Source organism: Chiloscyllium punctatum, chromosome 34, assembly GCF_047496795.1.
Source record: "Chiloscyllium punctatum isolate Juve2018m chromosome 34, sChiPun1.3, whole genome shotgun sequence".
Classification (NCBI taxonomy): domain Eukaryota; kingdom Metazoa; phylum Chordata; class Chondrichthyes; order Orectolobiformes; family Hemiscylliidae; genus Chiloscyllium; species Chiloscyllium punctatum.
This window is the reverse complement of record NC_092772.1, coordinates 52848337-52992515: the sequence shown is the minus strand read 5'-3', so window position 1 is coordinate 52992515 and position 144179 is coordinate 52848337. Positions and strand designations below refer to the sequence as shown.

At 44.4% G+C, this 144179-nt stretch overlaps 3 protein-coding genes and 1 pseudogene across 4 annotated transcripts; 2 read left to right on the top strand and 2 right to left on the bottom strand.

Annotated features, from left to right (window-relative positions):
* Positions 1-40681: 40681 nt before the first annotated feature.
* On the bottom strand, positions 40682-60251 carry LOC140458850 (uncharacterized). Of its 2 annotated transcripts, none has more exons than XM_072553535.1 (4): positions 58963-60251; positions 55984-56133; positions 43281-43524; positions 40682-41070 (listed from the first exon to the last, which is right to left on the bottom strand). In XM_072553535.1, exons 1-3 carry the CDS (start codon positions 59957-59959, stop codon positions 43292-43294), a joined length of 1380 nt encoding a protein of 459 aa, XP_072409636.1. In that variant the 5' UTR covers positions 59960-60251; the 3' UTR covers positions 40682-41070; positions 43281-43291. The 2 variants fall into 2 exon arrangements, with proteins under 2 accessions (XP_072409636.1, XP_072409635.1); XM_072553534.1 differs by having other exon boundaries at positions 43296-43524.
* Positions 60252-72522: 12271 nt separating this feature from the next.
* LOC140458848 (uncharacterized) lies at positions 72523-117498 on the bottom strand. Its single transcript, XM_072553531.1, has 11 exons — positions 117464-117498; positions 116588-116674; positions 90119-90232; positions 88441-88542; positions 85895-85942; positions 83737-83812; positions 83418-83619; positions 78457-78585; positions 76179-76341; positions 75991-76088; positions 72523-74658 (listed from the first exon to the last, which is right to left on the bottom strand). Exons 4-11 carry the CDS (start codon positions 88523-88525, stop codon positions 74464-74466), a joined length of 996 nt encoding a protein of 331 aa, XP_072409632.1. The 5' UTR covers positions 88526-88542; positions 90119-90232; positions 116588-116674; positions 117464-117498; the 3' UTR covers positions 72523-74463.
* LOC140458693 (dehydrogenase/reductase SDR family member 4 pseudogene) lies at positions 107814-108532 on the top strand (annotated as a pseudogene).
* Positions 117499-117646: 148 nt separating the features above from the next.
* Positions 117647-119462, top strand: LOC140458849 (dehydrogenase/reductase SDR family member 4-like). Its single transcript, XM_072553532.1, has one exon. It carries the CDS (start codon positions 117762-117764, stop codon positions 118524-118526), a length of 765 nt encoding a protein of 254 aa, XP_072409633.1. The 5' UTR covers positions 117647-117761; the 3' UTR covers positions 118527-119462.
* Positions 119463-144179: the final 24717 nt, after the last annotated feature.

Below are 144179 nucleotides of genomic sequence, written 5' to 3'. Positions count from 1 at the left end.
AATGCTGTAGATGTAACACATCTGGACTTCCTGAAGGTGTTTGATAAGGTGCCGCACAAAAAGTTAATTAACGCGGTTGGATTATACGAGATTAGGAGTAATTTATTAGCCTGCATCGATGACTGGCTGATGGACAGAAGACTGACAGTCGGGATAAATGGGTTTTCTTCTGGAGGGCAAGATGTAACTAGTGGGGTGCCAGAGGGTTTGGTCCTTGGACCCCAGCTATTTACAATCTACATTGATGACTTGGATACAGGGATAGAAGGCTCTACAGCCAAATTTACGAATGTCACAAAAATAGATGGGATGGCAAATTGCAATGAGGAAATAAGAATCTTACATCCGGATATAGATAGGTTGGGAGAGTGGGCCAAAATATGGCAGATGGAGAATAATGTGGATAAGTGCGAGATCATGCATTTGGGTTGAGAAAATGGGAAGATGATCTTTTATCTTAATGGGGAGAGACTTCGGGGTGCTCCGGAACAGAGGGATCTATATGCACTCATTCATGAGTCGCAGAAAACTAGCATGCAGGCACTGCAGATAATAAATTTATAGCTAAAGGAATGGAATATAAAGGTAAAGAAGTATTGTTGCAACTATACAAGGTATTGGTGAGACTGCACCTGAAGTATTGTGCACAGTTTTGATCGCTACAGCAGTCAAGTGGGCACAAAGGAAGGAGTTCCAACAGTTCTATCAGATCAACGACCACATACAGATGTGACCTCTGTGACCAGGACTGTCACTCCAGCATTGGTCTCTTCGGTCACAAGCGAAAAGCCAGAACAACGAGGATGAAACCCGTGGTCAGCCATGACTGAAAGAGGCCTCACTCACTTTGATCCCCTTATTTGAGGAAAGCTGTAGTGGCATGGAAGGCAATTCAGAGGAAGTTCGCAAGATTGATCCCAGACATGAGAGGTTTGTTGTATGAAGAGAGATTGAACAATTTAAGCCTATACACTTTGGAACTTAGAAGAATGAGGAGATATCACATTGAGGTTTTCAAGATGATAAAAGGTGTGGATAAAATAGACATGGAGCAGATGCTTCCTCTTGTGGGGTATTTCAGGACGAGAGGTCATAGTCTTAGGATAAGGAGTAGCAAATTTAAAACAGACTTGAGGAGAAACTATTTCTCCCAAAGGGTTGTGAATCTGTGGAATTTGCTACCCCAAAGTGTAAATGGGACAGTGAGTAAATTTAAGGAGGAGTTAGACAGATTTTTAATTAATAATGGGTTAAAGAGATATGGAGAGAAGGCAGAAAAATGGGGATGAGGAGCATATCAGACATGATCGAATGGTGGAGCAAATGCAATGGTCTCAATGGTCTAATTCTGCTCCTATATCTTATGATCTTATGAACTAGCTTATGGTCTGGCTTTGACAGTAGAGGAGGCCAAGGATGGACATCTCTCCAAGGGAGTGGGAGGGGAAATTGAAATGGATGGCTAACTGAAGTTCAGGTTTGTTGATGCGTGCAGGGCACAGATGCTGCTCAAATTGATCCCCGAGTCTGCTATCCACCCACTTTAAGTTGACATCAGCAATGATTAAGAATGTTGAGTCCATGATAAGGCTGGCATAACTGATGTATAACTGAATCCAGGGTTTACCCTGTCAGTCCCAACTATGTTGGTACTCTGGGCACTGCCCCACCAATGTTGCCAAGTTTGTATCCAATCCTGGGCACCAGACATAACTTCTCACTAACATCTTGATTTTGGACACCCCTGAATGACCCTGATGGTGACCTTTAATCAGACAAATCACTCTTGCTCCTCATAATAAAATGTCTGTCCTCTGCAGTGATCTGGTCTAACAGAATCTAGAAAGATTTCAGTTCTGATTGCGATGTCCCTTTTGATTCCCCCATCACCACCAGCTGTTTTAGTTTGCCAGGACCGGATTGTTTGGTGTCCGCAGGCTAATATTATCAGCGGTGACCGGAAGGGTGTCCAGAAAATTTAAAACCAGAATAGACTCTTGGTGTTTCTGCCAGTGGGAGGAGGCTCAAGGCATCCACATTTGTGACTTTGCCTCGAAGGTGGTGTTCCAACTTGTAATTGTTTGCACTTAGAATGACAGCCCACTGCTGAATTTGACCTGAAGCGATGGACAGCACGCCTTGTCCACTTTGATTAGCCCTAGCAGGGGTTTGTGGTCTGTTACTATTATCAATAGAGGTATTGGTGGAACTTTCTCACACCAAAGATGGTCACCAAATCTTTCTTCTCTATCGAGATCATCTTCAGTCAGCATCAGCCAAACTCAAGGACGCATACGCTATTGGGCATTCCTCTCCATTGGGTCATCTGTGAACCACCATGACCCTGATTCTGTATGGGGAGGCATTGCCTTTCAGCACCATGTCTTGCTGGGGATCGTACTGTGCCAGCATCTTAGATTAGATTACTTACAGTGTGGAAACAGGCCCTTCGGCCCAACAAGTCCACACCGACCCACCGAAGCGCAACCCATCCAGACCCATTCCCCTACATTTACTCCTTCACCTAACACTACGGGCAATTTAGCATGGCCAATTCACCTAACTTGCACATTTTTGGACTGTGGGAGGAAACCGGAGCACCCGGAGGAAACCAACACAGACGCGGGGAGAATGTGCAAACTCCACACAGTCAGTCGCCTGAGGTGGGTATTGAACCCAGATCTCTGGCGCTGTATGGCAGCAGTGACGACAGTTGCTTCTTCATTTCCCTAAAGGTTACGTCCTGGCGACAAGACCATTCCCAACATTGTCACTTTTCCAATAGTAGATGTAAGGATGCCAGAATGGAGGCCAGGGTAATTATCAATTTTCCATCATAATTCACCATTCCGAGGGAAGACCTAAGCTCCGGTACAGACGTGGGAGCCAGGGCTCCTTTGATCAACCTCGCTTTCTCTTCTGATGGATGTAATCTGGTCTTGTCGATTCTGTAACCAAAGTAGGTCACTTGGGGCACCTGGAACACACATTTTTCCTTTTTAAGGTGTATGCCTGCCTTGAAAAATTTCTGAGGACTATGTTCAATAAATGCCCTACCCTGTTATTAGCATGTAATCCTGATGAATGACAACCTGGGTTAGATCTTGTAAAATGTTCCCCATCGTTCACTCAAAAATGGCACAGGCTGATGATTCCCGAAATGGCAGTCTCAGATATTGGAACAAACCTTTCTGGATATTAATTGTAGCTTACTTCTGGGAATCCTCATGTAACCGCAATTTCAGGTACACGTGGCTCATGAAGCTTTGTGAAGAACAGCCCACCCTGATGGCGCTGTGTACAAGTTGTCAGTATGAGGGACTGGATATTTATCCACCTGTGAGAAGCAGTTTACAGTCTTTTCCAAATCCTCACAAAGGTGAACTGACCTGTCAGGCTTCATAATTGGTACGACTGGTGTTTCCTATTCCACAAACTGGACTGGTTTGAGGATTCCTTCACTTTCCAGCCTCCTGATTTCTGCTTGTACATTTGTCCATAAGGCAAATAGCACTGAGCAGGCCTTGCAGAATCGCGGAAATGCTTCCTGGGCAATAAGTAAGACACCTTTGATAGTCCCTAGACCTTCCTGAAAAAATTCTGTGTTTAAGTGGGACTTCTCTCAGGCAGCCATTTTCTAATTAAAAAATGTTGAGCCAATAAAGATGAATCATTCTCAAATAATTTCACCCCATCAGTCTTGGGCCTGAGCCTTTTACTACAATCAGTGTAACTGAACTAGCTGCTACAAATACGAGAATCGAACCAAAGTTGTACCCTTAATCTGTAAAGATTCTCCAGTATAAGTTCTCAGTCTAGCCAAGGTCTGACCCAAACTTAATGTTTGGAGTCCGGAGTGAATTTTGTTAAAGACTGGTCCTGTGATAAATGACATAGCCAAATCAGTATTGATTCCATTAGAACCAGATGACCATTTAACCAAATGTTTGTTTTGATTTTGTTCTGATTTGGATGTTGCTAAGCAATTTAACTGTTCCAAGTTGGCTTTTCAGGTTGTGCACTTTCCTGGGTATTGGCCTATGAGTTCTCTTACTCAATTCAAGCCTAGTGGGACTCTTTTGCTGTCTCAAGTCTGCATACCAACAGCAAATACAATGGTTTGCTGGCCCAGACCCTGAAGAAAATGTTAACCATTTGGCTCAGGCTTGGCTTTGTTTTGGGGTTTTGCTGTGGGCTGACCGAGTGTCCCTCTGTTCAGGTGATGTCCTGATTGAGGCTATGCAGTTGCTTTCACTAAAATGGTGACCCCCTCCAAACTGGCTGGCCTGGTGAAGGTGTCCACTTCCAGTGACATTCTCTGTAACTCATGCTCCAGTTGCCGTCTTTTCTAATGACAGGGTCAGCTTCAGTGCCTGTTTGAAGTCCAATTGGGCTTCAGCTCGAAGGGACTTTTGCATGGTTACATCATTAACTCCACATGCCAACAGTCTCTCAGCATCTCATTCAGGGGTTAACCCAAATCACATGCTTATTTCAGTTGTCTAAACCTTATTAAAGATCCCAGTAAGGATTCCCCTGGTTCTCAAATTGCCAAGTAAAACCAATAGTGTCTCAGAATTAGAAGAGACTTGGGGTTGTAATATTCCTTAATTATGTCTATCATCTCTTGAAATGTTGTAATATCTGGTGCTTCAGGAAACATTTGGCATGTCAGGAGAATTACTCTTTTTTTTTCCCCAACCAAAACAGAAAATGCTGGGAAATCTCAGCTGGTCTGGCAGCATCTGTAAGGAGCGAAAAGAGCTGACATTTCAAGTCTAACTGACCCTTTCTCAAAGCTCCTTTGACAAATTTGCTTTTACTCTTTTTTTTATCTGCCTTAGTGCCATTTGCCCAGAAAAATAATACACTCTTTCCACATATTGGGCCCAGTCTTTGATGGCAGGGTTGAACAAGTCAAGCTTCCCAAACAACAGCATAATGCCAGAAATGCTACCCCCAACTCAAAGACAATTATTGTGAGCCAATTTCTTCAGGAGTGTTTTTTTTTCTCGTTACCACAGAAATAACAGAGGCTGATATCCCATCACTAAGTCACCCTTTATTTACATGCAGAGAGCCCTTGAACTGATCCTGCTCCCTCCAACCAGCTCTCAGTGAACAGAACCTCTGACATTCCTGTTTATATCTGTCAGCCAGGGCTTCCTGAGTGGATCCGTTAACAACCCCAATCAGAGTTCTCATATTCTATGAGGTTGACCTGGCTGACCCCGTTACAACCATTACATCTTCCATTCGCAAATGTCCTCAGTCCTTGCCCTCTTCCTGCTCCCCTCAGCCATTCTCCTGTCCTTCTTGACCTCCTCCAACCTCCTCCCCATCCTTCCATCCTCTCTCCCATTTTCTCCTTCCACTTTCCCAAGGCCTCCAAGTGTCTTCCCCCAATCTCATCCCTGGTTTCCTCCTGCATGAACCCTCCGCCATTGACCTCTTCCCAGTTTACCCCTTCCTTATATGGCTCCACCCACTCAAACCCTCCCATATCCACCTCCTCTCGCTTGTCCCCATTAGCCTTGCCCAGCTCTTCCACCACGTGATTTTCACTTGTCTCACCATTTCCATTCCTTTCCTTACCCCCTCTCTCAGGCCAATCCACTCTGCAGTCTTCTCCCCCTTACATCATCCACAACTCAGCTGTCATTCCCTCTCAAATACATGTAACCCTCGAGAAGACAATATCCAGGACAAATCAGCTTGACTGGCAGCACATCCACTCCCTCCACCATTGACACCTAATTGCAGCAATGCAGAAACCTACCAAGAATTCTTAAACAGCACTTTCCAAACCTATAACCTTTACCATCTAGAAGGACAAGGGCAGCAAATGGAATACCACCCCCTGCAAGATCAAATCCCAGGTCATTCACCATCCTGACTTCACTAGGTCGAAATCCTGGAATTCTCTCCCTATTAGTCTTGGAAATGTACCTACATCCCAAAGAATACAATGGTTCAAGAAGGCAGCTCATTACCCAAGGGCAGTGAGGGAAGGACGATAAATGTGGCCCGAGTTGGCAATGCCTATGTCCTGTAAATGTTTAAAAAATATAGTTCATACCTGATGTGTAGAGACTAGGCCTCTTAATTATTACACATTTTTCACTCCAATGTTGTTTTTTATTTTAATGAGACTCTTTAAAGTGTCAAAGTGCATACTAATGGAGGATACTCACATCGGTTCCTGGTAGTATAATTCCCTCAAGGATCATATTGAAAACTTGCATTGGATCGTTTTTACTTTCGAGTGCATTCCAATCAGCCAGATCCCAAAACCTGAGATAGTTTGACCCACAGTAATTGAGCTGTTACATGAGAACAAGTATGAATGTAATTACATTAAAATACAGTGGTTTACAGGTTACATCATCAAGTTGCAAACAGTCTCCTGCCTGTCACATGTAGGTTTAAGAACAGAAATGAAAGTTTGGTAGATCAGCTCATCTAGGGTTCCAGAAGTACAGAAAGTATGAATTGGAAAGTATGAGTTTGCAACGTCACAAGCTGTAGACACCGACAGTGCACATGAAGCCACAAGCAGACAGATGAAGACACTGGCTACGCAGAAAAACTAACCATCAGATAAGCTGCTGAGGCAATGAGAAGAAACATAAGAAGATACACCAAACAGTGCCAAAGATCTGCAGGAGATGTGGACTATCACATGAATTTATGGTTGGAAGCAAATGTTCTTGACAGGCGCCAATCTGCAGTTTGTAGAAAGGCCAATTATTGAGAAAAGGTGTGCAGAGTGAAGCAGGAAAGAAAATCTATAAATCTCCTGAGCCAGAGCAACAGGAGAACTGGGGAGAGCAATAAATCAAAGCATTTATAGACTGGAAAATCACAGTGAATTTGACAACACAATAGGCACAAGAATCATATAACTGTGTGAAATGACCAGGTGTGATAGTTCCAGGGAAAATAAGTTCATGCACCATTCCAATCTGGAAGACAAAGTTTTTCAACTACTACAATTGTAAAGAAAACATTTTTTATTTTAATTATAGGATAGCAGATCAGCTTGGCAAAGTGGGAAAATGGTTATGGAAGGAATCTATACTTAAGAGCAAATAATTGAAATTAATTGTCAGTTGTGTTTACACCACTGTTTTGTTCAAGCTGAGGGAGGAGTTTGTTTGCAGATGAGCAGAAAGTGATATTTGGCTGGCAACAGGTAGCTGATTGATTTGTGAGGCTGTGACCAGTTGTGGATCACAAAGGCTTTCAGTCAGATTACAAATGTCTGATTGACTCGTGGATGTTGAGCTGCTGCTGGATGCAAACAATACTTACACATATGTTTGGAGTGCTGCAAGATGCAGATGTTGTGTCTTTCTCTTCAGTAAAATCCTAGCACAAACAAATGTTATGTCTTTGTCTGTAGTAAAATAGTTACAGCTTGTATAATTTCCCTCACTAATTGCTGCAGGCTGGGATCTTTAACCACTATTGATGAAACTTGCAATTAATGTATAAATTGCCTGTAACTCCAGTGAAGAACTGAAAAGTAGATAGGGCAGTTAAGGAGGAGTATGGCGTGTTGGCTTTCATGAGCAGGGGTTTGAGTTTCAGAGCTGCGAGGTTATACTGTAGTTCTATAAAGTCCTGGCTAGACCACACTTGGAATATTGTGTTCAGTTGTGGTCGCCTCATTACAGGAAAGATGTGGAAGCTTTAGAGAGAGTGCAGAGATGATTTACCAGGATGCTGCCTGGACTGGAGGCCATGTCTTATGAAGAAGGGTTCAGGGAGCTAAGGCTTTTCTCGTTGGAGCAAAGAAGGGTGAGAGGCAACTTGATAGAGGTGTACAAGATGTTGGGAGGCATTGATACAGTGAATATTCAGAGACTTTTTCCCAGGGCAGAAATGGCTATCACAAGGGGACATAATTTTAAGGTGATTGGAGGAAGGTTTAGGGGAGATGTCTGTCATTGGCTCTTTACACAGAGAGTTGTGAGTGTGTGGAACACACTGCCAGTGGTGGTGTTAGAGTAGATACATTAGAGATACTTAAACGACTCTTGGATAGGTACATAGAAGACAGCAAAATGAAGGGTATGTAGGTTAGTTGATCTTAGAGTAGGATAAAAGGTTGGCACAACATAAAGGGCCAAAGGGCCTGTACTGTGCCATATTGTTCTATTTTCTATGTTCTAAAAGAATCTAGAGAGAAGAGATTGAAGAACAGAAAATCATTGTCAGCAAAAGGATCATCTCAGTGAACCCTGTGAACTGGGACCATGAACTGCTGCCCTAGTACTTTTTTCCTCTACCCATCAGACCATTGTTTCTTGATGGTTGGTATGTGTGTCATGGCTTGGTAAGTCTTTCAACTAGCTATGTTTCATGTCACCAGCTCATAGCTGTTTCCCTGTGTTCAGCATCTACTTATTTGTAAAACTAAAAATAATTCTCATTAAGTTCAAAAACCTGGCCCATGTTTTATGTTCACCTGAGTCTAGCTGACAAATAAATTGGAACTTGGTAATGGCTCTGGGACTCCGGTGAAGCATGACAAGGTATAAGGTCTCATGGCCTGATTAGTTGATTTAGATCTGGTACCAGATTTAGAAATTGGCACTGCAAATGACAAAGGATTTACTGCAGGTTGCAGAATTGTCCCTGATAGAGTTAAATGCATTTTCAAAGCCCCAGCCAATTGATTTGGCAGGTAAACTAGAGGTAGCATTGCTTGACAGAGCCAGGATGGCAGAAGTCATTGAGGTACAAACACCGTACTTCGGTTTAGAAGAGGGAGAGTATGTACTCTGAGTCATGAAACATTGGAATTAAGTGATATTTAATTATGGTTGAAGCAGTTTGAACATGCGGAAAAAATAAAGAAACTAGAGGTGGCAGAAAATTAAAGATTAAAATAAGATAAGGAAACTGAGATGGAATTGAAAACAATGCAAATGGAAATGAAATGATTGCAAATAGAGATTTGGGAGACAGAGCAAGATAGACTGATAGAGTCAAACAGCACAGATGCTTCGGCCTAACCCATCCATGCCGACCAGGTTTCCTAAACTGAACAAGTCCATTTGCCTGTGTTTGGCCCATATCCCTCTGAACCCTTCCTATCCATGTATCTATTCAAATGTCTTTTAAATATTGTAATTATACCCACCTCTACCACTTCCTCTGACAACTCATACCATACACACACCACTCTCTCTGTGAAAAGGTTGCCCCTCAAGTCCCTTTTAAATCTTTCCCTTCTCACCTTAAACCTATGCCCACTAGAAGAGTGTTGAGTCCTCTGAATCAGAAATGACCGAAGTGGCCAAAGATATCTAAGAGGAGAGTGAAATTCTATTACGATGTGAAATTCTAAGAGGCAAGCTCCCGTGCATTATATGCCGCCTATGTCAGACACCGAGTTGGAAGAACCTAACCCGGTGCTGAAATACTGCAGAAGTCTCTCCAAGAAAAAGCATCAGCCTCTGTCCTTGGACTCAGAGCCAGAAAGATGTAGTGATTGTAACAATGGCAGCCAACTGGACCTCATAGGTAATGAGTTCCTTGTTTGGAACTATTAACATTGGAGAAAGTGAGGACTGGAGATCAGAGTCGAAAAGTATGGCGCTGGAAAAGCACAGCAGGTCAGGCAGCATCCAAGGAGCACGAGAGTCAACGATTCGGACATAAGCTGTTCATCAGGAATGTGGGATATTCCTGATGAAGGGCTTATGCCCAAAACGTCAACTCTCTTGCTCCGTGGATGCTGCCTGACCTGCTGTGCTTTTCCAGCGCCACACGTTCTGACACTGTTAATCTGGCCCAGTCAGGGAGCTCTGGCTGACAGATAAAAAAAGAGTGTCAGAGATACTGACATCCTGATGCCTGACTCTATATGAGGCAGTACTATAGTTATGGACTGATCACATATAAATAAAGGGAGAGTTGGTGATGGGCTACCAACCTCTGTGGACTTATTTCAGGGAGAAAACAGGGGTCATGAAAAAGCACTGGTGGGTATAATTGGGTTGTATCCCAAGAAGTTCTCTAAACTACCAAGTGGATGAGGATAGCCAAGGAAAGAGTAGGGCCCATTAGGGACAAAGGTAAGGTAATTTGTCTGTGGAGCTAGAGGACATCAGTAGGAGGTAGTTCTTCTATAACGCAATGGTTGTGTTCTTGTGCACACCCGCGTTACAGAAGAATCGCTTTTTAGAAATAGTGCTTAAAGTCTTGGCAATGTAATTGTTTTACAATCAACATACATTTTAAAAGTTCACGTTTTAGAAACAGTGTCCCCAGTTCATCAATCACATTACAGTGAATTTGCGTTAACGAAATGCGCATTAGAGAGAACAACCTGAAATTCATATCTGATGTCGCTCTGGAAAAGGAGGATGTAGGAACAGAATTTGGGAAGAGGGACATAGGGAGTGAGGAGGTATTAAAAGTTTGTAGATTGGCAAACCCGAGCTCCAGATGAGTTGTATCCCAGGCTGCTGTAGAAAAGACATAGGAGATTACTGGGGCGTGGACCCAAGTTTTTAATGCCTTTCTGGCCACAGGGTAGGAAGGACTGGAGGACAGCTACTGTGGTTCCACTTTTCAAGAAGGATGGTAGAGATAAAGTAGGGAATTACAGACCACCCTGTCTCAAAACAATGAGAATAGTTGGGAAACTGTTGGAGAAACTTGCAAAGGAGAGAATTAATCTCTACTTGAACAGGCAATGTTTGATCAGGGATAGTCAGCATGGATTTGTCAGAGGGAGGCCATGCCTCATAACTTTTATTGAATTTTTTGAGGAAATGACCAGGTATGGAGATTAGGATAGTGCAGTTGATGAAGTTTATGTGGATTTCAGCACAGCATTTGACAAAGGTTACTGGGGAGTTTCCCATAGCATCGACGAAGAGAGCAATTCTATAACTCCTGGGACTTAGTTTTTTATTGGAAGTTCAGACAGAATTTTAGCAACTTGTTTGCTCCACTGACTGACTTTTTGAAGAACTGCAAAAAATTTCAGTGGACGAAGGAATGTCTGAAGGCATTTGACAATTGAAAGCTGTATTAACTACTACCCAAGTGTTAACCATACATAATTACGCAAAGCCATTCAAGGTGGCTATCGATGTGAGTGATGTGGGTGTCAGTGCTGGACTATTGCAAGAAGATAACCAAAAAAATTGAATAACCATCAACAGAAATATTCCATAATTAAGAAGGAGACATTGAGTTTGGTGTTGCTAATATGATATTTAAATATTTATGTTGCCAGAATGTGTTTAGATGGAGTTTATTGTTGCAGCCATTTGATTTGAAAGTGGCAGGACAAGAGAATGTAATTGCCAATGTGTTATCATGACTGATGAAGGGACAAAGGAGAATTAGGGTGTTGGGAAAAAAATAGCTTTAAATAGATTGTAGCAGTAAATGTTTGAATGCTTCAAGTCAATGCAATATAAATGTATTGCAGTGTACTAATAGCACAATACTGAAGGTTTTAAAAATGAAGCCATCTTTCCATCTTTATATATTGATGGTTCATTTTAAAGGTGGGGGAGAAGTGATGATACTATAGTTTTAAGAGGTGTACTTATCCTTTTTTATTATGAAGAGAGGTTGAAACAGAGGTAACGAGTTCTACTCAAAGCCAATAAAGTAAACAATGTGTGAGGCCTTGGGGTTTTTTTCCCCCCAGGTTGGAACAACAAAAGCAGCCTGAATGAGGGGGTGTCAAGCTTCCACAGAACCAGCAGTTGTTGGTGTTTTGAAGCTGGGTGTGGAAGCTGTTATTCCTCTCTCTGACTGCGAAAAGGTGGGATTCCCTTCCTGCTGCCAGAATTGCACGTGAGATAATTTATTTTATTGAATTTGCCTTTGCCAAGAGTATGTGTTTATAGGATGTTACTATATGGGAACAGTGGTGCTTAGTTGTTAAATAATCTATTAATTAATCGATATAAGTCTTGCAGTGGAGTTGTTATTCCAATGCTTTTATCCTTTGTTGTACTTAAATTATTAGATTAGGTTACTAACAGTGTGGAAACAGGCCCTTCGGCCCAACAAGTCCACACCAACCCACCGAAGCGTATATCACCCAGACCCATACTCCTACATTTACCCCTTCACCTAACACTACAGACAATTTAGCATGGTCAATTCACCTAACCTGCACATTTTTGGATTGTGGGAGGAAACCAGAGCACCCAGAGGAAACCCACGCAGACACGGGGAGAGTGTGCAAACTCCACAAAGAGAGTCGCCTGAGGCGGGAATTGAACCTGGGTCTTTGACGCTGTGAGGCAGCAGTGCTAACCACTGTGCCACTGTGCCATCCACTATGGTGTATAAATAAATATTATGGTGTATAAATAAAGTGCATTTTACTTCAAGTCTGGTAGTTCGACAGATTGAATTCCATCCAGAACACACCTGGCACTTGGCTCTAAAACAAGGAAAAAGGGTCGAGGCTAACTCCTTGATATGTGTTGAGGGGTTTGGTCTGGTCTGTTAAATGACAAGGAAGGTAAAATGACATAGGACCCAGGATAATTTGACAAGCTGGATCCAAATTGTAAAAGTAGTGACAGAGGAGATTCATCAGAATGTTGCCAGGAATTGAGCTCTTTAGCTGTGATGAGAGAAAGGATAAGCGAAGGAGGAGTGGAGAATGTATATACGATTCAGAAGGGCATGAACAGAGTGGATATGTCATTGACCCTCCTTTGTAGAAGCGTCAATAACATATGCCATAATTTTAAAGAGAAAGGTTGGAACTTTACATGGGATTTGAGGAAATCTTCTTTTCACCCTAAGGGTGGAGGGAGTCTGAAATACACTGTCTGGTATGGTAGTTGAGGTGAGAAAACAGTATAATCTTCAAAAAGTACGTGAATGAGCACTTCAAATTTCAAGATCAAGGGCCATGCTGGAAAGTGGGATTAGTGGAGATTTATAGTTTTGTCGGTGTACGCTGGATGGGCCTCTTCTGTATTGTAGAGTTCTAAGATACTAGGAACTGAACCAATATCAGAAGTATTCAACCAGAGAAAAGCAGAGTCTGGGATTATTGTTGGTTCGTCAGCACTCTGAAGTCAATCTGTGAGACAGTAACAAAGAAACATTATTCGACACTGACCATGATTCAGTGACCATAAACACTGAAGATAGAGTTATAGAGGTGTACAGCACAGAAACAGACCCTTTGGTTCAACCCGCCCATACCGACCAGATATCCCAACCCAATCTACTCCTACCTGCCAGTACCTGGCCATTATCTCTCCAAACCCTTCCTATTCATATTCCCATCCAACCGCCTTTTAAATGTTGCAATTGTACCAGCCTCCACCACTTCCTCTGGCAGCTCATTCCATACACGTACCACCCTCTGAGTGAAAAAGTTGCCACTTAGGTCTCTTTTATGTCTTTCCCCTCTCACCCTAAACCTATGCCCTCTAGTTCTGGACTCCCCCACCCCAGGGAAAAGACTTTGTCTATTTATCCTATCCATGCCCCTCAAGATTTTATAAATTTCTAGAAGGTTACCCCTCAGCCTCTGATGCTCCAGGGAAAACAGCCCCAGCCTGTTCAGCCTCTCCCTATAGCTCAAATCCTCCAACCCTAGCAGCATCCTTGTAAATCTTTTCTGAACCCTTTCAAGTTTCACAATTTCCGATAGGAAGGAGACCAGAATTGCACGCAATATTCCAACAGTGGTCTAACCAATGTCCTGTACAGCCGCAACATGACCTCCCAACTCCTGTACTTAATACTCTGACCAATAAAGGAAAGCATACCAAGCGCCTTCTTCACTATCCTATCTACCTTCGACTCCACATGAATTCTGTATTTTTTGATAAAACATTTAACTTTTGCGATGACTTTGGGAATCACAGGGCTCGATTTCCAGTGTGCTATTGCAATGAATTGTAACAACCCAAACTGTTAAAAGAACAAAATGCATAGAATTCAATCATATAACTCTGAGCTCAGAAAACGTTATTCCTGAAGACATGACTCCAAGGACATACATAATTGAGAGAAAACCAGTAAACAAATAAGAAATAAAGTCTATATTTGACCCACACCTGAGCTGAAACAACAGAAATGACCATGAGCAAGCCTGCAAACATTACTATTCAGAGAGACAACATGAGCAACAGCAAGCCTAGCCCCTGCATCACCTGAGGCAACAGGTACAACATCGATTGTGTAGCAGCCCAGCTCACCACTAAGAGCAACAAATGCCAAATCTACAAGATGGATGCATGATATCCAGGAAGTTAAAATGACCAGAAGCTGACCTGGACCAGGCATTCATATACAGTGACTACAAAAACAGATCACATTGTGGGAATTCTGTGGTGAATCACTCACCTCCAGTCAGGGTATAAGTTGGGATCGTAATGAAACACTCGCCACTTGCCTGATGAATCCACTTACAACAATGATTATGAAGCTTGACATTGAGTGCCTCAACCTGTCTACCCCCTCACCCACTCCAACCTCTTGCCCTCACAACATGCAGCCCTCCACTCCCTCTGCTCCAACCCCAACCTCACCATCAAACCCGCAGACAAGGAGGGTGCAGTAGTATGCGGTGCACTGACTTCTACACCACTGAAGCCAGGTACCAACTCGCAGACACCTCATCCTACTGCCCCCTCGATCACAGCCTCACCTCCAATCACGAAACCGTTATCTCCCAGACCATCCGCAACCTCATCACCTCTGTGGATCGCCCTTCCACAGCCTCCAACCTCATTGTCCGTGAACCCTGCACTGCCTGATTCTACCTCCTACCGAAGATTCAGAAACCTGACTGCCCCGGTTGACCTATTGTCTCAGCCTGCGCCTGTCACACTGAACTCATCTCTTCCTACTTCGACACTGTCCTGTCCCCCTTAGACCAGGAACTTCCCACTTACGTTCACGACGCCCTTCACCTCCTCCAAGAGTTTTGTTTCCCTGATCCCCAACACCTCATCTTCACCATAGACAATCAGTCCCTATACACATCAATCCGCCATGACGAATATCTCCAAGCCCTCCATTTCTTCCTCTCATGCCATCCCAACCAGCACCCTTCTACCCACACCCTCATCCGCCTGGCTGGACTGGTCTTCACCCTCAACAACTTCTCCTTCCAATCCTCACACTTCTTCCACCTGCATGTGACCCAGCTATGCCTAGCTGTTTGTCAGATATATGGAACAGTCTATCTTCCGAAATAACACAGGCACCACCACGCACATGTTCCTCCAATGACTGTATCGGCATCACCTCATGCTTCCACGAGGTGGTTGAACAGTTCAACTTTACCAACAACTTACACCCCGACAATCTTGGATACCTCCCTCCCCTTTCTGGACCTCTCCATCACCGTCTCCAGCAACCGACTAACCACAGACATCTACTACAGGCACACCGACTCCCACAACTATCTAGACTACACCTCTCCCCACCCTACCTCCTGTAACATCGCCATCCCTTATTCCCAATTCCTCCGCCTCCTCCACATCATCCCAGAATGACCAATTCCACCTCAGAAAGTCCCAGATGGCCTCCTTCTTCCATGATCGCAACTTGCCTTCCCATGTGGTTGACAATGCCCTCCAGTGCATCTCCTCCACTTCACACACCACCGCCCTTGAACACCACCCCTCCCAATGCAACAAGGAAAGAACACCCCTGGTCCTCACCTTCCACTCCACCAATCTCCGCATACATCGCATCATCCTCCGCCACCTCCAAACGGACCCCAAAGATATATTTCCCTCCCTACTCATAGCAGCATTCCAGAGAGACTATCGCCTCTGCAACCCCCTCATCAGGTCCACGCTCCCCCACCAGCGCACACCCCACTCCTGCACCTTTCCCCTGCCACTGCAGGAAATGCAAAATCTGCGCCCATACCACTCCTCTCACCTCCATCCAAGGCCCAAGGGATTCTTCCATGTCAGTCAGAAATTTACCTGTACCTCTATCAATGTCATCTACTGCATCCGTTGCACCCAGTGTGGTCTCCTGTACATCGGGGACACAGGATGCCTTCTTGCGGATTGTTCCAGAGAAGATCTCAGACATCCGCACCCACCAACCCCATCATGCCGTGGCTGAACACTTCAACTCCCCCTCTCACTCCGTCAAGGACATGCAGGTCCTATGTCTCCTCCACTCCCAAACTGTTACCACCCGATGCCTGGAGGAAGAACACCTCATATTTCGCCTTGGGACCCTGCAACCACACAGGATAAATATGGATTTCAACAGCTTCCTCATTTCCTCTCCCCCCACATTATCCCAAGTGTCCAACACGGCATCATCTCCAGATCCCGGTAAAAACAATGACTGCAGATGCTGGAAACCAGATTGTGGATTAGTGGTGCTGGAAGAGCACAGCAGTTCAGGCAGCATTCAACCCCAAATTGATGCCTCGGGGTTGAATGCTGCCTGAACTGGTGTGCCCTTCCAGCACCACTAATCCAGAATCATCTCCAGATCTGTCCATCACTCCCCACTCTGATCTACCACCTTCTCCTCACCTTCATCCACCTATCGCTTTCTCAGCGACCTTCTCTCAAACCCCACCCCTTTCCATTTATCCCTCAGCCCCGGTCCATAAGCCTCATTCCTGATAAAGGGCTTACGCCCGAAAAGCCGATTCTCTTGCTCCTCGAATGCTGCCTGACCTGCTATGCTTTCCCAGTAACACACCCTCAACTCGAATCTCCAGCATCTGCAGTTCTCACTTTCTCCTACTATCCAAGATAGCCAGAGTGATTGGCACGATATCACCATCAACATTCAAAGAAAATTATAGCAGAGAAACACGCTCTTCTGCCCTCGAAGCTGAACCAATCCAGGCCCTCTATCCAAACCAGTCACCTACTTTCTAAGGATCTGTATCCCTCTGCTCCCTGTCCATTTATGTATCTGTCTGGATACATCTTAAATGGTGCCATCATGCCTGCCTCTACCACCTCCGTTGGCAATGCATTCCAGGCGCCCATCACCCACTGTGTAAGGAACTTTCCACCATACGTCCCTTCAACTTTTCGGCCCTCACCTCAAACATGTAACCTCCAGTAATTGAGTTCCCCATTCTGACAAAAAAAGCTTCTTGCTATTCTGTCAACCTCAGTCAACCTCAGTCTTTCTAATGAAAATAATCCTAATCTACTCAACCCCTTTTCATAGCTAGGGCCCTCCATACCAGGCAACATCCTTGTGCAGAGAAGGTTCACTCTCTCTAAAACATCCACATCCTTTTGGTAAAATGGCAACCCGAACTGCATGCAGTGTTCCAAATGTGGCCAAGCCAAAGTCTGATACAACTGTAACATGACCTGCCAATGAAGGCAAGCATGCCATCTGCCTTCTTGACCACTCTATAAACTTGAGTTGCCACCTTCAGGGCACAATGGACCTGAAAACCTAGATCTCTCTGTATATCAATTTTCCCCAGGGCTTTTCCATTTGCCATATAATTCGTTCTTGAATTGGATCTTCCAAAATGCATCACCTCACATTTGCCCAGATTGAACTGCAATTTTTCCACCCAGCTCTCCAATCTATCTATCTGTATTCTGCTGCATTCTCTGACAGTCCTCTTCACTATCTGCTACTCCACCAATCTTAGTGTCATCTGCAATTTTGCTAATCAAACCACCTCTCCCTTCCTCCAGATCATTTATGTATATCATGATCAACAGCACAGATCCCTGTGGAACACCACTGGTCACAGTTCTCCATTTTGAGAAACTCCCTTCCACGACTATTCTCTGTCTCCTGTTGCCCAGCCAGTTCTCTATCCATTTAGCTACAACATCCTGGACCCCATCAGCCTTATAAAACACTTTACTGAAATGACTCTTCCCAGTTCCTCTGACACTGATGTATAGATTCAGCTGAATATACGATCTGCAAAACACACTGCAGTAACTCACAAAGACACTTTCAACATAACGATCCAAATCCACAGTCTTTGCCATTTAATGGAGATCCATGGGAATGCCATCGCCTACAAGCTCCCCTCCAACCCACACTACACCCTGCTTTGGAAATAAATCACCATGCTTACAGTGACTTTGGGTCAAAATCCTGGAATTTCCACCCGAACAGCATTGTGTGTGCACTCACCCTGTGGACAGCAGCAGTTCAAGTTGGCAGATCATCACCACCTTCTCTAGGGCATTACAGTCATTGAGATGTACAGCATCCAACCCGTCCATGCCAACCAGATATCCCAACCCAATCTAGTCCCACCTGCCAGCACCCGGCCCATATCCCTCCAATCCCTTCGTATTCATATACCCATCCAAATGCCTCTTAAATGTTGCAATTGTACCAGACTCCATCACTTCCTCTGGCAGCTCATTCCATTCCACCCTCTGTGTGAAAAAGTTGCCCTTTATGTCTCTTTTATATCTTTCTCCTCTCACCCTAAACCTATGCCCTCTAGTTTTGGACTCCCCAACCCCAAGGAAAAGACTTTGTCTATTTATCCTATTCATGCTCCTCATAATTTTGTAAACCTCTATAGGGTCACCCCTCAGCCTCCAACACTCCAGGGAAAACAGCCCCTCCCTATAGCTCAAATCCTCCAACCTTGGCAACATTCTTGTAAATCTTTTCTGAACCTTTTCAAGTTTCACAACATCTTTCCAATAGGAAGGAGACCAGAATTGCACACAAAATTCCAACACTGGCCTAACCAGTGTCCTGTACAGCCGCAACATGACCTCCCAACTTCTGTACTCAACACTCTGACAAACAAAGGAAATCATACAAAGCGCCTTCTTCACTATCCTATCTACCTGCGACTCCACTTTCAAGGAACTATGAACCTGCACTCCAAAGTCTCTTTGTTCAGCAACACTCCCTTGGACCTTACCATTAAGTGTGTAAATCCTGCTAAGATTTGCTTTCCCAAAATGCAACACGTCGCATTTATCTAACTTAAACTCCATCTGCCACTTCTCAGCCCATTTGCCCATCTGATCAAGATCCTCTTGTAATCTGAGGTAACCTTCTTTGCTGTCCACTACACCTCTAATTTTGGTGTCATCTGCAAATTTACTAACTATACCTGTTATGCTCGCATCAAATCATTTATATAAATGATGAAAAGTAGAGGGCACAGCACGGATCCTTGTGGCACTCCACTGGTCACAGGCTTCCAGCCTGAAAAACAACCCTCCACCACCACCCTCTGTCTTCTACCTTTGAACCAGTTCTGTATCCAAATGACTAGTTTTCCCTGCATTCCATGAGATCTAACCTTGCTGACCAGTCTACCATGGGGAAACCTTGTTGAATGCCTTACTGAAGTCCATATAGATTACATCTACTGCTCTGCCATCATCAATCGTCTTTGTTACTTCTTCAAAAAACTCAATAAAGTTTGTGAGATATGATTTCCCACGCAAAAAGCCATGCTGACTATCCCTAATCAGTCCTTGCCTTTCCAAGTACATGTACATCCTGTCTCTCAGGATTTCCCAACAACTGTCCCACCACCGACGTCAGAATCACCGGTCTATAGTTCCCTGGCTTGTCCTTACCACCTTTCTTAAACAGTAGCACCACGTTAACCAACCTCCAGTCTTCCGGCACCTCACCTGTGACTATCGATAATACAAATATCTCAGCAAGAGGCCCAGTAATCACTTCTCTAGCTTCCCACAGTGTTCTAGGGTACACCTGATCAGGTCCTGGGGATTTATCCACGTTTATGCATTTCAAGACATCCAGCACTTCCTCCTCTGTAATATGGACATTTTTCAAGATGTCACAACCTATTTCCCTACATTCTATATCTTCTATGTCCTTTTCCACAGTAAATACTGATGCAAAATACTCGTTATTATCTCCCCCATTGCCTGCGGATCCACACAAAGGCCACCTTGCTGATCTTTGAGGGGCCCTATTCTCTCCCTAGTTACCCGTTTATCTTTAACGAATTTGTAAAAACCCTTTGGATTCTCCTTAATTCTATTTGCCAAAGCTCTCTCATGTCCCCTTTTTGCCCTCCTGATTTCCCTCTTAAGTATACTCTACTGCCTTTATACTCTTCTAAGGATTCACTCGATCTTTCCTGTCTATCAGGAATGGGCAAGAAATGCTGGCACAGCCAGTAACACTCTCGTCTCATAACTGAATGTAAAATTAGTGATATGACCTAAGTGATACCATCAATGGTAGTTTTTAAAAACAACACATGTTATGAGTCCACAATAAATAGTTCAGGTCACAATGCCCAAGAAAACTAATTAATAGTAATTATTAATATGTCTAATATATCACTACCTCTCAAATTGGTGTTTAAAGAAAAGGGGCAGTAGGATTTTGATTAGTCTTCAAATAAAAAAGGTCAAAAAGTCGTTTGGATAGTGGCCTAAATGCATCATTTGGGAGGCATGGTGGCACAGTGGTTAGAACTGCTGCCTCACAGCACCAGAGACCCGGGTTCAATTCCCACCTCAGGTGGCTCTCTGTGTGGAGTTTGCACATTCTCCCCACGACTGCATGGGTTTGCTTTGGTTTCCTCCCAAAATCCAAAAATGTGCAGGTTAGGTGGATTGGCCATGCTAAATTGCCCATTGTGTTAGGTGAAGGGGTAAATGTAGGGGAATGCGTGGGTTGGGCTTTGGCGGGTCGGTGTGGACTTGTTGGGCTGAAGGGCCTGTTTCCACACTGTAAGTAATCTAATCATTTCTCTGAAGTCATGTGACTTCAGTCAACTGCCTCCTAGGATGCCTGTGGTGTTAATAGATTAAATATTTATCCTGCCTGACCTGTTGTGCTTTCCAAGCAACACACTCTCAACTCTGATCTCCAACATCTGCAGTCCTCACTTTCTCCTACCATCCAAGATAGCCTTGATCTATTTACTCTGCTTGCCTGAGTTTAAGGCAGGCAGAGTAAATAGATCAAGGCACTAGTTTTGGTTTGGACTTCACAGCAGAAGAGTCAAGTCATGTCATGTCGACCAGTCACCCCAATGGAAGTGGTTTCCAGTCTGTGGAGCTTTCAAGCTGTGATAGCCCTTGTGGACGTACTTGTTTGAATGAAGACTGTTTAGGCTATCAAAGTTGGGTAAGGTTCATGGCTGCAGTCTCAAAAAGGAATCGTAGAATCAATAATTAGTCTCAGCATCCAAGAGAAAGAAACGGGGAAGAGTCAGTTCAGTAAAGATTTAAAAAGTAAAGATTTAAAAAATATTTCTCTGTAATTGACTATCAGTCAAAAGATAATCTTTGTAAATAGTCTGAAACATTGTGTTGCTGCTTGCGTTGAGACCTTTCTATCTGTCTTCAAAATGTTTATTTCTTATGTTCTAGAGTTAAAGAGTATTTCCAACCCCATAAATGTATTTCACTGACTCAGCACTACAACAGTCAACTGCAAAAAAGTTAAATAATTAAACATATGCTACATCAAACCCAAGTTTGAATCTGGAATCAGAACAGAATTTTCTTTAGTTCGTAACATTGAAAGATTGGAACAGTATGGGTTGTAGATTTTAAAGAAGGAAGGATATTAAATATTGTTATATTATCCAATTGGCTCAGTGTTTCCTGTACTGCAATAATGACTACATTTCCATAGCACTTTGTTGGCAAGAAAGTGTTTTGACATTTAGTAGCCATGCTTTCATCAAGGTGTGACTCCAGCCCTACACTGATGTGCTGATACTTAACTGCCTTCTGAAATGGCCCAGCACACTACCTGCTGTAATGGACTTAGTTGCTGTTGTGCAAAATGATTAGAAAATCCAGGAAGTCCAGTAGAAGAGACATACTGGTCCATTTGTATTGTATACTTTTAAACAGAGCTTCATTAGAACCAGTACATTCATTTCCAGGTATTACTCCTGTTTTGACCGGTTTGTTTTTATCCCTTTGGATCCTCTAATCAGAGATGGACAATAAACAGGATTGCCAGTTGCAGCAACAGACAAAGAATTATTAAAATAAAAGCAGGAGACAGTGCCGTGGGTGTGAGAGATTTCCGATTCCGCTCAATTGGTGCAAGGTTCGTTATTCTTTCTTTTGGATCCAGAGCTGAGAGAAATGTGTTAATGTGTTATCCAACAGCAGGTAGTGTGCTGGGCCATTTCAGAAGACAGTTAAGTATCAGCACATCAGTGCAGGGCTGGAGTCACACCTTGATGAAAGCATGGCTACTAAATGTCAAACACTTTCTTGCCAACAAAGTGCTTTGGAAATGTAGTCATTATTGCAGTACAGGAAACACTGAGCCAATTGGATAACACATTTGATATACCAGCTCCCTCCATTCCAAACAGCAAGCTGTTTATATACTTCCCACATTCTCTGGGAGGCTGGTAGTCCAACAGATAGTCCCTCAGAGATTCCAGCTTTCTGCCAAAAAATACAAGAAGGGTGTAAAAAGTTAAAATTGAAGTGCTTTTTGTTTACATAATTTATGAATTAGGTTAGATTACTTACAGTGTGGAAACAGGCCCTTCGGCCCAACAAGTCCACACCGCCCCGCCGAAGCGCAACCCACCCATACCCCTAACCTAACACTACGGGCAATTTAGCATAGCCAATTCACCTGACCTGCACATCTTTGGACTGTGGGAGGAAACCAGAGCAAACCCACACAGACACAGGGAAAATGTGCAAACTCCACACAGTCAGTTGCCTGAGGTGGAAATTGAACCTGGGTGTCTGGGGCTGTGAGGCAGCAGTGCTAACCACTGTGCCTCCGTGCCGCCAAATTGATTCGGCTGATCCAGAAACTCACTGTCAGTTGAAAACTGGACTGTGAACGGCATTGTCATTCGAATAAGCTGAAATAAAAAGTGAATGTATTAAATTATTTAGTTTAAAATACGAGTATAGAATCAGAGAAACACAAAATTATTGACTTACAGCTTCCCATGTCTGGACTCAGCCCAGGTACAACTCTAATCTGTGAAATAGAAACGACCTAAGGCAGATTTGGAAATTCCGGACTCTGCCTCTTGCTTCTGCTCAGCGATGGATTTGGTGACAGAAAGAAAACTTGCTGAGCAGGAAGATGGTTTAATTCTTATGTATTTATTCTTTCATTGCTTTTCCTCAGCACCTTTAAGCTGTAAGTCTCCAACTTTAATGAATGAAAATGCTATTCTCTCTTGCATGATATTTGCATTGCCCTCGTGTCGGAAACAAAGGGCTGGAATTTTCCATTCGAGTTGTGAACCAAATTATCTGCGGTAAGACATGATTAACCCTCCCAAGACTTTAACATTATTCCTAAATACCCAGAATTGTCAGCACTGTCCAGCTGAACCCTAACCAGCGGGTTGAAGCTCTATGCTAACGTGCAAATGTCCCTTTGTAGAAAATGGATAGACTGTGTCAAATACAAAGAAATTTCTTCAAGGTGGGTATACATCTGCTCCTCTCTCGGACAGGATTTCTGATTTAATCTTTCTTTTTGTTCACCATCATTACTTTCATTTTCTCTGCTGGGTTTTGACACAGTCTAACCATTTTCTCATATTCTTAGCCCTCATTATTACTTATTCAGCTTCTTTTCAGTCCTGGCTTACTCTCAATAATCCCCTTGTCTGCCTGTTCTGGAATCTGTCTCCATCTATCCCCTCACCTCTCCCCCACATCCACCCACAACAATCTCATCTTCGCTGTAAATATTATATTTTCCTAACTGCTGTCTGTTCTGATGAAGAAACACCAGACTCAAAACAATTGTTCTTTCTCTCCACTGATGCTGCCAGATCTGCTGAGTTTCTCCAGCAATTTTTCTTTTTGTTTTAGAATCTCCAGCATTTGGGAATGGAGGATTTGAGTTACAAGGAGAGGCTGGATAGGCTGGAACATTTTTCACTGGAACATAGGAGCTGAAAGGTATAGATAAGATGATTGGCACAAGTCTTTTCCCTAAGGTGGAGCTTTCAAAACGAGGGAGCATATTTTTCAGGTGAGAGGAGAAAGATTTTAAAAAGACACGAGGGGAGTTTTTTTTCTCTCAGAGAGTGGTTCATATGTGGAATGAACTTCCAGAGTAGATGCAGTTACAGTTACAACGTTTCAACAAGTACATGATTAAGAAATATTTAGGGGGAAATGGGCCAAGGACAGGCAGGTGGGACTAGTTTAGTTTGGGATGATGGTTGGCACAGACTGCTTGAACTAAAAAGGTTGTTTCAATGACTGTATGACTCAATGACTTTACCCTTCCCCCACCTCCAACACTCTCCATCCACCTGGACCCTCCCTCTGACCTTTTACCTGCAATTGACCTGTTTATTGAGAATTGTCAATGTCATATTGGTCATCTGAATTTCTCTGCCCCACCCCTCACCCGTTGAAACCTAACTCCCTCTGAACTGAAGGGGCTCCATGCTCTCAGCTCCAAACATGGCTTTATCATCAAGCCTGCCCACAAGACTGATGCTGATGTTGTCTGGCGGACTAATCTCTACATTGTTGAGGCTGAGCGCCAGCTCTCAGATACCATCTCCTATCTCCTCCTGGATATGACCCCACCATTCAGCATCAGGCTATTGTGTCCATCACCATCAGCAATCTCATCTTATCTCCCTTTGACAGCCTTGTAGCTCATAGTCCCCTCACCCTGTACAGTCTGCTTCTACTTTCTCCCCAACATCCATAAACAGGACTGTCCAGGCAGACCCATTGTTTCTGCCTGAGGTGGGCACTACAGGGAGTGGAGTGTATTATTTCTCCCTCCAACTATATTTTGATTTAATCCCTGACCTCCCCTTCACTGTTTGATCACGTCGCATTACACTCTAAGAAGGGCACTGCTTGTCGCTGGCCACTTGGGTGTTTCCTTTCTTCCTGGTGATGGAAATTGAATAAAGATTTGTACACCTTGTGTCTTTCACTGTGTCCCATACCTGCACACACATGACAAGGATGCTGGGGAAAATACAAGCACTACCACAGTTCGGCAGTAGTGTGGGACAAAAAAACGAAAGAAAAAGAAAAAAAGAACAGGAGTATCAGACATTCTGAAATAAAAATGAAAAAGATAGTCAATGATTGTGTTTCATTCTGAGAGCTGGCTCTGAGAGTGTTGGATCAGTGTGGAGAGAAGGACTCTGCTCTTTTTCCTGTGTTAAAAGGAGACTGATTCTGTTTGCGTCTTCCAATTGAAGAGGAAGAGTTTATTTCAAAGTTGTTTGTTTCTTCTTTATTGTTATTGTGATTGTTTGTCTTCTGGCTTTTCTTTTTTGGTCATTTGAAGCTGTGCTCAACTGCACAGGCAGCTACTACCATCACTGCTGCTGCTGCTGCAACAAGCTTGGGCCTGCTCCAAATACTGGAGCCTGGACCTTGCCTGCACCACTGCTGCTGCCTGAGCCTACCTACTTAAAAATAAATAAATAAATAAACAGGAGTGGTTCCTGTACAGAGAATGGGGGTGGGGAGGTGTAGGTCAGAGGACCTCCTCGTGGGTGTGCTCCTGGGCCTGGCCATAAACAGGTCCAGGCAGCGGGCCATGGAGGGGCTCGTTGGGGCTGGTTGCCTGCCCCTTTTCCACAGCAACATCCGAGCCCGGACGTCACTGGAGGAGGAGCACGTGGTGTCTACCAACACCCTCGAGCTGTTCAGGGAGAGGTGGGCACTGCAGGGAGTAGAGTGTCTTATTTTCCCGTCTGACTCTATTTTGATTTAATCCCTGCCTTCCCCTTCACCTTTTTAATCACTCAGCATTGCCCTTTGATGAGAAGGGCATTGCCTGTCACTGGCCACCCTGGTGTTTTCTTTCTTCCTGGTGGTGGGAATTGAATAAAGATTTGCCCATCTGTTGTCTCTCACTGTGTCTCACACCTGCACACACAACATGGGTGCTTGGGAAAATACAAGCACAAAAAAAATAACCAGGAGATTTAGAATCTCCGCAGTAAAGGGGACTGACCCTGTAAAAGAAAAAAAAAATTAACAGGTGATTTAGGATCTCCTCGGTTTAGCAGACTGACTCTGTAAAGAAAAAAATACCAGGAGTGTCCCTGGTGCGGAGGGGGGAGGATAGGTCAGAGGACCTCCTCGTGAGTCTGCTTCTGGGCCTGGCCAAACTGGCCATAAACAGGTTCAGGCTCGTTGGAGGGGGTTGTTAGGGCCAATTGTCTGCCCCTCTTCCGCGTTTATGTCAGAGCCCAGGTGTCCCTGGAGAAGGAGCACGCATTCTCGAGGTGCTCAGGGAGAGGTGGGCACCACAGGGTGTGGAGTGTCTTATTTCTCCCTCCAACTATATTTTGATTTAATCCCTGCCCTCCTCTTCACTGTTTGATCACGCAGCATTGCCCTCTGAGAAGGGCACTGCTTGTCACTAGCCACTCAGGTGTTTCCTTTCTTCCTGGTGTAAAATATAAATAAAGATTTCCAAACTTCTTGTTCTTCACTGTGTCTGACACCTGCATGCACACGACATGGGTGCTGGGGGAAAGTAAGTACTGCTGCTGTCAGGTGGTAGTGTGGGGGGAGTGGGGAAATAAACAGGAGTGTCAGAGGTTCTGTTCATAAGGACTCTCCACTTTTCTGTGTTAATGAGGAGAGGAGACTGGCTGACTGACTTCTGAACAGCCTGGACAAAAGAGAAAAAAATAAACAGGAGTGTCCCCAGTGCAGAGGGGGAAGGGTAGGTCAGAGGACCACCTTGTGGGTCTTCTCCTGGGCCTGGCCAAACTGGCCATAAACTGGTCCAGGCAACGGGCCGTGGAGGAGGTCGTTAGGCCCAATAGCCTGCCCCTCGTCCATGGCTACATCTGAGCCCGGGTGTTCCTGGAGAAGGTAGCACGCGGTGTCCACCAACACCTTAAAGATTTTCAGGGAGAGATGGGCATCACGGGGAGTGAAGTGTCTTATTTCCCCCCTCCAACTCTATTTTGATTAATCTCTGCCCTCCCCTTCATTTTTTTGATCACGCAGTATTGCCCTTTGATGAGAAAGGCACTGCTTCTCACTGGCGACTTGGGTGTTTCCTTTCTTCCTGGTGGTGGAATATAAATAAAGATTTATGTTCATTTCACTGTGTCCTACACCTGTACACATATGACATTGATGTTGGGGAAAAAATAAGCAGAAAATAACGTGGGGAGGGAAAGAAAAAAAAACGACTGTCAGAGAAAAAGAAATAAACTGAAGTGTCAGAGGTTCTGATCACTCTGAGAGCTGGCTGTGAGGGAGCTGGATCAGTGTCAGGGATTCTTAATTTGTGTCAGGGAGGGATTGACTCTGAGCTGGCTGGACCACATCCTGTGTGTACTGCTCCTGTTGGTTTCTGTTTGTTTTTGGAGGAAACCTGATTCCTGAACTGGCTGAATTATATAGTCAGTTTGTTAACTGGTATTCCTGAGGACTGATTTTTAAACTGCCTGATCTACACAGTCAATGTGTTTCAGATATAATTCAGTTCTCATTAGGGAACTATTGTTTCACTGGCTGGTTATAGGCTGTATGTTACTCTTTTACTTTGAGAAAAGGACTATGCTGATTTTGTGGCAGGGTTTAGCCCTTGCATTGTGGTTTTCTTTTTTTTAAATGTGTTTTCACTTTTTTGGTGTTTGGACTGAATGCTGTGAGAAAATATATCTTTCCAGATGAGCCGGCCCTCTATGGGTAGGCTTGGCCCTCCGTGAGTTACCAGGCCTCTGTAAAGACTGAACACTTGTGTGTGTGCTGAGAGGTGAGCAATTGCATCCTGGAGTGGACCAACAACTGTGAGTTAACTGCACCTTTACAATGTACTGTGTTCCTGTGAGTAAGCCTGGTCCTTTGTGGATGAACCAGGCCTCTGTGGAGACTGAACACCTGCGTGTGTGGTGTGGCCCAAACCCCTGAGAGTTAACTGCACCTTCACAATGTACTGTGTTCCTGTGAGTAGGCCTGGATCTCTAAAGATAAACCAGGCCCTATGGAGACTGAATACCTGTGTGTGTGCTGCAGGGTATGCATTTTTGCCTTCGGGCGTGGACTCTGCCTTGGTACTGGAAAGTATACTTTGAGGATTTTGTGAATTCTGTTAATGTATGTGGGTTTTGTAATTGTGTTTGAGTGCGGGCAAGAGTGGGTTATTCAGTATGTGGGACAGCTGGGAGCTGGAGAGTCAATGACCAGCCTGGGGGAAAATGAATTGGGTGTGGGTCTGTTAGTATGCAGGGTGGCTGGGGGCTAGACAGCCAATACGCAGGCTGGGGGCCAGAGGTTTGATGACCGGCCTGGAGGAAAGTGGGTAGGAGGAGCCTGTTAGTACAGGGGGTAGATGGGGGCAGGCAAGTGATAGTGTCCTGGCAGGAAAGCCAGTATAGGGCAGGCTGGTCAGTACGTGGGGAGACTGAGCCAGGCGGCTGTTGGCAGCCTGTAGGAAGGTCGACCGGTCAGTACCCAGGGAGGCTGGGAGCCAGACAGCCAATGGCCAGTCCGTAGGAACGCTGACCAGGAGAAAGGGTCAGTAAGTATGTGGGCGGTCGGGTGCTGGAAGGCCGTGACTGTCCTGCAGGAAGGCTAGCCAAGGATGGTCTGATCAGTATGTGGTATGGATGGGTGTCAGGTACATTTTTTACAGTTATATTGAGTCTGTGTTCTTTGCACTTTTTTATTTGATTGCATGGTCTTGTCTGTGTTTGTTACTGTTCTCTTTGTGATGAATGGAAGTGGGATTTGAGCTTTGTCCTCATCTCCCTGAAAACTGGTTGAACAGTTGTCGCGGTGGTGGTGGTGGGGTGGGGCGGTGTTTGGCTTTGCTGCCCTTCCCCCTGTATATAGTGGTTTTTCTGTGAACTATTGGTTTTTTTTTGTTTATTGTCAACTGTATTTTGTACTGTTTAATAAAATCAACAGCAGTTTCAGAAGGTCTCCCCAGTCTAGAGACCTGCTCTGACCTGGCTGGTCACAGCGCATGTACAGTGCACATGTAAACAAAAGGCTCTTTGGTGATGGGATACCATCCTCTGTATAGTTATTTCAGTCTACTTAAGTTTAATTAGCAATAGTAATACCATTGAATGTTCAGAGATGGCTAGACTTTCTCTGGTTGGAGATGGCACAAATGTTGTTTGCAAGTTAAGGAATTATTCCTCGTAGACATAGGGCTTCCTTTTCAAAATTGTGGAGGGTGAAGGTGGTTAGGATAAAACTGGCAAAAGGTTCCAAATGGAAATTGTGTGAAGAAGAACAAAGGACGTTCAGGAGTCTCCTAGTTCTATGCACTGGCTCAGAGACTGTGTCCTGTGTAGATGTGAATAAAGGGTGACTTGGTGACTGAATACTGGCCTCTGTGCAGCTATTTAAATTGCTTTAGCTAAACCTAGCATGAACATTTACGTCACTTGACTGTCTGTTTGAGTGGGCGAAAGTGAGTATTGCAGATGCTGGAGATCAGAGTCAAGAGTGTGGTGCTGGAAAAGCACAGCAGGTCAGGCAGCATCCGAGGAGCAGGAAAATCAATGTTTCGGGCAATAGCCCGGAACTGTTCAAGAAACTGCTTGAAAGCCGACTTAACTATAAATATGGCTAGAAGTGAATTTGCCAAAGCAAAGATGACTTTTTTTAATCCTTTGTGGGATGTGGGTATTGCTAGCTGATCAGCATTTATTGTCCATCCCTAGTTGCCCCTTGAGAAGGTGGTGGTGAACTGCCTTCTTGAACTGCAACAGTCCACCTGCTGTGGGTTGACCCACAATAACCTGAGGGAGGAAATTCCAGGGTTTTGACCCAGTGAAGGAATTGTGATATTGTTGGAGAAATTTGCCGAGAAGTTAGAGATCACAAAGTACAGCTCAAAGTGAAATTGACAAACAGTTTATTGCAAGTGATATCACTGGAAGAGAAAATGACTAGACTGACACAGAACTGACAGTCTGTACAGGTAGATCAGAATTTCTTTTCCCAGTTTTTATAATAATGCTGCACAATCAGGCTGATTAAGAAATGTGGAAAATTCAATGAATCTGGAAATGGAGTAATCTACTTACAAGGATGCTAATTGGAAACTAGTTATCAGATGAATGTCCTGTTCCTTCACACAATGCAACATGCCGACAGGATTGAGGTTCCATTCCTCTTCACAGGTAGATGTTAATGTCTCCTCTGAAGTGGTGTAGTACTTCCATTGTCCTGTTCCTGGAGCATGTCCTTGCTGCTGCCTCTCTGTCTAATCTGCGCTTTGTGTGGCTTTGGTATTGCTGGGTTGTGAAATTGCCCTTGGGGCTTTGAGATACCTGTGGTGCTCTGTCATTGTTAGTGGGAGCTTGAAGTGTATTCTCTCTTGTCTGCATGGGATATCTGATTTGGCTTGTGAACTTGCTTGGGAATTCTGGGTGTTGTTTTGGCCAATTTTGCTTTTGTGGGCCTATCATGGGTTGGCAGGGGGGTAGATTTTTTCCCACAGATATATTTCCACCTGACACCCATTCATCGTCAAACTTGGCACTTTGTAACACCCATTCAAGCAGGCATTAGGCACTCACAGACCCATAACCTCACATTTACCTTTGAGACACACACTTGAGAGCCGGTCTCAAAGTGGTGTCCGTGATTCTATACCTCTACGTTTCAGAATACGGCAGCTGACTGCTGTGAAAAGGGATGCAGTTAGCCTTTAGGTATGCACCATGAGACAGCTATCAGAATGGAAGTGTGGCACTACATTTCTGAAGGAATCTGATTGGAACCTCCTCTCAGATAACCAGAGTTATTTTGTACATCAAGGACAGAATGGCAGTTGTGTGGAACATATGGTTTTTAAAGAAGTGTTTTCTTAAATAGTTTTTTTAACAGTCAACAGTTTTAAATCCAGAGATTTGCAAGGATTGCTGAATGTTTTAAAAATCCAGTAACCTGACTTTCATTGTTAATATTGTCTGTCTGTCCAGCTGCTAGTTATTGAAGTTTAGCTTGCAGACAAACTGAAGCCAAATAGTTGAGATGGATTTTGGGTTGGCAACAAGAAGTGGATTGGTTTGTGGAATAGTGAGTAATTATCAGTGACAGTGGTCTCCAGCCTGCTCACCACAATGTGATTGGTTGTCAGGTAGTTGAGCAGCTTGGACAAGACACAGAGAGAATGCAAACACTCATTGTTCTCTGCAATGTCACTCTAAGCCAGAAGAAATCAGTTTATCTTTCCTTCAGCAGTTACTGTAAGCTATAATTTTTAATTGACAAGTCAGAGACTTTTTATAGGTGAACCAATCACCCTGTGTCTCTTACAAACCAATGACAACATTCAGAAACGGAAGCTCAAGAAGCAACTCAAAAGATCTTGTGAGCAAAGACTCTGAACTTTTCCAGTGTTCCCTTTGTTCATGTGTGTTATTCCTCTGTGTATATTTGTGTAAGGGCCATTGAGTAATGGGTTTCAAGTTTAAATTTATTAGTTTACCTGTAGCTAGAATCTAATGACCTGTGATAAATATTAATTCTTGTTAAGTACAGAAACATGGTCCATGTTTTCTCCCAATTTGGGTCTGAAAAATCAGGTAGTTTAGAGGTTTCACTTGTTTCTTTTAAAACCTTTTAACTTTTGTGATGACTCTGGGAATAGTCATCAGATTGATTTCCACTGTCGCTATCCCAGCGAGTTGTGACAATGATCAATCGTTTGCTTTGGAATTGCTTGTTTTTATGAAATTCATGTTTATGTTTGTGGCTAAGCTGGCCTTTCTGATATTTGCTCATTGCCTCCCTTCCCAAGTGAGAGAAAAATGTCAAAATGTGAACCTCCATGTGAGACGTTTGGTGAGCCTGTGCTCAGATAACCTGCAAGTTGTGAAAATTTCTTTACAAGTGGTGTCTTTCATTCTGCTGATATCAGCTACAGTCCTTTATTGGTTTACTGCATTTGAGTTTAGTGTAATCTGAACTTTGAAATTATGTCCTTTGATCTAATGCTCAAATAAGTTAAATACAAAAAAGGAGCAGTCATCCTGATCCTGGCCAGTTACTTTCTCTTCCTCTACAAATTCATCCAGTATTTTGTTCTAACTACTTATTGATTTATATTACATTTTATGACTCCCACTCAGATCCCTGTTTAAACAGAGTTCTAAGATCAAATTTTCATTTTCATCTTGCTTGTAAAGTAAAACCACACCTGAAGAGCGTTATTGGCCTTGAACTCAATCTGCCCAGCCAACTGAGTTAACCAACCCACTTCCAATGCCAATACACCTTTCCTTAGAAAAGAGGATAAACATAGTATTCTAGGTGTGGTCTAACTTGTGCCTTGTACAGTTTCAGCAAGACTGCCCTATTTTTTATCCTCCCTTTCTTTATTCCATTTGCCTTCCCTATTAGCTGCTGAATTTGCATGCTTACTTTTTGTGATTTATGTGCAAGGACTCCGAAATCTCTTGTGCTTCAGCTTTCTGCACTCTCACTCAACTTAAGTAATATTCAGCACGTCTTGCTGCCAACATGCATAAGTTTTTACCTATTCATTTAACTTGTGGGGCAACACAGTAGCTCAGTGGTTAGCATTACTGCCTCACAATGCCAGGAACCTGGGTTCAATTCCAGTCTTTACAACGGGATCTTGATCAGATGGGCGAATAGGTTGAGAAGTGGCAGATGGAATTTAGATAAATGCGAGGTGCTGCATTTTGGGAAAGCAAATCTTAACAGGACTTCAACCTTAATAAAAGGTCTGAGGGTGTGTTGCTAAACAAAGAGACCTTGGAGTGCAGGTTCATAGCTCCTTGAAAGTGAGTCGCAGGTAGACAGGAGAGTGAAGAAGGCGCTTGGTGTACTTTCCCGTATTGGTCAGAGTATTGAGTGCAGGAGTTGGGAGGTCATGTTGTGGCTGTACAGGATATTGGTTAGGCCAGTGTTAGAATATTGCATACAATTCTGTTTTCTATCCTATCGGAAAGATGTTGAAAGGGTTCAGAAAAGATTTACAAGGATGTTGCCAGGGTTGGAGGATTTGAACTGCAGGGAGAGGTTAAATAGGCTAGGGGGCTGTTTTCCTTGCAGAGTCTGAGGCTGAGAGGTGACCTTATAGAGGTTTATAAAATCATGAGGAGCATGAATAGGATAAATAGACAAGGTCTTTTCCCTGGGGTCGGGGAGTCCAGAACTAGAGGGGCATAGGTTTAGGGTGAGAGGGGAAAGATATAAAAGAGACATAAGGGGCAACTTTATCACACAGAGGGGTGGTACATGTATGGAATGAGCTGCCAGAGGAAGTGGTGGAGGCTGGGACAATTGCAACATTTAAAAGGCATCTGGATGGGTATATGAAGAGGAAGGGTTTGGAGGGATGTGGACTGGGTGCTTGCAGGTGGGACTGGATTAGGTTGGCATATCTGGTCGGCATGGACATGTTGGACCGAAGGGTCTGTTTCTGTTCTGTACATCTCTATGACTGTGTGTGGAGATTGTATGTTCTCCCCGTATCTGTGTGGGTTTCCTCCCACAGTCCAAGAATGTGCATGTTAGGTGGATTGGCCATGCTAAATTGCCCGAAGTGTCCAGAGAGGTGTAGGTTAGTTGGATTAGCCATGAGAAATGCAGGGATAGGGTGGGGGGTGTCAGGGTGGGATGCTCTTGGGAGAGTCGGTGAGAACTTGCTGGGCTGAATGGCCTGTTTCCACACTGTAAGGATTCTGTCTCTGCCCTTCTGTGTACTAATGTGGCATCCTCACCAATTGAACTCCCAAATGGTTTTTGCGTCATCTACAGACTTGCTAGTTCATTCACTTCCCTTATCCAAATCTTGAGATTGGAAAGGGTGCAGATGTTGCCTGGTTTAGAAGGTTTTAGTTATGTGGAGAGATTGGACAGACCAGGATCATTTACCTTGGAGCAGCCGAGACTGAGGACATGATTAAGATGTATAAAATAATGGTTAGCATAATATTCCTGTAGGAAGGAATATTTCCCCTTGGTGAAGGGTTTGATGATTAGGGGACATAGATTAAAGGTAAAGGGTAGGAGGTTTAGAATATGAGGATACTTTTTCTTTCATCCAGAGGGTGGTGGGAATCTAGAACTCACTGTCTGTAAGGATCATAGAAGCATAGACCCTCAATGTTTAAGAAGTATTTTGATGTTCTCTCAGTTCCTTACTTCTGAGGAAGGGTCATTGGACCTGAAACGTTAACTCTGATTTCTCTTCAGATGCTGCCAGACCTGCTGTGCTTTTCCCCTAATATCTGTGTAATGCTCCCAGCTGATGATATTACCTGGAAAGTCAGATCCCGACCTGAAACCTGGTTTGATAAATCATATTTTGTCTTGTTTTACATTAAACCATCACATTATGGTACTCAAAAGTCAGAGAGAATTCACTCTATTACAACTATAGGCCTGATATAACTGTTTCTTTCAAGACCCGATCTTGGAAGTTTGATTGCCTTTGTCTTGATTTATGATGCAACTAAGCTGAGACTTTCACAGCTTTGATTACCTTTCTGGGTTCTACTCAAACACGAAATTACTGATACCATGTGGCAGAGGACCTACACACAACAAATGAGGTAGGTGATAGGCACATCTCGATGAACAGTTGATAGGTTTATTAAATATTATTTAATTGGTGTTTATATTACATTTGAGACACATGATTGTTTCACTTCAGAGTTTCAGGCTATACATAAGAGTGAATTCACATGTTGCTACTCTGCAAACAGTTAACTATTTATCGCATGATTAGCTATTTTGCAATTACTCATCATTTCCACCCAGGAACAGTAATTTATTGCCTCTTGTACAGAGCTTATTTTGAGATGTCAGTTAACACTTTCAGGTACATTCTGACAACACCATAGGTGGGTCATTTCCTGGTTGGAAGACACAAGTGGTGTGCCACAGGGATCAGAGCTGGGTCTTCAACTCTTTACAACTTAGATGAATTCACTGAATGAAGGGAATGAAGGTTTGGTTGCAAAGTTTGGTGACACATAGATAGATAGGAAGTTATTTTTTAGGAGGCAGCAACGAAGCTACAAGATAATATTGATAGGTTATGAGAATGACCAAAGATCTGGTCTTGTGGGAAAATAGAAATGTGTCCATTTCGGCAGAAGAGTAAAAATCATCTTGCCTCAATGATGAGAAATTGAAATGACCTGAGATGCAGAGGAATCTAGAAGTCCAAGTAGTTATATCACAAAAGGTTAGTGAATAAACACAGCTAGTTGTTGGGAAACCAGAAAATTTTGTTTTTATTGCATTTTATGAGGGGAATTGAATACAGAAGTAGAAAATTGATGCTTCAGTTATACAGAACATTGAGGCATACCTGGTGTACTGTGCACTGTATTGCTTTTCCTATTTATGGATAGATGTAAATGCATTGGTGGAGTTCAGAGAAGAGTTATAAGATGAATACGGCTGGGTGGGTTGCCTTCCGAGGAAAGGCTGAACAGGTTAGACTTGTATTTGTTGGAGTGTAAAAGACTACAGGGTGGCGTGATTGAGACATACAGGAACCTGAGGGGTCTTGACAAAGCAGATGTGGAGAGGATGTTTCATCTTATGGGAGACTGTAGAATTAGGGCTCACTATTTAAAAATCAGGGGTCACTCATTTATAACAGAGATAGAGTCAGAATTGTGAGTCTTTGGAACTCTAAAAGGTGCTGGAAGCAAGATCATAGCAAATGATATAAAGGTGGACTGTAAAAATGTCTCTACGTATGTATAAGGGAAAATATTAACAAGATGAAATATGAGTCGATTGCAGGCAGAAATAGGAAAGTTTTTCATGAAGAATTCCGAGATGGAGCAACTAAACAGTTATATTGTCTATTTTCATGGACAAAGGTACAGAAAATCTCCCAGAAATAATAAGAAACCAAGAGACTTCTAAAAATTAGATAACAAAATTACTATCAATGTTGAAGAACATGGAAATAAAGATAATGGATGCACTGGTGGCAATTTTTCAAAATTCTATTGATCCTGGAAAAGTTCCTGCAGACTTGAAAACAGGAAAGATAACCCAATTACGTTAGAAAGGAGAGGAAGACTAGAGATTAAGATTTATTAGTTTGATATCAACAGGGAAGAATTTATTTTAAGAATGGGATAATTAGGCATTTACAAAACAATGATATGATTCGACAATGGATTTATGAAATGGAATTCATGTTTGATCTAAAGATGTTCAAGGTTAGGTGAATTGGCTGTGCTAAATTGTCCATAGTGTTTAGGGATGGGTTGGTTAGGTGCATGAGGCGGGTAAATGTAGAATAATAGGAGTAGGGGAATGGATCTGGGTGGGTTAATCTTCAGAGTGCCATTATTGGTTTATTGGGCTGAATGGCCTGTTTCCACAGTGTAGGGATTCTATGGTAAATATGCTTGAGTTTTTGAATATGTTGCTTACAGCAATGGATGTGATGTATTTAGATTTTCAAAGTTTTATGGATAAAATTCCAGACAGGAAGTTAGTAAATAAAATTACAGTGTATAGGACTTCTAACCGCTGAGTCTAAGTTAAAAATAGATATCATCATGCACTATCTACTCAGCATGTCTGGTTGAAAATGGTTACAAATGTTTCAGCTATGTCTTTTGCACTAATGTGGAATTATTTTTGGAGTTTCCTCCTTATGTTAGTTGTTTAATTTACCCAATACCATTCACAGCTGGTGTAGCAGAACCACAGAGCTTTGGTTTGATTTATTGGTGGATCACATAGTCCTACCTATTTTATGCTGCTTCTGCTATTTGTGCAATGTGGTAGCTTCACCAATCTGGTACCTCACTTGTAAGTATGCTTGGTGGTGCTCTTGTATACTCTCCTGCATGTTTAATGCACCAGGGTTGAGGAGTTCTGGCTTGATGTTATTATTAGAGTGGTTGATAAGCTGGACAATAAGGTTACAGACTCCGATTGAGTTTTGATCTGTTTGAAATCTATCCCATTTAGTCTGTTTGAGAGTGTCACGCAACACAATGAAGGGTAGCCTCAAACTACAGATTAAAATCCAAAAAGACAATGTGATGGTCATGCTTGCCCACTTCCTGTCATGGTTAGATGCAGCTGTGACAAGCAGACTGGTGAGGACAATGCCAAGTAGGTTTATTTCTTTCTGGTTCCCTCAGTACCTGCTACAGGTTCAGTCTAGCAGCTTTGTTCTTCTGAAGTATTGCTTTTGAGTTACTCTTAATTGTCAATATCGAAGTCCTCAACCCAGATTAATTTTCTGTTTTTGTGCTTCTTCCTGTTAATGTTGAAAATTAAGCTCTGCTGATTCATCAGCTGAGAGATGGTGAGGGGTAATCACCAGGCAGTTTCCTTGAAACTGTTCCACCTGATGGTATGGCAATTATCATGGAGGATTTTAATCTACATGTTGATTGGTCAAACCAGCTCAGTCAGGATAGCCTTAAGGAGGAGTTTGTTGAGAGTATTCGTGATAGTTTTCTTGAACAGTATGTAATGGAATTGATGAGGGATCAAGTTATCCTAGATCTGGTCCTGTGTAATGAGACAGGAATAACTAATGACCTCATAGTTTGGGATCCTCTTGGAAGGAGTGATCACAGTATGGTTTAATTTAGAATACAGATGGAGAATGTAAAGATAAAATCCAACACCAGGGTCCTGTGCTTAAACAAGGGAGGCCACAATAGGATGAGGGAGGACTTGGCTAAAGTTGACTGGAAACAAAGAATTTATGGTAGGACAGTTGACGAACAATGGAGGGCTTTCAAAGCAATTTTTCAAAGTGCTCAACAAAAATATATTTCAGTGAAAAGAAAGCACTGTAGAAAAAAGGGGTAATCTACCTTGGGTGTCTTAGGAAATAAGGGAGGTTATCAAATTGAAAAAGAAGGCTTTCAAAGTGGCCAAGATTAGCGGGAAACTAGAAGATTGGGAAAGCTTTAACGGTCAACAGAAAGCCACAAAAAGAGTGATAAAGAAAACACAGAACAGAGAAAGAACCAACACAATATAAAGACAGACAGCATAGATTTTTATACTTATTTAGAACAAAAAAGAGTGACTAAACATTGGGCCTTTTGAGGATGAGAGAGGAGCATTTAACTATGGGATATGATGAAATGGCTGAGGTATTGAATAGGTATTTTGTGTCAATCTTCACAGTGGAGTACATGAATAAAATGACATAATTGACAAAGAGACAAAGGTTGGTGAGGACCTGGAAACGATCATTATGACAGAAGAGGTAGTGTTGGGCAAGCTAATGGAGTTAAGTATAGACAGGTTTCCTGGCCCTGATGGATTGCATTCCAGGGTGCTAAAAGATATGGTGGGAGAAATAGTAAGTGCATTTGTGGTAATTTTCTAAAGTTCACTGGTCTCTGAGGCAGATCCAGCAAATGTGATGCCACTGTTTAAAAAGGGAGGTAGACAAAAGACGGAGAATTATAGACTGGTTAGCTTAACTTCTATAGTGGGGAAGATGCTTGAGTCTATTATCAAGGAAGAGATAGCAAGGCATCTAGCTAGACATAGTTGGGCAGATGCAGCATGGGTTCATGAAGGGCAGGTCATGATTAACTAATCTTTTGAAATTCTATGAAGACATTACGAGCATGGTGGACAACGGGGACCCAATAGATTTGGTGTCCCTAGATTTTCAAAAAGCCTTCGACAAGGTGCCATACAAGAGGCTGCTGTGTAAGACAAAGATGCATGGCGTTACAGGTAAAGTATTAGCATGGATCGAAGATTAGTTAACTAACAGGAAGCAAAGTGTGGGGATAAATGAGTGCTATTCTGGTTGGAAATCAGTAGCTAGTGGTGTGCCTCAGGGATCAGTATTGGAACAATTATTCACAATTTACATAGATGATTTGGAGTTGAGGACCATGTGTAGTGTGTCAAAGTTTGCAGATGACACTAAGATGAGTGGCAAAGTGTGCAAGGGATTGTGAAACTTTGCAGAGGAACATAGATACTTTTGAGTGGGTAAAGGTCTGACAGATGGAATACAATGTTAATGTATATGAAGTTATCCACTTTGGTAGGAGTAACAGTAAAAACAGTATTATTTGAATGGTAAATAAGTTGCAGTATGCTGCAATGCAGAAGGATCTAGGTGATCTTGCACATGAATCACGAAATGTTGGTCTGCAGGTACAACAGGTAATTAGGAAGGCAAATTGAATTTTGTCCTTCATTACTAAAGGGATTGAGTTTAAAAGCAGGGAGGTTATATTGCAGCTGTACAGGGTACTGGTGAGGCTACAACTGGAGTATTGTGTGCAGTTTTGGTCTCCTTACTTGAGAGAGGATGTACCTGGCACTGGAGGGGGTGCAAAGGAGATTCACTAGGTTGATTCTGGAGCTCAGGGGGTTGGTTTATGAGGAGAGACTGTGGACTGGGATTATATTCATTGGAATTTAGAAGAGTGAGGGGCCATCTTACAGAAACATATAAAATTATAAAAGGAATGAGAAGCTAGACATAGAGAGGATGTTCCCACAGATGGGTGACAGTAGGACAAGAGGGCAGAGCCTCAATATTAGGGGGAACAGATTTAGGACTGAATTGAGAAGGAACTTCTTCATCCAGAGGGTTGTGAACCTGTGGAATTCCCTGCCCAGCTAAATGGTTTTTAAAGCTAAGAAAGATTTTTTTGAACAATTAAGGTGAGAGGGCGGGTGAGTGGAACTGAGGCCACAAAAAGACCAGCCATGATCTTATTGAAGTGCAGAGCAGGCTCAAATGGCCAGATGGCCTACTCCTGCTCTTATGATGTTCTAATGTTCTTATGATTCCATATGATGGGTTTGATGTTGAGAACTCTTAGGATTCAATATCAAGGGGCTATAGATTAAAGGTTTAATGTAAAGGCCTTTACGGACAATTTAGTTTGTTATGACCAAGCACAGTTTTTCTTTTCTCTTGCCATTTGGTTGTAGTTGGCTGAATTCCTTTTCTTTCAGGCAATGAGGTAGATTTCAATCGGGAAAGGTAAAGATGACTTCTGTTGGGTTTTCAGCTCTCACACTTTGCTGAGATGAGGCACAAAAAACAGCAAGGAACAATGGTCTCCTGCTTCTCAGGTAGTCTCAAATACTCTTAACACTGCATTCAAAAATACAATTGTCTTTTTCCATTCACAAACTACCCATGTGATTTCTTTCTGAAGGTTCTTCAGACTGTAGGACTCCCTCCCAGATCTGGTTTTTCGCGGGTGAAAATTGTTGCTGTTATGCCCAGTGTCTTTTCTTTAGCCCAGCGTCCATGTTTAAAAAACACAACCCAGGCCCACTCAGCTTCTACCTTCATTATAGGACAAAAAAAACTAGAAGGACAGGGATAACAGTTAGTTGGGAACACCAACGTGCACAAACTCTCCTCCAAAGTTCTCATCATCCTGACTTACAAACAACATTCCTTTAAAGCTGTGTGGGCATTGAGAAGTCCCATGCATGTTGAATAGCATGCTGTCCACTTCTGGAAGTCACTACTATGCTTGCAACTTGGAGGTCCGTGCAAGACCAAGTAAAATTAGGGTGAACTATGCTTGGAACTATGTCATCATTCTTTTACTGTCATTGGGTCAAAATCTTAGAACTCCCTCACTAGTAGCATTGTATGTGCACCTGTGCCACATGTACTATAACACAACTAACTTCAGAAGGCAATTAACAATACATGAAAAATGCTGGCTTAGCCAGTGACACCCAACTGTTATGAATGAACTAAAGCATTTATAAGTCCATGGGATCTTTTTCAAAAATTAGTACTTAGATCACAGCTCTTCATACTGAAATTTAATGCAGGATATATGCCTGGTAATTTGTACACAGCAAGCTCCCATAAATAGCAGTGAACTATACCAAACAATAATCTTTATTTAGTCAGATTATTGGGAATAGGTATAATAGAGGGCATTGTGAAAAGTCTCAAATAGAGACAAAATACTGTAAATGCTGGAAATCTGCAACAAACACAGCAAAGCAGGTCTGTCTGAGAAACATTTTGATTCTGGTATGACTGTTCTTCAGAACTCTTTTGAAGAAGAGTCAAACTGGCCTTGAGTATTTAATGTTTCTCCCTCTGTGGATGCTGCCAGACCTGTTGAGTTTCTCCCATAACGAAATGCAGTCAGTTCTTCCAAATAGTTACCAAGAGATCTTTTAATTGCAACTGAAAAGAATGGAGACTTGGTCATCAGCGCATCTGAAAGATAGATTCTTTTTCTTAAGATCTTAAGAATTAAAACATAAGTTGTATGTTGCAGGACTGAGCAATATTGGTTGGAAAAGGACAGAAATAATGCAATTCACTATTGTACAATTAAGAATGTGGCATTAGTACCTTTTCCTTTTATTCTTTTTTGCTGAGAATATTTCTTTGTAAAAACAGATCAATATTAAAACAAACTGTAGAATGATACAGTACGGGAGGGCATTTGGCCCAAAGTGTCTCTCCTGGATCTTTGAAGTCCATGATATTTGATAACCAAAAACATATGTATTATATAAACAGAATGTAACATATCTTTAGTGAGATAATTCTGATGGTGAACAGCCTGGATTTGTAATGCTCCGGTTTCTCGGTGTGTATCTCACTTGTAAGTATCTTGACAACTATACACACATTTAATGGGAATTAAAAGTTAGCTTGCCTTTATAGAGTCAGTCTTTCTTCAGACTGTTTAGGTTCTCCTAATTAATAACAACTATTATATGATAGAACAGAATTTATAAACGAAACACTATTTTAAGCCATTGAAGTGCAGCAGATTCGCAGTGGTTATGTAGTCCATGTTATAATTGGCCTGTTCCTGCCAAGCAGCCCCGAAAATGTAAAACACAGAAGAGCTCATTAAGTTGTGCAACATTCATCACTTGGAAGAATAGCCAACTGCAAGAACATTGCAGCTTTGAGCAAAAGCAGATAAATTTCCCACTAATTAACATTTTGCCACCCATCTTGCTTTCTGCCACTGGTTCTCCCATTTCTCAACTAGCTGGTTTGGCTCCACCAACACCATCAATTTAAAATTTTCATCAGTGTTAAAACTCATGGTCTTACCCTTCTCCCTCCAAGAACCACCTCGAGCTGTATAATCCTTCACAACCTCCGAGCCCCTCAAATTCTCTAGCCTGTTTTACATTCTCCATTTTCGCCACTGGTGGATGTCCTCTCAGATACGGAGGTGCCGAGATTTGGGATCCCTTCTGTAAAGCTCTCTGCCACTTCATAAAATTTTCCTTTGAGATGCTCCTTGAAAGCTACCTCACTAAGCCTTTGATCACCTGTCCTGTGTTGTTTCGCACCAAATTTTGTTTGATAATCAATCTCATTAAGCACCATCATATGTCTTATTATACCATGTTGCGATATAAATACAAGCTAGTATTGTTGCCTGCCTGTAATTAATTCCGCTTCCACCTCCTTCTCATATACCCTCTAGATTTTCAACATTATTGCACCTGTCCTAATTGTAATTCTGTAGTACTGATCATAGACAGCTTTTCTATTGGAAGGGAGAGTAATGTGAAGAGCGACATGGCTGGGACTGGGGTCAACTACTTGCCACACCCACTTCCTACCTGTAAGTATGATGGACATTTATCTAATGCATTATATAATGCTTCTCCTTTAAGCAACTGTTCTTAAAGTCTGGCAGTGACTCCTGTGATGGGTTTGAAATGCAAAATAATTGTGTGTCTGTGTGTGTGTGTGTGTGTGTGTGTGTGTGTGTTGGAGTGTGGCGTGCTTGCTGTGTACTTTAGTTCAACGTAAGCGTCTAAACTTACTCTCTCCCAAGCGGTTAAGGTCAGATCAACATGAGGAAAATTTAAATGCAATCTTTATGGTGTTGACACAATATTTTAAAAAAAGGCAATTATCAAGGCTATAAAAAGGCAAACAACGTTTAAGGATTCAGTTGCGGGGGATGGAATGGAGAAGCAGGAAAATTACAGGTTAGAGAGGCATTGGAAAAGATTCAGTAAAGTTTTGTTGGAATTACATAACTGACAGATTTAACCTATCAGTAAAGATTGAACAGCTTGGGATATTTTTCTTGAGAAAAAAAACAAAGTGTGATCTCATCAGAGTCTTTAAGATTACGAAAGGTTTGATTCAGCTAAGCAGAGAGCTGATATTTCCTTTTATGAACGAAACAAGGTCTAGGAATCATAAATATGACAAATTTTAATAAAAGGAATAGAGATTAAAGAAAGAAAATAAATCTTGTTCCCTCTGACTTTTAAATACTGTTCTATAAGTTCGTAAAGTGGAATGATTTTCTGGTCCTGAAGAAATGTTAAACGTTGCATTGAAGCACATTATCAACTATTCATCTGTGTGCCTATAGCCATTAAGTCGTATTTCATAATAGTTACCTTAACTTGTATTACCATTCCCTGATGCTCTGAATTACTTTTTCCATTGCTTTCCAGTATCCAGGCCCCTTCTGAACTTTCCTGGGAAAAAGGAACCACTTTTCTTTCCAGCAAATTCGCACAACCACAGTTTTGCCATCAAAGATGCCTTGGTGATCAATATCGATCATCTTATTCTGTGCATTCATCACCTTGTCCAATAGAATCACAGCACATATGTCTTTCCTTTTCAACATTTGCTTCTCTGTCATGGAAATAACAATGAATTAGTTCTTTATATGTTTGTATTGCAATTATTTCAATGTCACAGATTATGATTAAAGAATCACCTGACAATACAATGCAAGAGGCTATTCAGTCCATCTTGCGTGTACCAGCTCTTCTGAAGAGTTCTTAAATTAATCCCACTTTTCCATCTATTCACACTCCAAAGCAATTTAAATTAAGCCCTTTAAGTGTTTATTTAATTCTCTTTAGAACTTTACAATTGAATCTGTTTCCACTGCCTTGAAAGACAGTGAATTCTAGATAATTCATGATATATAAATCCTACTTAGCAGATGGAATGGCTTCTCATGTTGTATGTCTGCATTGGTTCTTTGAATCAGCAATCCTCTTTTTATTTTTTCATTTGTGTGACATGAGTGTTATTGGCTGGGCCAGCATTTATTGCCCGGCCTTAGTTGTCCTTGAGAAGGTGATAGCGAGCTGTTTTCTTGAACCGCTGCAGTCTACTTGCTGTGGGTTCACCTACAATGCTCTTAAGGAGGAAATTCCAGGCTTTTGGCCCAGCAACACTCAAGGAATGGCAACTTATTTCCAAGTCAGGATGGTAAATAGCTTGGAGGGAACTTGCAGGGGTCATTATCCCATATATCTGCTACCTTTTTCCTTCCAGATGAAAATGTTTGTGACTGTCTCAGAATCTTTAGTAAATATCTGCAGGGTGTCATGTCTACAGTATACACTGCTGCTACTGAGCATCATTGGTGGAGGGTGTAGATGCTTGTGGATTTCATGCTGATCAAGCAGGCTATTTTGTCAGTGGTGGACAGACTTTGGGAAATCAGAGGTCAGTCACTTGCCACAATTTTTATGTGTCTATGCAGTGTTTATATAGCCAGTTCAGTTCTGCTCATTAGTAACCCTCCGGATGTTATAGTGGGAGATTCAGTGATGGTAACACCATTGAATATCAAGGGTGATGGTTAGATTGTCTCTTATTGGAGATGGCCATTGTCTGGCATTTATGTGGTGCAAAGATTACTTGCCCCTTGCCTGCCTAAGCCTGGATATTGACCAGATCTTGTTACATTTGAACATGGACTGCTTCTGTAATTGAGGAATCACAAATGGTACTGAACATTGTACAATCATCAACGAACACCCTCACTTCTGATCTAATAATTGAGGAAAATTCATTGATGAAGCAGCTGAAGATGTTGGGTCGAGAAAACAGTCTTAAGAATTGAATTGAATTGAATTGAGTTTATTGTCACGTGTACCAAAGTACAGTGAAAAGCTTTGTCTTGTGAGCAATACAGGCAGATCACATCGTTAAATAGCAGATAGTAAATTATAGGTAAACAGCGTCAAAACAAAAACACAGCGACAGGCGAATGCTAAGAGTTTGTCAATCCATTCTGTATTCTAACAACAATAGTGTAGAAACTGTTTTGAAACTGGCTGGTGCGTGTTTTCAGGCTTCTGTACCTTCTCCCCAATGGTAGAGATTGTAGAAAAGCATTGCCAGGGTGTGATGGACCTTTGAGAATACTGGTGGCCTTTCCTTGACAGTGGCCCTGGTAGATGGATTCAATAGATGGGAGGTTGGCCTTTGTGATTGTCCGGGCCGAATTCACCACTTTCTGTAGCTGTCTCCGATCTTGAATGGTACAGTTGCCATACCAGGTACTGACATCCAGACAGAATGCTCTCGATGGCGCTCCTATAAAAGTTGGCAAGGTTGTTTGCCGTCATGCCAAATTTCCTCAGCTGCCTGAGGCAGAAGAGACGTTGTTGGGCCTTTGTAACCAGTGCGTCCACATGAAGAGTCCAAGAAGGCATGTTGTTGATGACCACTCCCAGGAGTTTCACATTCGTTCCACCTCTGTGCTGTTAATATGTAGGGGGGCATGAGTAACATCCCGCCGGAAGTCAATAATGATTTCCTTGGTTTTGCTGGCATTGAGAGCTGGTTGTTCTCAGTGCACCATTTTTCCAGGTTTTCCACCTCCCATTTGTAGTCTGTTTCGTCACCATCTCAGATTTGACTGACTATGGTGGTGTCATCAGAGAAACTCTTGCAGAGATGTCCTGAAGCAGAGATGACTGACCTGTAACAGCCACAACCATCTCCCCAGGTATGACTCTAAACAGCAGAGAGTTTGCACAATGTTCAGCACCATTCACGACTCCCCAGGTACTGGAGCAGTCCGTGTTACAATGCAGCAAGAGCTGAATAATATTCATATTTGATCTGACAAGTGGTAAGTTCTATTCATGCCATATAAGTGTGAGGCGATTACCATCTCCAACAAAAGAGAATGTAACCATCTCCCCTTGACATTCAATAGCATAACTATCAGCTAATCCCCCACTATCAACATTCTTGGGCGTCAACCCTGACCAATCAAACTGAGCTAAGCTAGTGACACAAATACAGGTGGCCATGGAATAACTGAGCAGCAAGGAATCCTGCAGCAAATAACTCACTTCCTGACTTTCCAAAACCTAGTCACTATCGACAAGGCAAAGGTCAATAGTGTTATTCTTCTCACTTGCCTGGATCATTGCAGTCCACCAACACTCAAGAAATGTGACACCATCTAGGACAAAGAAGCCCGCTGATGGGCACTTCACCTACAAACATTCACTCTCTTCGCCGATGCTCAGTAGCAGCAGTGCATACTTTCTTCAATAAGAACAAAAGACGTAGGAGCAGAAGTCGACCATTCAGCCCATTGCATTTTTTGCCACCTTTCGTTGCATTAATGGCTCAGCTGATGATCCTCAACTCCTTTCCTACCTTTTCCTTCTTCCCTTCGATTTCCTTACTGATTTAAAATCTGTCTTTCTCTTCAAAGAATCTGCTGAAATACCTAGCCTGAAAATCTCTCTGTGGTAAAGAATTGCACAGATTCACAACTATGAGAAAATAAATTCTTCCTTATCTCTATCTTCAATGTGTGATGCTTTATTCTGTTCTCTGACCCTAGACTGTCCCATAGAGGGAAGCAAGCTTTCTATACTTATCCTGTAAAACCTCTAAGAATCTTGTATTTTTCAATAGTGTTACTTTCATTCTTCTTTATTCCAATGACCACAGGAAGTTCCTCAATCTTTCCTCATAAGACAGTCCCTTCAAGTGTGATAACAACCAGGAGAACCACCTCTGGACTGCCTTCAATTCCAGTCTATCTTTCCTAACATATGGGGCTCAAAACTTTTCACAGTATTCTAGCTATGGTCTGACTACTGCCTTGCATAATTTTAGCAAAGCCTGCCTAATTTTAGACTCCATTCCTTTGAAATTAAAGCCGATATTCCATTTGCCCTCATTGTTACCAATTGAACCTGATGCTAGCTTTTTGTAATTCATGGAACATGACTCCCAAATCCCTTTTTTTTGTAGATTTTGCAGTTTTTCTTCATTTAAATAATATTAGGCACTTATTTTCTTGCCACTAAAGTGCTCAACTTCATATTTCTCCACATTATGTTCCATCTGCCAAATTTTGGCTCACACACTTCACCTTTCTGTCTCTCTCTGCAGACGCTATCATCCTCACTACGGGCCTTCCCACCTATTTTTGCATCATCTACAAACCTATCCATAGTACAGTATGTTCATTTTCTTCATCTAAGTCATTATTGCATGTTTTAAATAACTGTGGCCCCTGCAATAATCCCTATACACATCACTTAGACAGGTTGTCATCCTAAGAATGTCCCCCTTATCCAACACTTTTTCCTATTCATTAGCCAATCCTCTACCCGGACCAATATACTATCTGCAACATCATGGGCTCTTTTTGAACAGCCTCATGTGTTGTACTTTGTCAAATGCCTTCTGAAAATCCAAATATATTACAGCCATTGCTTCCTGCATATTACCTCCTCAAAGAATTTTGAGTAAATTTGTCAGTCACGATTTCCCCTTCATGAAGCCATTCTGACTCTGCTTGATCATACTGGTATTTGTAAATGCTCTGATATCATGTCCTTTCTAGTAGATTCTAACACGTTCCCAATCATAGACATTAAGCTAACTGTCTATAGTCATCTGTTTTATGTCTTCCTTTTTAAATAGAAGTGTTACATAGGCAGTTTTCCAATTCTCTGGGACTCTTCCAGAATCTAAGGATTCCTGGAAGATTACTATGAGTTCATACACAATCTCTGTAGCTATTTCCTTTAATGTCCTAGGATTCATTACATCAAGACACACTGCTGAAGCCAAACACCAACTCGAGGACACCTCTTCCTACCGCCCCATCGAGTATGACCCCACCCTCCATCACCAAACCATCATCTCCCAGACCATACAGAACCTCATCACCTCAGGAGATCTCCCACCCACAGCTTCCAACCTCATAGTCCGGGAACCCCGCACTGCCCGGTTCTACCTCCTTCCCAAGATCCACAAGCCTGACCACCTGGCCGACCCATTGTCTCAGCATGCTCCTGCCCCACTGAACTTATTTCTACCTACCTTGACACTGTCCTGTACCCCCTAGTCCAGGAACTCCCCACATATGTTCGAGACACCACCAACACCCTCCACCTCCTCCAAGACTTCCGTTTCCTCGACCCCAACGCCTCATCTTCACCATGGATCTCCAATCCCTCTACACCTCCATCCGCCATGACCAGGGCCTCCAAGCCCTCCATTTCTTCCTCTCCCGACGTCCCCAACAGTACCCTTCCACCGACACTCTCATTCGTTTGGCTGAACTGGTCCTCACCCTTAACAATTTCTCCTTCGAATCCTCCCACTTCCTCCAGACCAAAGGCATAGCCATGGGCACACGTATGGGCCCCAGCTATGCCTGTCTATTTGTTGGCTACATAGAACAGTCGATCTTCCGTAATTACACCGGCACCACACCCCACCTCTTCCTCCGCTACATTGATCACTGCATTGGCGCCACCTCGTGCTCTTGCAAGGAGGTTGAGCAATTCATCAACTTCACCAACACATTCCACCCTGACCTTAAATTTACCTGGACCAACTCTGACACCTCACTCCCCTTCCTGGACCTCTCCATCTCCATTAATGACGACCGACTTGATACCAACATTTTTTAAAAACCCACCAACTCCCACAGCTACCTGGATTACACCTCTTCCCACCCTACCTCTTGCAAAAATGCCATCCCGTATTCACAATTCCTTCGCCTCCGCCGTATCTGCTCCCAGGAGGACCAGTTCCACCACAAAATACACCAGATGGCCACCTTCTTTAGAGATCGCAATTTCCCTTCCCACGTGGTGAAAGATGCCCTCCAACGCATCTCGTCCACATCCCACACCTCCGCCCTCAGACCCCATCCCTCCAACTGTAACAAGGACAGAACGCCCCTGGTGCTCACCTTCCACCCTACCAACCTTTGCATAAACCAAATCATCTGCCGATATTTCCGCCACCTCCAAACGGACCCCACCACCAGGGATATATTTCCCTCCCCACCCCTTTCCGCCTTCTGTAAAGACCATTCCCTCCGTGACTACCATTTTAGGTCCACGCCACCCCTTCAACCCATCCTCCCATCCTGGCACCTTCCCCTGCCACCGCAGGAATTGCAAAACCTGCGCCCACACTTCCTCCCTCACCTCCATCCAAGGCCCTAAAGGAGCCTTCCACATTCCATCAAAGTTTCACCTGCACATCCACCAATATCATTTATTGTATCAGTTGCTCCTGATGCGGTCTCCTCTACATTGGGGAGATTGGACGCCTTCTAGCAGAGTGCTTTAGGGAACATCTCCGGGACACCCGCACCAATCATCCACACCGTCCTGTGGCCCAACATTTCAACTCCCCCTCCCACTCTGCCAAGGACATGGCGGTCCTGGGCCTCCTTCACCGCCACTCCCTCACCATCAGATGCCTGGAGAAAGAACGCCTCATCTTCCGCCTCGGAACACTTCAACCCCAGGGCATCAATGTGGACTTCAACAGTTTCCTCATTTCCCTTCCCCCACCTCACCCCAGTTCCAAACTTCCAGCTCAGCACTGTCCCCATGACTTGTCCGGACTTGTCCTACCTGCCTATCTTCTTTTCCACCTATCCACTCCACCCTCCCCTCCCTGACCTATCACCTTCATCCCCTCCCCCACTCACCTATTGTACTCTATGCTACTTTCTCCCCACCCCCACCCTCCTCTAGCTTATCTCTCCACACTTCAGGCTCTCTGCCTGTATTCCTGATGAAGGGCTTTTGCCCGAAACTTCAATTTTACTGCTCCTCGGATTCTGCCTGAACTGCTGTGCTCTTCCAGCACCACTAATCCAGAATCTGGTTTCCAGCATCTGCAGTCATTGTTTTTACCTATCAGATACAGAGGAGCTATTGACTCTACCTGGCACTTTTTCTTTTGTGATATTTCATGTATTTATTTCCTTTCCACCTCATATGTTGAAAATTTAGTAATTTCGGAATGTATTAGTGTCTTCTATTGTGAAGGCTGATGCAAAATATTTTTGCAACTCTCTGCCATTTCCTGGTTCCCCCCGTTGTTATTTCCTGAGCTCGTTCTTGAGGGAGCCAATGTTCATAGAGTTATAGAGATGTATAGCATGGAAACAGACCCTTCGGTCCAACCCGTCCATGCCGACCAGATATCCCAACCCAATGTAGTCCCACCTGCCAGCGCCCGGCACATATCCCTCCAAACCATTCCTATTCATATACCTATCAAATGCCTCTTAAATGTTACAATTGTACCAGCCTCCACCACATCCTCTGGCAGCTCATACCATACATGTACCACCCTCTGCATGAAAACATTGCCCCTTAAGTCTCTTTTATATCTTTCCCCTCTCACCCTAAACCTATGCCCTCGAGTTCTGGACTCCCCGACCCCAGGGAAAAGACTTTGTCTATTTATCCTATCCATGCCCCTCATAATTTTGTAAACCTCTATAAGGTCAACCCTGAGCTCCAGGGAAAACAACCCCAGCCTATTCAGCCTCTCCCTGTAGCTCAGATCCTCCAACTCTGGCAACATTCTTGTAAATCTTTTCCGAACCCTTTCAAGTTTTACAACATCTTTCCAATAGGAAGGAGACCAGAATTGCATGCAATATTCCAACAGTGGCTTAACCAATGTCCTGTACAGCCGCAACATGACCTCCCAACTCCTGTACTCAATTCTCTGACCAATAAAGGAAAGCATACCAAACACCTTCTTCACTATCCTATCTACCTGCGACTCTACTTGCAAGGAGCTATGAACCTGCACTCCAAGGTCTCTTTGTTCAGAAACACTCCCCAGGACCTTACCATTAAGTGTATAAATCCTGCTAAGATTTGCTTTCCCAAAATGCAGCATCTCGCATTTATCTGAATTAAAACTCCATCTGCCACTTCTCAGCCCATTGGCCCATCTGGTCCAGATCCTGTTGTAATCTGAGGTAACTCTTTTCACTGTCCACTACACCTCCAATTTTGGTGTCATCTGCAAACTGACTAACTGTACCTCTTATGCTCACATCCAAATCATTTATGTAAATGACAAAAGGTAGAGGGCCCAGCACCGATCCTTGCGGCACTCCACTGGTCACAGGCCTCCAGTCTGAAAAACAACCCTCCAACACCACCCTCTGTCTTCAACCTTTGAGCCAGTTCTGTATCCAAATGGCTAGTTCTCCTGTATTCCATGAGATCTAACCTTGCTAATCAGTCTCCCATGGGGGACCTTGTCGAACGCCTTACTGAAGTCCATATAGATCACATCTACTGCTCTGCCCTCATCAATCCTCTTTGTTACTTCTTCAAAAAACTCAATCAAGTTTGTGAGACATGATTTCCCATGCTCAAAGCCATGTTAACTATTCCAAATCAGTCCTTGCCTTTCCAAATACATGTACATCCTGTCCCTCAGGATTCCCACCAACAACTTGTCCACCACCGAGGTCAGGCTCACCGGTCTATAGTTCCCTGGCTTGTCTTTACCGCCCTTCTTAAACAGTGGCACAACGTTTGCCAACCTCCAGTCTTCTGGCACCTCACCTGTGACTATCGATGATACAAATATCTCAGCAAGAGGCCCAGCAATCACTTCTCGAGCTTCCCACAGAGTTCTCGGGTACACCTGATCAGGTCCTGGGGATTTATCCACCTTTAACCATTTTGAGACATCCAGCACTTCCTCCTCTGTAATCTGGACATTTTGCAAGATGTCACCATCTATTTCCCTACAGTCTATATCTTCCATATCCTTGTCCACAGTAAATACTGATGCAAAATATTCATTTAGTATCTCCCCCATTTTCTGTGGCTCCACACAAAGGCTGCCTTGCTGATCCTTGAGGGGCCCTATTCTCTCCCTAGTTACCCTTTTGTCCTTAATATATTTGTAAAACCCCTTTGGATTCTCCTTAATTCTATTTGCCAAAGCTATCTCATGTCCCCGTTTTGCCCTCCTGATTTCCCTCTTAAGTATACTCCTACTCTTCTAAGGATTCACTCGATCTATCCTGACTGTACCTGACATATGCTTCCTTCTTTTTCTTAACCAAACCCTCAATTTCTTTAGTCATCCAGCATTCCCTATGCCTACCAGCCTTCCCTTTTACCCTGACAGGAATATACTTTCTCTGGATTCTTGTTATCTCATTTCTGAAGGCTTCCCATTTTCCAGCTGTCCCTTTACCTGCAAACATCTGCCTCCAATCAGCTTTTGAAAGTTCTTGCCTAATACCATCAACATTTGCCTTTTTCCAATTTAGAACTTCAACTTTTAGATCTAGCCTATCCTTTTCCATCACTATTTTAAAACGAATAGAATTATGGTCGCTGGCCCCAAAGCGCTCCACCACTGACACCTCAGTCACCTGCCCTGCCTTATTTCCCAAGAGTAGGTCAAGTTTTGCACCTTCTCTGGTAGGTACATCCAAATACTGAATCAGAAAATTGTCTTGTACACACTTAACAAATTCCTCTCCATCTAAACCTTTAACACTATGGCAGTCCCGGTCGATGTTTGGAAAGTTAAAATCCCCTACTATAACTACCCTATTATTCTTACAGACAGCTGAGATCTCCTTACAAGTTTGTTTCTCAATTTCCCTCTGACTATTGGATGGTCTATAGTACAATCCCAATAAGGTGATCATCCCTTTCTTATTTCTCAGTTCCACCCAAATAACTTCCCTGGATGTATTTCCGGGAATATCCTCCTTCAGCACAGCTGTAATGCTATCCCTTATCAAAAATGCCACTCCCCTTCCTCTCTTGCCTCCCTTTCTGTCCTTCCTGTAGCATTTTATCCTGGAACATTAAGCTGCCAGTCCTGCCCATCCCTGAGCCATGTTTCCGTAATTGCTGTGATATCCCCATCCCATGCTCCTAACCATGCCCTGAATTCATCTGCCTTCCCTGTTAGGCCCCTTGCTTTGAAATAAATGCAGTTTAATGTATTAGTCCTACCTTGTCCCTGCCTGCCCTGACTGTTTGACTCGTTTCTGTTCTCAGCTGATCTCTTTCCTCACTATCTCCCCGGGTCCCACCACCACCTTCCCCCCCCCCCCCCCCCACCCGACCTTCCTCGTTTAAATCCTCCCAAGCAGTTCTCGCAAATTTCCCTGCCAGTATATTAGTCCCTTCCAATTTAGGCGCAATCCGTCCTTCTTTTACAGGTCACTTCTACCCTAAAAGTGATTCCAATGATCCAAAATATGAATCCTTCTCCCATACACCAGCTCCTGAGCCATGCATTCATCTGCTCTATCCTCCTATTCCTGTCCTCACTAGCTTGTAGCACTAGGAGTAATCCAGATATTACTACCCTTGAGGACCTCCTTCTTAAATTTCTACCTAACTCTCTGTAATCTCCCTTCAGAGTTGCAACCTTTTCCCTTCCAATGTCGTTGGTTCCAATGTGGACAATGACCTCCTGCTGGCCCCTCTCCCCCCCGTGAGAACATTCTGCACCCTCTCTGAGATATCCTTGATCCTGGCACCAGGGAAACAACACACCATTCTGCTTTTTCTCTGTGGCCACAGAAATGTCTGTCTGTACCTTGGACTACAGAATCCCCTAACACAATTGATCTCTTGGAAGCCGACGTACCTCTCGTTGCATCAGAGCCAGTCTCAATACCAGAAACTTGGCTGTTTGTTCTACTTTCCCCTGAGAATCCATCACCACCTACATTTTCCAAAACAGCATACCTGTTTGAAATGTGTATATCCACAAAAGATTCCTGCTCTAGCTGCCTACCTCTCTTACCCTTCCTGGAGTTAACCCATCTATGAGACTGTATCTGAGACTTCCCCCCTTTCTATAACTGCCATCTATCACATACTGTTGCTGTTGCAAATTCCTCATCACTTCTGTCAGTCTCTCCAACCGATTCACTTGATCTAATAAGATTCGCATCAACAGCATTTATGGCAGATATAATCTGCAGTAACCCTTAAATTCTCTTTAAACTCCCACATCTGACAAGAAGTACATATCACTGCAAAGGCCATTTTTGCTCCTTCACAATCTACAGACCCAGAAAATAACACCGTCTTATTCCTCTACAAACAATGCCCCAGGTTAAATTAATAGTTATATTTTAAGTTTAATCAAGAAACCTATCTCCAAAAACATATAATCAAGAAAGAATCCACTGTACCCACTACTGCAGCCTTTCTCTTGGACAGACTTAAAACAACAATTGACTTATCTGATTCTGTTGGCTTCTGTCTTCCTTTTATGTATTTGAAGAGGTTCTTGCTGTCCATTTTGATATTACATGTGAGCTTAGCCTTCAAGTTTATTTTCTCCCTATTTATTTTTGGAAACCAACAAAAGATGACCAAACTTTCCCAGTCCTCTGACTTATTAACATTTGCCACATTTTATGTATGTGTTTTCCTTTCTATTTGTGCTATCTTCAACTTCCTCACTGGAATAGGTCTTTACTGTAAGCCACAAATTATTATCTTAAACATCTGCCATTTGTTCCTCAACTACCTTTGTTGATAAAGTCCATTCCTAGTGCACTCCAGCCAGTGCCACCCTTGGTCCTGAATAATTTGCCTTATTTGAGCTTAGCACAGTTGTTTCCAACCCAAGTTTTTCTATCTCGAACTGAGTACTAAATTCTATCATATCAGGGTCACTGTTTCCAAGGAGATATCTGACATCATTCATTAAACTTTACACATCATCAGATCCAAAATAGCCTAATTCATGGTTAAATCCACAACTTATTGTTCTAGGAAACTATAGCAAATACATTCTATGAGTTCTTCCTCATGGATTCCTCTGCCAACCTGACTATCCCAATCTACATTTACTATTTTGTTACATGCCCTTATTTTCCCCTGATTTATTCTCTGTCGCCCTGCCTCACTACTGTTAGGGGGCCTATAGACTACTCCTCCCAGTGTTGTCTTTTCCTTTTTTACTTCTGCTGTCCACCCCGTATGGATTCTGCATCTTCTGATTCAAGATCATTTCTTGCTATCATGTTTATTCCATCCTGTACTGACAATGTTTCCCCATCACTCTTTCCTTCCTGCCTATCCTCTTCAGAAGTCACCATACTCTGAATATTTTAGTTTCCAGCTTTGATCACCTTGTCCTTTGATCACGTAATCATTAACCTGTGATGATGCCATTAATTTGGTCTGAATACTAAATGCATTCAAGTAGAATTAATTTTGCTTTTATGCCATTTTTTTCCCTCTTTGGACCCTATTTACAGCTGTTTTCCTGTTTGCAAATTCTGTCCCATCCTATTCTCCTCTGGTTATCCAAACAGTTGCCCTGTAATGCTGCCATATCCTCTTGCTTTGTCAGCTGACATTCCCCTCCTCCCAAATTCATCCCCTCTTCCTTAATTAGTTTAAAGCTGTCTCTACAGTCCTAGTTATTCAACTCACCAGGAATCTTGTCCCAGCACAGTTCAAGTGAAGCCCGTCCCACCAGAACAGCCCCTTTTACCCCAGTCCTGGTGTCTGTGCCCATTCTACCCATACCAGTCTGAGCTATGCAAATAACTCCTTGATTATAATTACTCTATGCTGATTTGCCCATGGCTCAGGTAGCAGTCTAGTAATTATTACCTTGTACGCTCTTCATTTTTGAAGTAATGATTTTTAATATCACTCCATGTTCAAAGACTTTCGGTAAAACATCCTTTCTAGATCCATCAATGTTGGTGATACCAATGTGGATGATAATGACTGTATTTCACCTGTCTCTCTCTTAAAATTCCTCTCCAGCCTCAGGGAGATGTCCCTAACATGCAACACTGCCTTTAGGACTCCCTCTCACAGCTGATCAAGACCCCTGACCCTGATCAAGATCGAGCCCAAAAAAGATTACTCTAAATATCTCATCATGCACATGTGACAATGCAGGAGTCCTTTCACCCTACTTTGGGAACACCAGTCTCAAATATGTTGCTAATTTCATTCTAATAGATTAGAGTGAAAAATTACAAGAAGATAATTGACAAGAAATTAAAAATATTACTTTCAACACATCGTAGGGCTGTGCGGAGATCCTCGAGTTCACGAGAAACCTTGTAAACATACAGAACATATGGAATGTCACAATCCTCTTCAGACATGGAACTGTCCATCAGAATATCTTTGTGTACATCCCCTTGTCCATAACATACCACTGGAATAAGAGACCACATAATAAATCAGTCATCATGATACATGACGAGTGTTTACTCAATCTCAGCAGGAACAAAATTCTCAAGAGAAAAAGGGGGATTTTATTTATAGTTGCAGGCCATTAATCGCATTAAGCTTCTTCTCATATTCAACCTTCTTGCTCATTGCTAATATGATCCTCTTTCAGCCACCATCCTCCTCACACGTATCTCCCCTAAAATTGTCCTCTTCCTCTCCCTTCTCCAGACTACTTCCCATTCCTCTTCGTCAACTCTTCAACTTTTTTTTCACCCTCCCCTAATATCCATCGCCCCATCCATTCCATTTCTTGGCTGAGTACAGGTCCAACAACTATCGAGAAACTCAACACTATAAAGGAAAAAGAGCAGCCCACTTTGTTAAGCCTTACTGGGGTCATGTGCTGGAAATCAAGTACAGGGTGACTGGTTTGTATTTATGAAAGGCGTCCCTGACGTACTAATTCAAAGTCACAGCTTACAGTAACTGCTGAAATTAAAATAAACTGATATTTTAGTGAACAGTAACAGCTCCTGGGCTGGTGGGGATCAAATGGCTTCTCTGCTTCTTCTTCAACGTTCTGAACTGTTCATTAACCCAAGAACCAATCACATAGTCTTTGGCAGGCAAATGACCTTTGTAATCAATAACTAGTCATTAGTCCACCATCCAATCCGATGCCTTAAAACAACGGTGCTCGGACCTGACGTAGTGCACCAGTTGGAGAATGCTCAGGTGTGCGGTGGAATCCTGTCTGGTTTACCCCTGCCCGGACGGAATTTCACATTGGTCCCAAGGTCCCGTAATTCCTGCGGGAGCCTGTGCCCCACAACCTGAGCTGCCTCCGGAATTTTAGTTTTGTCCCTTTTAAGGATGTAAAAAGGCGAGCCCTGTATCGACTGCTGCTGCACACCGTCCACCTCTTCTCCCTCATCCACCGTCCGGACACGCCTTGGCGTGCCCATTCACCACCGGGCGGTGGGGATCCCCAGTGGAGGGCTCCTCCTTTCGTGGGAGTCCTCCCCCTTTCTCTCAGGGATCTGGGATGGAGAGTGCTGCACACAGCGGTCCCCTGCAACCGCAGATTGCAGTGGTTCACGGAGTCCCAGCCCAACTGCTTGTTCTGTGGTACTGTGGAGTCTGTGGACCATGTGTATATTGGGTGTGGGTGTTTGCACTCCCTTTTTGATTTTCTTAAAAACCTCCTTCTCTGCTTTTGGTTGCACTTCAGTCCCACGCTCCTGATCTTCGGGCACCCGGTACGGAGGAGGGAGGGCAGGTCTGAAGACCTCCTCATGGGTCTGCTCCTGGGCCTGGCCAAACTGGCCGTAAACAGGTCCAGGTGGGGGAGAAGGTGGGGGGGGTCGTTAGGGTCAACTGCCTGCCCCTCTTCCGCGGTTATGTTAGAGCACGGGTGTCTCTGGAAAGGGAGCACACGGTGTCCAACAACACCCTGGAGTTGTTCAGGGAGAGGTGGGCGCCACAGGGAGTGGAGTGCATTATTTCCCCCCTCCAACTCTATTTTGATTTAATCCCTGCCCTCCCCTTCACTGTTTGATCACACAGCATTGCCCTTTGATGTGAAGGGCACTGATTGTAACTGGCTACTCGGGTGTTTCCTTTCTTTCTGGTGGTGGAAATTGAATAAAGATTTGTGCACCTTGTGTCTCTCACTGTGTCTCACACCTGCACATTCCTGATGAAGGGCTTTTGCCCGAAACGTCGATTTGAAGCTACTTGGATGCTGCCTGAACTGCTGTGCTCTTCCAGCACCACTAATCCAGAATCTGGTTTCCAGCATCTGCAGTCATTGTTTTTACCTCCAGCTCATCTACAGTGAGTATCAGGTCATTTGCCTTAAAAAAACTGCAATAATCTTTCAACAATAGTTAATTTTAAACATTTCTTTTACCATTTCACTCCTCAATTTAAAAATACAGAAAAATAAAGATATATCTTCACACCTGGATTGGCATCCCATCCATCACCTTCAATGTACACTCCCTTCACAGCTGACCAACAACGGCAGCACTATGTACCATCTCCAAGATATCCTGCAGCTCCTTCACAGTCCCATCACTGTCCACAATCTCTGCTACCTTTTAAGAACAAGCACAGCAAATGGAGGGGGAGGCACCAACTGAAAGTACCCCTCGAAGTCCATTCCAATGAGGAACTACATCACTATCCTTCATCAACCCTGGCCCAATTCCAGGGATGGTGAAGGAAAGTGTCAGTGTAGTCACACAGATGGACTGCAGGAGTGCTCATCACCACCTTCACCAACTGGGGACGGAGTGATAACACTGGTTTAATCATTGTCTACACACAGACATTGCATGAACAAAATGGACTTCTCAACTCTGCCCATTATGTTCTTATCACCTTTGACAGGCCTCACTGTCCACCTCCCTGTAGTACTTCCTCCGCCCCATAACCACATCTCCTTATCTCCACCAACTCCTGATCACAGTTTCCAACCTCCAGATTCTGTTCCCTCTCCATCGTGCATCCTCCCATATCGCCCGTTCCTTTCCTCACACACCCTTTCCTCCCTCCCACACATTCTCCCTCTTACCCTCCCATACTTTCTGTCTCTCCGTTCTTCTTACCCACTGCACTCTCTATCTCTTCCTTGTTCACAACCTCTCACTGTCCCGCACTCTCTCTCGAACAAATTCTCGCAATACCTCTCCCTTGCCTTCTCCTCTATGAAGCCTCCTCTACCTCCTTCCTTCTCTCTGGGCTGTGATTCTGAGCCCGGGGGGGGGATGAGGTACAAGAGCAAATTGCCACCACCTTGATTACCAACCTCTGAACCTCAGGTTCCGGTGCTTTAACCATCTGTATGAGAAAATGGCAACAATAATGACGATCACGATCAAAATTCGGGTTACGTACTGGTTTTCCCAATATCCCTCTGACATTATTTGAAACTGTGTTCCCGGATCCGAGTCTCCCGCCGGTTTTACCGGGAATTGTGTTCCAGGATTTGACTCTTCCTCCGCTTTTACCGGGAGTTGTGTTCCCGGATCCGACTCTCCCTCCGCTTTTACCGGGAGTTGTGTTCCCGGATCCGAGTCTCCCTCCGCTTTTACCGGGAGTTGTGTTCCAGGATCCGACTCTTCCTCCGGTTTTACCGGGAGTTGTGTTCCCGGATCAGACTCTCCCTCCGGTTTTACCGGGAATTGTGTTCCAGGATCCGACACTCCCTCCGGTTTTACCGGGAGTTGTGTTCCCGGATCCGAGTCTCCCTCCGCTTTTACCGGGAGTTGTGTTCCAGGATCCGACTCTTCCTCCGGTTTTACCGGGAGTTGTGTTCCCGGATCCGACTCTCCCTCCGGTTTTACCGGGAATTGTGTTCCAGGATCCGACACTCCCTCCGCTTTCACCGGGAGTTGTGTTCCCGGATCCGAGTCTCCCTCCGCTTTTACCGGGAGTTGTGTTCCAGGATCCGACTCTTCCTCCGGTTTTACCGGGAGTTGTGTTCCCGGATCCGACTCTCCCTCCGGTTTTACCGGGAATTGTGTTCCAGGATCCGACACTCCCTCCGCTTTCACCGGGAGTTGTGTTCCTGGATCCGAGTCTCCCTCCGCTTTTACCGGGAATTGTGTTCCAGGATCCGAGTCTCCCTCCGGTTTGACTGGGAGTTGTGTTCCGGGATTTGACGGTCCCTTCTGTTTGTATAAGAAAATGGCAAAGACAAGCACGATAACTGTCATGATCCATGTCCGGCTTAAGTACTCGAATTCCCAATGTCTCTCTGATGCTTTTTGAAGCGGTTTTCCAGAATGCGACCGTCCTGCCATTTTCACTGGACGCCTTATTCCAGGATCCGATTCTCCCTCTGACGGACTTTCCCTCCGCTTTTCCTGGACTTTGGCTGTCGACACCGGGAGAGTTGCCAATTAGGGGTTTGGTAGATAAGGAACAACACTTTCTCTTTACTCTCTCCGCGAATTGAAGATAACATGGAACAAACTGTGTAGGAATCGCGTTTACTAAAAAGCATCAAGAATGTATCCAGAGGGAATGTGAATCTCAAAATAACGGATAGCCCTGTGTAAGCATGAAACATGGAAAACGTTGATGAAGATCAGCACTCAGCAAGACCAAAGGGTGACAGAGTTCATGGGCTGAAAATCTCGTGCTCAACATTGAGTCCTGGATGCTGTAAAGTGACTCGTCAGAAGATGAGCTGCATTTTCGCCACCTCCAAAAAGACCCCACCACCAGGGATATATTTCCCTCCCCACCCCTTTCCGCCTTCCGCAAAGACCATTCCCTCCATGACGACCTGGTCAGGTCCACGACCCCCTACAACCCACCCTCCCATCCTGGCATCTTCCCCTGCCACCGCAGGAACTGTAAAATCTGCGCCCACACCTCTTCCCTCACCTCTATCCAAGGCCCTAAAGGAGCCTTCCACATCCATCAAAGTTTTACCTGCACATCCACTAACATCATTTATTGTATCCATTGCTCCCGCTGTGGTCTCATCTACATTGCGGAGAGTGCTTTAGGGAACATGTCCGGGACACCAGCACTAATCAACCACACCGCCCTGTGGCCCAACATTTCAAGTCCCCCTCCCACTCTGCCGAGGACATGGAGGTCCTGGGCTTCCTTCACTGCTGCTCCCTCACCACCAGACGCCTGGAGGAAGAATGCCTCATTTTCCGCCTCGGAACACTTCATACCCAGGGCATCAATGTGGAATTCAACAGTTTCTTCATTTCCCCTTCCCCCACCTCACCCTACTTCCAAACTTCCAGCTCAGCACTGTCCCCATGACTTGTCCTACCTGCCTACCTCCTTTTCCACCTATCCACTCCACCCTCTCCAGAATCTGGTTTCCAGCATCTGCAGTCATTGTTTTTACCTCATTGATTTTAACCCTACTGCGAATCCTCTTGCAAGGATGCCTGCCTTGAAGAAGTTTTCCTCCTCTCTCTACAAGAATCTCAGGGAGTCCCTCTCCCACTGCAACTCCCAGGTCATTTCTTCTGCCCTGAAGCTCTCACTCTATGCTACTTTCTCCCCACCCCCACCCCCCTCTAGCTTATCTCTCCACGCTTCAGGCTCACTGCCTTTATTCCTGCTGAAGAGCTTTTGCCCAAAATGTCGATTTCGCAGCTCCTTGGATGCTGCCTGAACTACTGTGTTCTTCCAGCACCACTCATCCAGAATCTGGTTTCCAGCATCTGCAGTCATTGTTTTTACCTTGCTCTCCCTCCAGCTTGTGTTGGGCTTCACCGAAACATGAGAAGGCAAAAATGTACAGAGCATGAGACGCAAGTGGTGAATTGAAATGTTAAGCAACTGAAAGTCGAATTCATTCTTATTAAATAGTGTTAGGTGAAGGGATACCCTCATGACCATCCACTGCTTGTCCAGCAGGTGAAATCTTTTGGCCTTCAAAATAAATCTTATTGCAATCGGTAGTGTGTTTTTAAATTTTGCATTAGTGGTGCTGGAAGAACACAGCAGTACAGGCAGCATCCGAGGAGCAGTAAAATCGACGTTTCGGGCAAAAGCCCTTCATCAGGAATAAAGGCAGAGAGCCTGAAGGATGGAGAGATAAGCTAGAGGAGGGTGGGGGTGGGGAGAAAGCAGCATAGAGTACAACAGGTGAGTGGGGAAGAGGCTGAAGATGATAGGTCAGGGAGGAGGGTGGAGTGGATAGGTGGAAAAGGAGATAGTCAGGTAGGACAGGTCATGGGGACAGTGCAGAGCTGGAAGTTTGGAACTAGGGTGAGGTGGGGGAAGGGGAAATGAGGAAACTGTTGAAGTCCTGGGGTTGAAGTGTTCTGAGGCAGAAGATGAGGCATTCTTCCTCCATGCATTTGGTGGTGAGGGAGCGGCGCTGAAGGAGGCCCAGGACCTCCATGCCCTTGGCAGAGTGGGAGGGGGAGTTGAAATGTTGGGCCACAGGGTGGTGTGGTTGATTGGTGCGGGTGTCCCGGAGATGTTCCCTAAAGCGCTCTGCTAGGAGGCGTCCAGTCTCCCCAATGTAGAGGAGACCACATTGGGAGCAACGGATATAATAAATGATATTGGTGGATGTGCAGGTAAAACTTTGATGGATGTGGAAGGCTCCTTTAGGGCCTTGGATGGAGGTGAGGGAGGAAGTGTGGGCGCAGGTTTTGCAGTTCCTGCGGTGGCAGGGGAAGATGCCAGGATGGGAGGGTGGGTTGTAAGGGGGCGTGGACCTGACCAGGTAGTCATGGAGGGAACAGTCTTTGCGGAAGGCGGAAAGGGGTGGGGAGGGAAATATATCCCTGGTGGTGGGGTCCGTTTGGAGATGGCGGAAATGTCAGCAGATGATTTGGTTTATGCGAAGGTTGGTAGGGTGGAAGGTGAGCACCAGGGGCGTTCTGACCTTGTTACGGTTGGAGGGGTGGGGTCTGAGGGCGGAGGTGTGGGATGTGGACGAGATGCGTTGGAGGGCATCTTTAACTACGTGGGAAGGGAAATTGCGGTCTCTAAAGAAGGAGGCCATCTGGTGTGTTCTGTGGTGGAACTGGTCCTCTTGGGAGCAGATATGGCAGAGGCGGAGGAATTGGGAATATGGGATGGCATTTTTGCAGGAGGTAGGGTGGGAAGAGGTGTAATCCAGGTAGCTGTGGGAGTTGGTGGGTTTGTAAAAAATGTCAGAGTCAAGTCGGTCGTCATTAATGGAGATGGAGAGGTCCAGGAAGGGGAGGGAGGTGTCAGAGATGGTCCAGGTAAATTTAAGGTCAGGGTGGAATGTGTTGGTGAAGTTGATGAATTGCTCAACCTCCTCGCGGGAGCACGAGGTGGCCCCAATGCAGTTATCAATGTAGCGGAGGAAGAGGTGGGATGTGGTGCAGTTGTAACTACGGAAGATCAACTGTTCTACGTAGCCAACAAAGAGACAGACATAGCTGGGACCCATACGTGTGCCCATGGCTACCCCATTGGTCTGGAGGAAGTGGTTTTTAAACTCTACCATGAAAGTAACCTACATGAGCTGCATATGCGCTTCCAGATTCTTGTCCATGTGCTCACATGTAAAAAAAAGTTTGCTGAACCATTTCAAATTCATTGTTAGTTTCATTAGACATTTGCTTTAAATTTGGAAACTTCAGTCTCCGTGTTTTTGGAATTTACTGCTATGCTTCCACAATAGTCTTTTATCGCAGTGTAGAAAAAGTCTTGCTTTTTAACTTTAACAACAGTTCATTTTTCCTGAGATAAGGGGAACGAGCTCAACTACATTCCCAAAGTTGTCTGCCTTGTTTTATGAAATAGCCGTCCCTGCTGCTGTTCACAGAATTCTGCTTGGCATGTTTTGATTTTACTTACATCAGGAGAGACGTCTGTTTCGTGATCAGTTTCAACATCATTATATGGTTTGTACAGTCACAGTGCTGAATATACTTGCAGCTTTTTCCTGGAGTAATGCATACTGGGTATGTTGCATTCCTATTAGTAATGAGTTTTATACTACAGCTATTTTTCCAATTCCCTCAGCTTTTCGCTTTCCTTATCCAACTTTAAAACACACAATGACCACCACAGGCTGACTTATTCTTGCAAGTTATCAAGGACACACTCATAATTACTCTCGCATATTATTACAATTTTCAGCACAGCGCCCTCTGCCAATGATCCTATCTTTTCCATAAACTATGAGTCGCATTTTAGAATATCCCAATGCTGTGATACCTTTAATCGAAAACTGCTGCATCTCAAAGCCAATTAAACACCGAAATCTGTGTTCCACTCCCGCCACAATGTTGATTTTAGAGGGGTTGTGATCACAGTTACATAATATAAGCACCTGTCAGCTTTAAAACATTAAAATTGCGAAAGGTGCTATTTAGGTGCAAATTTCTTGCTTATTAGGGGTTGAATTTTCCCAGTTCCTAAACAACTTGGCAATGGCAAGTCAACTGGGAGAATGTGGTGATAATGGAAAAGTGAGATTCTTGCCGGAGAAAACAAAGTGTAATTTTCCATCCGAGGTTTGAACAGCAAGATGAGAATCTCACTGGTGAATGGTCTATTTTTCATGTATTTGCTATTCAATCTTAATTGTTTTGTTGCAGATAAATTAATGTTGGAGATCTGAAACAAAACTGAAATTGCTCGTGAAACTCAGCAGGTCTGGCAACATCAGTGCAGAGAAAGCAGATTTAACATCACTAGTCCAGTGACATTAGATCAGACCTGCTGAATTTTGCCAGCAATTTTTGTTCATTTATCTGTAGTTTATGTTGCTATTGTTTCTACCAGTTACCTCAAATCTGTGTGATTTAGTTCTCAACTCATTCATTGTCACAAACTAGTTCCTTTTTTTGTTAAAAGCTGTTTCTTGGCTCAAGGATACTTTTATCCTTGATTTTTTTTCAGGGGGGCAATAAACCCGGCCGGGCTCTGATCAATCTATTTGAGTACAGAGATGAAAAGGATTTTGAGCGGCATTTTGTTTACGTACAAACAGATTAGACTTCAAGCCAAAACAGTCATGTTTTAGAAGTGACCTGCATAAACAAAGGGGAGTGGTCAGCTCTCTAGCTGGGCTGAGCTGTTTTTAGTTCAGTCTTGAACTGGAAAGTTCAACAGGGAGCTGTGTGGAAACTCTCTCTCTTTTCTGCCCTTCAACTTCAACCTATAGCATGTGTTCCATCTATACTGGTTTTTAAAGGGAGTTTTGCTTTATTGGGACTGTTGTGTGTATTCGGAACAGCATAATTAAGTCTAGGTTGAGTTCTATAGGGGTTCCTCATTCTGTTCTTTGTGTTTCATTGTGTCAATTTGTGAATTTTTTTTTGTCTGTTTTAAAATTTAGTAGTCAACTTAGCTATCTAACTCTGGGTAATTTTCACTATACATTTACCAAAACAAATTGCAAACTTATGGTTTGGGCTGCCTGCTGAAGAATGTTTTGTGTGGTCTGGCCTAGTTCATAACATTCATCAATTTTTAAAATTCATTCATGGAATGCGGATGGAACATGGATGGGCCAGTCTTTATTCTCCATTCCTAATTGCCTATCGTGAGCTGCCCTCTTGAAGCACTGCAGTCCATGTGGTGTAGGTAGACCACAATGCTATTAGGTAGGAAATTCCAGATTTTGACCCAGCAACAGTAAAGGAACCGTGACACATTTCCAAGTCAAGAGTTTATGCCTTGGAGAGGATGTTGCAACTGAGTGTCTTGTATGTCTGTTCCCTTTAGTCTTGTGGGAGAGGTCACGTGGTTCAGAAGCTGCCTTTGTGAGTTACTGCAGTGCGTCTTGCAGATGATTGATCAATGGGAACGGTTTCTCTCCACCTACTGTGCCCAGATGTCTTGTGATGCTGAATGCCTCTGAAAAATTTCATTTTTCCATGGGAAATGGTATTTTTTAGCTGGGACATAGGGAGAATTTCTATACCCAGTGGATTTGAATCTTTGGAATTCTCTACCCCAGAGAATTGTGGATGTTCCATCATTGAATCTATTTAACATTGAGAGAATCTTGATCGTAAAAGAAATCAAGGGTATTGGGTAGTGTGTAGGGGAATGATTTTGATTTAGGTGACAAAATATATTGATGAGAGTAGTACAGTTGATGTGGTTTACATGGATTTCAATAAGGTCTTTGACAAGGTCCCACATGGAAGGCAAGTCCAAAAGGTGACAGAAAAGATCCTCAGTTCCATTGGAGACCAGAAGACACAGGAACACAGAAGCAGGCTACTTGGCCCATCATATATGCTCTGCCGTTCAATGAGATCATGGCTGATCTAATAATCCCAATTCCATTTTCTTGCCTTATTCCATAACCCTCAATTCCCCCAATGATTAAAAATCTGTCTATCTTAGTCCTGAATCTAAAACGGAACATGAACAGCTGTCTGCAGAATTTCACAGATCCAACACCCCTTGAAAAGCAATCCTCATTACTGTCTTAAATGGATGACTCTTAACTGTGACCTTATACACTCTGGTCTTAAACATTCCCACAACTTCTCTGCACCTACCTTTTGTAAGTCTGATAAGAATATTGGTTCTTTCAATATCTTATCTCTCATTTTCCTAAATTCCAAACAATCCAAGCTGAACTGATTCATTTTCTCTTCAGAAGAAAATTACTGCATACCCAAGATCAATCCAGTGAACTGTTTCTAGACTGTCACCAATGCCAGTACACAGGTGGCACAGTGGTTAGCATTGCTGCCTCACAGTGCCAGGGATCTGGGTTCAATTCCAGCCTCAGGTGACTGTTCGTGTAGGGTTTGCACATTCTGCCTCTGTCCGCATGGGTTTCCTCCGGGGGGCTCTGGTTTCCTCCTACAGTCGAAAGGTGTGCAGATGAGGGTGAATTGGCCATGGTAAATTGCCCATAGTGTTCACCTATGTATAGGTTAGGTGCATTAGTTAGGCATAACTAAGCTCCCCATAAGTATGGGGGAATGGGTCTGGGTGGGTTACTCTTCGAAGGGTCAATGTGGACTTGTTAGGCCTAAGGGCCTGTTTCCACACTGTAGGGATTCTGTGATCTGAGATAAGGGGACCAAAACTGTTCATTGTATTCCAGCTGTGGTCTGATGAGTGTGTTGCATAGCTTTAGTGAGACTTCTCTATACTCCGTTCCCTTTGAAATACTGGTTGATATTCCATTTGCCTTCCCTATTATTCACATAGATGTTAATTTACTGTGATTCATGCACTCAGACTCCCAAATCCCATAAGCTTTCTGCAGTCTCTTTCCCCCCCACCCCCATCTCAAGAATGTTAGGGAGCATGCAAAGCAATAAGCAATGCTCAAATAGTAGGATGAGGAAGAAAGCATGCTGCTTTCACAAGTAGTGCAAAGCTGAGGATAAATTAAAGCGCAAGTAGTCAACACACATGAGCACAACCTTGCCAGTGGATTAATAATTGTCTGTCTTCAACCACATTCAAGATTTAAAAAAATAAATAAATACTTAGGTAATGTTTCTTATTTGATTGGCTTGGACTCAAAGAGCCAAAGGGACCTTTTTTCATGTTACTCACCTCTATGGCTCCAAACTCAAGCTGTCTAAAGGGATTTTCAGAACTCACGTTGTCAGAAACAGAATTAAAGTCAAGTCTTCAATGTGGAGCTCTCCAAATTTTTCACACCCAACAAGAACACACTGTGGGAGAACAAGTACTTCTAAACCACCTGAATTTGTGAAGTCAGAGTCTTGGGAAGAGATACAGAAGTAGAAATAGTAATTATGTACATGAAAGTGTAAATATCATAATGGAAGAAAAAACCATGGTCCAGGAGAAATTTGTGTAAGGGTTCTAAGGCCATTAGCATCACCCAACTGGGTACCACAGACCTATCTAAAAGTGGCAGCAAATCTATGTTATATTACACAATGATGCAGAGCGTTTGTAAAACATGAGCAGCAGGATTCATTCCTAATACAACAACTGGGTTCCCCTCTTTTTAAGTTCTGTCCCACCACTGCTCTTTTCACACTCCCTCTCTGCACATTCTCTGTACGCTCATCTTCTCACATTGTCTCACTCCTCACACTATATTCTCTCATCACATTATATTTCTGTTTTTGTTAGGATAAGGAACAGACTGAAGGATGTGAGGAAGGTCAGTTCAGCTATGATCATATTGAATGGTGGAGCAGGATCAAGGGGCCAAAAAGCCTACTTCTGTTCCTATTTCATATGGTCTTATGGGCTATCGCTGACCTCAATAGTTCAATCACGAGTTGTCGGTTATGACCACCCTTTAATGAATGGGATGGTTGCACTGTTTGATGTTAGCATGAATAGAAATGGATATATAAACAGGATAACAGTAAGATGTATTAATTAAAACAGAAAATGCTGTGAAGAAAATCAGCTGAACAACTGGCTTTTGTGGACGCAAACCCCTACAGTGCGGAAGCCCACACCAACCCTCTGAAGAGCATCCCACCCAGATCCCTACCCGTAACCCGCATTTCCCATGGCCAATCCACCCAGGCAATTTATCATGGCCAATCCATCTAACCCACATATCTTTATGGGAGGAAACTGGAGCAACGGGAGTATGCGTAAACTCCACAGAGTCAGTCGCCCAAGGGTGGAATCAAACCCAGATCCCTGGCGCTGTGAGGCAGTCGTGATGTAATTTACAGGAAAACCTAAAAGGAACATCACACAACACAAAAGGAAAGGCTGCATTCTCCACCTTCCTATTTCTGCCCAGCTATTAGTCTTCTATAAGTCATGCCTTTTAAGGACTTATGCAGTGAAAATGAATTGAAAAATCAATGTGACCATAACTGCAGTCATTGTACACTTCCTGTTAAAATTCCCGTGTAGAAGAATACAAAACAAAGAAGGGTCACTTGTCTCAGAACGTTAACTTTGCTTTTTCTCTACACATGACCAGTTGAGTTTCTCCAACAAAAAATTGTTTTTCAACCAAAGACCAAGTCTTTGATCTCCACTCGGTGAAGGAACATTGAACAGCAGCTACATTATTGTCATTGGTATCACCACCTGAAGACTATATTATCCATAGTTTATAAGTGTCATTATCGAAGAAAATATTTTTATTTCCAGAATATTAATTGGATCTAAGCGGTATAATTCAGGAGAAATATACATCTGTATAATCAAGAATCTTCTTCAATGGTTATGCAGAAGCAATGGTTAAAGGATGGTAACAGGACAGCAAAAGGAAGGGAGGCATGAGTAACTCTGGAAGGTAAGTGGAATAGAAATCATGGAGAGCATCCCTAGACCAAACAGCAGCTCAAAGACAGCAGTGAAAATCTCCAACTACCATGATGGTCTTCCCTGTGAAGTAGGCTGTGTCTTTTGTCGACAGAGGAAGGAAACAGAACCTGCATACTCCTCATGCATGACAACGGTTTCATCAAGCCATTGGTACGAGGTATTGTTCTGACAACACAATGGCATTGAAGTGGGTCCTGATGAGATCTGAGGTCCAGGCAGTTGACCAAGATATTGGTAGAAGAAAGTGGGGACTGCAGATGCTGGAGATCAGAGTCGGGAGTGTGGTGCTGGAAAAGCACCTCAGGTCAGGCAGCATCTGAGGAGCAGGAGAATCGATGTTTTGGGCATTAGCCTTTTACTGCGCGAGGACCTTCTTCACACCTGCTGTTGTTGGCCTCATTAGAATAACGGTCATCTCATTACCATAATAGTCATCTCATTAGAATAATGATCACGGTCAGAAATTGAGGTAAAAACAGTTCAATGTTTGGGCTTGATAATTGTAAGAAACAAACTTAATAAAATTTAGACAAGACCACCAAAACTGGAAACAAGACAATTTATTACGAACTTGCAAGTAAGGGCATCAATTGCAGAAGCAAATGAGCAAAGAGAGTTCAAAGTACTACACAGTTATACCTTTGAGTTGCGTGAGGTCATCTCTCCCGATTCCTACATTACCCAATCTTTCTTAGTATTCTGCCATTGCCCAGCTATGCTCCACCCTTATTGCCCCCTTCTCTCTAAGTTGGCAACCTTTCCCTCTGTAAGGCTAAACTTGTATCTTGGTGTTCCTTCTTCACTTTACTTGTAACATCTTCCATTGTCCATAGGTACATTCCATTCCTGAACATACGTTTTAACAATGCATCTTTTAGTGCTTAGTCTATGCGTTTCAGCTATCTCAACTATTTTGCTGAGACTATTCTTTCAAACTTTATGAAGAAATTATTTACTTTAATAATTCTGCAGTAAAGTTAGTATTCAATTATCCACAATTATACATTAAGGATTAAGAAACATTTCTCTAATGCTTGCTTAGCTGATTTTTTCTTTACCTCTTTTCTGCACGTACACTCTCTTGCTTTTCTATATCTGCAAAAACAACACACTTCCCCATTTCTTACAACTCACCCATTTTCTTTTTTTTTAACATTTGTTGTTTCTGCAATTTTATTTTCTGCCCTCTTTTCACCCTATGGTTCTGAGGTTCACAATCTTGCTATTTCTGTCCTTCTAAGTCTGTCTTTTTCAAACTCTAAGAGTAATCTGCTACTCTCTCTTTCTTGCGCTTGTGCTATTATCATGACCATTATTGATTGTTGTCCTCCCAAAGACATTACCAGCTTAGTCATTATCCACTTTAACACATTAAATCCTATCAGTAGACCTACAATTATTAGTAATACATAAATGCCTAAATTAACTAACCATTTTCCCCAACCGGTCAGTCTCCAGTCACCCCATCCCCATCCTTCATCTTTTCGGAGTTCATCCCCAATTTCTCTTATATTGCTTATCTTTTTCTTTATTATTTCAGCCTTATCTTCCACTATGGAAGACGAAGTCAAAAAATAAAATCAATGATGGGAAGAAAAACAGTTTTTACATTTCATCAAAATGCACAAGAGCGGTTCCACTGTCACCAACTGATAAGTGTGGACTGGAGCTATTCTGTTACCAACTCAATATCTGATCCAAATAAGATATATTTATGCGTCATGTATCCCACCTACAAATGGCACACTTCCTGTGCAACTTGAAAAACATGAAATTTGATGACAATCAAATCTATTGGACCAAATTTTCCTTTTTCAAAATGGACACCCGACAAGTTTCAAAGGTAAAAACAATGATTGCAGATGCTGGAAACCAGATTCTGGATTAGAGTGGCGCTGGAAAAGCACAGCAGTTCAGACAGCATCCGAGGATCGCCAAAAGCCCTTCATCAGGAATACAGGCAGAGTGCCTGAAGGGTAGAGAGATAAATGAGAGGAGGGTGGGGGTGGGGAGAAAGTAGCATAGAATACAATAGGTGAGTGGGGGAGGGGATGAAGGTGATAGGTCAGAGAGGAGAGTAGCAAAGAGTACAATGAGTGAATGGGGGTGATGATGGAGGTGATAGGTCGGGGGAAGACAAAAATAAATTGCAGATGGTAACAATTGCTGTTCTCATTCCTTGTTACAGTCCAAATGATATTTCTGACTCAAATGAGTCATTCTCAGGAACAACTTCAAAATGCAAGCAGCGTAGGGAGCAAACTCTGTAACTGGAGAGCTGGAGGCTATCGGGTAAGGTGAGATTTATGTATATATTTATTTTAGAGTTTGAAATTTGATTTAGTGGAGGTGGGTTTGGGACCTGTGCGTGTCATGGGTTTTGATTAACAATTTGTAATGCTTTCTGGAGCCATGGTTTATTTAAAAATAAACTTTAGTGTAAACTGGCTGTAAAAATGGACAGTAGAAGTACCCTAAATGTCTATAAAAAGGAATGGAGAGGCCATAGTGAAAAGAGGCTACTTTGAGAACGAGGCTGAGGAAATAGTAATGAGGAACGGTCAGGGAGTTGAATAAATACTTTGCATCAGTTTGGTCAGTGACAGTGGGTGACCATATCGGGGAAAGTGACCACAATTTGGGTACATTTAGTCTATGGAAAAGCTTTAAGACATTGTGAGATTGCAAAAGGTGCTATGTTGATGCCGATTTCTTGCTTGTCAGGGGCTAAATTTTCCCAGCCCTTGAACAACTTGGCAATGGCAGGTGATTTAGGAGAAGATGGTAGAATCAGAAAAATGAGATTTTTGTCAGAGGAAGAAGTGCAGGTGAATGGGATTATTGTGTTTGATGGTTAACAAAGACATGGTAAGCTGAAAGGTCTGGTTGTCTGCTGTACGATTCTATGACTCTGAGATGAACCATGATTGTGTTGAATAGTTGGATAAATTTGAGGGGTCGTACAGTTTACTCTTTCCGTTATTTCTTAGGCTTTTGCATTGTGACAACATTCATACTTTATATTAGTCAGATGAAGATGTTTCAAAAATGGAAAGCTGTGCAATGCTGTCATGAATAAGAATAATATATTTCATCAGAGTTAAAGCAATTTTATCAAAAAGCAATTGCCAACATGTACTCATCCTTTACTCCAGGAGATTGGCTTCCCCTCCTAAAATGGCAAAATCAAAGGCAAAGTTGACAATAAAACCCTTAACCATGAGCAAAAGAAAAATGTTGGTAAGAGATTTCATGTAGTCTCAGAAGGATAAAGCAAGTAATTCTTGACGCTCGTGCACATCATACAAGATAAATAACATTTGACCGTAACATGCATTTTCAATAACTCAATCATTTCCCAGTTGAGAAAACATATGTTCTTCCCACTGGAGTGCAGCAATTGAATTAAGTCTTTTGGATGATGGTTGTCTACTTCAGGAGATGTAAACCCACATTCAATACCTTCTCAGCTTGCACCACCTTTTGTTACAGTTTTGTACCTTTTGTAAGTCTAAACATTCTCATATGCTTTGGAATAATTAAGCAGGTGATGAATTTAGAATTTTCAAACACTCATAAGGAACAGCTTTTTCTTATCCAGTGCATATTGACAAAAAACAAGTTTAGATTCTGTTCATCTTTCTAAATACATGATTTTTATTCTTTAATTACAGAAAAACTGTTACAGTGACGTTATGGACCAGACCAAACCCATTCGAAACATAGCCAATCCTCTCTCTCTTATCCTTTTTAAAAGGCAACTGTAAGGCACTGCATTTCAGATGTGATTTGGTTAGTCAAACTACTAAGTTTTAAGCAAAATAAAATTTATCCTTACACTACAGTTATAATACAAAGAAGAATTGGCATAACTTTAATTATATCAAAATAGTTAACAAATGTAATAGATGATTTAACTATTAGTTATCAACTGATCCAATATGTCAGCATCCCATAAACAATGCCTTGTCAAAGGCAAATTCAGCAAAACCGATTCCCTAATGTCCTATCTCCTCCAGTCCAGGAGAAGGAACACTGTCAGAAAGAATCTAGCAGCAGAGAGAGAGTTGTGTCTGGTAGTTTCAACTCCAACAATCCCAACGTCAATAGCTGAAAGCAAAACTAAAATCCAGGGTTGTTTGAGCCTGACTCCACACACACACACTCATTTTTAAACTGAAAAAAAATGCTCCTGACTTTGCTTTTCCAAGCAGCAGAAACCTTGGCACCAGATTTACAATACCCCTCTTAAAGAGAAAGAGGACAGAACCAATCCCTCTTAAATGTACAACGACACTAATTGAACTGAAAACTTTTTGCTGGACTCTGCCAGTAGAATCATGGAACAATTGTAGCACTGGAGGCCACTGGATCTACTGTGTCCATACTGCAATGAAAGTCACAGGAAATAATATGTTTGTGACAAAACTTCATTGACTTGATTGCAGCATTGAGTTTACCTTACCATTAAACATGCTTTGTATCCATCCAATTGGCACCAGGTATTGCTCTTATAATTAAAATTTTATGTTTTACAAAGAATGAAAATAAAATAGAGAGCAAAACACATCTAAATTATTTATTACATAAGACTACCAAACTTGTGACACCATTATAAGATGACACTCCTAGGCTGCCCTCACAGTCATATACTATTTTGACTTGAAAATATCAATGTTCCTTCACCACTGCCAGGTCAAAAATGTGGAACACATGCCTTCCCAAAAGGCAGTGCGGGTCTTCCTATCACAGTGGTTCAAGAAGGCAGCCCATCATCACCTTCTCAAGGCAACAAGGGATGGGAAACAAATACTGGCCTGGTCAGTGATACTCACAAGAGGAATCATGAAATCAGGGGAAAATTGGACACCTGGAGCAGGGTATGATTTTGATACCACAAAAGATACAACTGACATTCGTATGTCTTGAAAATTGACCTGATGAATGCAAGGGACAAGGTTCAGCAAAATTTGCCTTTTTTTCAGCAGCGCTAAATAAGCAGAAGACGTTTCCAGTGGCAAAATGGTTGCTACCTAGACAGTTGTAGATGTAACAACGAGAGGGGGAAATGAGAATGTTTTGTTTGTTTACTTTACATAATGAGTTGCTGTGATCTGGAATACAGTGCGTGCACGAGTGGTGGAAGTAGATACATGAGGAGCGTTCAAAGGTGAATTTGATAAATACTTGGATAATAAACATATGCAAGGTTATGGGGAAGAGGCAGTTGGGAGCGGAGTTGATTGAATGGATCTTTCAACGCACCAGCACATACAAGGGGGCTGAATGGTCTTTTTCAATGCTAACTGATTCTGTGACTGCAGCCACTGTGGATCTTTATCAAACAAGAATATATAGAGTACTTATACATTAGGCCTTCAATGCCAACCATCTTTAAATCAACTAATGCTGGGAAATTCTGATGATTCGCAACAGTCCGATAGCATTTGTCAAGGGAGAAACAGAGTAAACGTTTTGAGTCAAGGAGGAGAACTGGAGGTCCTGAAGAATAGTCCTTCTGGACCTGAAATGTGTCTTTACAGATGCTGCTGTCAGTGTTCCCAGCATTTTTCTGTTTTCATTTCAAATTTCCAGCCTCTGCAGTATTTAGCCTTTTAAGTTTAATAGATGGGTCTATGTTTTTGACTATATTTTTCAGAGCGTACAAAGCAAGAATACATTTTGTCTTCTCAATCTTATCACCTTTCCACTCATTCGAAATAGCAAACATGGTGCGTTTTTTCATCCCAGTATAATCCGACAACATTGCAAACTAAGGAACGAGAAAAGGAGATAGGTAAATTGATACAAAATGAGTTGAGGTGATTATATTCTCCATCACCAATAAAATTTACTGAGATTAGCTGATCATTGGCTTATTGCTGCTTGAGGGAGCTTGCTGTGTACAAACTGGCTGCTGTGTTTCCTGTATTGCAACAGAATCCCAATTTGCTGTGAAATGTTTGGGAAATGCAGAGATTATGAAAACAATTCTCATTTAAGTGTTGTTGTTAAGCTGGAGAGGGTGCAGGAAAGACTTTCAAGGATGTTACCAGAACTGGAAGGTTTGAGATCTCGGAAGAGGCTGGAAAATGCTGGGGCTTTTTCCCCTGGAAGATTTGAGGCTGAAATGTTGACCTTATGTATAAAATCATGACAGCTATGAATAGGGTAAATAGGCAATGTCTTGTTTTCCCCCTAAGGTAGGGGACTGAAATTGGAGGGTATAGGTTTAAAGGTGAAATGGATAAGAATTAAAAGAATCTGAGGTGTAACTTTTTCATTTAAATTGTGGTACCGTGAATGGAGTGAGCTGCCAGTGGAGTGGTGGAGGCTGGTACAATTACAGCATTTAAAAGACATCTGGATGGATATATGAATAGGAAGGTTTTAGAGGGACATGGGCCAAATGTTAGTAAATGGGACTAGATCAGACTGGGATGTCTGGTCAGCTTGGAAGAGTTGGACCAATGGGCCTGTTTCCGTGTTGTATAGCTTCATGACTCTCTAAGTCATTTTGAATCATGAGGAAAGCTCACCACTGGGTCAAAATCCTGAAACTCCCTTCCAAGCAGTACTTCAGATGTAATCACACAGAGTGCAGGCCTTGTTCAAGGTCGTGACTCACCACCACCTTCTCAAGGGCAGTTAGGGCCAGGCAATAAATGTTAGCCATGCTTTGTTGTTCACATCCCATGAAAGAATAAAAATGATGTTAGGACCCTAAAAGTTTGTTGATACAACTTCCCTTCAGTAATATCATTTGATTCTGTCACTCTCTTTGTGTGCCTACCCCTCTGCCATCCCATCTATTTTTGTGTCATCTGCAAACATGGCGATTGCATAACCACGTTCCTAATCCAAGTCACTGATGTATAGTGTCAATAATTGTTACTCCAGCACTGATTCCTATGACACACCACTAGTTCCAGATTTAACGTTCCTGGAAATGCCCTCTGTATCCCAAATTTTCTGTCTCCTATATTCCAATCCTTAAAACCTGATGAGGAAATGTATAACTCTTCTTTTACTGTCATCACACCTGTTTATATGTTCTTAGATTGTATTGTGCACCTGATTTTAGAAATGAAAACCCTTCAATTACCTTCCGTTTTAGTTTTCTGTTTTCATAAATGCGATTATAGCTTTTCTGTGGTATCCTCAATCGATCAAAGTTGTTCCCAATCACAATATTGTAAATACCTGAAAAGAGACAATAGTTGAAAATACGAATGTTAAATGTAAAACAGAGTGGTAACAAAGGTTTATCAACAGACAGCAAAATTATCTTACCTTTCTGTGATACAATGGTTTGTAATTCCTGAAATTGCTTCATCAAATCCATATTAATGCCCTCCATAGTGAAAATATTAAAAATGAATGCAACAGCATGAATTACATTTTCTGGAATGACTCGATTCTGTGCACCATCTGAATAAGGATTGAAATCCTGCAACTAAGGTGAAAAAAAATAAACCTGTTATACTGAAAGCTACCATAAACGTTCATAACTATTCTGTATTAAGGAAAATGCTGATTGAAGGGGTTCCTATCAGCCCCTCTTTTTTTCCCCCCACAACATTCCTGATGAAGGTCTTATGCCCAAAACATCAACTCTCCTGTTCCTCAGATGCTGCCTGACCTGTGCTTTTTACAAGTGCCACACATTTTGATTGACTTTCCAGCATCTGTCATCCTCACTTTCTCCCATTTGTGTCATACAAGACCCATTCATCTTATTCACCAATCTTAGTGAGATCAAGATTGACCCCATACTGAAAGGGTTGCCTTCACTCTCCGTGAAACCAGAACAGTGTATTCTTCACAATTTATTTATTTTTCCATGTTTCATTTTCTTTGTGCATTTAGATGATTCAGTTATATGTTCTTCGGTTACTTTGCTTAGTCTGTTCTTTAATACTGTGTCCTTGTGTGTTGTTCTTGGACCATTCTGTGTTTAGTCACGCTGTCCTATTCTTGGATTATTCTCTAGAATTTTCTATTACTGGGTTTTAAAATTCATTCAAGGTAAATGGGCATTACTGGCTAGGCAGATGAGAGCCAACTACATTGTGGGTTTTGAGTCACATGTCAGTCAGATCAGGTAGAGATAGCAAATTTCCTTCCTTTTAAAAGGAAATTAGTAAACCAAGTGATCACATGATTGCCCTTGGTTAGATATGTACACCAGATTTTTATTAAATCTTGCAAGGTGTTCAAACCCATATCCTCAGAACATTAGCTGAGATTCTGTGTTGCTAATCCAGTGATATTACCACCATACCTCTGCCTCCCCAACTCAGATGTTGTGTGTTAATTTTGATTTTTCCATTAATTACACATTTTCCACTGATATATTTTGACGTACAGATCTATCTTGAAATGCTTAATTCAAATGCATCACTATTCATTTTTAACGTGGAGTCTGAAAAGGTATTTTCAATTTTCTGTGGTCTCAGAACAAATACATTTTTTACATATAGCATTGCTCTTCCATATTTTCTTCAGATATTTCGGTATAAACCCAATTACAAATTCCTTTAACTGATTTCATTATTGTACATTGTATTGACGTAGTTTATTGTAGCAGTAGATTTATGCAAAATTTTCTTACTTTCAGACTTGGCTTAGTTTCATCTTCTGCATGAAATATAAAATCAAGGCTCCCATCAGCAGTTCAAAACAACAATTTATTGATTTATCACTTTCCTGTTTTGCGGGAATTTGTTGTGTTTTCTGCATTGTTAAGCATAATATTCTAACTTGAGAACCTATAAATACAGTATTAACTCTTGGCTTTATGATAACCTTTGTGTTTTGGGGTTTTGAGCACATGCTTTGTTTTGACAGATATTCCTTTAAGTCTAAAGTAAAGCCTTTGGTATGAGTGGATTAAAAAGACCAGAAGTCACATGACACCAGGTTATCGTCCAACAGGTTTATTTGAAACCATAAACTTCCAAAGGTGTTGCTCGTTCATCAGGTGAAGAAGCAATACTCAGAAAACTTAAGATTTCAAATAAACTTGTTGAACTATAACCTGGTATCATGTGACTTCTGACTTTAACCACTCTAGTCCAACACTGGCACCACCACAGAGTGAGACAGTACTTGTAGACCTGCGCTTTGTTGGTCTGGATGGTATCCAAGAATGTGGGATAGATCACAGTCACTGGTTAAAACGACTAATGTGCAGAATTCATTTGAGTGACAAAATGAGGGATCCTATGTACTGGAGAGTACTTTGGAGAATTCTGCAACAATGCATGGTGCTACATGCCACAGGCTAACAATGTGCATAGCTTACAAAGTGGAAAAGGCTGACAGAAGTATCACTTTAATATTTTGAGAAATACAACACTTTTTCAGTTCTGGCACTATGTGCTCTGGTCTCTGAAGTTAAAGTGAGCACACAACCAACTTGCTGTGAGATGGAAGTGCTACCAGTTTAGCTTCTGCTGTCAGATACGAAGCTTTGTCGTGTAAACATTGCCCCTCATTCCAAAGAAGAGCTTGAATTTAGTGAAATTGTCTGAAGTTTTACAAGTATGAAATTGGTTTGTAAACTCACATCGGTTCCTGGTGGCACCCTTCCTTCCAGTATCATTGTTAATAGTTCCTTTCTCTTGTCCACATCTTTCAATGAATCCCAGCCAGCAGTATCCCAAAACTGCAATGAGTTTGACTTGTAGGACTTGAGCTGTTAAATAATTTTTAAAAATATTTACAATTATATAGTTCCTCTCACATCCTTAGCATGACTGAAAGATCTTTACTGTCAGTGAAGCAACATTCTGAAATCTGTTCACGGCTGCAATACAGAAAATATCAGAATCAATTTCTGACCAGCAGACACCCACAAACAGCAATGAGTTAAATAACAAATCATTTGTTTTCAACATGGTCAGAGGACAAATATTGGTCCTAGCTATTAGGATGACCACCTCTGCTATTCAAAATAATGGCTGTGGGATCAGTGAAGGCTTATGTAGTGTTTGTTTTAACATCTTTTCCTAAAAATGACACTTCATTGGAAGTGTCTGAATTAGTGTTCAAACTGCTGAAACAGAATTCAAATCTCAAACATCTGGCTTAATGCACTGCTTCAATAAAAATAACTATACATATAAAAATCAAATTTAGGGATAGGATCATGTACAAGCTACATAACAGGGCCTTAAGGAGTGTAGTGGAACAAAGGGACCTTGGCGTTCAGGTGCAGGGTTGGTAGACAGGGCAGTGAAGAAGGCTTTTGGCACACTGGCCTTAATCAGAAAGAACAAAGAAAATTTACAGTCCAGGAACAGGCCCTTCAGCCCTCCAAGCCTGAGCCGATCCAAATCCACTGTCTAAATCTATTTCCCAATTCCTAAGCATGTGTACCCTTCTGCTCCCCACCTACTCATGCATCTGTCCAGATGCACCTTAAATGAATCTAACATGCCTGCCTCCATTAAGTCTGCTGGCAACACATTCCAGGCACCTGCAACCCTCTGTGTAAAATATTTGCCATGTATATCCACCTTAAACTTTCCACCTCTCACCTTGAAAGCATGACCTCTCGGTATTGAATCCTTCACCCTGGGAAAACGCATTTCTCTATATACCCTTCATGATTTAATAAACCTCAATCAGGTCCCACCTCAGTCTCCTTTTTTCTAATTAAAACAACCCTAACCTACTCAACGTCTCTTCATAGCTAGCACCTTTCATACCAGGCAACATCCTCATAAACCTTCTCTGCACCCTCTCCAAAGCATCCACATTCTTTTGGTAATGTGGCGACCAGAACTGTACACAGTATTCCAAATGTGGCTGAACCAATGTCATGTACAATTTTAACATGATCTGCCAGCTCTTATACTCAATACCCTGTCCGATGAAGGCAAGCATACCATGTGCCTTCTTGACCACTCTATGCACCTGTGCAGCCACCTTCGGGGTACAATAGACTTGAACTCCCAAATCTCTCTGCTCATCAACTTTTCCCAAGGCTCTTCCATTTACAGTATAGTTTGCTCTAGAATTAGACTTCCCAAAATGTGTCACCTCACATTTGCCTGGATTGATCGCCATTTGCCACTTCTTCGCTCAACTCTCCAGTTTATCTATATCCTCTCATATTCTTTGACAGTCCCTTATGCTTTCTGCTACTCCACCAATCTTTATGTCACCTGCAAACTTACTGATCAGACTAACAACGCCCTCTTCCAGATCATTTATGTATATTACAAACAACAGTGGCCTGTTGCTCAACCAGTTCTTTATCCACCTAGCCAGAACACCCTGCACACCATGTGACTTCACTTTCTCCATTAGTCTACCATGGGGAACCTTATCAAATGCCTTACTAAAGTCCATGTATATGACATCAACAGCCCTTCCTTCATCCATCAACTTGGTCACTTCTTCAAAGAACTCTATTAAGTTGGTAAGGCATGATCTACCCTGCACAAAACTGTTGCCCATCACTGATAAGCCCATTCTTTTCCAAATATAAATAGATTTTATTCCTCAGTACCTTCTCCAGCAACTTTCCCACCACTGATGTCAGGCTTACTGGTCTGTAGTTATCAGTCAAGACACTGAGCATAGAAGCTGGGAAGTTATGTTACAGTTGTTAAAGATATTGGTGAGGCCACATTTGGAGGATTCTGTTCAGTTTTGGTCACCTTGCTATAGGAAGGATGTTATTAAACTGGAAAGAATGCAGAAGAAATTTACAAGGATGTTGCGAGGACTTAAGGGTCTGAGTTATAGGGAGAGGTTGGACAAACTAGAACATTTTTCTTTCGAGCGTAGGAGATTGAGAGGGGGATCTTATAGAAGTGTATACAAACATGAGAGACATGGATAAGGTAAATGCGCTGAGACATTTTTCCCAGGGTCGGGGAATCAAGGACTAGAGTTTAAGGTTCAAGGGGAAAGAATAAAAAGGAAGCTGAGGGGCAACTGTTTTACACAGAAGGTGGTACGCATGTGGAATGAGCTGCCAGCATAAGTGGTTGAGGCTGGTACATTAACAACATTAAAAATAGCATTCAGACAAATACATGGATAGGAAAGGTTTAGAAGAATATAGGCCAAGTGCAGGGAACTGGGGTTAGTATTGATGGACATTTTGGTTGACATGGACCACTTTGGGCCAAAGGGCCTGTCTCCGTGCTGTGGACTCTCTAATAATGCAAAAGCTGTGAGTTCAAATCACACTTTCCGAATTGAGGAAAATACCCTTGGTCATTTCAAACTTTTATATTGTTCAAAGAGAACAGATATGCCATTAAAGCTTTTCACCTTGCACTGATAAGGACCAAATCACAAGAATATGAAGTTTCGAAGGGTAAAAATCACCCAATTTAATACTGAACATCAGCTTTAAAAATCTTTTAAGTGCCAGTCTCAGTAACTGATGCTATTGGATTGTGTTAAATATCTAACCGTGTCATTAATCTGCCTGAAGGAAAGGGCAGCTGTCATTCTTTCCAAGCCGGGTCTCGATGTAGAGAATGTGAGGACTGCACTTGCTGGAGATCAGAGCAGAAAAATGTGTTGCTGGAAAAGTGCAGCAGGTCAGGCAGCATCCAAGGAGCAGGAGAATCAACGTTTCGGGCATAAGCCCTTCTTCAGGAATGAGGAAGGTGTGCCAAGCAGGCTAAGATAAAAGGTAGGGAGGAGGGACTTGGGGGAGGGACATTGGGAATGCAATAGGTGGAAGGAGGTTAAGGTGAGGTGATAGGCCGGAGAGGGGGTAGGGCGGAGAGGTCGGGAAGAAGATTGCAGGTCAAGAAGGCGGTGCTGAGTCCAGCGGTTAGGACTGAGATAAGGTGGGAGGGAGGGGAAATGAGGAAGCAGGAGAAATCTGCATTCATCCCTTGTGGTTGGAGGGTTCCTAGGCGGAAGATGAGGTGCTCTTCCTCCAGGCGTCATGTTGCCATGGTCTGGCGATGGAGGAGGCCAAGGACCTGCAAGTCCTTGGCGGAGTGGGAGGGGGAGTTAAAGTGTTCAGCCACATACATGGCGGTTGGGTTAGTTGGTGCGGGTGTCCCAGGGGTGTTCTCTGAAACGTTCCGCAAATAGGCGGCCTGTCTCCCCAATATAAGGAGGCCACACCGGGTGCAGCAGATGCAGTAAATGATGTGTGTGGAGGTGCAGATGAATTTGTGACGGATATGGAAGGATCCCTTGGGGCCTTGGAGGGAAGTGAGGGGGGGGGGGGGGGGGCGCAAGTTTTGCATTTCTTGCGGTTGCAGGGGAAGGTGCCGGGAGTGGAGGTTGGGTTGGTGGGGGGTGTGGACCTGATAAGGGAGTCGCGGAGGGAGTGGTCTTTCCAGAACGCTGATAGGGGAGGGGAGGGAAATATATCCTTGGTGGAGGGGTCCGTTTGGAGGTGGCGGAAATGATGAAGGATGATACGATGGTTGGTGAGGTGGTAGGTGAGGACCAGTGGGGTTCTGTCCTGGTGGCGATAGGAGGGGTGGGGTTCAAGGGCGGAGGAGCAGGAAGTGGAGGGGATGCGGTGGAGAGCATCGTCAACCACGTCTGAGGGTTAATTGCGGTCTTTGAAGAAGGAGGCCATCTGGGTTGTTCAGTATTGGAATTGGTCTTCCTGGGAGCAGATGCGGCGGAGGCGAAGGAATTGGGAATATGGGATGGCATTTTTTACAGGGGGCAGGGTGGGAGGAGGCGTAATCTAGGTAGCTGTGGGAGTTGGTCGGTTTATAGTAAATGTCCGTGTTGAGTTGGTTGCCCGAGATAGAAATGGAGAGGTGTCGGAAGGGGAGGGAGGAGTCTGAGATGGTCCAGGTAAATTTGAGGTCAGGGTGGAAGGTGTTAGTAAAGTGGGTGAACTGTTCAACCTCTTGTGGGAGCACGAGGTAGCGCCGATACAGTCATCGATGTAGCGGAGGAAAAGGTGGGGGGTGGTGCCAGTGTAGCTGCGGAAGATGGACTGTTCCACATATCCTACAAAGAGGCAGGCATAGCTGGGGCTCATGTGGGTGCCCATGGCTACTCCTTTGGTTTGGAGGAAGTGGGAGGATTGGAACGAGAAGTTGTTCAGAGTGAGGACCAGTTCAGTCAATCGAAGGAGGGTATCAGTGGGAGGGTACTGGTTGGTACAGCGGGAAAGGAAGAAGCAGACCGCTTTGAGGCCTTCCTGATGGGGGATGGAGGTGTATAGGGACTGGATGTCCATGGTGAAGATAAGGCGTTGGGGGCCGGGGAAGCAAAAATCATGGAAGAGGTGGAGGGCGTGGGTGGTGTCCCGAACAGAGGTGGGGAGTTCTTGGACTAAAGGGGACAGGACCGTGTCTCGATGTGACAACATTTAAAAGGCATTTAGACAAATATATTGAGAGGAAAGGTTTAGAAGAATATGGGCCAAGTGCAGGGAAATGGGTTGATTCTTAACTATGGAGACCTAGTTGTCCCCCAGTTGTATCTGGGTGAGAAAGGGTGGGCACTAAGTACCAGCCTTGCCTATAATGCCCACATTCTAAGGATTTAATTTCAAAAATAGGTGGGAGAGGGTACCTTGGTTGTGAAAGAATCAGGATGGACTCCAGTTGGGACACAGCTTATAGTTCTTCTATTTGGATTCAGAGCTGAGAGAAATGTATTAATGGTGGCTGATTTACCAGCTCCCACCAAGCCAACCAGCAAGATGTTTATACAGTGCCCACATTTTGTGGGAGGGTTGTATGTAGACAGATGGCACCTCAGAACTTCCAAGACACTGTCAAAGAACAAGAATTAAAGGAGTTAGATCTCAGGGTGAATTTGTTCAAATAAAGTGAACATTATTCTTCTTGTACCTGGTTTGGAAACACAGTTCCTGATCAAGACAACTTACCTGTGGTTACTAGTTAAACGGCGAACAACATGATACCTTGGGTATGAAGTAGGTGGATGTTTCTGCTTTGAAAAATCTGAAATTAAAATTTATTACGTTAAATTCTACTTCTTAAATATCAGTGGGATGCAGAAACAGCACACTTACAACCTCCCACGTCAGCATTCAGTTATAATTACAAAATCCATAACATGCAAAAGAATTAAATAACTTGTGTCCAGGCTTTGAAAAAATTAAAATTGATTTAATACTAATTTTCCCTTTAGAAATGACCCTGACAATGGACTGCAATTTATGTCCAGGCATATTTCACAGGTTCCTGTATGTGTGGTAAGGGTGACATTATCAGACACATGGCCTCCAGCAGGCAGAATTCGCACTTGAGTAGATCAGGCAGCTTTCTCAGAGGTGTTCGCAATGATTGACATAATTGTAGATGCACATAGAATTAGTATCCAGTGCTTTGACTAGCAAATTTGACCAAGATTGAGTTTGTTTGAGAACAATTGGAAATTGTTATACAATTGTGTTATTCATCACAAGATTAACAAGTTGATTGTGCAAATACAAATAAATTGTTATTATTTTGTAGCCATTATGGAGACATGGTTGCAAAGTGACCAAAGCTAGAAATTGAATATTCAAAAGGTATTTGATCCTTTTGAAGAATAAAGAAAAAATGTCATTGTCCATGAAGAGAATGATATAGAAGTGAGAAATGTTAATGACTCAGAAGATGACAATGTATAATTAATTTGGGTGGAAATGGGAAATACCAAGGAAATCTAGTCCCTAGTGTTAGCAGTTTATTGGGCCTTAAAGCTTATTTTAAAAAATAATGGAAACCTGTAGGAAAGGCACAAGAGCAAACATGGGCTATTTTAATCTCCATAAAAATCAGACTGATCAAATGTAGTCTTGAGGACAATTTCATTGTGTATTTTCAGGACAGCTTCTCAGAACACCATGTTCTCGTATCAACTGGGGAATAGACATCTTAAACCTGGTAAAATATGATACAAATAAATTGATTAACAATCTAGCAAAATTCCCACCATGTATAAATGATCACAACACTGTATAATTTCACACTCAGTTTGACCATGAGAAACTTCGGCCAAAACTGGTGTCTCAAACGTAAATAAAGATACAGTAATTCAAAGAATACTGAGGTCCTAAAGTGGAGTGGAAAACACAGATTATAACATAAGAGTAGCAGATATTTAAAGAGATATTTAATAACTTTCAAATGTTTTTCTTTTATGCAAGTATGATCTCAGCTAATGTTAATACTGGATAAGTCTTAGCTTGATAGATCATAGGTTTACCATTCATTTACTTATGAGTCAGTCACTGAACATATTCACAAGAGGTTTCCAAAGTACTTTTAACAAAAGGACATCAAAGATCATTACATAAAAGAATTATACAAGAATGTGAAGCTATCCAAGAAGTATTTGAAACAAACTCTTTAAACACCTTGCAGACACTCAAACTCAGTGAAGGGTCATCTGTATTTCCATGCTAAAAGTTCCTTATTTGTTTGGCTGTAAGCAGTTTCCACTCTTGCAAGGTTCTGTGTATTCAGTCAATGCAATTATCTTTAATTAATGTCTCTCCCAGTGACATTTAAACAAGCTGCCACCTATGCTCAGTATTCATATCAGTCAAGGTTTGCTTAAACTCACCTCAACAGCCTGAGAGGATTTCTTCCTTTCTGACACCACAAAGGCCTTCTGCTTCTGGAGTTTTTTTTCTGAGTAACTCAGGACTTCTCCCATCTGCCCTGACTATTTGGAGACTGCTAAACTAAAAGCACTTGTACTGTTGTTGACTTTTTCTCTCTGGATGAACCTGCGCCGACGTCCCTCTCTCTTTCTGCCCGGGTTATAACACTCAAATGAACAAATACTTTAGCAATTGTCTCCACAATGGTGATTTGGTCATCATTTAACAGAAATTATGAGGTTGCATGTCATACTGGATCTTAAAATTGGCCAGAAATTGAGCTGGTAATATGAACATTACTGTTAACTTTATCAAGCAGCACAATAACAGGAGTTTTCAGCACTGGAATCCCAGCCCTCTGAATCCTTCCAACATCCAAGCAACATCTGTTGTTCCTGTCACTTACGCCCATCCAGATGTTCCACCTTACCTTCCAGGCTGACCTCAGAATCAGTTGAGTCTTCGCCCCAACTCGAATCTGTCAGAGATTCAGGGAAGAAGCAGATGTGAATTAGGAAGCTGTTGCTGAGATGTGTGCAAGAGTTGGTAGTTGTGGAGAATAGGGCAGTTTTTCTGCTCAACAATGACAGTGTATTGGGAATTTTATTGTGTATTTTAAAAGATGCCCTCAACTCTTAGTAAACATTTGCTTTATTGTATTTTTCCTGATTTGACTCAAGTCCCAATATACCATGCTGGCTGTTGGAATTTAAATTCAATTAATAATATCTGGAATGAAAAACTCATTTCAGTATTTGGTGACTGGGACAACTGATGCCATTTTAAAAATCTGACTTACTCATATCCTTTAGGAAGAAATGTGTCATCCTTACCAGCTCTGACCTAACGGCAACTCCAGACTGCCTACGGTATTGTGGATGATTCTTAACTACCTTCTGGAAACATCCAGCAAGGCACTGGATTGAGGAGCAGATAGCAATTAGAAATCACTAGCATGAGCATCCAAGTTGAGAGGGTAATAGGAAAGGCAAATGGAAAGGGAATGGAGTTTAAAAATGGGAATATCTTTCTAAAAATACACAAGGAACTAATCAGACCGTAGCTGGAATACTGAGAACAATTTCAGCCCATTATTGAAGGGAAGATATACTGGCATTGGAAGCACTGCAGACAAGGTTCATGAGGCTGACATCGGGAATAAAGGATCTGGCTTATGAGGAGATGTTGAACAGGTTGGATCTGTACTCATTGGTGTTTAGAACAATGAGAAGAGGCCTTATAGAAACATAAAAGATTCTTTGGGAACTTGACAAAGTAGATGTGGAGAGGTTGGTTTCCCCTTGTGGAAGAGTCTAGGACAAGAGGCCAAAATATCAGAATCAGGAGCGGCACAGGCTGACATCCCAAGAAAACCAAAATCAATTTGAGAGCTTAAAGTTTTCAGTATTCTCCTTTTTCTACTGAATGGTAGTTGACCAGGTGCACATTCTGTGTTGATTTACAAATATTGATCTTCAGCTGTCACATTAAATCTACCCCATTAATGTATGGAAACATTTATCCTGATAATAACCCACACCCTGGGTAGAGGCAGATCATGAACTAGAATAATTGTTAACCTGTTGTTTCCTGTTGCCCTCTTGACTGTGTACCACTTCGGTACAGCTGAAGCCAGAATGGGAACCACCCACCTCTCCAAAGAAGCTGCAAGATTGACAAAGAGAAACAACCAGATATGGGAGGCTGCTCACTGGGTCTGTGTTATAAAGCAGAGGTTACTCCCTCTTTTAAAAAAAACTGAAACACCCAAGGAGGAGTACCTCTCCCTATAATCTGTAAAAAGAGTTTGAAAAGTGGTGAAACCTGCTTTTCAGCAATTTCTAGTAGTTAAACAAAATAAATCCCTGACACTGACTTTAAAATCAACAAATACAATTCATTTATCTAACTCTACCAATGAACAAGTTAACTAAACTATTAACAAACCAAATAAATTTGTTCTAACTACTAACTATTCGCAAGTAATCTAATGGTATGCTGTTCCAATAAATACAAGCCCCACTCATAAAACAAAACAATAGAATTTAGTCTCTCAAAATTACAGCCCGCATGTCTTCCAGCATGTTCTGTGCCTTTTCCATTGATTCTTTTGTCAGGAATGCCTTCTCTGTCATTGGTACCATTGTTATTTGGATGGTCCTTCTTCTAAGACACAGAATTAGTGGCTCCACAATCATCTGTGTCAAGCACTGAGGGTGGTTAATTCTTGAAGATGGCAGTTAGCTCTTGGCTCCATGTCCAACTGCCTCCTCCTTTTATACCCATGATGACATATCAATATTTCTTACAATAGGACTAGTCCTATGTTGTCAAAACCATCAGAATTAAATTTAATAGGCTTTTGGTATCTTAAGTACCTAGTTCAAACTGGCTAAATTGAAAAGACTGGCGTCTTGGTAAAAATCGGCGCTTAGCCTTCTAACTGTATGGCTTTCGATGCAAATGTTTCAGTTCAGTGCTCTCTGTACACCTGCAAACTCCCAACCTGCTGCTCACATACATTCATACATTTAAATCCCCACACACAGAAAAATCACCATCTTTCAAATGGTCCACATTATGCTCGCCCCCCCCCCCCCCCACACCTTTAGCATTTTACAATTGTTACAATTTTACAAACCTAATTCTAACTTGCTGCCTCCCAGTTTACAATTTCCTTCCCAACGAAGTTGGGTAGAGTATGTCACTCGACCATAACTGAGGAACAGGTCTGTGTCAGACGGGGGTGGTGGTGGGGATGGGCACCAAAACAGGGGCTTCCATAAAATTATAGCAGGCAAATTCATCAACCCATCAAGAGATTAACCTGTGTCCAAAGCATAGACATGGTATGTTACATCAGCCAGTGACAAACCAAATAAGAAGTGCCAGCCCATTTCTTACCCTGATAATAAGCCCAAAATACAAGATAACAAATCCAAACCCACCCCCCCCCCCTCCCTGTATATTACTTACCTTCACTCACAACGTTTTCCGGTATCACTCTTACCCCCATTTCAGTCAGATCCTGTGGTTTTATGTGCAATATTGAGTAAGTCATTTGAAGATCTTCTATATCTGAAAGAAGTGTATTTCAATGAGAAATGTTATGGCTGGACATTGTGAAAATGGCAGGGAGGGACAAACAGGGCAATTTTTATATCTCTCAAAGACCAGTACATTGTGAATTTATCCCGTATATTTTATCAGTACAGAGGAACCTCGATTATCCGAATATGTATTATCCAAATATCGGATAATGCAAAGGAGATCGCGAGGTCTCGATAGAAACATTATATCAAAGATGTGTTTCCAACACTGTTGGCATCTTTTGTTTACAGTGATTAAATGTGAACTGGGCTTACTGAAATGCTGTCGGGAACAGTCCTGGACTGATGGGAGCCCAGGGACCATCTCCAAATGACTGACTTCCCGCCCCCTCTCTCTTCGCACACTTTCCCTTGAGTTCTACACAGGTGTGTACTCTAAACCCCCCTTCCCCAAATTTTCCAACATTGTCCTGTACAGGGCAAAGACAGAACCTCTCAAAAAGTTCGGTGCGCGTGCGCTATTTGGAAACTCAACCCCCAAAAGGCAGCAGCAGTCTTGTTGTTGGTGTCCAGTCTGGCTGCCCTGGACAGGGGATATGGGTGGGTGGGAGGCAGGCGTGGGGGGGGGGGGGGGGGGGGGGGGGGGGGGTTGGGCAAGGAGCGAGGTTAGAGGGCTGGAGTGGGGGCAGTGTTGGACAGGGTTGGGGGCAGGGTTGGATGGGGCAGAAGGCTCGTGCAGTGTGCTGCTGCCTAGTGTCCTGAATGGGAAGCAGAAAACTCTGAGGCCCAGAAGAAAGGCATTGAATCAATTAACCAAATATTCAATTATCTGAACAAAATAGTTCCCGCCCATCTCGTTCAGATAATAGAGGTTCCTCTGTATTCTATTCTCAGCAGACACATGCTGTGTTGTATTTTACCTGATTTTTCTTCTAGTTCCTCATCATATTTTTCAGGTATCTGAATCTGGATATCCAAATCAATTTGAGGGGTCCACTGGAGTTTTGGGAGCCCACCTTTCCTCCAGGAAAGATAACTGAAGGGGTATTGAATTCTTGAGTCTCCCCAACTTCCACCTCCAACTGTTAAACACTCCCAATCACATTGTGGAACCACTTCCCTCAGCATTAATTAACGCGGTGGCAGGACAGCCACTGTGAACCAGAATACCATTACCCTGACCTATCCTTACGGATCCTCTCATTGTCTCGGACACTGTACTGTTTCAGGATGGGAACCACTCACTTTCCAAAGAAGTTTTAACAACTGTTCTTGGTAGCTGGAGAGGCAACACAACAAGGACTAGAAAGATTATCATCAGAACACACTGGCACTGGGAGAAGCAGAAGTATCAGTACCAGGTCACAAAGGGACAGGGAAACCCCATACTAGATCAGGAAGGGAGCTCCATGAAGCTGTACAGATGGAAGTTTCAGTGCACTGAGACCTTTGGAGCTCCCAGCACCAAACATTGACACTCAAGCTGTAGGTATCCATCAACACCACAACCAAGAGTTTTCTGCACTGGTGACCCAGACCCTCTGGTGTATGCTTCTTAGTCCCATCACAGAGCCCCAACTTCAGCACACTCCGATCTCACTTACATTCATCCAGGTTAGCATCGTTGTTTTCTGAGCTGTCCTCTGAATCAGTCGACACTTTCCACCAGTTCGACTGAGAATCACCGTCTAGTCTGAAGGGATCAGTCAGAGACTCATCTGCGAATGAAGGAGCAGGCATTAATTACAAACTTGCTGGTTGCCTGTTGTGGATACAATTGGTAGTTATGGAGAACAATAGTTTCTCAATCTCTCCGACAACTCTGTTACTAGAGGAAATACACAAGTGTCAGAAACTGGACGGTGGCTGGTACAGGCAGTTTTTAGATGTCTCAAGTGACCATATTTTGGGAGCCTTGATGTGGAGGTGCTGGTTTTGGACTGGATTGGACAAGGTCAGAAATTGGATTAGTGGTGCTGGAACAGCACAGCAGTTCAGGCAGCATCCAAGTAGCTTCGAAATCAACATTTTGGGCAAAAGCCCTTCATCAGGAATAAAAGGCAGTGAGCCTGAAGCGTGGAGAGATAAGCTAGAGGAGGGTGGGGGTGGGGAGAAAGTAGCATAGAGTACAATAGGTGAGTGGGGGAGGGGATCAAGGTGATAGGTCAGGGAGGAGAGGGTGGAGTGGATAGGTGGAAAAGAAGATAGGCAGGTAGGACAAGTCCGGACAAGTCATGGGGACAGTGCTGAGCTGGAAGTTTAGAACTAGGGTGAGGTGGGGGAAGGGGAAATGAGGAAACTGTTGAAGTCCACATTGATGCCCTGGGGTTGAAGTGTTCCGAGGCGGAAGATGAGGCGTTCTTCCTCCAGGCGTCTGGTGGTGAGGGAGTGGCGGTGAAGGAGGCCCAGGACCTCCATGTCACAACAGGTTATTGTCCAATAGGCTTATTTGAAATCACAAGCTTTCTGAGTGCTGCCCATTCATCAGGTGAAGTGAAGAGAAGCACTAAGACACAGAATTCATAATCTGAGAGATCAAAAGGACATGCAAATAGTGATTAGAGTGTTGACAAGCCAAATAATAGATCTTTGTAGATGATCAAGAGTGTCAGATGGCATGAGTAAAGCGTCAACAGCTGTACAGCAGGTAAGAACAAAGAAACCAAATGGCTGAAATAATATGATCGATATGAGTCGCATGCCCAAGGGTCTAGCCAAAGTAACAAGTAATCTATAACTGTACAAGCTAATTAAAGAGATCATAACGAGTTATAAAAGTAATGGTGTCAAAACAGGACAGGAAGGAAGATTTTACAACTATAGAACAGTTTGGTGGGGTCACGTGTAGCGTGACATGAACCCAAAATCATGGTTGAGGCCGTCTTAATGGGTACAGAACTTGGCTATCAGTTTCCACTCAGTGATTGTGTTGTTATGTATTGTGAAGGCCACTTTCCCAAAGATTAGAGGCTGAATGTCCATGATTGCTGAATTGTTTCTCGACTGGGAGAGAACATTCATTCCTGTCTGGTGATTATTGTGTGCTGTCCATTCATCCATTGTCATAGGATCTGCATGGCCTCGCCAATATACCATACTTTGGGGCATCTTGCCTGCAACGTATGAGGTAGACAGCATTGGCTGAGTCACATGAGTATCTACCATGTATGATGGTAGTATTTATGTCAATGATCTGACAAGTCTTGCAGAGGTTGCTGTGGCAGGGTTCTGTGCTGTTGTTGTTTATGTTTATCTGGAGGCTGATAAGTTTGCTATAAACAATGGTGTGTTTCAGACTTGGTGGTTGTTTGAAGGCATTAAGTGGAGGCATAGGGCTATCTTGGTGAGATATTTCTCACCACTGATGACATATTGAAGGCTGTGAAGAACATGGCATAGTTTCTCCACTCTGGGGAATTACTGGAGGATGAAGAGTACTCTTATCGAGTGTATCCTGTGTCTGTCTTCTGAGGAGGTCATTGTGGTTTCTACAGTTTAGCCAGTCTGACTGGCGATCAATGGTTGAGTGTCGTATCCCGTTCTTGGGTAAGGGTGTCTTTCAGCATCTTTAGGTGTTTGTCGCTTTCCTCCTCGTCTCAGTATGGACAGGGCTTGTTTGTCGGGGCTGGCTTCTTTAACATGTTTCGGGTGGAATCTAGAGAAGTGCAACCTCATGAGATTATTTGTGGGCTTGCAGTAAAGTCAGGTACTGAGGTGACTGTCCTTGATGGAGATGTATGGTTCCAAAGATGAGACTGATTTCTGAAGAGTAGAACATGGTAAGTCTGATGATGATGGCATGAAACTTATTTGTATCGTTGTGTAGTTATTTCAGTGATTTCTCACCGTGAGTCCAAAGGAAGAAAATATCGTCAAAGTATCTGATGTATAGCATCTGTTTGAGAGCTGGCACAAAGAGGTTAAAGAGGTTTTGCTTGAACTTGTGCACGAAAATGTTGTCATATTGGGGATGCAAATTGGATCCCCATGGCTGTGCAACGTATCTGGGTGAAGACATGGACAAGCCCTGCTCATCCAGAGAGCGAGAGCAAGAGCGAGTGGGAGACAGAGCAAGAAAACAGACCCAGAGGTAGAGCCAGAGAGACAGCAACTGTGTAAATCTACAAGAGACTGGGCAAGTAACTGTAACATGCTAAATAGTATTAAAGCTTAGTTTCATGTTAAAGATTACTGTAACTTTGTTCCTGAAGTTGGGACTATTTTGTATTGGTACTGGTGTGTATTCATTTTCATTTGATCACTTTGGTATTGTGGGACAAACTCCTTCATAACATTCTGGTCGGAGTTGTGTGTAACCCTGATTAAAGTGTAACAGAGATAGCTGTGCCGTACTGATCTGTATTGCCTTCTCACCCACCCCATATCCCACCCTACCACTAACAACTTCCATTCCGCCCCCCCCCCCCCCCCCCCCCCCCCACCCCAGCTGTGACATTGCTATTGTGTGGGAAATATTTATCTCAAGAAACACGCCAGGAAAGACAAATAGAGGAGGGGACACCTTTTCTCTTGAACTCTCTTGCGGTTCTATTACCTGATTCTCGCATACATAGTGAGTGTTTCTCTGAAATAGTTCTGTTTGTTTGTCCATCTTTCTTCTTTCCATCTGCCAAAAGATATCATCCTTTCTTCAGGGAGAGAGAGACAGCAAGTGCTGGAGATGATTTTGACCTGACCTGCCAACGGGGAATATCAGCACAAGCGAAGTTCTAAGTCTAGCCCTGATGGGATGGTGGAAGGGTAGTTTTTGTAACTGAAAAAAAGCGGAATGTGATGGCGGAACATTGGGGATGAACAGGGAATCGTGGCGGGAGAATACTGGACAGTAATTTATATCGCAGATTTCTTTATTGCACAATTACTCAGCGGTTTTCCGGAATTCCCTTCTGTAGTGCTTATTAACTCTCATGCAGAGACCAGAGCAGAAACTCCTCGTCTATTTCCTCAATAACTGCACCAACCGCTGCTGGCAGTTGCTGAGGAGGAAAGGTAACAGTGAAGGTAGAGGGTCACAGTGGGAGTGGGAGGGACAGGCGCCACTGGGTCACACCGGGAATGGGGGGGGGGGGAAAGGAGGGAGGGAGAGAGAGAGAGACCGTCACTGGGTCACACCAGGAATGGGGGGAGAGAGAGAGACCGTCACCGGGTTACACCGGGAATGGGGGGGAAGAGAGACCGTCACTGGGTCACACCAGGAATGGGGGAGAGAGAGAGAGACCGTCACTGGGTCACACCAGGAATGGGGGGGAAGAGGGAGAGAGAGACCGTCACTGGGTCACACCAGGAATGGGGGTGGGGGGAGGAGGGAGAGAGAGAGACCGTCACTGGGTCACACCAGGAATGGGGGGGGGTGGGGAGAGGAGGGAGAGAGAGAGAGACCGTCACTGGGTCACACCAGGAATGGGGGGGTGGGGAGAGGAGGGAGAGAGAGAGACCGTCACTGGGTCACACCAGGAATGGGGGGGAAGAGAGAGAGACCGTCACTGGGTCACACCAGGAATGGGGGGGGGGTGGGGAGAGGAGGGAGAGAGAGAGAGACCGTCACTGGGTCACACCAGGAATGGGGGGGGTGGGGAGAGGAGGGAGAGAGAGAGACCGTCACTGGGTCACACCAGGAATGGGGGAGAGAGAGAGACCGTCACTGGGTCACACCAGGAATGGGGGGGTGGGGAGAGGAGGGAGAGAGAGAGAGACCGTCACTGGGTCACACCAGGAATGGGGGGGTGGGGAGAGGAGGGAGAGAGAGAGACCGTCACTGGGTCACACCAGGAATGGGGGGGGGAAGAGAGAGAGAGACCGTCACTGGGTCACACCAGGAATGGGGGGGTGGGGGGAGGAGGGAGAGAGAGAGACAGTCACTGGGTCACACCAGGAATGGGGGGGTGGGGAGAGGAGGGAGAGAGAGAGACCGTCACTGGGTCACACCAGGAATGGGGGGGAAGAGTGAGAGAGAGAGAGAGACCGTCACGGGGTCACACCGGGAATGGGGGGGTGGGGGGAGGAGGGAGAGAGAGAGACCGTCACGGGGTCACACCGGGAATGGGGGGGTGGGGGGAGGAGGGAGAGAGAGAGACAGTCACTGGGTCACACCAGGAATGGGGGGGAAGAGAGAGAGAGACCGTCACTGGGTCACACCAGGAATGGGGGAGAGAGAGAGAGAGAGACCATCACGGGGTCACACCAGGAATGAGGGGAAGAGAGAGAGAGAGACCGTCACTGGGTCACACGAGGAATGGGGGGGAAGAGAGAGAGACCGTCACTGGGTCACACCGGGAATGGGGGAGAGAGAGAGAGAGACCGTCACTGGGTCACACCGGGAATGGGGGAGAGAGAGAGAGAGAGAGACCGTCACTGGGTCACACCGGGAATGGGGGAGAGAGAGAGAGAGAGAGAGAGACCGTCACTGGGTCACACCGGGAATGGGGGAGGGAGAGAGACCGTCACTGGGTCACACCGGAAATGGGGGGGAAGAGAGAGAGAGACCGTCACGGGGTCACACCAGGAATGAGGGGAAGAGAGAGAGAGAGACCGTAACTGGGTCACACCAGGAATGGGGGGGGGGAAGAGAGAGAGAGACCGTAACTGGGTCACACCAGGAATGGGGGGGGGAAGAGAGAGAGAGACCGTCACTGGGTCACACCAGGAATGGGGGGGGGGGGGGGGGAAGAGAGAGAGAGACCGTCACTGGGTCACACCGGAAATGGGGGGGAAGAGAGAGAGAGACCGTAACTGGGTCACACCAGGAATGGGGGGGGGGGGGGGGGAGAGAGAGACCGTCACTGGGTCACACCAGGAATTCGGGGAATGGACATTCAAACAGTTACACCAGGACAGGGGTAGTTATCCCCATCATCGGCTCACACGGCAGAACTGCGGAGGCATCTCTGCAGGATCGGGGTCCAGATACGTTCACCTACCTTGAACCTCTGACTGGGAGCAATTGGCAGACTGGTCCGGATCCGAACTAGAGGAGCTGCCCATACCTGTTTCTCCAAGTCCGAGGGACACACATCAATATCAGAAAGTGAAAGCAGCTCTCTCACTCGATTGACACAGAGCAGGCACAAAGGATAATAACACCGCTTTCATTGGACAGGAAAAGTGTCCTTCAGAGGCACTGAATGACACTGACTGTCTAGGCGGGATAAGGGGCCAGTGGCTTGCCCGATTCCTTCAACTGGCGAAGTAGCAGTGTTCATTGTCAAAAAGCAAACAACACCAATTAGTAGTCCAACAGGTTTATTTGGAGCAGTAACTTTCGAAGCACTGCTTCTTCATCAGATGGTTGTGGAGCAGAATCGTACGAATTAGAATTTATACCAACAGGATTGCAGTTACACGGAATGTAATATTAAACAAAATTAACCCGAGTCTTTCAACTTTGAGAATGATCATGTTAGTTTTGGTTTCTTCATATCTAAATCCCAGAACTTTTTTTAAAGTTACATTCTCAAGATAGCTTTTAACAATAGATGCTATCTTAGATCATGCATTGAAGGTGTGAGGTTAAAGTTTGTCCATGATCCAATGGTAGGTCAGACTGATTCTATTTCTGAAGTGGGATTTACAGAATTTTACATGGATTTATGCATTTTTTTACAAAATAAAATGTAATTCTATAAGTACAAATTCACCCCACAAGCGTGTGTGTGTGGGAGGGGGTGGGGTGAGGGGTTTGAGTGTCTGTGAGAGACTGTGAATGAAATGGGGTATAAGTCTGAGAGGGTGCATGTATGCGTGCGAGCATGGGGGGTGTATGTGTGAGCGTATGATAGAGTGCTTGTGTAAGAGAAAGGGTCTGAGTGGGTATGTGGGTCTGTAGGATACATGCACATGCGCTTGTATGAGAGTACAGTGCAGTGGGAGCACCTGTAGTGTGACATGAACCCAAGGTCCTGGTTGAGGCCATCCCCATGGGTACCGAACTTGACTATCAGCCTCTGCTCAGCCACTTTGCATTGTTACCTATCCCAATGTATCATGCCTGAGGGCATCCTTCCCTACAATGTATGACATAGACAATATTGGCTGAGTCATGTGACTACCTGCCCTGTACATGCTCAGAAAGTTTGTGATTTCTGACACGTATGTTAGCAAGAGAACATACAGACTCTGACCCATACAAGTCACATGACACCAGGTTATAGTTCAACTTTGACCCATGGACAGTAAAGAAATGACAACATAGTACAAAATTAGGGTGGTGAGTGAATTTTCAATAAATTATTAGTCAAGTTCAATTTTATGCTCGTGGAATTTGGTATTAACACAACTGGAGCTGATACAAAGGCACTGTGTGTAAACCAGTGAAACCTCCTATTCTTCCTTATAGAAATACACTGTGGGCAAATCAGTGAAACATCCTTCATTCCTTTGCAAGGTTTGTAACGGTTTGTAGCTCAGGGTGAGATTTAGGGTGTAGGTTTGCTCGCTGAGCTGGAGGTTTGATATCCAAACACTACATAAGACAAACAGGAAGAAAGTTAGCCACCAGGATACACAAACACCAGCTAGCCACAAAAAGACACGACCCTCTCTCCCTCGTAGCCCTACACACAGATGAAAAAAGCCACCATTTCGACTGGGACAACACATCTATCCTGGGACAGGCTAAGCAAAGGCACGCCAGAGAATTCCTGGAGGCCTGGCACTCCAACCACAATGCCATAAACAAACACATAGACCTAGATGCCATCTATCAACCCCTCAGAAAACGAACAGGAAATGACATCACCACAAACCCCAGGAACTCCATCCAGGAGAAAGATATAAATAGAAAGCAGGAGGCAACAGCTTTGCTTCACTTGGAGGTCGCCATTGATGATGCTACCTAGCCAGGTAACGAAATGTCTGGATATCAAATCTACAGCTCAGCGAGCAAACCTACACCCGAAATCTTTCATTCCCTTGTTAAAACTGAGAGTATCTGCATGGCATATTCTGCAGTGGATCAAGAAGATAGCTCAGTAATGTCTTCTGAACAGCAGTTAGGTATGGGAACAAAAGCTGGCCTTATCTGTGACAACCAGACCCCATGAGCAAATAAAAATAAAAAGTAAGATTAAAAAGTGGCATTGTACACCTGGAACCTGCTAAAATAAGATTAGATTCCCTTCAGTGTGGAAACAGGCCCATCGGCCCAACAAAGTCCACACCGACCCTCCGAAGAGTAATCCACCCAGACCCATTCCCCTACCCTATATCTACCCCTGACTAATGCATCCACATTTTTTAAGTTAATACTTCCATTGTGGTTTGCAGATGTGGTCTGAGCTTCAACAACTCAGAACGCTCAAATTATTGCTTATTCAGAACTCATAAGAATTATACTTACATGTGACATGTACAAGGTTGCCTTGGGCCTGTCGGGAAGTCAAGCCAGAGGGAACGTGACAATATTATGGCTTTAAGAGGTTTACTTTGTCTTATTTGTTTTTATGAAGAGAGATTGAGACAAATGTAATGATTGCTCTGTTCCAAGTCAATAAACAACTTGAGGCCTTGGTTTCTTTTAAAGCTGGAAGAATACTTACATGCCAGATGTCAGATCTCTCGGTGGGGGAGCATTTCAGTAATAGTGATCACAATTCCCTGACATTTACTGTACTCATGGAGAAGGATAGGAGCAGATGGGTATGGGAAATTATTGGAGGATGGGGAATTACAATGCTATTATGCAGGAACTGGGGCACCTAAATTGGGAACAGATATTCTTTGAAATGCACAACAGAAATGTGGAGGTTGTTTATAAAGCACCTGCTGAGAGTGCTGGACAAGTTTGTCCCACTGAGGCAAGGAAGGGATGGTTGGTTAAAAGAACCTTGGGTGACAAGGGATGTGAAACATCTAGTCAAGAGGAAGAAGGAAACTTAGTTAAGGTTGAGGAGGCAAGGATCAGACAGGGTTACAAGGTATCCGGGAAGGAACTGAAGAATGGACTTAGGAGAGCTAGAAGGAGGCATGAAAAAGCTTTAGCAGATAGATTAGATTCCCTACAGTGCAGAAACAGGCCCTTTGGCCCAGCAAGTCTACACTGACTCTCCGAAGAGTAATCCACCCAGACCCATTTCCCTCTGACTAATGCATCTAACACTACGGGCAATTTAGCATGGCAAATTCACCTGATCTGCACATTTTTGGACTGTGGGAGGAAACCTGAACATCCGACACAGACACATGGAGAAGGTGCAAACTCCACACAGTCACCTGAGGCTGGATTCAAACCTGGGTCCCTGATTCTGTGAGGCTACAGTGCTAACCACTGAGCCACTGTGCCATACTGTAGGATTAAGGAAAACCCTAAGGCATTCTAAATCTATGCGAGGAACAAGAGGATGGCCAGAGTGAGGTTAGGGCCGATCAGGGATAGTTGAGGGACCTAGCGCCTGGAGTCAGAGGAAGTAGGGGAGGTCCTAAATGAATACTTTGCTTCAGTATTCACTACTGAGAGGGACCTTGACGTTTCTGAGGACAGCGGGAAACAGATTGATATGCTAGAACAGGTTGATGTAAGGAAGGAGGATGTGCTGAAAATTTTGAAAAATGTACGGATAGATAAATACCGTAGGCCAGACGGGATATACCCTTGATTTCTACAGGAAGCGAGGGAAGAGATTGCTATGCCTTTGGCAATGGTCTTTGTGTCCTCACTGTCCACTGGAGTAGCGCACATGATTGGAGGGTGGGAAATGTTATTTCTTTGTTCAAGAAAGGGAATAATCCTGTGACTTACAAACCAGTCAGTCTTAGTTCAGTGGTGGGCAGAGTATTGGAGAGGATTCTGAGAGACAGGATTTGTGATTACTTGGAAAACCATAATTTGATTAGAGATAGTTAGTGTGGCATTGTGAGGGGCAGATCATGCCTCATGAGTCTTATTTAATTCATTGAGGATGTTACAAAACATTTGATGAAGATATAGCAGTAGTTGTGGTGTACATGGATTTTAGCAAGGCATTTGATAAGGTTCACATGGTAGGTTCATTCAGAAAGTATAGAACATAGGATAGAGGGAAACCTGTCTGTCTGGAGTCAGAATGAGCTGGCCCACAGAAGACAGAGCGTGGTGGTAGATGGAAAGTATTCAGCCGGATGCTCGGTGACCAGTGGTGTTCCATGGGGATCTGTTCTGGGACCTCTACTCTTTGTGATTTTTATGAATGAATGAGGAAGTGGAAGGGTGAGTTAGTAAGTTTGCCGATGACACGAAGGTTGGTAGAGTTGTGGATGGTGGGAGGGCTGTTATATGTTGCAATGAGACGTTGACAGAATGCAGAACTGAGCTGAGAAGTGGCAGATGGAGTTCAACCTGGAAAAGTGTGAAGTCGTTCACTTTGGAAGGTTGAATTTGAATGCAGAATACAGAGTGAAAGGCAGAATTCTTGGCAGTGTGCAGGAACAGAGGGATCTTGGGAGTTCATAGATCCCGCAAAGTTGCCACCCAGTTGATATGGTTGTTAAGAAGGTGAATGGTGTATTGGCTTTCATTTATCAAGGGAATTGAGTTTAAGAGCCTTGAGGTTATGCTGAAGTCCTATACAATCCTGGTTAGATCACACTTGAAATATTGTGTTCAGTTCTGGATGCCTCATTTTGTGGAAAGATGTGGAAGCTTTAGAGAGGGTGCAGAGGAGATTTACAAGGATGCTGCCTGGACTAGAAGACATGACTTATCAAGAAAGGTGGAGGGAGCTAGGGCTTTTCTCATTAGAATGAAAAAGGATGAGAGGTGACTTGACAGAAGTATACAAGATGTTGAGAGGCAGAGATAGAATGGATAGCTGGAGACATTTTCCCATGGCAGAAAGGCTATCACAAAAGGGCATAATTTTAAGGTGATTGGAGGAAGGTTAGGGGAGATGTCAGTGGTAGTTTCTTTACACAAAGAGTGGTAAGAGCGTGGAATTTACTGCCAGAGGTGGTAGTAGAGTCAGATACATTAGGGACATTTAAGCGACTCTTGGATAGGTACTTGGAAGATAATACAATGAAGGGTGTGTAGGTTAGTCTGATCTCAGAGTAGGATAAAAGGCCAGCACAAGATAGAGGGGTGAAGTGCCTGTACTGTGCTGTACTGTTTGATGTAATAGAAGCAGCATGAATGGGTAGAGTCAGTCTCCCACAAAATCAGGGTTTTAGTTTAGTCTTCAGTTATTGTTGGGGTTTTGAAGCTGCCATACATCTCTCCCTTCCACAGCAAAATGCTTGAGTTCCCCCTCTGCCAGATTTTTCTCCTGATGTTCTTCTCTCCTGGATTGGAGAAATCCTGCATGTGAGACAATCTATTTTACTGAATTTACCTTTGCCAAGGGTGTGTTTATGGTACATTACTATATTGGAACAGAAGCCAGTTTGTAATTAAGTAATCTATTATTCTGTTAAGTTTTCTCATAAAGTTAATGTCAGACCAATTCTTCTTTCTTTTAGAGTTATAGAGTCATAGAGATATACAGCATGGAAAAAGACCCTTTGGTCCAATTTATCCATGCTGACCAGATATCCTTGTCAAATCCATTCTCATTTCCAAGCACTTGGCCCATGTCTCTCTGAACTCTTCCTATTCATATACCCATCCAGATACCTTTAACTGTTGTAAATTGTACCTGTCTCCACCACTTCATCTGGAAACTCATTCCATACGTGCACCATTGTGCTGCTTAGGTCCCTTTTATAGCTTTTCCCACTCACCCTAAGCCTATGGCCTCTAGTTCTGGACTCCCCTACCCCAGGGAAAAGACCTTGTCTGTTTATCCCATCCATGCCCCTTATAATTTTATCAATCTCTATAAAGTCATCCCTCAGCCTCCAACACTCCAGGTGTGGGAAAAGATCTTCCACCCTGGCTCACACAGAACATAAGTAAACAAACTTGGCCATACTATACCAGATACGCCCAGAATGCCTCAGCAGTGACCATACAGGCTGAAAAGCGAAACCAGACAGCATTCACAGACAAGGGAATACACTTCCTACAACACACTAACAATACCAAGTCTACATAGCTGTCCCAAAGCCTCGAGGGCAGTCTCATAACACAGCAATACCAAAGCTACACAAAGAACAGGTCAGACGGAGAGGCACCACCAAGGACCTTGCACCCAGGACAGGAAAAATGGGAACACCTTACTGTTTCAGAAGAGACATTCTCACCTACCTGAAAAGAGAACTGAAATCTCCTGATCCCATCAAACTCATTGATACTGTCAGGATGCTACATGCAACAATCAGGACATTCTTCCAATAACTGTTTTTCAATAAGCATCACTGTAACTGGATTATTCAATTTCCAAATACATTATATCTTTCCCCATTTCTAATTAACCTCATTTGTACAAGATTCCTATACAACCTGGCTTCATTCTCAGCTTGACTAGTCTCTCGTTATTGCACTAGCCAAAGCAATTAACTATCTGGCCTGGCCTGATCCAGGGTTTCTCACTTTGATGTGCATGTAGCTTAATTAGTCAAGTGTACACTGACCTGTCAATGAGTTTCTCTTCCTCTGCAAACTTTAGCCATTTTATTGCTGCTCATCTGATTAAGGACATGTGTCATTTTCGTAATTTTAATACCAAATTCTGCATACTCATAGCTTGTTTGCAGCAATAAGGAGAGTAGCCTGAGAGACCTCTTAGGGGTAAGAGCTCGTGCCACTACTCTGCTAATGGTTTTAGAACCTTAACTCAAGTCTGGCTTGAAGGTATCTATGTATTAGTGTAACATTGATGCCAATGGTAAATAAAAGGTCATTATTTAAACTGAACTGTCTGTAAGAGTTTGATATATCGGACTGCCACAGAGTACGATTGCCGGGACAAACCAAGAGAGGCTATAGGTCGAGTCCATCAGGGATTCCCAAGCCATCTCAAATAGGTACTTTAACATACCCACACAGGTAAATTCTATAAAGAGATCGGGCACTTTCTTATTAACCAACTCCTTACCAAGCCATACATTTTACGAAACAAGTCCACACCCACCCTTATGAAAAGCATCCCACCTAGACCCATCCCCCTACCCTATCCCTGTAAACCTGCATTTCCTATGGCTCATGCACCTCACTTGCACACCTCTGAATACTATGGGCAATTTAGCATGGCCAATGCATCTAAGTTGCATATCTTTGCACTGTGAGAGGAAAGCAGAGCACCTGACAGAAACCTATGCAGACATGGGTGAAAAATGAAACTCCACACAGACAGTCGCCCAAGGTTGGAATCAAACCTGGGTCCCTGGTGCTATGAGGCAGCAGTGTTAACCATTGACCCACCATAATGTATGTCTGAGGGATATGCTGGTCTATGAGGTGACAGATTGTGCTGGAGTTCAACTCTGCTGCTGTTGATGGCCTTCCATGCCTCATAGATGCCCAGTCTTGAATTGCTAAATCTGTTTGAAGTCTGTCTCATTTAGCATGGTCAGATGTAACACAATACAATGGAAGTTATTCTCAATGTGAATTGCTTTCGCAATAATCTTCAGCCAGAAGTACCTAATGGATGATCCATCTCAGCCTCCTCCTGTGGTTTCCAGCATGGCAATTGCCAGTCTTCAGCCAATTCCGTTCAGTCCATGTGATACCAAGAAATGGAGGCACTGGATACTGCAAAGGCTACTGACAACATTCCTGTTGTTGCCAACATTTAGCCCATATCCCTCTAAAGCCTTCCTAGTCATATATCCATCCAGATGTCTGTTGGGGTTAAGGAGAATCCAAAGGGTTTTTATAAATATATTATTTCCTCAAAGAATGTGCGGTGGTCACTCTTATCAATACTGTAATGGAAAGAAGCATCTGCAGCTGACAGATTGATAAGGATGAGGTCAAACATGTTTCTCTCTCTTCATCATCTGCCACAGACTCAGTCTTGCAGCTTTGTCCTTTCGGACCCTACCAGCTCGATCAGTAGTATTACTGCTGAGCCACTCTTGGTGATGGACATCGGAAACTCCCATCCATAGTACATTTTATGTCCTTGCTATCCTCAGTGCTTCCTCTAAGTGTTGCTCACATAGAGCAGTACTGATTCATCAGCTGAGGGAGGATGGTACATTGGTAATCAGTAGGTTTCCTTTCCCATGTTTAACCTGAAGCTATGAGACTTCATGGGGTCCAGAGTCAAAGTTGAGGACTCCCAGAGCAATTCTCTTCCAACTGCATACCACTGTGCCACCACCTCTGCTGGGTGTGTCCTGCCAGTGAGACAGGACATATCCAGGGATGGTGATGGTATTGTCTGGGCCATTGACTGTAAGGTATCATTCTGTGAGCATGACTATGTCAGACTATTGCTTGACAAGTCTGTGAGACAACTCTCCCAATTTTGGCACTAGCTTCTGGATGTTAGTGATGTGGACTTTGCAGGGTCACTGGAGCTTTTTCTGCTGTTGTCTTTTCCAGTGCCTAGTTTGATGGAAGGTGATCCGTCCACTTTCATTTCTTGAGACTTTGTAGCAATTGGTATCACTGAATTGCTTGCTCGGCCATTTCAGAGGGCAATTGAGAGTCAACCACATTGCTGTGCATCTGTAGTCACATATAGGCCATACCAGGTGAAGTGAGGATAGTAGATTTTCATTCCTGAAGGACATCCACGAACCAGATGGATTTTTCCAATAATCGACAATGATTTAATTGTTATCAGTAGATTCTTCATTCCAGAATTTTTAAAAATTGAATTCAAATTTCACAATCTTCTGTGGCATGATTTGAACCTGGAACCCCAGAATATTACCTGGGTCTCTGGATTAATAGTTGAGTGATAATATCACCAAGCCTTCTAACTTAGAGGCAAACCTGCTCTTCTATTCAGTTTATATATCTTTTCACTGTAAATTAGTTCTCAAATTCAAATGATCACAAGCTTTGGTTGTTTCTGATCATTTACTTAGTTTAAATATAAATTGGTAGAACTTTCCTTCTCATGAACCACCAATAATTACCCAGTTCTCTGCAAGTCTAATTGTGGTCATTCACTTAGTTCAAAGCAATAAAACAGCAGCAGCAATTTATTTCTGGCTTCACAACTTTCACAGTGGAGCCAGCAAATCTAGATTTTAGCTTTCCCTTTTACAAATTTTATTTTTATAGCAATTTCATGATGGATGTTTCAATATATCCCACCTTTCCTCAACCTGGATTGCTATTTTGCTTCTTCTGCGAGCCACCTGCCCTCACAAAAGGGGTTAATGTCAGTATATCCTCTCAGTTGCTCACTCTAAATCCAGCTCCCTGGTGGCATCCCTAATCATTCCCTGCTGCTCACTTGTGCTCTTCACCTGCCATGAACTGACTTCTCCCAGTACTTTGAACATAGCAACTGATCTCATGTGAAGGCAGCTGTCTACTAAACAAAGAATAAAATTTAAGCATTTATTTCAATATTAAAAGACAGATCCTGCATGTCATAACTCCCCCCAGCTATCAACGCAATGTTTTTATTGCAAAAAAAAACTTCAACTCATTGCAAAATATAAGAACTGAAAAATACATCAAATGCCATATGGATTGATTGCAAGCATTCTGGATCGTGAAGAGTCTTCTGATCACTTGTCATACACAAGTGAAGAAGGGCCATCTGTTCTGTCCTATCCTGTTCAGCATGATGGTCTCTGCTGTGTTTTCGGGAAGACGCATAGACCATGTCTCAGCACGTGTAAGGAGCATAGAAACAGGCAATTCAGCTTGTCAATCCTGTTCTGCCATTCAATATAAACAAATCTGATCATTTGCTTTCATGTCTTTTTCCCCAACACCATCTACATTTGCAATTTTAGAGAAGATTTGTAGCTCAGGTTGTGGATCAGATAGTCAGTTTGCTTGCTGAGCTAGTAATTTGTTCTCAGACGTTTTGTCACCATGCTGGGTAACATCAATGAGCCTCCGCTGAAGCCTCTGATGAAGCTTGCTATTTGTGTATATTGGTCTGTTGTGGCCGGTGATATCACTTCTGGTTCTTTTTCTGAGAGGTTGGTAAGTGGGGACCAAATTGATATGTTTGTTAATGGAGTTCAGGTTTGAATGCCAGGCCTCGAGGAATTCCTGTGTATCTTTGTTTAGCCTGTCCCAAGATGGATGTATTGTCCCAATCAAACAGGTGCCCCTCTTCATCTGTGTGTATGGATACTAGTGATAGTTGGTCATGTCTTTTGGTGGCTAGTTGGGGCTCATGTGTCCTGGTGGCTAGTTTCCTGCCCGCCTGTCCAATGTAATGTTCTACATATTCCAATGCATAGGAGAAAATGAGGTCTGCACATGCTGGAGATCAGAATCGAGAGCATGGTGCTGGAAAAGCACAGCAGGCCAGGCAGCATCCGAGGAGCAGCAGAGTCGATGTTTTAGGAAGAGCCCTTCATCGGGAATGAGGCAGTCGCATTCCTGATGAAGGGCTTTTGCCCGAAATAGCGATTCTCCTGTTCTTTGGATGCTGCTGGCCTGATGTGCTTTTCCAGCACCACACTCTCAATATCCCACTACAAGATGAGTATATAGAAATCTATAGATAACTTCTATTTTGTTTTCAGTACAAAATTACTGGAAAATATTTACCACTGTGTCACGTAAAAGAAACACGTAAAGTCAAAAAGTACAGAAATCAGTCCAAGACCAGAAGCCATTGACACATTTACGAACCTCAACAGCACTCTATTTCTCTGCAGTTATTCACAATGATCTGGAAATCAATATCAGAATTACTGTATTAATGCCAGCATTGTTTTAGAGACAATGAAACGCTGTCATTTGTAACTAGGAATTGGCCTCACCAGAGATGGTAGAAGGGATACAGAATGGTTGTTCTTCCTATGTTCTTGTACGTATTTTTACATCACCTGTTCAAACATGCTATGATGAATTCTGGCTTTGGACACAAAAGGTAGATGATTGAGGGAGGATCTCATTGAGGCTTATAAATTTCTAACAGGACTGGATGGTTAATGCAGGGAGGATGTGCCCTATTGTGGGTGCACCCAGAAGCAAGCGACCAAGTCTAAGGGTACGGGTTGGATCATTTAGGATGGAGATGCAGAGACAGTTCTTCACACTGTTGTAAGTACAATAATGCCACATTACAAATTTAGATGTCAATCAGAAATCATTTAGTAAACAAAGTCCTTTGGGAGAGCATAAGCATCTGACCACATTGCAGTCAGACCTCGGCTTTCGCAGATCACAGGCAAGTGTCAAGGTTTATACAGAACCACAAGATAATCGCATGATACAGATCATGCAGTTTGAGCTCAGAAGGCCTTGCGGTATTGCTTCGTAACAAAAAGCAGAAGTTATTGCTGTCTTAGGTCCTCCTGCAACAGTCTGTTTGCAGCAAATCTCAAGTTACAGTTTGCAAAACAAGGCTCAGTACAAATTTTATGTTAACCTTTCATTTTCCGTCTTCAAAGAGTGGAACCTGTGGAATTAATTACAACAGGAAGTAGTTAATGCCAGAACATTGAATGTATTCAAGAGGCGGCTAAATGTAGCACTTGGGGCAAATAGGATCAAAGATTAAGGGGAGAAAGCAGGATTAGGTTATTGAGTTGGATGATCAGTCATGATTGTGATGAATAGCAGAGCAGGCTTGAAGGGCTGAATGGCCCCCTCCTGCTGCTATGTAGGGACAGTATTGTTCTGGAAGGACCTTCCTTATTATCTTGTAGGCTTTTGAGGGACAGTCATGCAAAAAAGCAACCTTTTGAGAATGCCCCAGATAAAATGGCACTATTAGGTTCCCAAAATTGAGTCTCTTGTCCTGCTTGACATACCCAACATCCACACTCTACTAAAGAGATATCTAAGAATAGGGTCAGAATATATTGCCAGACAAGGGCTTGCCATAAAAACCTCTTCTATGGCAAGTTAATTGGAGGATGTAAACATGGAGAGACCAGAGTTAAGTACTTCAAGAATATATGAAGGCTTCAGGGAAGAATTTCACCTTTATAACTGGGTCTTGGGCAAACTTAGCACTAGATAACTCACCCAGAGTTCTGAGTCAAGATTCTACCTTCAATAAACAGCGCAGTTACAATGGCCTGGAGGAAAGGTGAGCTACACAATTTCACAGCCACACACATCTCTTTTTCACCAACAATACACATAGGTCCAAAATCCAACATATTAGAGTCATGTAAAGCAAGCACCGAATTCTCCTTCCTGGTCAGGGCAGGGGCAGGCAAAATCGATTGGAAACTTTCTCTCTTGTGTCGATTTTTCCCTCCGTAGATCTTGCTAGATCTACTGAATAGTTGCAGCATTTTCTGTATTCCTCCCCATTGCCTCACATGGCAGAGGTGGGTTTGCTGAGTGGTAAAGTGGCTGTGGTCATTGCTTCGACCAAGAGGATCATGCTGGCGATCACCTTTTGCATGGCCTGGGACAGTGCACAGATAGTCGTCATCATCAGCAGCAAGGAGACTAATGTGGTAGGGCTGTGGAACAGTTGCAGGCTGAGGTCCTGTGTTTTGGGTACCACCTGCCACGTGGACAAGAGAGAGGACCATGAGGCGCTGGTCAGTGAGAAGCTGAAGTACTATGGAGCCACTGACATCCTGGTTTCAAACACCACAGTCAAGCTCTTTCTGGCAAGGGCATTGGATTGTTCAGAGGAAGCCTTGGGACAAAATATTTGAGGTTAACATGAAAGCAGTTTTCCTCCTAGCAAAGCAGGCTTTGCCACAAATGGAGCGACGAGACAGTGGCACTATTGTCCACCAGCTCTCCTCTGTCATTAGGCCCTACAGCATCAGTAAGACGACTCTGCTGGTCCTAACCAACTGGCGTCTGCAAACATGCATGTCAACTGCCTGGCTCCAACTATCATCAGGATTCAGTTCAGCTCTGTGTTGTCAGACAAGACCATGTGCCCACAGACTGAAGGGACGGTTGGATTGGTGAGCCAGAGGAGTGTGCTGGCACTGTCTCCTTTCTTTGTTCACAGGACACAGCATACATCACTTGGGAGACAGTCATGATGGCTGGAGGTTTTTGTTACCGGCTTTGAGCTGATGTTCGGTCTATGGGAATGCTTTCCTCGTATTTCAATACAGTTGTCTTCCAGAAATATTGATTCTTCCCTCACCTTTGTAGGTTTCTGCTGCTCTTTATAACTGACATATATGCATTCATTGTACGTAAATACCACTCCTTCACTCTCCACTATCTCCATGTCCCCTACAATCCTCTGAGATTCCCATTCCTCTTGTTCTGAGAATTTGAATTTCCTTCACATCCTCCATTGCTGCCTGAGCTTCCAATTATCTAATTTCTGCAATTCCCTCCCAAAAGCTCTTACTTCTCCTGATATAAATGTGTGGTGGTAATTCATTTTGTCTGATAATTTCTCCTGTGAAATGTTGCCTGAGATTTTACAATGTTTAAGACGAGATACGAGTGGCACGGCAGTTAGCACTGCTGCCTCACGGCATAGTGGATCTGGGTTTGATTCCAACCTCAGATGACTGTCTGAGTGAAATTTGCATGTTGTCCCTGTGCCTGTGTGGGTTTTCTCCGGTTGCTCTGTTTCCTCCCACAATCCAAAGATGTCCAGATTAGGTGAATTGGCTGTGCTAAATTTCCCATAGTGTTCAGGGACATGTGGGTTAGATGCATTAGTCAGGGGTAAATATAGGATATTAGGGTAGGGGAATGGTCTGGGTGGGTTACTGCTCAGAGGGTCGGTGTGGACCTGTTGGGCCAAAGGGCCTGATTCCACACATTAGGGATTCTATGATTCTGTGTTGTGAAGTGTGATTCCAGCCTTAAAACAGGATAGCTGACAGTTAATTGCTCTCTGAAATGATTGGAAATTTTAAACAATTGATTTGTTCAATCTCATGGCAGTATTCTAAAGTACAGGGAATTTTAGAAAATCTAAAATGTGCAGAAGTCTCACAGCTACCTCGTTTTGAACCTTAGAATGCAAATCATCAGACCCTGAGCATCTTTCACCTCTAACATTGACAGAAAAGATTCAGCTAAAATCTTGCTTCCATTCAGTAGAGATTGGAGAAGGCATTGGCTGTGGACTCTTGTCTAATAAAATATTAAATGTGTTGTTCTACAAAGTACATTGGCTACAAGTTTATTGATTAAACCTACTTTAAACAAATGCTCTAATAAGGAACAAACTAAACATTTAAAAAATGATCAAACAACTAAATTTATTATAAACTTGTCGGAACAATAATCAGCTCACTTCAATATGTTTTACAGTGTTGTAGACTGACAATTCTCCTCCAATTCTCACAGATCAGCATTCTTCCATCTCCTTATGGAAGGTGTTGTCTACACGATCTCAAACATTAACCCAAACAAACTCTGATGCTCCATAAATATTGGCTATAATGTGATTCCTTTCGTCTTATACATTGCTTTATCCCTTGTCTTTTTAAAACATTATCTTTCCTCTAAGCTGCTCCTTATTACGGATGTTTCTTTAGGTTGTTATATTGCCTTGGAATAAGAAACAGTCAAATATTTAATCACACAGGACTTGCTTTCTGCACAAAGGCAGTAATGACATTTGGAAAAGTATTTTATTAGCTATAAAGCACTTTGAGATGCCGTGAGGTGGTGAAAAGCACAGAATTATTAAATTACTTTCTCTCTTTTAATACTGAAACATCAATTATTTGCCAAGTGACCATACTGGCTCCCTGAGAAGTTAGAATGGGCAGGGTGCCCCAACCATTGGGGTAGGGGGGGCAGTGCTGTGGCAATGGGAAGAAAATTAAAATGTGGCTGGTGAAAATGAGATTAGGCTGGGTGGTTTGTTTCTTGGCTACCTTAAACACAAGGGGACGAGTGGCTGCTTTCTGCATCATAAACATTCTCAGAAAATGAAGCAGCATATAGTGAGTATGAGCTTCCAGAGGTTTTCCTTCTGCTTTATGCTCTGTCTCCACTCAGTGGCTTGGCTTCTCTGGACTAAATGGTTCACTGCAATCCACCTCTTATTTGTGCCTTCAGTAGACTCATGGATGCCTGCCTTGAAGTTTTCCTCCTCTCTCTACAAGAATCTCAGGGAGTCCCTCTCCCACTGCAACTCCCAGGTCATTTCCTCTGCTCTGAAGCTCTTACCTATCATCTTAATCTCCTCCCCTACTCACCCATTGTACTCTATGCTACTCTCTCCCCACCCCCACCCTCCTCTAGCTTATCTCTCCATGCTTCAGGCTCACTGCCTTTATTCCTGATAAAGGGCTCTTGCCCGAAACGTCAATTTCGCTGCTCGTTGGATGCTGCCTGAACTGCTGTGCTCTTCCAGCACCACTAATCCAGTAGTGACACTCATTGTCCACCCACTTGTGATTAATAGGGTCACTAGTAGTGCCATTATTGATTCCTAAGAAAGTCATGAGAGAGAATTTTCCCCCTGCATGGACATAACGCTATGTGCAGAAGAATTATCCCATCTATTGCAGCATACATCCTGGCATCATCATGTCTGTGTCTTTTTTTGGTGTCACTGTTTGTGCTGGTATGTTTAGTGGCAGAATGAAATATATCACGACTATTATCCAGGATACTACACTGCCGATTCTGATGTTACATGATAGTTCCATTCTCGTGTGATCTCGCACTATAAGAAAATCACACAATAACAGTACCATTTAAACTAATGGAATTGAAATCACATTATAGCCAATACACAGACAGACACCCAGTGACTATGCCAAGGACTAAACTGCATCACAGGTTCTAAAAAGAGACAGTGCAAGATAGCAAACGACACATCCCTCACAGATCATCAGAATGCCTTCTCTGCTCATTTTGAGCAGGTTTTCGGCAGAGAGGTAACCCTTATTCCAACAAGTCCTGACGAACCTAGCTCAATAGTCACTGCATCAGAAATCAGATCAGTTTATGTGAATCCAAGGAAAGCGATGATACCAGACAGAGTACCAGACCGTGCACTCAGAGCATGCACAGATCAACTGGCAGACATCTTCAACCTCTCCCTGCAGCAGGCCACTGTCCCTGCCTGTTTCAAGAGGGCCAAAATCATCCCTGTGCCTAAGGAGGCACATGCAGCATGTCTCAATAATTCCCACCCAGTGGTTCTAACTTCGGTGGTCACGTGAAGTGCTTTGAAAGGCATTAATCAACTCCAGCCTCTCCACTACTCCAATTTGCCTTTTGGATCAAGAGATCCGTCAGGTGCCATATTACTTGCCCTTCACTCCTCCCTAGAACATCTTAACACCAAGTACAGCTATGTAAGAATCCTATTCATTAGTCAATAGTTCAACCTTCAACACTGTTATCCCCTCAAGACTGATTACTAAACTTCGTGATCTTGGACTAAGCCCTACTCTCCTGGGCAGCACGGTGGCAAAGTGGTTAGCACTGCTGCCTCACAGTTCCAGAGAGCCAGGTTCAATTCCCACCTCAGGCGACTGTCTGTGTGGGTTTCTTCCTGGCACTCAGTTTCCTCCCACAGTCCAAAAATGTGCAGGTTCGGTGAATTGGCTATGCTAAATTGCCCGTAGTGTTAGGCGAAGAGGGAAATGGGTCTGAGCGGGTTGCACTTTGGCAGGTCGGTGTGGACTTGTTGGGCCGAAGAGCCTATTTCCACACTGTAAGTAATCTAATCTAATTTAATCTCTCTGCAACTGGATCCTCAGCTTCCTGACCCACAGGCCACAATCAGTAAAGGTTGGGGACAATATTTCATTCTCACTAACACTCAACACTGGACCCCCAGGGGTGCACACACAGCACTCATTTACAAGTTCGCTGATGACACCACCATAGTCGTTCGAATCTCAGATGGCGATGAAACAGACTATAGACAGGAGGTGGAGGACCTGGAATAGCGGTGCATTGAGAACAACCTAGCTCTCAATGCCGGCAAAGTCAAATAACTCATTATTGACTTTCGGCAGGATGTTAGTCATGCCCCCACACACATTAACAGCACTGAGGTTGAACGAGTGGAGATTGTCAAGCTCCTGGGAGTGGTCATCAACAACAAGCTTTCATGGACTCATGTGGAGGCACTGGTTACAAAGGCCCAAAAACCATTTCTTCCTCAGGCAGCTGAGAAAATTTGGCATGACAGCAAATACCAACTTTTATAGGAGCGCCATCGAGAGCATTCTGTCTGGGTGTATCACCACCTGGTATGGCAACTGTACCATTCAAGATCAGAGACGGTTACAGAGAGTGGTGAACTCGGCCCAGACAATCACATAGGCCAATGTCCCATCTATAAAATCCATCTACCAGGCCCGCTGTCAAGGAAAGGCCATCAGTATTCTCAAAGATCCATCCCACCCTGGCATGCTTTTCTATAACCTCTACCATCAGGGAGAATGTACAGAAACCTGAACATATGCACCAGTTGGTTTCAAAATAGTTTCTACCCTACTGTTGTTAGAATACTGGATGGACTCACAAACTCTTAGCATTCATCTGTACTGTGTTTTTGTTTTGCTGCTGTTTACCTATTATTTACTTATCTATGCTATTTAACAATATGATCTGCGTGTATTGCTCACAAGACAAAGTTTTTCACTGTGCCTTAGTACACGTGACAATAAATTCAATTCAATTCAAATTTGAAAGCTTGCATTCTCCAAATTATGGTCTAAATTTTTCAATCATGTTGAAGCCCATTCGTATTGAATAAACATGGGATAGCAGAACCAACAGTATCTGGCCAAGTTCAAGACCCAAATAGTGATCAACATCTGCAAGTAGGGTTATGTAGACAGGGTCAGAGATGGGTAGCATGAGCATCTGGGCACTGCCTTCCATGAGGGTAAGAGGGAGGGCCAGGAGGTACAGAATAACAAATTGCTGAGTTCTGTTGAATCATCAACATTTTAGTGTACAAAGCTGCAATCATTTCCTTTGCAGGAGAAACACTGGACTGTCCAGAACAGGCCTGGGGCAACATTAACATCAAGGTAGCCTTTGTTGTGTCCGAGATGGTATTGCTACATGTGGAGCAAGAAGGTGGTCAGTCCATTATGCTCTCCACAATGTCACAAAGATAGCACTTCAGAATATTCAATGAAGTTACAGATTAATAGATTCCTGTAATAACTGGAAATGTATCAGAGGCAGGAATGAGAAGTTGTTTGGAAAAAGATCTTATGACGGCCCCACATATCTCTAACTCAAGAAGAGTTAGGTCTGAGTCGAGAATATGATCTGACATGCATTGTTTATCATTGATAATTATTTGTCTCCTTTCCTTTATAAAAGTTATTTGTACAACTATGGGTCAGAGCTGGGCTATGGAACTGATTGTAAGTTTACCAAAAGTTTACCAAAAAGCCAGCACAAGTACAATGACATCCAGTAGTGGATAGATCTACAATCAGTAATTCAAAGGATCAGGAAGATGCCATGTAGCTGTTGGATCCTATTCTGTTAGGTCATTACATTCATTTCAACTCCTTGCGGAGATCACCTTACAACTTTGTAACAGATATAACATTATACAATTGCTATCTAATTGTAGTTGTCCTACTTATTCTTTGCTTTGAACAACATCTGCATTCAAAGAGCATTTAAACTCTATTTTCAACATTTTTCCTGTTTGTCTTGTTGGTTGATGCTTGGTTATATTTGTATGCTCTGTTGCTTTCACATTCTGTCATTATGCATATACTCTGCACTAGTGCCTTGATCATTCTTCAGAAAGTTAATAATCTTCTCACATGCCACCCTTCCAATTAAAAAACTCTCCCTGTTATTCTAGTTCCACATTCTGTTAAGAGACTCAACCTACTGTGATTCAAGTTAAGCCTGTCTCAGTGTATCAGCACCTTCTTTCCTCAGTGCTAGCATCAATATCACACTGGAAACCATTTCTCCCATACCAATCTTTGAACTCTTACCCTTTTTGCTCTATGCCAATTTATTTGCAGCAAACTGCAGATTACCACTGTTCTAGTCTATTTTATTGTAAATTAAAATTAGCCTTATCAAAGTCGTTGGTGTCCATGTGGATCATTACCCAACCGCTCTCAATTCCTTTCCAACCTTGTAATGTGCTCAGCCTTGGCAGTGGGTAAGTCATCCATACTTCAGGACTGAAATTCCCAGGTGAAGAGAAGATTATCTCTTCCTCTAATTTGACGGTCCCCTACGAATGCAGACAATTTTACAATGGTGATAATAGTTGAACTGGCTCTAATACATACAGTTGTTAGTTTGCCCATTCTTTCCAAGGCTCCAGATTTCATCTGGACAGGCAACAAAAATCTCAAGTCTATTGGACAAATGCTATTTTCTGGATTCCCGTACTTGTTGTCAACCTGTCTGCCTTAGTCATGGACTAAATTTGAAGGGCTTAACCATAGCGGTGTGACTGTCTGTCCTGAAACAAAAAATAAGTGTTCAAGTAACTTTCTCCTTCCCCAATGTGTCAGTGTTCTGAACCTCCGACTCTTGAGCAGACTTCTTTGGTAGTGCTGTGTGCACGATGTTGTTGTTTCCTGCATTGTGATAGTGGGTGGTTGGCGGCAGTTAAAAACCCCATCAAATTCCACATGATTGTAAGCATCCTGAATAGTGAAGATTCTTCTGATGACTTGTTAATCACAAATGGAGTGAAGCAAGGCTGTCTGTTTCGTCCTGTCCTATACAGCATTATATTCTTTGTGTTTTCTGGAAGCTGCCTAAATCATTTCTCAGCATTTGTCAGGAGCAGGTTATTTAGCTCCACCATTCAATGTAATCAGCCTGATCACCTGTTGTGTGTCTTTTTCACCGCCATCTGCAAATCCCAGCACATTTACAGGTATTTGGAAATCTAGACATAAAACTTTTACATCACAATTATTGAAAAACATTGACCACAGTATCACATAGAAGTAATACATAAAGTCAACTAGTACAGAAATTAGTCCAAGACCAGAAGCATATTAACCAACCTCAGCAGTACTCTTCTTTCTCTCCAGAGTTATTCACAATGATCTGGACATCGATGTCAGAATTACTATATTACTTCAGAGGCAACAAAACACTTAAGGATAACGAGGAATTGTTTTTTTCCCAGAAAGACATAAGATATACAGAATGGTTTTTCTTCCTACACTCTTGTAGATATTTATAAATCACCTCTTCAGGCATGTTATGACGCATTCTGGCTTCTCACACAAAAGATAGGGACAGTACTGTTCTGGAAGAACTTTTTTCCCCATGATCTTGCAGGCTTGTGAGGGATAGGCATGCAAAAACAGTAACCTTTTGCGAATAAAGAAGTGGTGGAGGCTGGTACAATTACAACATTTTAAAGGCAACTGGATGGATATATGAATAGGAAGGGTTTAGAGGGATATGAGCCAATGCTTGCAAATGGGACTACATTAATTTAGGATTTCTGGTCAGACTGGATGAGTTATACTGAAGGTTCGGTTTCCGTGCTGTCCATCTCTATGATTATCCCAGATCATATGGCAATACACCACCTCAAATCTCCCCAACCCTCACCTCATACCAGATTCAACCCTCCAACTCCACACTGTCCTCTTGACCTGACCTATCTGTCCCAGTCCTTCCCATCTATCCGCTCCACCTTCCCCACCAACCTACCACAATCAACTCCTGCCTGCATCCAACTATTGCCATCACACCAAGTTTTCCCCCAACCCCACTATTTATCTCAGCTCCCCCTCCCTCTTTACAGTCTTGATGAAGGGCTCAAGCCTGAAATGTTGACTCTCTTGCTCCTCAGATGCTGCCTAACCTGCTGTGCTTTTTGCAATGCCACACTTTTCAATTCTGACTCTTCAGCACCTGCAGTCCTCATTTTCGCCAATAATTCAGCCTCTAACCCTGCTTGACATCCCCAACCTCCACAAGCTACTAAAGAGAAATCAAAGAATTGGGACAGGATGTTTTGTCAGATGAGGGCTCATCAGAAAAAGCTCTTCTGCAGCAATTAATTGAAGGATGTTGATACAGAGAGACCAAAGTTAATATTTCAAGGATACTCTAAGGTCTCAGGGGAGGATGTCATTTTAATACTGAGACATGGGCAAACCTGGCACAAGATAAATCATTTTCTATGCCTCAGAGTTCTCAGTCAAGGTAGTACCTTCAATAAACAGCACAGTTACGCTGGCCACCAACAATATACGCTTCACACCAACAATATACGTAAGTCCAACACGCAATGAACGATCTGGTGCAAAAAAAATTGAACAGCCATATTCAAACATATTGTACAGGAAGATTAACTCTGTGCATTCTAGTTTATGTCGTGATCGTCGTATAAGTTGAAAGGCAAATGACCAAACTGATGGCAGATCATTCCAGTGACTTCTGCAGAAAAATCACTAGAATGGAAACGTTAACTAATTTTTTTTCTCTCCACTGTTGGTGCCAGATGTGCCAGGCTTCCTCCACCCCCGCCCCGCCGGAATTACTGTTTTTGTTTGTTGTAGCTCATTCTCGTTTGGTAAAAACCAGTGCCCACCCCCTACAACGGTAACACATCGCCTTGTGCGCCATTCATTCCGGTCTTTCTGGTTTGAGTAACTCCAAGTGGAGAAACAGCATCTAAGAAGGAATTGTCGTCTCGTTAAGTGATCGAAACAGCTTATCAATGAACTCAAGGTGGTTCTTAAATCGCCGAGGTTCGTGTGTAGGAAATTCCCATATCTTAGAGCGAGAAAGAAAGAAAACATGTATAAAACCAAAAATGGAGAGGTTAGTCCGGCTTGTCTTGCGTTTTTTCTCAATTCCTTTCAGTGTTTTCTCGCATCAATAGAAACATCTCCCTCAGACTCAAACCTCACCTGGACCCTGCGACCGTTATGCAAATCAGTGACTATTATGCTAATCGGGCGACCGTTATGTTAACGAGATGACGGTTATGCTAATTAGACCGATACGCCGCGAGCCTTTCGAATAGAGTACCATGGGGTCAGAGTAACCTGCCCCCCCCCATCCAGCTCCCCGCTTCATTTACCGACCGCCGGTGACTCCGTGATGTCTCTTGTTCTCTCCCCACCTTCTCTGTCCCTGGACCAATCGTTGAACCGAAGTCCAGTCTTGTGACCGTGGTCAAGCCCGACTCACGTGCTGATTGGCCGCGCGTTTTAATCAGGGCTCCGATTGGCTGGACTGTGGTTCCTCTCGCCTCCTTGTGTCACGTGAGCCGCCGTGCACGGGATCCTACTTCCGGATCATTGCAGAGGGAGAGAAATTGGATTGGATAGTTTGGACATTTGGAGCACTTCCTGTTTTCCTTCCCAAAGCTTCAAACCATGCAGCTCAGGGTGTTGAGTGGTAAGGTGGCAATGGTCACCGCCTCTACCCAAGGGATTGGACTGGCTATTGCCCGGCGCCTAGCCCGGGATGGAGCCCAGGTTGTGATGAGCAGTCGCAAGAAGGAAAGTGTTTGCAATGCGGTGAGACAGTTGCAGGCGGAGGGTCTTTCTGTTTCAGGCACTGTCTGCCATGTGGGCAAGAGGGAGGATCGCGAGGCCCTGGTCAGCGAGACGCTGAAGCGCCACGGAGCCATCGACATCCTGGTGTCCAACGCCGCAGCCAATCCCTTTGCAGGGAAGGCCCTTGACTGCTCTGAGGAAGCCTGGGACAAAATTTTCGAGATTAACGTGAAAGCAGCTTTCCTCCTGGCCAAACTGGTTGTACCACACATGGAGCAACGAGGCGGTGGCTCCATTGTGCTGGTGAGCTCTGCTGCTGGCTACCAACCCTTCGCTACCATCGGGCCCTATAGTGTCAGTAAGACGGCTCTCCTGGGCTTAACCAAAGTATTAGCCACTGAACTGGCCCCTGCTAACATCCGCGTTAACTGCTTGGCCCCAGGCATCATCAAGACAAAGTTCAGCTCTGCATTATGGTCAGATGACAGTTTGCGCCAAGAGTCTGAGGGAACTATTGCCATGCGCCGGCTCGGGGAGCCAGAGGAGTGTGCTGGCACCGTCTCCTTTCTCTGTTCACAGGATGCAGCGTACATCACTGGGGAGACAATAGTAGTAGCTGGGGGCTTACACTGTCGTCTTTAAACCAATGTTTGGGCTATATTAATACTTTTATTCCAGTTGCCTTCCAGGCATATTCATGCTTCTCTCATCTTTATAACATTCTGCTTGTCTTAAAAAAAACACAAATGCATTTTTGTACTCCTACACCAATCCTTCACTCTCAACCCCTTCGAATCAATGCCTCTACAATCCTGAGATTCCTCAATCCGCTTGTTCTGAGCAATTCAATTTCCTCATCTCTTCCATTGTTGGCTGTGCCTCCAATTGTCTAACTTCTGCAATTCCTTCCCAAAAACTCTCTTCTTCTTACTCTTTCATTAAGATGCTCATCAATACCTACTTTTGAATGGCTTCTCCTGATATCATCTTGGGGTGGCAGGGGTAGGTTAATTAATTTTCTGATATTTTGTCCTGTGAAATATTGCCTGAGATTTTACAATGTTAAAGATTATCGAAATATGATGTGATTCCAGTCTTAAAGCTGTATAGCATTTAATTGCTGTCTGAAATGGCTGGACAAATCAATTGTTTCAAATTTCCAATTCCTTCAGAGTATTCTATAATATAGAGCATTTTAGAAAATCATAACAAGTGCATGTATCTCTACAGCTACCTCTTTGAACCTGAGAGTGCAGCTTATCAGATCTTGAGGATCTTTCAGCTCTAACTCTAGCATAAACATAAATCAGAGTCGGCTGAAGGTTTGCTACTACAATGTATTAAAATCTTGTTTCCATTCAGTAGGGATTGGAGAAGGAATTGAATGAGCTATTTAATCCAAAAAAGCATTTTCATTTTCAAGTGTGTTGTACAAAGTAGATTGGCTACAAAACAATATTATTTACACACCATTCAAAGAAATGTTTGATACAGGAATTAACCAGGAGTTATATTTTTATATTTAAACAACTAATTTGTTCTAAATTGAAGGAACAATAAATCATTCACTTTACTGGATTTTACAATGTTGTAGCCTCATCATTCTCCCTTCAATTCTCAAATATCAATTCTCTTATATCACCCTTATGAAAGGTGTTGTCTATACAATCCCAAATATTAACCCGAACAAACCGATGCTACGTAATATAAATATGTTTAGTGGTAGACATTGCTTTATCCCTCTTACCTTCTGAAAAGAATGATTATGTTCTACCAGCTGCTCTCTATTACGGATGTTTCCCTGGGTTACTTAGTTGCCGTCTGAGTCAGAGACAGTCAAATGTTTGATTGCCCAGGAGTAACTTTCTGCATTAAGGCAATAACAACACTTAGGAAAAGTACTTTATTGTCTATAAAGCAGTTTGAAATGTCCTGAGGTTGTGAAGAGTACTATATTAACAGAAGCCTTTCTTTTAACACAATGGGACGAGAGGCCGCTTTCTGTGCCATATACATTCCAACATCATTTATTTGCCATTACAATGGAGTATCTTTCTAAGTACAAACATCTCTATGCTTCTACATTTGGTAACACAATGGATTCTGTTGTTCGAGTTGGTTAATGAAGGAATTGTGTTTTTTTTTTGGTTCCTTTTCTGAGAAATAGTATCCCTAAAACCAACACTGGAGGAACTGTTTCTGATGAAGGGTCATCAGTCAAAAATGTTGACTCAGTTTTTCCTCTGTGCAGATGCAATCTACTTTCTTGATTATTTCCAACTTTATTCTTCTGATTTTATTGAAGAATTTAACGTTGCCTTTGTTAATCTCCTTTTCAGGTGCTGACTTTAAGTGTCTTATTTTGTTGCAGCCTGACCGCATCCCCGGGCTTGTTGTCATTTCTGCCAAATGTCCATGTTGTGTATGAGAACTTTACTTGCTGAGCTGTTGGAATGAGTAGGGTCTCCAGTGCCCTGGTGCTGGTTGACATTGCAATCAGCCAGTTTAAAGACAGTGGTTGATATCAAGCCAAGGGTGGGTTGCCGTTGCTTGATCCACTGGGGAGCAGTGCTGAGGTGACGGGAAGGAAAATACTGTGGCTGGGAAAATGGGGGATTAGGCTGGTTGGTTTTTTCTCCGCTGGCTTAGATACAATGGGACGAGAGGTTGCTTTCTGTCCAAGAAATCCAAGCACCAATTAGTCAGTATGAGCTTCCATAAGTTTTCATTCTGTTTTAGTGGCTTGGCTTCTCTGGACCAAATGGTTCACTGCAATCCACCTTTTATTTCTGCCTTCAATAGACAGTGTGGATCCCAACATGGTCCACCCACTTGTGATCGATCACATAAGGTCACCAAAAGCACCATCGCTGACTTCAGATTGGTTGGTAGGTCACCAGAGAAAGTTATTCCCTTGTGTTGACAGTACTGAATTTGCAGCACAGTGATCCTATCCAGTGCATCATCTTGCCTATGTCCTTTCAGCCGGCACCGTTTGAGAACATGGTAGGTATACTACCTCTGTGCTCGGAGAGGGCCCTATCCTCTCTCCTACCATCAAAGTCAAAAATCACATGACATTAGGTCATAGTCCAACAGGTTTATTTAAAAATACAAATTTTCAAAAAACAGGTGCTGCTCCTTTGTCAGGTAGCTAGTGGGACAGGATAAATAGGACATGATTTATAGTAAAAAACCAAAGTGACATACAAATCTTGCAATGTATTAGACAAACCTAGGTCACTGTTAAGTCTTTAGTCACTTAGAATGGGGATGAAGGTTTCGATTGATTAATATGTAAATCCCAGAATTTGTTTCATTTCACTGCCCCAAGATATACTGATACGACTTTTAAGTTATTTCATAAAAAGTTGATATCTCAACTCAGACAATGCATTAAAGATGTGAGGTTAGAGTCTGTCCCATCCTGGAGTCAGATTGGTTTTATTTCCAAAGTAGGTATTTATAAAATGTTACATTGACTGACTGCCTCCAGATTATGTGCAATTTCAACAAAATGCAATCAAGCCAATTTTGTATCCAATTAGTTATTCCTGGATCCCATGTGACAAACATACTAACCACATGTTGTTAAACCAGAAAGGGTATGGAAAACCATTCCAATTACTGGAACTGGGGGGGGGGGTGCGGTTTGAGCTGTAAGGAGAGGCTGGAGTCTAGGCTGTGGCAATGGAGCTTCGGAGGCTGAGAGGTGACCTTATTGAGGTTTATAAAATCATGAGAGGTATAGATAAAGTGATCGGCCAAGGTCATATTCCAATGGTAGGGGAGTTCAAAACTAGACGGCACAGGTTTAAGGTGAGAGGGGAAAGACTTAAAAGGGACCGGAAAAGCAACATTTTCATGCAGAGTGTGTGGAATAAGCTGCCAGAGAAAGTGGTAGTGGCTGATACAGTTACAACATTTAAAAGATATTTGGACAAGTGCATGGATAGGAGAGGTTCAGAGAGATCTGGACCAAATGGAGGCAAATAGGGCTCATTCAGTTTGGGAAATCTGATTGGTTTGGATCAGTTCGACCGAAATGTGTGTACCCATCCTGCTTTCTCCAACACTATCGAGCTTTTAAATCTATTTTTGGCTTTATATAAATATTCTAATCAATCTCTGGTTTTGACTTTGTTCATTCAAACTGATTGCAGAGGGAGGCGGAGCACTCTGTTCACACACTTCCAAAACATCCTGCAGAAACTGCAGTGCCATTTGGGCCTCTGAACTCTCAGTAATGTGCCATTTCAAAAACATAATGGACAATGTCTGGGTAAATGCAAGATCAATAAAGAGTTTGTCACTCGCAGGACAATGTAACCCATTCTTTTGTTCAGCATTCTCCTGACCCTCATTGAAGACTTGCTCCTGGCAGCCATCTGACATTATAGCCAGGTAAAAACAATGACTGCAGATGCTGGAAACCAGATTCTGGGTTAGAGTGGTGCTGGAAAAGCACAGCAGTTCAGGCAGCATCCAAGGGGCAGGAAAATCGATGTTTCAGGCAAAAGCCCTTCATCAGGAATACAGGGAGATTGCCTGAAGGGTGGAGAGATAAATGACAGAAGGGTGGGGGTGGGGAGAAAGTAGCATAGAAGTGTTTCAAGGCGGAAGATGAGGTGTTCTTCCTCCAGGCGTCTGGTGGTGAGGGAGCAGCGGTGAAGGAGGCCCAGGACCTCCATGTCCTTGGCAGAGTGGGAGGGGGAGTTGAAATGTTGGGCCACAGGGCGGTGTGGTTGATTGGTGCGGGTGTCCCAGAGATGTTCCCTAAAGCGCTCTGCTAGGAGGTGTCCAGTCTCCCCAATTTGGAGGAGACCGCATCGGGAGCAACAGATACAATAAATGATATTGGTGGATGTGCAGGTAAAACTTTGATGGATGTGGAAGGCTCTTTTAGGGCCTTGGATGGAGGTGAGGGAGGAGGTGTGGGTACATGTTTTGCAATTCCTGCGTTGGCAGGGGAAGATGCCAGGACGGGAGGGTGGGTTGTAGGGGGGCGTAGACCTGACCAGGTAGTCATGGAGGGAATGGTCTTTGCGGAAGGCGGAAAGGGGTGGGGAGAAAAATATATCCCTGGTGGGGTCTGTTTGGAGGTGGTGGAAATGTCAGCGGATGACTGGAGAGAGGCAAATGTATTTCCTCTCTTCAAGAAAGGAAATAGGGAAATCCCCGGCAATTACAGACCAGTAAGTCTCACGTCTGTTATCTGCAAGGTGTTAGAAAGGATTCTGAGGGATAGGATTTATGACCATCTGGAAGAGCATGGCTTGATTAAATGCAGTCAATACGGATTTGTGAGTTCTTTGAGGATGTGACTAGAAACGTTGATGAGGGTCGAGCTGTGGATGTGGTGTATGTGGACTTCAGCAAGGCATTTGATAAGGTTCCCCATGGTAGGCTCATTCAGAAGGTCAGGAGGAATGGGATACAGGGAAACTTAGCTGTCTGGATGCAGAATTGGCTGGCCAACAGAAGATAGCGAGTGGTAGTAGAAGGAAAATATTCTGCCTGGAAATTTGTGGTAAGTGGTGTTCCACAGGGCTCTGTCCTTGGTCCTCTACTGTTTGTAATTTTTATTAATGACTTGGATGAGGGGATTGAAGGATGGGTCAGCAAGTTTGCAGATGACACAAAGGTTGGAGGTGTCATTGACAGTATAAAGGGCTGTTGTAGACTGCAGCGGGACATTGACAGGATGCAGAGATGGGCTGAGAGGTGGCAGAAGGAGTTCAACCTGGATAAATGCGACGTGATGCATTTTGGAAGGTTGAATTTGAAAGCTGAGTACAGGATTAAGGATAGCATTGGCAGTGTGGAGGAACAGAGGGATCTTGGTGTGCAGGTACGTAGATCCCTTAAAATGGCCACCCAAGTGGACAGGGTTGTTAAGAAAGCATATGGTGTTTTGACTTTCATTAACAGGGGGTTTGAGTTTAAGAGTCGTGAGATCTTGTTGCAGCTCTTTAAAACTTTGGTTGGACTGCACTTGGAATACTCCGTCCAGTTCTGGTCGCCTTATTATAGGAAAGATGTGGATGCTTTGGAGAGGGTTCAGAGGAGGTTTACCAAGATGCTGCCTGGACTGGAGGGCTTATCTTATGAAGAGAAGTTGACTGAGCTTGGACTCTTCATTGGAGAAAAGGAGGAGGAGAGGGTCCTAATTGAGGTATACAAGATAATGAGAGGCATAGATAGAGTCGATAGCCAGAGACTATTTCCCAGGGCAGAAGTGACTAACGTGAGGGGTCATAGTTTTAAGCTAGTTGGAGGAAAGTGTAGAGGGGATGTCAGAGGCGGGCTCTTTACACAGAGAGTTGTGAGAGCATGGGATGCGTTGCCAGCATCAGTTGTGGAAGCTAGGTCACTGGGGACATTTAAGAGACTACAGGACATGCATATGGCCACAGAAATTTGAGGGTGCATACATGAGGATCAGTGGTCAGCACAACTCCGTGGGCTGAAGGGCCTGTTCTGTGCTGTTCTATGATTTGGTTTATGCGAAGATTGCTAGGGTGGAATGTGAGCACCAGGGGCGTTTTGTCCTTGTTACAGTTGGAGGGGTGGGTTCTGAGGGCGGAGGTACCGTATGTGGACGATATGCGTTGGAGGGTATCTTTAACCACGTGGGAAGGGAAATTGTGGTCTCTAAAGAAGGAGGCCATCTGGTGTGTTCTGTGGTGGAACTGGTCCTCCTGGGAGCAGATACAGCGGAGGCGGAGGAATTGGGAATATGGGATAGCATTTTTGCAGGAGGTAGGGTGGGAAGAGGTGTAATCCAGATAGCTGTGGAAGTCGGTGGGTTTGCAAAAGATGTCGGTGTCAAGTCGGTCATCATTAATGGAGATGGAGAGGTCCAGGAAGGGGAGGGAGGTGTCAGAGATGGTCCAGGTAAATTTAAGGTCAGGGTGGAATGTGTTGGTGAAGTTGATTAATTGCTGAAAATGTGTTGCTGGAAAAGCACAGCAGGTCAGGCAGCATCCAAGGAGCAGGAGAATCGACGTTTCGGGCATGAGCCCTTTCCTGAAGAAGGGCTCATGCCCGAAACGTCGATTCTCCTGCTCCTTGGATGCTGCCTGACCTGCCGCGCTTTTCCAGCAACACATTTTCAGCTCTGATCTCCAGCATCTGCAGTCCTCACTTTCTCCTCCAAGTTGATGAATTGCGCAACCTCCTCGCGGGAGCATGAGGTGGTGCCAATGCAGTCATTAATGTAGTGGAGGAAGAGGTGCGGAGTGGTGCCGGTGTAATTACGGAAGATGGACTGTTCTATGTAGCCAACAAAGAGAGGCATAGCTGGGGCCCATATGGGTGCCCATGGCTACCCCTTTGGTCTGGAGGAAGGGGGAGGATTCGAAGGAGAAATTGTTAAGGGTAAGGACCAGTTCGGCCAAACGAATGAGAGTGTCGGTGGAAGGGTACTGTTGGGGACGTCGGGAGAGGAAGAAACAGAGGGCTTGGAGGCCATGGTCATGGCGGATGGAGGTGTAGAGGGATTGGATATCCATGGTGAAAATGAGGCATTGTCGGCCAGGGAAATGGAAGTCTTGGAGGATGTGGGTGGTGTCTCGAATGTATGTGGGGAGTTCCTGGACTGGGAGGAATAGAACAGTGTCGAGGTAGGTAGAAATGGGTTCAGTGGGGCAGGAGCATGCTGAGACAATGGGTCGGCCAGGGTGGTCAGGCTTGTGGATCTTGGGAAGGAGGTAGAACCGGGCAGTGCGGGTTCCTGAACTATGAGGTTGGAAGCTGTGGGTGGGAGATCTCCTCAGGTGATGAGGTTCTGTATGGTCTGGGAGATGATGGTTTGGTGATGGGGGGTGGGGTCATGGTCGAGGGGGCAGTAGGAAGAGGTGCCATCAAGTTGGCGTCTGGCTTCAGCGGTGTAGAGGTCTGTGCGCCAGACTACCATTGTGCCCCCTTTATCTGCTGGCTTCATGGTGAGGTCGGGATTGGAGCAGAGGGATTGGAGGGTTGCGCGTTGTGAGGGTGAGAGGTTGGAGTGGGGGATGAGGGTAGATAGGTTGAGGCAGTTAATATCCCGGTGGCAGTTGGGAAATGAAGAGATCGAGGGTGGGTAATAGGTGTCCAGGTGGATGCAGTGTGTTGGAGGTGGGCGAAGGGGTCCTCTGAAGGTTGGCGGGAGTCCTGATTGTGAAAGTAAGTTCGGAGGCGGAGGTGGCAGAAGGAGTGTTCGATGTCACGGCGTGTATTAAATTCATTGTGTGAACGGAGGGGGATGAAGATGAGTCCTTTGCTGAGGATTGATCGTTTGTCCTCAGTGAGGGGGAGGTCTGGAGGGAAGGTGAAAATTTGGCAGGATTGGGAGCTGGGATCTGGTGTGGGTGTGGTGGTGGGGGGAATGGGAGTGGGGGCAGAGCCAGTAGCTGGAGTGGGTGTGGTGGTGGGGGGAATGGGGGTGGAGTCATGAGCAGGGGTGGTGTTCCCCTCACGGTTCTGGGGGGTAGGGATAGTGACAGTAAGATCTATAGGGAGCATGTCAGCAGAATGCAGGTGAGTGGCATTGTTGGGGCGGAAGTGGTGGCAAACACAGCAGTGGGGGGGGTGCGGAAGTCACTGAGCATGTGATATTACCTATGATGTGAGAGGCGGAAGTGATGCCACGTGTGGTGCATAAGGAATTGTGAGGGGCGGAAGTGGCTGTGGAAGCGGCCATGGTGGGGGCGGAAGTGATGTCATCATTCAGCTTCGGTATGGTGGCTGCACCAGCCGCATGGCTAATGGCATCTGAGCAGTTCCAGAGGCTGGGGGAATCCACTGGAATGTTTGAGAGTGATACTTTCTCCCCACCCCAACCTCCCTCTCATTTATCTCTCCACCCTTCAGGCCCTCTGCCTGTATTCCTGATGAAGGGCTTTTGCCCGAAACATCGATTTTACTGCTCCTTGGATGCTGTCTGAAACTGCTGTGCTTTTCCAGTAGCACTCTAAACCTGAGATTACAACCATAGAACCACAGGAACGATACAACACAGGAGGAGCTCATTCAGCCCAACTTGTCCATGCAAACCCAAAGACAACGAGGTGTAATTTTTGAACCGCATCTTCCTGCACATGGCCCAAAGCTCTGTGCTTATGGTGTAGATCCATGTATTTCTTTTTAAAAAAACATTTAGGGTTATGCCTGTACAACCAACTCAGGCATCAAATTCCAGACACTCACCATCGTCTGCATGTGTGGAAAGGTTTTCCTTCATGTCCCCTCCAATCCTTCTGTGATTTAGCTTGAATCTATGACCCCTAGTTTTTGAACTCTCTGCCAAGGGAAAGAGGTTTCTCCTGTCTCACTCTATCTGTACTCTTCACAATTTTGTATACCTCAATCTTGTCACCCTTCAGCTTTCTCTATTCCAAGGAGAACAAACCCAATCTCACCAGTCATTTTTGATTTGATTTATTTCTGTCATATGTATTGGGATACAGTGAAATATATTGTTTCACGTGCTATCCAGGCAAATCATGCTTTACATGAGTACATCAGGGGAACAGAACAGAATGCAGAATATAGTGTTACAGCTACAGGGAAGGTGCAGAGAAAGATCAACTTCAATATTTGTGAGGTGCATTTGAAAGTCCAAGAATAGTGTGGAAGAAGCTGTTCTTGAATCTGTTGAAACATGTCCTCATAGCTACAATATCCAGGCAAAAGTAAGGACTGCAGATGCTGGAAACCAGAATCTAGATTAAATTGGTGGGTCAGGCAGCATCTGAGGAGCAGGAAAATCAACGCTGTGGGCAATATTTTATTAAATCTTGTCTGCACTTTCACCAAAGTGGTTAAGTCCTTCTTGTGGACTTAGCAATATGTCCTTGCTGCTTCATCTGATCCCAAACCAATTTCCTTTCCCCTTTTTGTACCATCTCTAAAATAATCCCCAAATCTGTTAACATCACTGTAATTTTCCCCTGCTTAAGCTCAACTCTGCCTCTGTTAGCTCTGGTCCTGACTCTTCTAACAATCCCCTGGCTGTTTCCTATTCTTGGTGGTGGAGGTCCGTTGGGACACCATGTGAAAAGTGCACTTTAATATTAAAAATTATAACACCAGGTTAGAGTCCAACAGGTTTATTTGGAAGTATTATCTTTCAGAGCACTGCACCTTCATTAGGTTACTACCTGATGAAGGAGCAGTGCTCCCAAAGCTAATACTTAGAAATAAACTCGTTGGACTATATAACCTGCTGTGTGTGATTTTTAGGTTTGTCCAGCCCAGTCCAACACCAGCACCACCACATTATCTGTATTAATAAGCAATTGAAGCTTTCCACCAGATGGTAGTGCTGTACCACCAAAGCAGCTCATTCCATTGCTTCATTTTGCTGCTCATGGGTTTATTTATTCAACATTAAGTGTGTTTCCATAGTGGCACTCATTGCTTTCTCATGCACAAAATCATTCTTTTACTAGTATGGGTTCTTGTGGTGTAGGTTAGATTCCCTACAGTATGGAAACAGGCCATTTGGCTCAACACGTCCACATTGACTCTCTGAAGAGTAGCCCACCCAGACCCATTTCCCTCTGGCTAATGCACCTAGCACTACAGGTAATTTAGCATGGCTATTTCACTTGACCTACACATCCTGGATTATGCAGTGGTGTTTGTCGAGGTTCATCCCGAGAAGCTCCGTGGTGCGGGACTCCGTGCTGTACGGTCTGTTCCCCGCGACGCACACCAAGGCGAACATCAACTGTGCCTGGAGGATCATCAAGTTCGTGAAGGACGCTCTCCGGGTGGTCCGAAACCTGTTGATCTTCCAGCTGAAGGAGTTGACCCCGACCGAGTGTTGCAGACTGGCACATTCCAAGGTCCAGGACTACGTGTTGAGGGACGTGCTCAAGCTTGGGGCAGCTGCTGCCAAAGTGAGGTGGGGAAAGACCACTGTGTAACATCTCCCAACCTAAGAAGAACAGGAGGCCCACGCAGTCTTTTACGCTCTGCTGACACCTCAGCTAAATATATGGACATATGATTGATAAATGTACAGACCTGTATATACAAATGATAAATTCTGATCTCTGTATGCAAATGTTTATGTATGTATGGCATGGCCAACTGTAGACCATCAAATTATTTTATGAATAAAGTATATTTTTGAAATAAAAAATATCTTGGATTGCAGGAGGAAATTGGAGCTAACCCGCACAGACACGGGAAGAATGTGCAAACTTCACACAGTCACCCGAGGCGGGAATCAAACCCAGGTCCCTGGTTCTATGAGGCATCAGTGCTAAGCATTTGAGCTAACATGCCATCCCCAATTTTCACCATTTAAATAGTAGTCCATTTTATTGTGTTCCTATCAAAATGGATGACCTCACATTTACCAACATTGTACTCCATCCATCAGATCCTTGCCCACTCACTTCACCTATATTCTTCTGCAGACTTTCAGTGTCCTCTGCACACTTTGCTGTCCCACTCATCTTAGTGCCTGTGTGGGGTGGCACAGCGGCTCAGTGTTAAGCACTGCTGCCTCAAAGCTCCAGGGACCTGTGTTTGAATCCCACCTCAGGCAACTGTCTGTATGGAGTTTGAACATTCTCCCTGTGTCTGCGTGGGTTTCCTCCTGCAATCCTTTTTTGATGATTTGTTCTTAATTAGTTTACCTGTCCACCATTTATGATTTCAGAATGTCAACTGAATTTGGTTCCTGTGAGGAAGATTAATCTCTAAGAGTTCAAAATTGGGAGCAAAAATTACACTTTTAAATGTTTTTGCTCATAATAATTCCACAAAACCACACCATGCTCTTATATTATGTATTTAAAATGCTCTTTAATGTTTACTTGACTCTTCTTATGAAACTGAGCATATGTCTATAGGATATTTATGAATCGGATTGCATTGAATATGAAGAAAATCATTACCCAAACAGGGGTCTTCAGTTCACTGCCTCCAGATTTAAAGGGAAGAACCATTTCTATAGCACCTTCCACTACCAGCAGATATCCCTGTGTGCTTTACAGCTAGTAAAGAGCTGTTCTGAAACATGCTTGTTGTTGTAAAGTAGGAAAGGTTGCTATGAAATGGCAAACTCCATAAACCACTTGCAGGTACTGGCTGTCTAATATTAACTACACAACAATGGGGAGAACAACTCTTTTCTCCTTCAAATCAATGCATCTTTCATTTCTCTCAGAAGGGACAGACACAGGCAACAGTGTCACGCTACACAGAAAAAGTGCGGCACTCCATCAGCAGTGACCCTCCGACAGTGTGGTACTCCCTTAGCACTGACCTTCCGACAGTGCGGCTCTCCCTCAGCACTGACCCTCAGACAGTGCAGCACTCCCTCAGCACTGACCCTTGGACAGTGCAGCACTCCCTCAGTACTGACCCTCCGACAGTGCAGTGCCCCCTCAGTACTGACCCTCCGATAGTGCGGCACATTCTCAGCACTGACCCTCCGACAGTGCGGTACCCCCTCAGTACTGACCCTCCAACAGTGCGGCACTTCTTCAGTACTGAACCTCTGACAGTGCAGCACTCTCTCAGCACTGACCCTCAGACAGTGCGGCACTACCTCAGCACTGACCCTCCAATAGTACAGCACTGCCTCAGCACTGACCCTCCCACAGTGTGGCACTCCTTCAGTACTGACCCTCTGACAGTGCGGCACTCTCTCAACACTGACCCTCCAATAGTGCAGCACTGCCTCAGCACTGACCCTCCGATAGTGCGGCACACCCTCAGTACTGACCCTCCGGCAGTGCGGTGCCCCCTCAGCGCTGCCACTCCAACACTGCGGCACTCTCTCAGCACTGACTCTCAGACAGTGCAACACTCCCTCAGCACTGACCCTTGGACAGTGCAGCACTCCCTCAGCACTGACCCTTCGACAGTATGGCACTCCCTCAGCTCTGACTTTCCGACAGTGCAGCTTTCCCTCAGCACTGACCCTCAGACAGTGCGGCACTCCCTCAGTACTGACCATCCAACAGTGCGGTGCCCCCTCAGTACTGACCCTCCGATAGTGCGGCACATTCTCAGCACTGACCCTCCGACAGTGCGGTGCCCCCTCAGTACTGACCCTCCAACAGTGCGGCACTGCCTCAGCACTCACCCTCTGACAGTGCAGCACTCTCTCAGCACTGACCCTCAGACAGTGCTGCACTCCTTCAGAACTGACCCTCTGACAGTGCGGCACTACCTCAGCACTGACCCTCCAATAGTACAGCACTGCCTCAGCACTGACCCTCCCACAGTGCGGCACTCTTTCAGTACTGACCCTCTGACAGTGCGGCACTCTCTCAGCACTGACCCTCCAATAGTGCAGCACTGCCTCAGCACTGACCCTCCGACAGTGCGGCACACCCTCAGTACTGACCCTCCGACAGTGCGGTGCCCCCTCAGTACTGACCCTCTGATAGTGCAGCACACTCTCAGCACTGACCCTCCGACAGTGCGGCACTCCCTCAGCATTGACTCTCCGACAGTGCGGCAGTCCCTCAGCAATGACCCTCTGACAGTGCGGCACTCCCACAGCACTGACCCTCTGACAGTGCAGCACTCCCTCAGCACTGGCCCTCCGACAGTGCGGTACTCCCTCAGTACTGACCCTCTGACAGGGAGGCACTCTCTCAGCACTGACTCCGACAGTGCGGCACTCCCTCAGTACTGACCCTCCGACAGTGCAGCACTGCCTCAGCACTCACCCTCTGACAGTGCAGCACTCCCTCAGCACTGACCCTCAGACAGTGCGGCACTCCTTCAGAACTGACCCTCTGACAGTGCGGCACTCCCTCAGCACTGACCCTCCAATAGTACAGCACTGCCTCAGCACTGACCCTCCCACAGTGCGGCACTCCTTCAGTACTGACCCTCTGACAGTGCGGCACTCTCTCAGCACTGACCCTCCAATAGTGCAGCACTGCCTCAGCACTGACCCTCCAGCAGTGCGGCACTCCCTCAGTACTGACTCTCCGACAGTGCGGTGCCCCCTCAGTACTGACCCTCTGATAGTGCGGCACACTCTCAGCACTGACCCTCTGACAGTGCGGCACTCCCTCAGCATTGACTCTCCGACAGTGCGGCACTCCCTCAGCAATGACCCTCCGACAGTGCGGTACTCCCTCAGTACTGACCCTCTGACAGTGAGGCACTCTCTCAGCACTGACTCCGACAGTGCGGCACTCCCTCAGTACTGACCCTCCGACAGTGCAGCACTGCCTCAGCAATGACCCTCCGACAGCGCGGCACACCATCAGTACTGACCCTCCGACAGTGCGGTGCCCCCTCAGCGCTGACACTCCGGCACTGCGGCACTCTCTCAGCACTGACTCTCAGACAGTGCAGCACTCCGTCAGCACTGACCCTTGGACAGTGCAGCACTCCCTCAGCACTGACCCTCTGACAGTACGGCACTCCCTCAGCTCTGACTTTCCGACAGTGCAGCACTCCCTCAGCACTGACCCTCAGACAGTGCGGCACTCCCTCAGTACTGACTCTCCGACAGTGCGGTGCCCCCTCAGTACTGACCCTCTGATAGTGCAGCACACTCTCAGCACTGACCCTCCGACAGTGCGGCACTCCCTCAGCATTGACTCTCCGACAGTGCGGCAGTCCCTCAGCAATGACCCTCTGACAGTGCGGCACTCCCACAGCACTGACCCTCTGACAGTGCAGCACTCCCTCAGCACTGGCCCTCCGACAGTGCGGTACTCCCTCAGTACTGACCCTCTGACAGGGAGGCACTCTCTCAGCACTGACTCCGACAGTGCGGCACTCCCTCAGTACTGACCCTCCGACAGTGCAGCACTGCCTCAGCACTCACCCTCTGACAGTGCAGCACTCCCTCAGCACTGACCCTCAGACAGTGCGGCACTCCTTCAGAACTGACCCTCTGACAGTGCGGCACTCCCTCAGCACTGACCCTCCAATAGTACAGCACTGCCTCAGCACTGACCCTCCCACAGTGCGGCACTCCTTCAGTACTGACCCTCTGACAGTGCGGCACTCTCTCAGCACTGACCCTCCAATAGTGCAGCACTGCCTCAGCACTGACCCTCCAGCAGTGCGGCACTCCCTCAGTACTGACTCTCCGACAGTGCGGTGCCCCCTCAGTACTGACCCTCTGATAGTGCGGCACACTCTCAGCACTGACCCTCTGACAGTGCGGCACTCCCTCAGCATTGACTCTCCGACAGTGCGGCACTCCCTCAGCAATGACCCTCTGACAGTGCGGCACTCCCACAGCACTGACCCTCTGACAGTGCAGCACTCTCTCAGCACTGGCCCTCCGACAGTGCGGTACTCCCTCAGTACTGACCCTCTGACAGTGAGGCACTCTCTCAGCACTGACTCCGACAGTGCGGCACTCCCTCAGTACTGACCCTCCGACAGTGCAGCACTGCCTCAGCAATGACCCTCCGACAGCGCGGCACACCATCAGTACTGACCCTCCGACAGTGCGGTGCCCCCTCAGCGCTGACACTCCGGCACTGCGGCACTCTCTCAGCACTGACTCTCAGACAGTGCAGCACTCCGTCAGCACTGACCCTTGGACAGTGCAGCACTCCCTCAGCACTGACCCTCTGACAGTACGGCACTCCCTCAGCTCTGACTTTCCGACAGTGCAGCACTCCCTCAGCACTGACCCTCAGACAGTGCGGCACACTCTCAGCACTGACCCTCCGACAGTGCGCACTCCCTCAGCATTGACTCTCCGACAGTGCGGCAGTCCCTCAGCAATGACCCTCTGACAGTGTGGCACTCCCACAGCACTGACCCTCTGACAGTGAGGCACTCTCAGCACTGACTCCGACAGTGCGGCACTCCCTCAGTACTGACCCTCCGACAGTGCAGCACTCCCTCAGTATTGACCCTCTGACAGTGCGGCACTCCCTCAGCATTGACCTGCCGACAGAGCAGCACTGCCTCAGCACTGATCCTCCGACACTGCAGCACTCCCTCATCACTGACCCTCCGACAGTGCGGAACTCCCTCAGCACTGACCCTCCGACAGTGCGGAACTCCCTCAGCACTGACCCTCCGACAGTGCAGCACTCTCTCAGCACTGACCCTCCGACACTACGGCACTCCCTCAGTATTGACCCTCCAATAGTGCCGTACTCCCTCAGCACTGACCCGGCGACAGTGCAGCACTGCCTCAGCACTGACCCTCCGACACTGTGGTACTCCCTCATCACTGACCCTCGGACAGTGCGGGACTCCCTCAGCAATGACCATCTGACAGTGCAGCACTCCCTCAGCACTGACCCTCGGACAGTGCAGCATTCCCTCAGCACTGACCCTCTGACAGTGCGGCACTTCCTAAGTAGTGATCCTATGGCACTGTGGCACTCCCTCAGCATTGACCCTCTGATAGTGTGCTGCTCCCTCAGCACTCTTATTGCTTCCAATAGCCATTCCAGAGCAGAGTGAAATTCTGTGAACATCGTTCAGGCCAGTTGGCCCATTCACCTTGTCCTATCGAAAGTCTTTATTCCTCTCCAACCCATGACACCTTCTTCTCATCCAAACAGTTGCTCAGAGTCCATCCCTGTCGCCTGACCCTGTATAAAATTAATTCCCCACATGTCCAGGAAGTTACACAACAAATACCCTCCCAGCCTCTCCCTTCCACTACTCCCTGCCACCAACCGGATTTATTCCTCCCATTGACTAACCAGGTCGTACCCTCTACCTTGTCTTCACCTATCCCCACTTCATCACCCTGCCCCCGCATCCCTCTTTATCTGCAGCTTCCCCCACACCCACCCCCAGTCCTGAAGGAGAGTTACACCCGAAATGTCGACTTTTACATCTTCTGATGCTGCCTGGTTTGCTGGGTTCTTCCAGCCTCCTGCCTGACCCCTATTTAACAGCACGGCCCGCAATCAGCTTCAATCCTCCCTCCCCCTTCTCTTTGCAACACATTGAAAATATTCCTTCTTTCGGTGGAACATGCTTTCGGTTCCTGAGGGTGTGGAGAGGCAAAATCGTGTCTGAGTGAGTGAATTTGAGAGAGAGAGAGAGAGAGAAAGAGACCCCTTAAAGGAGGTGGAGTTTTTAAAATCGATACTGAGAGATGGAAGATGTTTTATTTATTTTGGGAAGCATCAAGGGTGTACTCAGAACGAGAAACGGAACAGGCAACGTTTTGGAGAGAGCTGCGACAGAGATCGAAGGGGCACAGCAATTGACAGATCAGAAGATCTTCTGAAGGACTGAGTCAATTTCACTGGGAACTGCAACTCAGTTATATTGTGAAATCTACCAACCTGCACATTTCCTTCAGCAATGTTGTATCTGATTCCCTTCGTTTTATTACTTCAAACCTGGATTGGTAGGACTCTTAATATTAACTGTAGTAAACTCAGACTTGGCCTCTTCTAGCAAAACAAGGCCCCTGTTTAGGATCGCGATCATTTAAGGTGTTACAGGTGGGAGGTGTGTGAATGTTCACATCCTTGATGGCGAATGATTTAAAATTGGGAGGGGAAATTAAATTTGAAATGACCACACTTTTCGAGTCTGACTCTCACATCTGCATACCTCACTTTCTCCTCCTCACTAGTTTTCACTCTAGGCTTACACAATTCAAGGGAGTTTTTATTTCCTTTAATTTTTTTTTGTTTTAATACGTAAGCCTTTGAATTGGCTGCTGATGTTTGAAATGTTGCCTTTTTCAGTTTTTGAGAGAGAGAGTATACAGGAGAGAATTGGAGGATTAGTTTGCTGGAGATGTGTTTGTGAGAAATTGAGAGTCCTGACTCCCTGTGTTAGAACAGGTTTTAGTAAGCAATAGTAGGGAACCAGATTTTAATGCAGTTAGGGTAGAGGTTTTTTCAGTGATTGGTGAGTAACAGTGGCATCATTATCAAAGAAACACATGTACACTTAGTACCCTGCTCCCCCCGCCCTGCCCAATCATTCTGCTATGGTCTTGTCTTGCCCCTCGCTCTCAAATTGGAGTTTCACACTGCTCATTTTTCACCTCTGCTTCTCACATCACCATGCCCACCTATGTTTGCCGAGCTACGTTGGCTCATTTTTTTAAAAAAAAACTCCTCATCCTTGTTTTCAAATGCTTTCTTTGCTTCATCCGTCCCTGGCTTTGTAACCTCCTTCACTCCAGAACCTTCTCTGTTTCTGCATTCATTCAGCATTGGAAGACATGGCTTTAGCTCACTTGGGGTACTGTCTTTGAACTTGCCTCCCTAAACTATCACATCGCCTGGTTAAGACACATTTTGAAATAACCCTCTTTGACTAAGCTCTAACGTCTTAGGGTCTGTGTCAAATCGTCAATGTCTTTAGGAGAAACTAAGCCAAGCTAAAGGCACTATATCAAGTTAGGTTGTTGCTTCATTTATATTTGTTCATGGGATCTGGACATTTCTTGGGGCCTGTGCTTATTGCCCAGGATGACAGCTTCCTTCCCTAAATGACCCAGTTGAGATGGTTTGTTCATCATAAGTCTGTCATTTTATTCTAGGTTTTTAAATTGGATACAGAATTATCCCCCCACTGGTGGGATTCGAACTAGCCCCTAGGAACTTTAACCTGGGGTTCTGAATTGCTAGTCCAGTGACAATGTGACTACATCTCCCCCAGGATGCGATTAAATGAGTGGAGAGTCTTGATAAGATTGTATCAGGAATACTGAGTACAGTTTTCATCTCTTAATTGAAGGAAGGATACATCTCTCCCCATCCCTCCACCCCCACCGCCTGCTTGATGGTGCCTCTCACTGTCACAAAACTAGATGATCTGATTACTCTCACTGTTGCGTTTCTGCCATTTAAATAGGGACTGATTATTCAGAAACTCTTCATTACATCCACAGATTGTTCTCTGTCTCTGTGCTTGCTCTGTCTGTGTGTCTCTCTCTCTCTGTCTCTGTTTTTCTCTCTCTCTGTCTCTATTTACTCTCTGTGTCCCTCTGTCACATCCCTCAAACCCTCTCCCCTCCCCTCTTGTTGCCAACAAGACACCATTGGTCCTTTTGACCAACTTTTAATTGATGACTAATGTGAGCAAGTTTAACTGGAGCAGGTCAGACATCAGCAGCCATGACACCTATCGCAGTACAGCTCTAATTCTGTGTAATAATGGGCCAGTGCCCTGATCCTGACCAACCTGCTGTGGAAATAGCAACCAGTCTGAGGCTCCTCAACAGATCACTGACAGTCCCAGCAACTTCAATCCAGTTTGATTGGCCTGGAATAGGCCTTCATGCCAAACATCTGGAGTTCTAAGGGAGGGAACAATTTCTCCTCTCTCCACCCCGTTTGTTGTTTCCCTTTTTTTGTTTCATTAATTGTCCTCGAACTCAGTTAGACATGTTAGACCATTCAAACAGCAGTTAACAATAAAACACATCTCTGCAGGTCATGTTGTTAGATTCTTTCCCCAAGTTTCACACATGAGATGCAATTTGTGCACACCAAAGTCTGCAAACGGTGAAAGTTTAATCAAGCTTGTACAATCCAAGTGACCCCCTTTGACCCTGTCTGAAGGCATGTGAAGTCGAGTCAAAGTGAGGCCCTGAACAATGAAAAAACATCCCGTTTATACAGGTCAGTTGGCAATGCTTACAGATGCTCTGGCATGTTTTTGGTGATGGGGCAGGTATAATAGTGGGATGAGATCATCCTCAGAGATAATACAAATGCAAATGCCCTAATCCTGGGAAATCGTTATGTAGATGATTTCCTGACTCAGTGATTTCCCCAAGACAATATAGATGTAATGCGTGCTAGCTTCGGGGTGACCCTGTAAATGAGTTCTGGCTCTGCTTCTTCCTCAGACAATGGAGGTGTGACAGACTTCAGGGTCAGGGATGATCACGCAAGCAAACCTGATTGGCTGGGGGATGGCTATGAAAGTATTTCTGAATGGAAGAGATTGAATGATAGTTAAATTTGATAATAGTAGGGGAGTAGTAGCAAATTACTTTTTAAATGGAGTGGAGTCATGCATGAATGTTGTCCCCACCCACTTTCAGAATGTTCAGTCAGTTCAGTTTAACTCTTTAATATTACATTAATGTCCAGAGGAATATTCCAATGTAATCTTTTCACATTACAATGTGGAGGCCAGACTGAGTGAGGATGGCAGATTTCCTTCCTAATGGGGTCTTGCAGGAATTGATGGTTAAATTTAATTGGATTGAAATTCCACCGTCACTGCGTGGTTTGACTAAGAGTGATAACTTGTGATGTGAGGCGTAGTGCGGAGGTACTAGGCCAGTACTGCAGCCACAGACACATACCGCTCTCCTCCTGTGTTTGTTTATAGACCCATGTTATGTTGGGAATACGTGTAGTTCCTGAGGACCAGAGGAAGAGATTCTGCTCATATGCTGCAGGTTCGACGCAGCGGATGTGTGCTGGCAGGGGAGAAACCACGGGGATTGTGTTGCGAGTCGTTGGAGCTACTAGAGACCATCGCTGGATCGTGATTGGACGTTGGAGGTTCGTTCTGGCTTCGGCCTAACGCCAATTCAGGTACCAGCCAACCTCAGAGCTATGGCCTCAGCCGCTGCTCGCAGCTCAGGCCAGGGCATTCACAACACAGTCAAGGTGACGGTGAAGAAGGTGGAGGAGGACACACCGGTCGATCAGACAGTGTTTGTCAAGAAGATTTTGCTGGAGTGCTGCAGGTTCTAAGCAGCGGACGTGTACTGCCTGCAGGATTTCCCTGGGGCAGGCTACTTTGATGTGACCTTCAGAAGTGTGAAGCAGTGCGAACAGCTCCTGAAGGTCTTTAAGGAGAAGGAAGGGGAGCCTCTGTTTACCTGGCAGGGGAGATACCATGATCACCAAGGTGGTTCTCCCAGGACGAGACTAGGTCAAGTGTCTGTTCTTATCAGGACAGGGGTCGAGTTGCGAGTCATCAGAGCTAGTGGAGATCATCGCTGGATCGTGATTGGACGTTGCAGGATCATTTGGTTGTGCTGACCTGCTACTGGTGGATCTTCATGCTGGCTTCGGCTAACGCCAATTCAGGGACCAGCCAACCTCAGAGCTAGGGCCTCAACAGCTGCCCGCAGCCCTGGGCAGGGGTTCGAAACACAGTACGGGTGACTGTGAACAAGATAGAGGATCATACATCGGTTGACTGCATCCTGTTTATTAAGAAAGTACTGTTGGAATGCTGTGGGTTCACTGCAGTGCCTGCAGGATTTCCCGGGGGCAGGCTACTTTGATGTGACCTTCAGAAGTGTGAAGCAGTGCCAGCAGCTCCTGAAGGTCTTTAAGGAGAAGGAAGGGGAGCCGCTGTTTTCCATCTTGTCGGCAACCCCATTGTGTGTGCTTCCTGCACAGAGGAATCGGGTTGTTACAATCCATATGTACAACCCCTATGTTCTAGCGGCTGATGTCCTGACCTTCCTGGGAAGGTACATCCAAGTTGAGGGAGAAGCCACCGATGTGATCGACCCCTTTGGGATCTGGACCAGTAAGCGGCAGGTCAGGGTAACTCTGAGGGTCAACGACAATGGGAACATCCTCCACCCACCCTCGAGCTTCGCAATTGAAGGGAGCAGAGGCTACCTGACATATGCAGGGCAGCCGAAAGTGTGCCGAACCTGCGGGAAGTCGGGATATGTGGCGGCAGATTGCAAAGTGACCATCTGCAGGAACTGCAAACAGGAGGGTCACCTGACTAAGGACTGTCAGGAAGAAAAGAGCTGCAACCTGTGTGGAGAGGCGGGCCACATGTACAAGACCTGCCCAAGACGGGGGTGGGGGGGGGGCCCCACTTATGCACAGATGGCTGGAGGCCCCACTTATGCACAGATGGCTGGAGGCCCCACTTATGCACAGATGGCTGGAGGTAGCAATGTGAGCCGTGGACCCCCAAAGACCAGTAAGGTCCACCCAGACAGCAGGGAAACGGAGTCTGGTGGCACCCAGAAAGAAGAACAGGCTGGAGTGGAGGAGGCGGCAGCCAGCGGAGAGACACAGCAGCTGATCCTAGCTCTAGCCGGGCAGATGGAAGAAATGAAGGAGGAGGTAATCGAGCAGGCAGAGGAGTGGATACCTGTTAAAAACAGGAAGAGAAAATCCTGCCAGGCCCCCAAAGCCTCCCAGCAAAGGGGGAAAAGACAGCTGCACGAGGGAGGGACGGCTAGCTCTTCGGATGGGGAAGATGGGCGCAAAGAAGGTCATCACTACCAGAAGAAGAGACAGAGCGCAGTCGGTAAAGAGGAGGGTATTTCCTCCCAACCAGGAAACAACGGACAACCCCAAAGTCCACCCTCCACCCAGTGAGAACCAGGGGGTACCCACTGCCCCACAACTACAGGTAACTGAGAGCTGTGATCCTCTGACAGTCCCATTGTCAGACACAGAACTGGACGGTGCGGACCCTTGCCTTGGCTCAATGACACCAGAGCGGGTAAATGACCCCAGTGAGGAGCTGGATAGCTACCTCAGCCCAGCGAAGGTCCAGTAATTCGTGCTCACCATGGGGATGCAGACAGCTACCCCAGAGACAGGACAGTCAAATGGACAATGGTAACCCCATAAATTGGGGGTTAAAGAAGTTTCCTTTGCTTTCATATAACAGGGCACCCACTCAGAAGGTGGGTTCCGCTGAAGCCACAGCTAAATACTAAGAGACTGGATGGTTAATAAAGGGAACTGTAAATAGGATAACTGTAAATTCGATTAATTCAATCTGTTCTTTGTAATGTTAAGACATGCAATGTATATATCTATGAACGACGTGGCAAATTGTACAAGTACCAAAGATTTATTTCTATGAATAAAGTATATTTTGAAATTTAAAAAAAAGTACTGCCTGCAGGATTTCCCAAGGGCAGGCTATTTCGACGTGACCTTCAGGAGCGTGAAAAATTGTGAGCAGCTCCTAAAGGTCTTCAAGGAGAAGGAAGGGGAAACCTCTGTTTTCTATCTTGTCAGCGGTCCCGTGTGTGTGTTTCCTGCGCAGAGGAGTCGGGTTGTTACAATCCATATGTATAACCCCCACGTCCCAGCAGCGGATGTCCTGACCTTCCTGAGAAGATACGTCCAGGTCGAGGGAGAAAGCACCGATGTGATCAATCCTTTCGGGATCTGGACCAGCAAACGACATGTTAGGGTAACCCTGAGGGTCGATGCCAGTGAGAACATCCTCCACCCATCCTCCAGCTTTGCCATCGGAGGAAGCAGAGGCTACCTGACATAAGCAGGGCAGCCGAAAGTGTGCCGAACCTGCGGGAGGTCAGGCCACATGGTGGCAGATTGTAAGGTGACCGTCTGTCGAAACTGCAAGCAGGAAGGCCACCCGACCAAGGAATGTAAAGAGGCCAAGAACTGTAATCTGTGCGGAGAGGCGGGCCACATGTACATGGCCTGCCCAAGGTGAGGGGCCGCTACCTATGCACAGATGGCCGGAGGTGGCAATACGAACCATGGGCCGCCTAAGACCAGCAAGGTACCACAAAACAGCATGGGGGGCACCCAGAAGGAAGGGCAGGCTGTAGCGGAGCAGACTGCAGACAGCGGGGAGGTGCAGCAGCCAATCCAAGCTCCTTCAAGACAGACAGAGGAAATGGAAGAGGAGGAAACAAAGGAGGCAGATGATTGGATTACTGTCAAAAGCAGGAAGAGGAAACCTCACCAGGCCCCCAAAGCCACCCAGCAAACGGGGAAACGACAGCTACACGACGAGAATACAGGCAGCTCTTCCGACGGTGAGGACAGGCGCAAGGAGGGTCGTCACCAGTGGAAGAGACAGAGCGCCGGAGGAAAAAGGAGGGCAGCACCACCCAAACAGGAAAAGGCGCTCTTTCTGAGGGGACACGTAAAGACCTCCCCCCACCCGGTGAGAACCACGAGGTACCCACCTCCCCACAGCTCCAGGTAACTGGGAGCAGCGGTCCTATGACAGCCCCGCTGTCGGACAGAGAACTGGACTGTGCAGACCCTGGGCCCGACCCAAAGACTCCAGAGTGGGGAAATGGCCCCAGCGTGGAGCCAGACAGCTACCTCAGCCCTGGGAGGGTCCAGCAATTTGCCGTCACCACGGGGATGCACACAGCTACCCCAGAGAGGCAAGACCAGCAGCAAATGGACACTGGAAACCTCTCAAGCTGGGGATTAGAATTGCCAGCATCGATGTGCATAGCATCAAATTGGCTACGCGATGTGCTTCTGCGATGGCCTTCCTGGCCAACGTTAAAGCCGACATCCTGTTTCTGCAGGAGTGTGGGATACCGCACCTCAGAATTTACAGGAGATGTTCGAGCTTGTGGGCCCATGGGCCGTCAGTTTGATTGGGGGGCAAAGATAGCCGCGCCTCTGGCCTGGGTATCCTGTTGCGAGGAGGCAACTTTACCATTTCCAAGGTTAAGGAGGTGGTGGGCGGGCGCCTCCTCGTCACTGACGTCATGTACAGGAATGCTCCCCTGAGACTGATTAATATGTACGCCCCAGTGGGTAAGAGTGAACGGTTGGTTGACCTGCAGCAGCTTCCACTGTTGCTGGCTACATCCAGGCTGGTCATTCTGGCCGGAGATTTCAACTGTATCATTGATGCAGATGGACAATCCGGCGGGGGTGCCAGTAAACTGGACGCCACGTCCAGAGCCCTGATGGACATGGTAAAAGATGCCAAGCTGCACGATGTCTTCAGCACCCCTGCAGACAGAGCGCAGCATAGATACACTTGGTCATGGGCAGACGGGTCTATCCGCTCAAGGATAGATTACCTGTTTGTGTCCTGAACACTCTTGGTCATATCCACCGACGTCAAGCCAGTGTACTTTTTGACCACTGCCTCCTGCTGGCCGACTGTCACCTACAGGACGAGCAGCGGGCTGGTAAGGGAATGTAGAAACTGAACACAAAGCTGTTGACCCCGGGAAACATTGAGGAGCTCAAGAGGGAATATGCAGGTTGGAGAACCGCAAAGCTCCTCTTTGAGACCCCAGTGGACTGGTGAAAAACAGTAAAAGGGAACATCAAGAGGTTCTTCATCCTCAAAAGGTGTTCAGGAGGCGAGAGAAAGGCGGGGAAAACTGTCCCAGCTCCAGGAAAGTATGCAGAACCTGCTCCTGCTGCAGACGATGAGGGTCGATGTCACAGAGGACTTCAAGGAGGTGAAGGGCCAACAAGCCTCGCTCTTTGCCTCGGAGGCCTCCAAGATAATCTTCTGGTCCAGGGTCTGCTCGGTGGAGCAGGACGAGTTGTGCTCACGTTTCTTGTTCCAGAAGGTGCACAAAGAGAGCTCCGTGCTCAGCAGCCTGAAGGAAGAAGATGGCTTGATAACGTCATCTCAGGCTGACGTCATGAGGATTAGCAAATCCTTCTATGCCAGTCTGTATGACGCAAAAGCAACCGACAGTGCGGCCTCCCAGTCATTCCTGTCCTCTATCATGGAGGTCTGAGACGACAGAACATGGGAGAGGCTGGACCAGCCGCTATCTCTGGACAAGCTGACCAAGGCCTTGAGTCCTTCGAAAAGAATAAAACTCCCGGAAGTGACGGCTTACTGGTCGAGTTCTATTCCGCTCTGTGGGACTTGATTGGCCAGGACCTGCTGGAGGTCAGTATGCTTCGGGCAGGTACCATGAGTGAATCCATGAGGAAAGGCATCATCACCCTCATCTACAAGCGGAAGGGGGAAGAGGGAGGAACTCAAAAATTGGAGACCAACCTCACTGTTGGATGCAGATTACAAAATTCTGTCAAAGGTTATCGCCAACCGGGTCAGGTCTGCTCTGGGGTCGGTGATTCACCCTGACCAAACCTGTGCTGTACCAGGCAGGAAGATCGCTGAGAGTTTCGCACTCCTCAGGGATATGATCACCTACGTGCAGGACAGAGGGTTGGACACCTGCCTGATCAGCCTGGACCAGGAGAAAGCCTTTGACAGGATATCACACACGTATATGAGAGATGGGCTTTGGGGAGGAAATCTGCAATTGGATCAGACTGCTCTACACCAACATTGTCAGTGCAGTCTCAATCAATGGGTGGGAATCAGATAGCTTCCCAGTCAGATCTGGAGTCAGGCAGGGCTGCCCTCTCTCTCCTTCCTTGTTTGTGTGCTACATAGAGCCATTTGCCAAGTCCATCAGGAAGGATGCAAGGGGTGACTATTCCTGGCAGCGGGAGCCTGCAGGTTAAGGCCTCCCTGTACATGGATGATGTCGCCGTTTTCTGCTCGGATCCGCTGTCCGCGCGCAGACTCATGTGCATCTGTAACCAGTTCAAACGGGCCTCGGGGGCCAAGGTAAACCGAGGCAAGAGCGAGGCCATGCTCTTCAGGAACTGGGCCGACCAATCCTTGGGACCAATGGGGGAAAAAATA

Coding starts and splice junctions, on each gene's coding strand:
- LOC140458848 (XM_072553531.1), bottom strand. CDS start 88,525: ATGACTTACTCAATATTGCACATAAAACCACAGGATCTGACTGAAATG. Junction 83,620..83,736: donor CGTTTAACTAGTAACCACAG/GTAAGTTGTCTT, acceptor GTTCTTTGACAG/TGTCTTGGAAGTTCTGAGGT. Junction 76,089..76,178: donor AACCATTGTATCACAGAAAG/GTAAGATAATTT, acceptor GTCTCTTTTCAG/GTATTTACAATATTGTGATT.
- LOC140458850 (XM_072553534.1), bottom strand. CDS start 59,959: ATGGCAGGACGGTCGCATTCTGGAAAACCGCTTCAAAAAGCATCAGAG. Junction 56,134..58,962: donor CCGGAACCTGAGGTTCAGAG/GTTGGTAATCAA, acceptor CTCTTATTCCAG/TGGTATGTTATGGACAAGGG. Junction 43,525..55,983: donor AGCCCTACGATGTGTTGAAA/GTAATATTTTTA, acceptor TTTCCATGACAG/AGAAGCAAATGTTGAAAAGG.
- LOC140458849 (XM_072553532.1), top strand. CDS start 117,762: ATGCAGCTCAGGGTGTTGAGTGGTAAGGTGGCAATGGTCACCGCCTCT.